This window comes from Plectropomus leopardus, chromosome 9, assembly GCF_008729295.1.
Source record: "Plectropomus leopardus isolate mb chromosome 9, YSFRI_Pleo_2.0, whole genome shotgun sequence".
Classification (NCBI taxonomy): Eukaryota; Metazoa; Chordata; class Actinopteri; order Perciformes; family Serranidae; genus Plectropomus; species Plectropomus leopardus.
Genome location: NC_056471.1, coordinates 26553464 through 26668309, shown reverse-complemented (window position 1 = coordinate 26668309; position 114846 = coordinate 26553464). Strand labels below are relative to the sequence as shown.

At 39.3% G+C, this 114846-nt stretch overlaps 4 protein-coding genes across 4 annotated transcripts in view; 3 read left to right on the top strand and 1 right to left on the bottom strand.

The window, feature by feature from the left end:
- Positions 1-3252: 3252 nt before the first annotated feature.
- On the bottom strand, positions 3253-18797 carry maea (macrophage erythroblast attacher, E3 ubiquitin ligase). Its single transcript, XM_042493595.1, has 9 exons — positions 18704-18797; positions 12974-13156; positions 10466-10669; positions 10129-10251; positions 8766-8842; positions 8504-8612; positions 6669-6802; positions 5634-5829; positions 3253-4361 (listed from the first exon to the last, which is right to left on the bottom strand). The coding sequence occupies exons 1-9, from the start codon at positions 18770-18772 to the stop codon at positions 4266-4268; spliced, it is 1191 nt and encodes a 396-aa protein (XP_042349529.1). The 5' UTR covers positions 18773-18797; the 3' UTR covers positions 3253-4265.
- A 13536-nt stretch (positions 18798-32333) lies between these two features.
- LOC121947832 (C-terminal-binding protein 1) lies at positions 32334-67416 on the top strand. The gene is made up of 11 exons (XM_042492970.1): positions 32334-32562; positions 47257-47411; positions 51249-51393; positions 54678-54781; positions 55179-55281; positions 56634-56758; positions 58359-58448; positions 59018-59148; positions 59830-59957; positions 60300-60414; positions 63353-67416. The coding sequence occupies exons 1-11, from the start codon at positions 32523-32525 to the stop codon at positions 63546-63548; spliced, it is 1332 nt and encodes a 443-aa protein (XP_042348904.1). The 5' UTR covers positions 32334-32522; the 3' UTR covers positions 63549-67416.
- Positions 67417-99382: 31966 nt separating this feature from the next.
- On the top strand, positions 99383-108961 carry spon2b (spondin 2b, extracellular matrix protein). Its single transcript, XM_042493596.1, has 6 exons — positions 99383-99511; positions 100786-101056; positions 101375-101598; positions 103681-103872; positions 104196-104382; positions 108037-108961. Exons 2-6 carry the CDS (start codon positions 100822-100824, stop codon positions 108213-108215), a joined length of 1017 nt encoding a protein of 338 aa, XP_042349530.1. The 5' UTR covers positions 99383-99511; positions 100786-100821; the 3' UTR covers positions 108216-108961.
- A 4461-nt stretch (positions 108962-113422) lies between these two features.
- si:ch211-255i20.3 (transmembrane emp24 domain-containing protein 11) overlaps positions 113423-114846 on the top strand; it is a 3327-nt gene continuing 1903 nt past the window's right edge. Inside the window, exons 1-2 of the mRNA XM_042493843.1 lie at positions 113423-113676; positions 114155-114246. Of these exons, the coding sequence (XP_042349777.1) occupies positions 113547-113676; positions 114155-114246 (222 nt within the window). The 5' untranslated portion in view covers positions 113423-113546. The remainder of the gene's footprint in view (positions 113677-114154; positions 114247-114846) is intronic.

Genomic DNA, 114846 nt, shown 5'->3' with positions numbered 1-114846 from the left:
TGACGCACATTTTTTCGCGGGCAACATTTTGACACAACGGGTTTGGTGTCACATGGTGACATAATACATCGACCAAAAGCCCGTCGTTGTTTTATTTATCATTAAAAATACAAAGTTACAGCTATGTAAGTTATATAAATGTAAATTTAGCAATAGAAAACTTGATTCGTCCAACAAAAAGACTATTAACACTTTCAAACCTTTTAAATAATGTGAAAAAATGTTGGAACAACTTAAATTTTTTGAGTAGGTAACTTAAAGTGTGTTCATATATTACACGTTACGTTTACATTACATTATTTTAAATAATAATGAATTTATTAGCATATGCACGAACACACATTTTAAAGTTGATTCCTAATAAGAGTTTACTTTTTCCATATTATTTAAAAGGATTTTTTTATGTACTATTGCCATAACTATGACCACATTTTAAAGTTGATAACTAGTAAAAATCAAATTGGTCAAACAGGTTTTTCCACATTATTTAAAAGGAATTTAAAGTGTTATATAATAAATTATCATAATTATATACACAGTAACAACAATAATCAACAATTTTAAATGGTTACCCAAATTTGAGGATTAGCTACTTTTCTCTGTTTCATATCCCAGTAATTTTATTATTTTATGGTTATGGGCTGTTGGGTAAAACAAATTTACTACAAACTACAATCAGCATCTGGATTATTATTTTTCAAAAAATGTTTGAAAAGAAAAAAAACCTGTAACACTTAATTGATTAGTTTATAATGGGTCTAAAGCAAACATAAACCTTTTGTCATTTTAAAATTTCTATTATTTATTTTAAATTACTGCTTAATCCATTAAACTCGGATCAGCTATATAGTATTTGTTTTTGGTTTCTTTGTGTAATTATTGCTGTTTAATGGGGAGGTATCTTCATAAGCCATTTTTGCCTTTAAACTTCTACACAAAGTTTATATTTTTTATTTGTACTGCCTTTTTATTCCCATGTATGTGCAAATAGATGAATAAAATAAGTCAAACAAATGAAAATAAAAAAAACAAATACATATAGTTTTGATTTTAAGTTTGCGCTCTGTAAACTTGTGATGGAACTTCTGTCACCATTTTGTAACATTTTAGAAACCAAACAATCAATCATGAAAAGACAGAAAGTTAAAAAACAGAATAATTGTTGCTAGAAGCCCACCAAAAACTAAATTTTAAGTGAGAGCAAACACAAAGAACCCATAGCTTGGGGCTGATTCATTTTCTTTGGAGCAAAGTTTAATTTATACCTTGGTAATCAAGGTTCAGTTTGAGAGATTTTTGCTTTTGGAAAGAGGAATATAAGACCACAAAGTCAATTGTGCTGCCAAATCTTGACACATAGGCCAGCAGTTCTTTGATCCTGCTCATAATGAAATCCACATTACAGATAAGTGATCGTCACCCCAGTATATTACCATCTGTAAGCATGTTTTTCACTGCCAAACCAAAAAAAAAACGCCCACACAGAGCAGCGACCACTCAGACCATGGAGACGTAGTTTCAGGTGAAAGACACAACACTCTGCCGTATTTCCATGTCAACAGACACGCAGTGGATCGTTAATCTCGTCCCACCTCATGGAGCTTATGGTAATGTTAGAGCCCACAGAGCATTGCGAATAATGAAACACTGAAATCAAAGTTCACTGAAATCTTTATGAGGCATATTGCTCATGAAACAATCCCTTTATCTAATTCTACCAACACAAATACACAGGACAGTCTGTGTCTTTACACATACAGTTCCAAATCATGTATGGACACAAATGAGGCAACTTTTGGTTTGTCAATAAACAACAAATGGAAGAAATGATCGACCACAAGACTGATCATGTTTAACAGAAAACCGCATTTTTGGACTGCGTGGGGTGGGTGTTTAGGGTTCACAATTTAACGGTTGTTTGTGGATTAGTTGTCACTGAAATTTGTGTACATCTTTCGATCACATTCCTAATCCATCTATCATAGAGGATGAGTCAAAGGTTTCAGAAGTGCAAAAGGTTTCCCTTGATTTTGCAAGAAAAGGCAGGATTGTTCAAGGTGTTGATCCTGCCTCTTTTTTTCAAAATAAAGGCAGGATTGTGCATGTAACTACATTTAACGTTGAAGCAGTTGGTGAACCGAAATGCTACGCAAACCTTGTAGTGTGAACATACGCAGAGCACAAGGCTGAAAAAATTATCAGCACAGCCTCCCTTTATTATCTTGATAATTGTTGTAAAAATAGTTACGAAATTAAAACGATTTGGGCAATGGTGGATTAACTAGAACCACCCAGGCTTACATCTTTAAAGGTCCAGTGTGCAGGATTTAGGGGCATCTACTGGCGATTCTCATTCAGTTTATAATCACCTGAAACTAAAAATTGTTGCCTGTTCGTTAGCTTAGAATGAGCTTTTTATATCTACATATGAAGCGGGTCCTCTTCCACGGAGTCCACCATGTTTCTACAGTAGCCCAGAATGGACAAAGCAAACACCGACTCCAGAAATGGCCATTCCTGTTGGTCACGCCGTTCTCGTACACGCTTGTCACACAGGAGAATTTTCAGTTATGCAACCTCAACGCTAGATACCAATAAATCCAACACACTAAACATTTAAACTGAATAAATGTCACTTAAATACTCTCTCTTTAACCCTTTGAAACCTGAACAAACTGACTCAATTTAAGTTAAAAACGTGGGAAAAAGGCAATAAGCAAATTAAGAATAAATAACTCAAAAATTTGCAGGAAATTTGTAAAAAGTTGTTAAAAAAAACAACCCTGAAATCAAGTTTAAAAAAGAAAAGAAAAAGAAAATAGAAAAGTAAAAAACAAAATAATGAAATGATCTGGGGAAATAATTGCTTAAAAATAATAGATTCTGACATATAATTTTACATCTGTAATTATGATAATTATAAACCGTTTTTAATATTTTCTTTGCTTTAAAAAAAATTTAAAAATCTAAAAAAATCTTTCCTGACATTTCTTGCCAAGTCGCTCGTTGCCGTTTTTACCATGCTTCTGAAGAAGAAATCAAACTAATTTCAGGGTTCAAAGGTTTAAATACTTCTGAAAGGTGCCTGCACGCAGAAAACTGATGTCAATCCAGCCTTCAAAGAGCTAGGATGAAGTAAAAAAGAGATTAAAGAGATTGGAGATAACTGGAATTAGCAAATCTCACACACAAGAAAGATAGACAATTTGTTCAATAAAAAAAAAGAAAAAAATGACATCAGAGATGGTTGTCTTGTTTGAATATTGCGTAACTTTCACGATGGTGATAAATACACCAAATTTGTGAAACTAACAGCTTCCTCAGAAATTAAAAGCATTTATGATCAACCAGCTTTAGGAAACTGTGGGCGATATCAGGTTTACAACACCCAAGAAATCACTTGTTCAGGTCACACAGCAATCTTTGTGGAAGGTTAATCTTCCTTGTTGATACCTGTCCCCCAAAAACCTCGAATTTAAACATGAGAATGATCAATTCCTATCTAATATTTACATTTGAAAAGGAGCCTATTGTGGCCAAAATCAGGCTCTGGTATCACAAACAAGAGGGGGGATGAAATGCAAAAAGGTAAGCCGTTTAAAAAGGAGGCATTTAACATATCGACCCCCGCAACAACCCACCAAAAAACATGGCTAGAAGACAAAGGATGTCGACAGCATGCATCACACAATGAGATGCTACCACATGACCAGGAGGCCAGCCATGTTTGTTCTGAAAAAGGCCCAAATCTCGTGTGTTAATCTTTGTTAATGGAGTTAACAGAGTCCTGCCACGTTGTTTTAGTAACAAAGGAACACCACTAGTGAAAAGTCAAAGTAACCTCAACAAGTTTTTATTCATTGTAATAAAATCAAATATCTACCTAGCAGTTTCTCACCCCCTCTGTCCTTTTCTGTAGTCTCTAAACGTCACAGCGAGGGCCTTTAACATAATGACAATGTTGATAGTCCATGTGCTTGAATGGATCAGATCAATCTTGTTCTCTGGCCACATCTAAAACAGTCTGAGAGGAGAGGAGCCCAGTTTCTGTGTGATAAAATGAGAGGGGGAAGGGAACCGGCAGACTTGATCTGATCATGTACTGGGAGCGGGGGATTGTGGGAAATGTAGGTTGTGTTTGAGGCGGGGGGAGAAGGGCACTGGATCACAGCTCCACAGGTGGCTCTCTGAGTCGGCCGGGTCACGGGTGATGAATGACGGGCCGTATTCGATCATGTTGATACTCAGAAGGGTTATCTGAGTGATCACATGATGTAGACCTTCTCAGCCTGAGAGAAGTTGAAGACTTCTTTGGTTCTGGGACACACCACTTTGTCATCTTGGCGGATGGACAGAAGAGACTGGAAGAGACAATAAGCAGAGGAGGACAAATGAGAAGGAGAAACAAACATTTTCAACTTTCTCTTGCTTCCATACTGCATTTTTTAAGTTTCTGTCTTTGAAGATGTATGTCACTTATGTAAAGAATAGGGGTCGACCGATATATGTATTTCAGGGCTGATACCAATACAGATTAACAGTAGTTAAGGAGACCAACAACCGATATTTGGAACCAATATGCATTTACAATAAAAATTAAAATCTTTCATTCAATATTTAGAATTTGGAATAAAACAAACTGCAACACAAAACTTTGCTCAAATGCCTTTAGCAAATGTTTAATCAAACCATCATATACAGCAAGTTCCCAGGAACGTTTTAATGAAGTCACATGAGAATTGAAATAAAAACAGAAAATCTGCGAAATCACAAATATCTTCCCCAATAATTGCCCAGGCCGATAATCTGTCTGCCCCCGAGTAAAGAAGGCCCTCACATTAAACTAGGCTGTCTCTGCAGTCAAACACAAATACTTTTGAAACTAATTTCACATGATCAGGGAAAACAGAGGAAAGTGTGCTTTTACTAAAAAGACAGAAAACCTACAACTATCAGAGAGCTTTGCGCCTGACAAAAGGTGGAACGGTCCGTATGAAACAATGGCGGCCGGTCAGATCTTATGTTAGACAGTGACCAAAAACATGTTTCTGAAAACATTTGAGGAGAGAAATATACGACACAGTGACAGAATCTTAGTTTGAATTTGATCAGCGCTTAGTTTTACCATTTCATCTTCGTTTTTTGGCCGCTGTTTTCACTGTGTGGCGCGCACTCACGCGTACAAACTCTCGCTGTTTTGGCTTAACGGGGCATTAAAATATGTTTCTGAAAGCATTTTAGGCAAGAAATAGGAAATACAGTAACATAATTTTGATTTATATTTAACCAGCACTGCCTCGTTTTCATTCCACAGGGTTTCGGTGGCAGTTTGAGCGACAGAGGGAAGGCTGGGTAATACTCTTGATCAGCTGTGTATTCTTTACGGTGGCGGCAGCGGAGTCAGTAACTGTTGGCGGGGAGTACAAAAATGCAGATATACAGCCCCAAGAGCCAGTGACGAAAATAACGTCCTTTGGAGGAGTTTCGCCAGGTGTACGGGGAGATGTCTGTGCAGTTTACCACAGTTCATCTACAGACACTAACCACTTTGTTTTGGTACAAAGCTGGTTGAAAAATGTCAAAATATCCCTTAAATAGCCAGTAAAAGCTTTAACTCATCATCTTTAACTTACATTGTAGCCGTAGACATATCCATTAGGCAGCATCATGGGAGGGTTGTTTTCATTCATGACCTCCCCAGAGATCTTACAGACTAGTCTGGAGTTGGCGCAGTGGGCCATGGGTAGCGGCTGGGCCAACTTGTTGAGGGATTTACTGCACACCGGGCAGTCTGGGTTCTTAGAGGTACCATCCTCCTTGTAGCACTGACTGGAACAGGATGGAGGTTGAGGAAAATGACTGAAATCATTTCTTTGTGTGTCACAAAGAAGGGACACAGCTGACAGCATGTTTGGTAGCTTGCTAGGTAGCATTTTCACTTTCACTGGATAGTGGGAGCAAAGAGCAAAGTGGAGAACATTTTGGGTGATAGACCTGAACAAACAAACACCACCAACATACAAGAACACTCCCTTCATGTTGTCCTGTGTTAACGTCAATGGCAGTTACACGGATGCCAGTAGACAAAAAAAAAACCCTAAAACATTTGATTTAACACTTTTTTGTTGACACTGGTGTCCAGGTTGAGGCATGCTCTCCCAAACGTATTTTTTTTTTTTTTAAATGATGCACGAATTTGGTGCATTCTGGCCATGATTTGTATAGTGGGCTAAGTCCTGAACACATGAGATTATCAGTACTAAAGTCTTTAAATTTAGTCCGGGTGTACGTTTAATACCAGGTTTCAGTGCCCATCCCTACAGAGAAAAAATGCACATTAAATAAAACTGCCATAGTTCTGAATATTTTGGAGAAAATAGATGCATATCTGTGCATTTTGTGTGTGTGTGTGTGTGTGTGTGTGTGTGTGTGTGTGTGTGCGTGCATGTAATTTATGTTATGTAAAATTTATGTTAGCAATAAAAATAAACGACAAAGAAAGCAAATGATTCACTTCTGACAGAAATCTGTGTGGATTCATCACCACAGTTTTCACCTCTTAGATTTTTTTTTTTAAATTTTATAAATTAAACTAAGAAAGTTTGGCTGTGGAGATAAACTCAAAAAGGTCAGACGTAGCGTTTTGGGGAGAGCGTGTGGTAGGATACGGTGTCTTGATGGCAGACAGACCAGCCTGTAGGGTGATGGTGAACACAGAGTTGTTTCCCAGCTGATGCAGTCTGTAGTTGTCATATCGAAACTGCTGGATCAGCATCTTCCAGCGAGCTGGATCCAAAAGATCCTGATGGAACAAGAAGAACGAGAGACAGAAGAGTTTTACACCAACAGTCATTTCAGGTCCTAGTACTTTATACATCCGAAAAATACACATACAGGGGTCACGCGACTTTTCTCCAACACGCCTTTTTGTTTACTACATATACTGTGTATATTCCCCCAATGTTTTCGAGTAAACTGTGTCCACTGGGGCGATGTAAACACACAACAGACAGCAGCCAAGTAATTGGTGTACTGTGGCCAGGTTGTTCCAGTCCCAGGAGCAAACTGTAACAGGCACACACTGCTGGTGTGTGTTGTCCAAACAACAACATCAGGGTACTGTATGATGTAAGACTCCAGAAACACAAGCTAATGTTCTACAACATCACGATAAATGCAATCCAGACAAGATAAGACAGACAAGAAGCTTTTATTGCCATTGTATCAAAAATACAACTCAATTGTGAGTGCCCCCCTGCAATCACACATACACATAAAAAGCAATCATAGAACAAAGGCAGGGAAAAAGTGCATTAGTACAAAATATATAGAAGTAGAATAAATAAAATGACATGTAAGAAGAATGTTTTTATGATAAGCAAACTGTGATAAACTGCACACTACCACCTGAAGTGATTTCCCTGCAAAGACAATCCACAAGTGTAATGTAAATGCATTTACAGTTACAGCTGAATCCTTCTTATTTTGTCTGTAAGCTATAATGGCAACCTTACTGTTGAGCCTGTTTTTTACAGACAGATAACTGATCGTGACGTTTAGAAAAATAACTGAAATCATAGCAAAACAAAATAGCAAAACTGTGAAGCTCTACAAACGTGTTTACAGAAGACAGACACTCTCACTTATGACACCAGAGGCAAAAATGTTGTCACACTGGTTTGGCTCGGTCTATCTTCGCCGTTTGCAGAAATGCTTTCAGGGTAAAAGCATTGCTGTCGTGGTGCCACGGTACAGCTCTGTTTCTCAGAGGACTTTAATGAAAGTTTAAATACAACAACACTGCAACTGCAGGCAGAAACTCAAGGATTAGCTGAAAGTGTCTCAAGAGTGAATGGAGTTTATTTTTTAGAAGGGAGCAGACGCCCTCTGGTGGCTGGTCTGTTGTTACACCACTTTCTCTACTTCACCAAAGTCCCACACTTGAAATAATTTCAGTGGTGTGCTCTAAATATTAAAAAGTCTGGTGAATAAGCATGTTCATGATTTACCTGCAGTCTGTACAGAATGTAAACAGAGCTGCATTTAATGACATAAGGCATCTATCCAAAGAACACGAAAGTGGGATGATGAAGTCTCAGCTCTGTCATTTTAGTGATTTACTTCCAAAATAGTAGAAGCCCAGATGAGTAAAATGTCACGCATGTACATGAAGTACTGTGCAAAAGTCACAGGCCACCTTAAACTTTGTCATTTTGGCAGGGTTATCACATGTCATACGTATCTATTTCTCAGCAGTCTCTTTACCAGAACATACAGGAAATATGAATACAGTATTGGAAGGACAAATATTTCAGAGTAAAACAACTTCAACAGGCTAAAGTTGCAAGTATTCAGTGTGAGCTGCCTTTTCATTCAGCATGTCCTGAACTCTCTATCATAATCATTATCATTCATAACAACTTTGCCAAAACAACAAATCTATGGTGGCTTAAGACTTTTGCACAGAACTGTATTTGTACTCGGAAAAGGCTTTGGGCTTTACCTTGTATGGGGAGATATGTGTATCTGACGGGAAGGCCAGCATTCCCATCACCTGCCGAACCTCATCCAGCTGTCCGCCCTCGGCTTGGCTGAAGTGCTTCCTTGCATGTCTGAGACACACAGAGACACAGATGAGCAAGATCATTGATCATTGGTGGGCATGTTGGTCTTCGTGGCTTTAATAATGGTTAAAACCATGCAGAAGTTGCAGTTAATTCTACGGTAAATAGTTACTGTGTGAATATATGCATGTGTGTGTTTACCTGACTGCATCCATGCGTTTGTTTTGTCTGATGAGTTCAATGAACTCCTGGATTCTCAGACTGAACTCCAGACAGCTCTGACACAGAAACAGTAAAAAAAAAAAAGACACCACAAAGTTTAAACCAGTAAAAAGCTGCAGGATCCTCAGTTAACACACTGTCCTTCATAAACCTTGAGAGCTGACAGAAAACCGATCTTTTTTTTCATACAGCTCCTGCAGTGCTGGTAGATTGTCAGGATGCCTTTCAATATTTTATCACCACATGGGTTTTCGGAACAGAACAAAAACAAATATCCCACCACTTTGACTGATACAGGTTATAAATAACAGTTGGGACTAGAATTTACCTGCGTTTGGCAGTAAGCTGGAGCTAAAAAAGAGCAATTTTCAAACATGATCTCATGAGAATGAAAATAAAAGAGATTTCGCCAAGCGGCAGCATCCCAAACCTGGCCGAAACTATGTGAATGCAGTTCAAGACTGACTCTCAGTAAGTAGTAACAGCTCACTGGGAAGCGTATTATGTCTTGGCGGAGGTCTGCGCTCTACTGAGTACTTTCTGGTTTAATATGATAATCTCAGGATTAACACTGTAACTTGCCGCCACTGCCAAAAGGGCAAAACACCCAGGAAGAGTAATTCAGTGTTAAAGGGTTGGTTTCTGAGCACAACCAGTGTGGAAATATGTGACATACAAAACCAATAAGCACTTGGCCATAAACTTCTGAATGCCTGATATGATGACTGATTTTTTTTTTAATGGGCACGGCTTCTAAGTGTTTGCCAGGACTTAAACAGACAGTTAACCCCCCAAACGAAAAATACATTTTTTTCCCTCTTAACTGTAGCATTATTTATCAGTTGAGATTATTTTGGTGTGGTGTTGGAGATATCATCCATAGAAATGTCTGCCGTCTCTTGAATATAATGGAACAAGATGGCACTCTGCTTGTGGTGTAAAAGCACACAAAAAACCCCCCAAAAGCTTAAGTGTGCGTCTGTATGTAGAGATTAATGGCGTCCTCCTTGGCTGAGGAGTAACGTTAGCTAGCTCAGTGCTGCCGGGTGAGCTAGCAGTAGATGCATGCTTCCTTCAGCACGCACATGAAACTGCTCATAACAAGGTCTGTGGATTATCTTGAGTAACTGGGTCATGATTTCTGCTGTTGAGTTTTTCAAACTGAGCGCCATCTCTATACTGGAGAGAAGGCAGACATCTCTATGGCTGATATCTCCAACAAAACTCACACCAAAACCACCGAGACTGATTAACAGCACTACATGTAAGAGGAAAAACATGTAGTTCTGTTTTTGGGGTGAACTGGTCCTTTCATGTGGATTTTTGAGATGAAATGTGCTACCTTCATCTTGCGGAGGCGGGACTTATTGTCATGGCACCAGGCTAGGCAAGTGGCAGTCTCCTGCCTCTCCAGAGACTCCTCCACCTCCTTAGCTGTGAGGAACATCTCAATGTTGACCAGATCCTAAAAATACAGAAATAAAAGGCGTCAGAGAAAAACAAATGCTGAGCGAAGTGATTAGATTCATAAACAATCAAAGCAAACAAACAACTGATGAATTCACTTATCAAGAACTGAAATGGGACAGTTTTGTCCCAGTAATCTCAAATGTAAAATACTATAAATGAGCTTCAGAGTCGTCTGAATGACCTTAAGACGGAGCAGATCAGACAGTTACCTCTATACCGCTCTGTCTGGCCAGTTTAACAGCTGTGTTGTAGTAGCCGCAGCGCAGCAGATGCTCCACCATCATTCGGTCCATGCGTTTCTTCTTCCACAGGTTGACTGAGGCCGGCTGGTCGCTGCTGTGCTCCTTCAAGTGCTCGATGCGACGCTTACACAACTTGGCGCTCTCGTCTTCTGCTTGGATGGACTCAGCAGCCTGTGGGACGCACACAGAAAAGATACTTAGAAAAAGCCCAATATGCATTTAATATCCATACACGACTGTGCTGGATTTCCTTTGACAAAGGAACTCAAGTTTTCAATGTAGATTTTTTTTCTGGAGTTAATTAACCAAACCTATTATAATATGTAATAAAGCTCATTTTGACAAAAAGACACTCGCAACGTCTTACAGCAAGTCATTACAGCAAACTGATATTGCCTCAAAGTGAAGCCAAACCACAAGATTTTCAAACCTTGAACATTGTTCAACACAGGCCAGACTAAACAGCTGCTTCCTGTTCTGTAGACAAACTCTGATGCTGTGAAGGTTGTGATAAATGCAGGGATCACACATCTAAACATGTGTTCCCATTGTTGCATGTTTTATTTGGAACATGTTGTCTGAAGTGACGGCAGTAAGCAAACAGTGATGAAGAGGTTCATATCGTACAGTATATGTTTGCATTCGTGTGTGCACTGTTCCATGCTGCATTTTAGATTAAATCTCAAAATAAAACTGCATCGCTTTGATTTAACTAAATAGGACTTCTGTGGTAATTTCTCCTTTTTATCTCTTGAATTAAACTCTTACTTTTGGATTACATTCTTGACTTTTAAACTACTTTTCTCTGCAGCAGCTGAACCACATTTGGCCCAACATATTTGGGAGGGAAATAACTCCAACGGACCTCACACACCGGTGCAGTATCTAATATGACCCGGCCTTCAACTCAATGAAGCCTGTGTTTGTCACAAAGTACATACAGGACAACACGTTGGCACAAAGGACCAGGAGAACTGCAGAATGTGTTCTCACTTGTTTTCTGTCGTTTTAGGACGGCTTGATGGGAGAACCAGCCAGGCAGCATTCCCCCACTGACAAACACAATCCACCACAGTCATACCATTATAAAGAAACCACAGCCACAAAAAAGTGCTTTTGTTAACAGGGGCGAGTTATGTGGCTTTGAACAGCTGGCTCTGGCTGAAGAGAGATCTTTTTCAGAAATGACATAGTGTTGGCACTAGGGTCAATGTCAGTGCTTGTATATATATCTACAGTAACTACAGAGGACTGAGTTTTCCTACATTAACCATATTTTATTCCATTTTTTAAAAGGAAAAAAGTGTATATAATGCATTTGTCTTTCTTTAAGCTTGTGAAAGGGTTGGCATTTTCCCTTTTCCAATTAAATTAGATCCTGTGTGCAGGTTTTTTAAACACAGAAAAACCCATCAGAAAATCAGTGATAGACTCCTTTTCCATTGCCAGCAGACCTGAGCTGTGCACTGCTCTGAAGCAGACGAGTATACCTTTCTGCATGTGTGTTTTTTACCGGTGTGACATTCAACATGCATTGGTCAGTGAAAATGTTACAGTGGTCCCTCTTTTTTGCATCTCTTACCTATTCAGTGTCTATTTCCAACTCGGTGCAGAATAATTTGGAACAATGTTTGAGTGGAGACAGATGGTATTTTCTGTCAGCCCATCATTGCAGTGTGTGGCTAAAATTAGCGTGCCCACCTGGGTTTATTTTCAGCAATACCAATGGAAGCTGATCGGAGCCGCAGCAGACAAATACCCATTACTACTGCAGAGTAATTTGGCCCGGGAATGAATGCCGATTGTAACCTTTACCATGAAATAAAAAGCCAAATGTTAGCAGGTGGTTCTGGGCTTATCGTGCAGTGGGTAGGGCTTAAGAAGATGATTTCTTGTCCTACTGAGGATAGTTTTAAAATATAAATAATAGATTTTCGTCTCTGTTATATCTTCATGCATCCAAGGCCAGGTTTTCGGAAAAAAAAAAAAAAACTCTTCAGTGGTTTCAGTTTAAAAAATCTTGGCCTAGAAGTTAAGTATCAACAGAGTAAAAACAGACATGATTGCTGTGATAAACCCTCCAAGACAGAGCTGGCACAGCTGCAGCTGCAATGTTTAGCCAACTTTCAGTTGAGTCTGATTGTCTCTGTAATCACTATTTTGTACAAGAGCAGTCCTCTGAAAACAGAAGAACACCTCTGTAATGGAGTTAGTTAATTAGTAAGAAATTACAGACACAAAACAAGCAATAACACAGAGAGTCTGGGCAAAATACCTGTGATTAAGCACAGAGGGTAATTGCCTGTATTAGTCAAAAGTGTCTATCATCCAACCAACTGCCAACAATAATTAATTAAAAGTGATATGTGACACAGAGACTGAAGTGTTAGGGCTTTTCTTGGCATTTCTTCAAAGTTAATAGAGGAAAATGCTGTGTGAAAGTGTGTTTTTGTGCACATCATCGGTATCCCTGACCTTCCTCTTCAGGGCGCTGAGTTTCTCCACCACACCATCCAGCAGTGACACCACAGAGTCGACCACTGGGAAGCTGCTCAGCGTCTTCTCCAGCTCTGCAACAACCATCGTCACGTGACTCGTCTCCCGGTCGATGTTCTTCTGAGCCGCCCTGAAACGTTTGTTCAGAGTCTCGTACGGCACCTGCAACAGCAACGCCATGGGCTGTTTACCTCAGTGTATCAGACATTCAGGTTTAGCAGCTGAAAAAAACAAGCATGCATTTTGGTAAAACTTTACAAAAGTGTTGTTAGTGAACAAATGTATATGAGAATGACCTCCGGCTGACTATGTAATGTTGTTTTCTAGATAGCTGAGCTTTAATGGATGTTGTGCAAAACAGAAAAAAAAAATGGATTCTGCAAAATTGAGAGTTTGGGTAACCCTTTATTGTATTGCAGCCTTTAAAACCAGGAAAATAAGCACATATATAATTTTGCGGTATGCAAGATCTAAGATGAAATCTTGTCTCATATCATGATATAAATAAAATAAACATCTTGCCCAGTCCTTACAAAAAAATACAGTATTTTATACAGAATCCTCTCTTTTGTCTCATCATTTTGAGCCAAACATGGTTATCTTCCCAACATAAAGTGTGCTGAATTCAGTTCAAACAAAGCTCGTATATTTGGCACTAGTACGAGAAAAAAGAAAATGTGATTTAATATGATTGTGACATCTGCTAAAAGCAGATAAGCCTTTATTTATCAAGGAAAATTGCTGTGCAAATACAAAATATGGTAAAGTGCAAAGAGCATAACAGAGAGGTGCAAACAAGATGAAATCCAAATATCTACAACCCCCAAATCGAGTTAACGACATGGATGACAGACATAATAGGGTTGGATATAGATATATTTGTACAGTATTGAATCTATGGTGGTAAGTGTAAAGAGTTCAAGAGTGCATGGTTAATATAAAATATTCATTATTATGTCCTTTACATTTCCTTTAATGTCCCATTATTGCACATTAGGTCCAAACATCTATGCTGATTCTTTTTAAAATATGAATCTATCACAACAGGCAAATCTCACCTTGACCACAGAGAGGAAAAAAAAAATCTGTATTCAACAAGATCTGAAGATGATTATCCATGATCAAAGCAAGCAGCACAGTGCTTTCCCCCTTTGTACTACGACACAAGACGTCTTCACAGATACCTGTGAGCCACAATCATTTGACTATTTGGTTCCTTCTCTGAGATACTGCAGAAAAAAACAGGAGGAGCGCTTTGATCCATTACAAGGATTTTTTTCCTCTCAGTTAGAGCCAAGTTAATTTCACAGGTCACTAACACTAGAGAGGAAAATCATGCAAGTGTGCCACAAAAAAGGCCACGATAAAGAATGCTGCTGCTCTGCAGGAATTATTATTGTTATTAATAGAAACTATCAGCTCTAATTTTGCCAAACTAAAGTCCATACTGAGACCGTTTGATTCAAAAATGTAATTGTAGCACAGGATAGTTTTGAATGCACCAGCAGTGAATATTCACTATTGTCCTGCTAAGGTCCGTATGTGTATAGCCACTGTATGAGAGGGAAAAGGTGGGAAAGGCATTAGCTTTACATCAATCTGCAGCTGTTTTTTTAACTCTTCAGGTTAAATCAAGATCAGGGTTGGCCACTGACACATTCAACTGGTCATTGTTTGTCCTGCAAATATTGGTTTTTTAGTGACACACTTGGCTGCAGATCAACTAATTACTTAGAGGTGGGGGTCATGAAGTGAAGGCTACAGATACAGCAGGTGTGGATGACTGGACTAAGATGTAGAGAAAGACAAATCGATTCATAAAAATAAGCACAGAAATTCTCAGTGTATGCAACCAGGCAGGGTTGAGCAGTATAATGTAGTAGAAACCGTAGAGCTTATATCACCTGCTTATACTCTCTACTGAAGTAGCTGTGTACATGTATATTTCTGGTTGTATACAGCTTTGACACTCAGTGATGCAATTCAGTGCACAAAATGTGATTTCACAGATGTTAAAGGTCCAGTGTGTAGGATTTAGTGGCATCTCGCGGCGAGGTTGCAGAACTGAAATGTCCCCCATGTGCCGGGCTTGTAGGAGACCTACGCTGATTGTTGCTAAAATGTGAAAGGCCCAATTTAGAACCAGTATACGTGGCAATATGGCAAACCCACGCCTTATGTAGAGAAAAGAGGCTTATTCTGAGGTAACGAAAACATGATGAGTCTTAATTTCAGGTGATTATACAGTAAGAAAACATAGTTATGAATAGGGATGGGTATCGTTAAGATTTTAACAGTACTACTACTAGTCTTACCATTACTACTTATTGATCTAGTACTTTAACCATGCTCTTATGGGTATTTTTGGGGGGGGTTTTCAGAGAAAAAAATGAAGGAAAAAAATAATACCGCTTTATTTTTTATGTATATACGACCTGTTTATGGATTAGCATTATGCAATAGCATTGTTTTATGGACTCTAACATAGCGGAGGTGGGGAAAACAGGAGATGAAGTACTAGCTTGACAGTCAAAAACGCCTCCGCTTCCACCTGTATGTGATGCAATTCTGCTTGATGTTTTGAAAGATTGCTCGTGTTTTTGCTCTTAGGTGCAAAAGAGTTGTCGCACTTGTGGCAGCGAGCGGTGGCAGCATCAACTGTTGAGAAGTATAACCAGACTCTGGAGCGTGTAACTGGGAGCAGGGCTGCTGTGTCTGTGTGAGACAGAGCGACAGAGCGGACCCCGCCCCGCCCCTCGCACATGCAGCAGGCTGCCAGGCTCCAACACACAAAGCTCACCCCTCGACTGAGGAGCGGAAATGCCTCATAGACGAATGTCTTCCTCTTTTTGCAAATTAGAAACAGAGTTGGTGGGATAAAACTGTAAAAGATAATGTTGATGCAACCTAAACACAAGAAAAATATTTTCCCCATCTCGACAGCAGAGCCGCTGACGTCAGAGCTTATCAATACTCTGTCTTTAACATTTCGGACCTGGTGTCCGTTTAATACCAGGTTTTAGTACTCATCCCAAGTTATAAATATACAATTTCTGCCGATAGAAGTCCCTATATTCTACACACTGACTGAACCTTTAAATTCACTGATAAAGCAACAACAGGCTTTGCAACCTGGATATTTTATCTAGTCATCTATTTTCACTTATTTTAAGGGAAACATTGGAGACAATGGCTTGAGGATCATTTTAGCTAGTCTCAATTCTGATTTGTCTTACCTTGATTGCAGTAACATTATCTGAAATATGCAGCTTTACAGTGTCATTTAACTGTAACGGGCCTGTACTTTCTGCACTCGGGTTAACAAAACCGATGGTCACAAAGCCAAACCATTTATGCATGGAAATATGTAGATTAGGGTGATCGTGGTGCACCTTAAACTGATATACGCTGAAAATATTCAAAAACATCCACAAGGGCATAATGTCCAACTCATGTAGTGATATCATAATTCAGCTCAACATAGCCCTCTCCCCAGCTGCACACTTCCATTTGATACCAGTTATAACCATCACTCTTGTCATAATCAGAGGAATCATTAAGTGGCTTAAGCATAATAATTTTAGCTAGTCTCAATTATGATTTTGTCTTACCTTGGTTGCAGTAACATTATCTTACATATGCAGCATTACACTGTCGTTTCACTGTAAAGGGCCTACTCAGGTTAACAAAAAAACTGATCACAAAGCAAAAGCTTTTATGCATGTAAATGTAAAGATAAAGGTAACCATTTTCTGTGGTGAGCCTTTAATTGATCTGGCTGAGAATATTCAAAAACATCCACAAGGACATAATATCCAAAACAAAGCCTAGTATATTTTGTTGGTAAAGCAATTCAGCTCAATAAAGCTCGATATGTGACTGCTGCTCCCCCAGCTGTAGACTCCCCACAGATTAGGTTATTTGTGGTACACTCCAAACTAATCTGGCTTTTAATATTTATTCACAAGGTCATAATGTTCAACAAATAGTGTATTTTGTTGGAAATAAAGATTCCTGTGTCAACATGTGGTATCAAAAATCAGCTCAATAAAGCTGCAGATGTGATCACCACTGCTCTCCCCCAGCTGTAGACTCCCATTTAATACCAATTATAACCATCACTCATAATCATTAAATGGCTTAAGCAGGCTAATTTTAGCAAATCTGAATTATGATTTTGTCTTACCTTAAATGCAGACACATTATCTTGCATATGCAGTACTATAATGTCATTTAACTGTAATGGGCCTGCATTTTAAGCACCCAGGTTAACAAAACCACTGACAAATCTGCATATAGACATATAGATCATGGTGATTGGCTGAAAATATACAAAAACATCCACAAGGACATAATGTCTAACACATGTTGGGAATGAAGATGCCTTTGTTAAACTGTGATATCACAATTCAGCTCAATAAAGCTCCAAATTTGATCAGCACTGCTCTCCCCCAGCTGTAGACTCCCATTTGATACCAATTACAACCATCACTCCTGTCTTAAAATGGTGCCCATCATCCTTACTGCAGCATCCAAGCAGAGGCAGACAAACCCCTCTCACACCACAGCCATGCTTTTCTCAACACGCTGCACATCGCCAACGACACGTTATATTCATCATGACAACGCCACGCCATTAGTCACCACACAAAAGCTGTCAGGACATTGCTACTCACAAACGTGCCTGTAAATGACGACGCTGTCTGTCCGTGTCCCTCTGTGAGGCGGCTGAACGCGGGAGCAGCCCGGGCTTGTTTCAGCTCGTCTTTTAAGCGCTGGTGTCGCAGTAACGTTATGTGCAATGGAGGAAGAGTGCGTGTGTGTGCGGCAGCAGGCTGTGATTCCTCTCGCTGGCCATTTTGAAGTGCAGAGAGGCGGCAGCAGCAATCTGATGACACTGCGCTAACTCGCAGGGCTGAGTCTCTGCCTGACAGCGGAGCGGCTCGGGCTCTCCCCCCGGTGATTTCAGCCGATCCATCTTCCAGCCTGCTACAATTTGCATGCCCGACGTTACGTTATCCGGTAGGCTACTCGTCTTTTTTTTGTGACGATGAAAAAGTGGCAGCAAACTAAGCTAGCAGGCCAATCGCCCCTGCGAGCCATTTCTTTGACGCCATGCCTGATTGTTAAATGGTCGAGCAGCCACGTTGTGACATCTTGTCAGTGGTGATGTTTATTAAAAATCATCCTTTTAATACATTTTACCAACAAACTGTTAGGTACCCAATATTAGCATAGCCGTTATATAAACGCACCCTCGTTAAAATCACAGCCATCGTCCGTTAAATAAACGTTAGCTAACGGTCGGTACGCGTTAACTGACAGCTCATAACTCATGTCAAAAGACCATTTTGTGGAAAAACAACAGGGTTAAACTGAAGCTAACAAGTCCGAGGCCCTCCACACGCTTAACCTCAATAACACGAACTCTTTTATTGCACTTAACAGCCAGCTAATAAGCCACCAGCTTTTGTTATTTATCGATCAGCCTAATCAATTGTGTCGCGTTTCAAACACAGGTATTTAGTGGACGCTGCTACCTGGCTAAGCTAGTCCAAGCTAACGTTAGCCTCCCTGTCAAGTTCGCTGCTCTCGCTATCAAATACACGAATTATCCGCATTTTCCGAAAAGCACCAAACACATCGCGTATTTTACACACATTACAATCGTCAGGGTGTTGATATATGGTAGTTTCGGGTTTTGTTTACCTTCAGGGTGGGATATTCTTGGACTTTGAGAGCCATGGACAGTTGAGATGCTGTCTCTTGCACCGCCATCTTGGTTTTGTGGTTTTCTTGTGGTTGTTTGTGTTTTTTTTCCGACCAGCTCAGATCGGTCTTTGTGCTCACTACCGCCCCCTGCTGAGACGGTGTCACACCTCACTCTGGGTCCGGAGCTCTCTTCAGGGTTTGTCAGATGCTGTTGTTTTTATCTGACGTGGCTTCAAACGGAGACATGCAGCATGTTCATTTCATGCAGTTCATTTAACGCTGCTGCAGAGAAAATCATAAAATACTACTGTGCAAAAGTCTGAGGCCACCAAACATCTCACTGTGTGTTTGTTTCACACAATAGATAGAGAGGTAGGTTTGCAGAAACCATCACTTGTCACTTCCATATATTGACATAACAAAAAGAGCACATCAGTAAACAAACCACACACTTACACTGCAGAAAAAGTAGAATTTTAAGAGACAGGTCAGAGGAGACGTTTTGCCAGACCAGCTGGACATGCTGCTTAATTTTGGTGCTTGTTTAAATATTTAATGGCTAGTGGAGCAAAGGACAGTTTGGATCTGTTTTTTTGTTTTAAGGGAGCAATAGCGAGGTCCAGATGGGAGCAGGTTTGCCTTATTCATGACTCTGTCTCTGTAAATACATCTAATATTTGGCTATTTAAAGCCTCGGCAGCATTTCCAAACCAGCAGATGATGCAGAATGTTTTCAATAAAAGCAGAGTAAAACGTGCAGCATTTTTGCCTTGACATTTAAGGACATCAGTTTCTTTAACACATACAGTCTTTGTTGTGTCTTAGTGTTTAGGCAGTCAGTCCAGGAGTCCAACACCAAGGTACTTATACTGGTTCACAGACAAGATAGGCTCCCCATCTATGGAGGTGGGCTTAAAATATTAATACTTCCTAAAATCAATAAAGATCATGATGGGGATAAAACATATAAATAGTACATGTGAGGGTGTGGTTAAAACTTGGCTTACATGAAAACCACACCCAGAAAACACATGATTATTAAAATACGTGCAATTAAAACATCAATACATTTAGGTGCTAAAAAAATCTAAATCTCACATTATAAGTAAAGGGTTAAAAACATAAAAGTGCAAATAATCAGTTCATAGAGATATAAATGAGACAATGACACAGAAGTGTCCAGTAAATCAACATTTTCATCCAGAAGATAACTCCTTGATATTTGATAGAAAAATGACCACAGGAAGTGGTATACAAAGAAATATGAAGATTCTGAGCCTGTCTAGTTATATAATTATGAAATTGAGAGTTTTTAACAAAATAGTAAAACTATGGGGTAAACCTGTTGTACAGATTTGAAGAATATTAATGTCAAAAATACTCAGCAACTGCAGTTTATAAAAGAGAGGCGCACTTGGTACAACAACTTTAGAGAAGGTCGCTAATCTAACAAACTTTCTGCAGCAGCAATATTTAACAAAGATAAGTTGGAAATGTACTCAAACATGCATTGATTTGTTGTTTTTACAAAGTTGCAATGATATATATATATATATATATATATATATATATATATATATAAATACAGTGTATATATATAGAGAGAGAGAGCGATAATGTTTTTTATCTTTCAGTCTGTTCATAAGAACACCAGAAGATTAGTACTGTAAATCTTATATTGTCTGCCCAAGATGATTCAAAACATGCTGAGTGGACATGGAGGTTACACTAAATACTTAATACCAAATAAATTGTTTTATTTTGAAATATTTGCATAAGTAAAAATAAGACATTATTTTATTGTATTGCTTTTCTAAAATTAATACATCTTATTTATCTAATTATTATTATTATTAGTAGCAGTATTGTATTTATTCACTTACTGATTTATTTTTATTGTTTATTTCTTTATGATTTAAAATACATATTATTGTGACTCTGTCTTAAAAATGATGGCTCCCCCTGCTGGGATGCACTGTACATGTTTTCATGTTGACTTGAAATTAACACCACTGTAGGCTTTCTTTGCCAAATGTACACACCGTGTGGCAATGAAAAAAAGTTATAATTAAAATGCTGTCCTTATCTTGACCGCAGAAATATTTCAGTTGCCAGTACTGTACACTCAGTGACAGGGTCAGGGTGTGTGCCTCTGCTACACTTTTTTTAGATGAGCAACATAAAATAAATCAACTACATTTTTGATACATAATAATCACATACATAATAATTGTTTAATTAAAGAATAAATTAAGTTAAGATGCCACTTAGGCCTTTAAGAAATTTTTATCAGTGATGTATTTTTTTATATATATTTTATGAACTCTTTCTTTAAATAATGATGAACTGGTTAATAAAATATGAGTTGATAATGTTAATTGCTGTCCTAGTTTAGGTCCAGTTATTCACACCCAAACATCCTAAAAAAAAAATCGATAAAATCTCATGTGCATAAAGAGTTGCATTGCAAGAGCTGCTTTAAAAAAAAAGTGGGAAATACATGAGAAATGAGTCAGGCTCATTTTTGACACGCTGATACCTCTTATTAAAATTTATAATTACAGACAGATGAAAAGCCTCTGACATTTGTGGGGAGGATATCAATTATTAGTTTTGAAGAATCCTGAATTATTTGTTTATGTGGTAATAAAAAATGTAAAAGCTATGATAGTAGTCATTTAAAAAAAAAAAAAAAATCATCTCAATAATTTGATCCGCTAATAATGAAATAAAATACTTTTAAAATAGAGTGATTTTTCAGTCTACCTTTAGGTATTGTTTTTATTATCTATAAATCAGGACAGATATTCTTCTTTCTTCTTATTATTATAATTATTATTACTACTACTAACAATAATAATAATAATATTTTATTTGTAATGCACTTTACACTTGCAACAAATCCCAAAGTTCTTCAAGGTGAAAGCAACAGCATAAAAAAACAAACAGATAAAAACAAGCATCAGAAAAGCATAAATAAAAGCAAGAAGTTGCTCGTTGTATAATCTGCAGTGTCTTCATATCTTGAAAATACAGGTTGCAGTCCATAAACGAAACCGGTGAATCCCCCTACACCTGCTCCATATCACTGCCACATGTCTTTTCCTGTGTGAGTGAGCGCAGACTCCAGCCGCGCTCAACATATTGCCATTGGCTGCTGTCCAGAGCCGGGCTGCGCTGATTGGCTGGCAAGAGCTCTAATCGCTTACAATTGGCCCATTATCTGCTGCATGCCCCACCCCCGCCCAGCTTAGGAACAAAGTGGAGCAGTGGACACACAGAGAGGAAGGTGATGCAAGGTTTGTGATGTATTTTTGGCCCCTGTATCGAGTGCTTCCTGTGTGTAGCATGCGTGTAGTGTGTGTGAATGTGTGTCAGTGTCTATGTGTGTAAAAAGCAGCGGCCGAGCGTGCAGCTTGGCTCTGCACCGTGTTTAGGTTTTGAAGAGATATAACTCTGTGCTAAGCCAAATAACGGAGGGACGACTGTGCATGTGTACAGTATGAAGGCTGGTTTGTGTGTGACTGTATGAATACAAGTGTTTATTTTTGTTTATGTGTGTACAGTATGCGTAACAGGATTATTAATTATTGATAAATAACCTGGCATAGAAATAGGTATTTCTGCATTTTGAATGATGGATTTTGCAAAGAGCAATTGTTGAATGTTGGAATTTCTTGAATCTAGAAAGAAACTATTGCTCTTTGATTCAGTTTATTTATAAAATGGTCTTACCATCAGTTTTGATCTTAAGTAACACTTCACCCTGATGTGGAAATACTGTACTTTATTACTCATTTTGGCACATTTCAGTTTCCTGCATGCTTGTTTATTGGGATATGCAGGCACTGAAGTGTGCATCCTCTAAACCAAAGATGAGCTGCACGCTGCTTTTATGACCCTCTTAATCAACACACATTATAAATTAGAGCTGTGAGGATGTAAGAGTCAAATTCACTGTGGGGTTGAAAATTTAACCCAATCATGTTTTCCCTCTCCTTTTGAAGAATCAAATCAAATCAAACTGTGTATTTAGAGAGGAACAAGATTTTAGGGTATATTACTATTTTATTCTCATTGACGAGCAGCTTTTAATACAGTAAACATCACAGGCGGGTTTCCTTTAACTCTCAAATTGCGCAAATTGAATTTGCGAATATATAATACGCCTGTCGCCTAATGGAAATATATCAACTTCAAAAAAATGTATCGCAAAAAGTTTTTATGCTTGCATGAGGTGGTAGTTCAGGCAATTTGAAAAAGCGATGTTTTACCAAACTGCGATGGAAACACTTTCATGGCTTTAATAGGTCACATGATGCTGTGGCTTTGTGCTTGTCGGTAGGAAGCGGCTCCTTTAGGCAGGATGCAGCAGGAGCTACAAGAGGTGTATCGCATAACTCATAACTCAAAAGTTGAGCTGATAATCTGGAGGTTCTGAATCCTCTGTGAAATTGTTGACTATCATCTCCCAAAAATGCCTCGTAAGTGGCCGCTCCCACATATAAGGGTCTCGCCTTTCCATTATCGCTCACATAACACGCCTACGTCGCCTTCGACTGGAAATGATGACGGCTTGCGCGGTGGCTGCAGCAGAAATAAACCTGCTAACGTTCTGAACGTCCATCGCCAAGTTATCGCGAGAGGAGAAGCCGCATAACTTCACTCAGTGGAAACACAGTCATCTCGCAATTATGTTTTATCTACATTTAGAAAATATCTCTGAAATTTTGCACAAATCTGTCATGGTAACCTGCCTAGTATGAGGAAAATAAAGTGTTTTTTGAACATTAAAGCATGTAAACAAATTCTAAGAAACCCCACATGCCAGTCTGAACCTGAAAATGAGCATTTTAGGTCCCCTTTAAATCAGCTAATGCAACTTTTTAAGCACTGAGACATATACAGAGGACATTTTTAGGGATGACAGTGGAGAGATGACATGAGATGAGAGAGAGAGAGAGAGGGGGCGACTGAACTGTTGGTCAGACAAATCAAGACATCTGAAAACATCTTTGTCTTTAGATTATTGTGACGAGTGTTAGACGTAAACATTAACGGAGAAAAGAGTCAGCATAATTTTGCTGATAAGAATAATCATTAGTTGCAGCCGTAAAGTAAAAAACACTTTATACAAACGAGCCTATGGTGGATATCAGATGTTAAAAACATTTTACTCGTCTTTCTCTATCAGACAGAAAATCTAACCTTAAGGTCTAAAGTTCTCTACATTAAAGTTTCTGTAAGATTAATGATTCTTCTTCTTTACTTGACACCCTTTCCCTCTTCTTATCCTCCTCTTCATCCCCCTCTCCCTCACCATCTTCCTCATTTGCCTCTGCTTTTTTATTGCTTTCCTCTCCCTATCCGCCTCTCACCTCTCCTCTTCCTCCTCACCCTCATTCTTCACACCTGACAACCTCCTCCTCCATTCATCTCTTCTTTTTCTGTCTTGCTCCTACCTATTACACCTCCTCTCACTCCTCTCATTCTCCCTCCTCCTCCTCCACCTCCTCCTCTTTTACACATGGATTAGATTCTTCATGCCTACACTACCCGTCTCCTCCTATCGTTGATTAGATTGCTAGTTTCTCCAGTATCTGCTCTCTCCTCTGTAGTGGCATCCACATTGTTCTGCAGCTCACTGTCAGTATCCATAAATCCAATTTGCTCTCTCTCTCTCTGTGTGTGTGTGTGTGTGTGTGTGTGTGTGTGTGTGTGCGCGTGTGTGCCTGCATCTGCACATTTACAGCTAGTACGATGGTCACTGTGTTTCTTTGAAGCTACAGCTACTGTGTGTGTATGTGTATGTGTGTGTGTCTGTGTATACATCTATGTCTTGTCATGCATGCATGTGTGTGTGTGTGTTTGTGTTTGTGTATACATCCACGTCTTGTCATGCGTGTGTGAGAGTGTGTGCATGTGTGTGTTTGTGTATACACGCTTGGTTGCAGCTGCATTTTTTGCATTTGCTGCCACAGTAAGTCAGTGCATTTGTTTTGCATGCAGCTGTGAGTGTATTTCCCTCGTACCTGTGTACACGTGCAGGCATGTATCTGTGTAATTAAGTGTGTTTTACTGGTGTTTTGTGTGTGTTAGCGATAGCTCTGGGTCTGGCTGGCTGTCAGTCTTGATAAGGCCAGCCAGCGGTTGGGAGGCGTTAGTCGGGGCTGCTGCTCGCCTAGCCTCCGCGTGGTGGATCTGCTGAGAGGGAGCTGAACCATTAGACACGCTGCAGTGACTACACAGAGAGAGAAGAGGTGGGAGGTGGCGGGGGGTGTGGAGATGTATGGTGAGGAAGGCGGGGATGGAAAAAGAGAGTGAAAGATGCGGGAATGAGGAGCGGAGGGGGTGTGATGGAGAGCGAAGGAGATCGAGGAAGAAATTGTGAGGGATTGAACATAGAAATAAGATGGACAGAAGAAAGAGCAGGAGGTAAAGAGAGGGAGGGGAGAGGAAGACAGAGGGAAGGTGAGGAGCGAGAGGCAGAGGGGAAGGAGGAGTATGGAATACCATTTTAGTTATTATTAAACAAATGAATAAGTACATAAATAAATAAATATGAGCAGGAAATAAGCAAATATGACAATGAAATAGACCCCGAAATAAATAAATGGGGAAAAAAAATGAAAAAAAAAAAAAAAAATTTGTGAATCTGTGGGATAACCACGCCCACTGCATTTGCTATTGCTTGAAATAAATAAATATATATATATCATTACAAATTAAAAGTGCACTTAAATAAATAAGTATTACAAAAATAAAAGCACACTAAAATAAATAAAACTGTCAATACTATATATTTGTGTGTGTGTGTATACTGAACATATGTTTGTGTGTATAAAATGTTTTTTTTGCCCATTTTTTACCCTTATATTTACTTATGGTTTTATTTCAGTCATATTTATTTATTGATGTATTTATTTGATTAATATTGGATATTTTAATATTCTATGGATGAGGAGAGAAAAAAGAGGGTGTGGAGAGATAAGGAGAGGAAAGCGTGTAAATGCTTATTTCCACTCTTACACAATATATGTGTGAATATTTGCTCAGTTTGAATACATGAAACACAGAGGCGTAAATAAATAAACATATCTATCTAACATATCATTCCTCCTCCTCCCTCACGAGCAGCATTAAATATTCTGCCGATCATTACTTGTTCCTTCATTCTCTCGTCTATGTCTCTATCTTTTTTCCCCCCGTGTGCCTCGAGGAGTCCAGATATTGTCTCCCTGCTCTGTCTTCTCCTCTCACCGTCCTTATTTAGAGGCACCAAATATGTTTCATGTTTCCTCTATCTCCCGAGGAACATTTGTCTCTTGCGTGTAAGAGGTGGTTGCAGTGGATTTGCCGTCGGCCTCGTCAACACGATAGATGTGTCTGTAGCTTCTCACATTGTTGACTCCAGGTTGTCAGTTTGAATTTGGTATAAGGACTGAAGCTGCACCTGCACACTTCAGCCAGTCCTTGTTATTCTGGATTTATTTAGGGCTGGGGAAAAATGATACAACACAGTATCATAATGGTTTTTGTGGCAATATAGTATCAATACACAGGAACCAAGTACATTTTATGCAATAAAAAATGACTGAAGTGAGATGAACAGACTGAGAAATTAGCTAAAAACTGATGTTTTTAAAAAATTTTTTAGGATAACCTGATTCGCAGTTAAAAAAAAATGTAATAAACGGCACTGTATTGGAGTATGTTATCCCAAAACTCAGCATATTGTAAAACATTTAGAATCACAATAATATTATATTGTGACTTAAGTATCGCAATAATATCATTTCAAATCTTGTCATTCCTGCCCCTGATATTATCTAATGATCTTATAGCAATACTTTAGTATACAGATATTTGTCAGTTAAGATTTTTTTCCCCCATATTGGCTATTTAATAAAGACAAACTGCAAAATACATTATATCAGGACATTCTTTTAATATATTAATACTTTTAAATTACATTATTAAAATTTTAAAATGTAGAAATGTATCTAATCTCAGCTTGATCGCCTGACCTTTCAATGTATGTGACTACAGAGAAACAACAATAAAAAAAATAAATAAATATTTATCTGATAAATACAACAGTCAAATCTTACATTAGTTGGAGCTAGAGCCTCTGCTTCACAGCACTTTGTGAAGCGCTTCCTCTGATTCAAAGCCTGTTATTATGAGCATTTATGTAGGTCTGTAATTTATCTATGAAAAGAACAATTGTCACAAGCTGTTATTATATCACAAAAAGTGTGGATAGATAGGATCTCGATCAACCAAAGCACTCGTGAACAAACATGCATAAAATACATCCAACCTTTTAGAAAATGCTTTGAAATGAACAAATAACAATACAAAGAGCATTACTGTAAAATAACAGAATCCTTTAAAAAATGAATGCATTTAATTAAAAAGAAAGACAGCGCTATGCCGTCCATCTCAGATGAGTATGGAGGAAATATCTGGCCTTTCCACGCTGTGTTCAGCTTTGAATATTCAATGTTGATTACTACTGAAGCTTAAAAAATCTGATATTAATCAGATGAGCCAACAAATATGCATAATTTGTTAAATGTAATACATCATGTTTATTATGGCGAGACTTTAGTTGGCTCAAGTGCTTCTTCTTCAAACAGCAAGTGGCTGACACTTCTGCAATATGGAGAGAATTTCGATGTATTACCTCGTCACAAAGCCACTAAATCCCACAGCAAACTATTGAAGTAGCTGTTGTGATTTGAACATTATTCACGCTTCAGTACATGGGATTTTTCTTGCCTCAAATTTAATCGAAAACAGATTTTGTGTAGGTGTTTATAGTGTTGAGGTTAAAAAAAAATAAAAGAGGAACAAGTCTGAAACCCAAAGGGGAGCTTCAGGTCTGTTCAGAGCGGCTGCCACAGTCCGCTGTAATTCAAAAGGTCACTTCAAGTCGACTTCTGCATGACAAACACAAAAGGGTTTTTCCCACTTCCCCCACTCCACTGCTGCCAGACAGATCTGAAACTTCCTCCTTTCCTACCGATCAGTGCTGCTGAGGGTGTAAAAGCCACAGTAGGTGGTGACTTTGATAAAAGATATATTTTTGTTCTGTATACTTAAAACCGTTACAGCTGTCACATAGTGACTGAAGTATGACATAGATAATCTGTTTAAGTGTTTCTAATGGCATTTGGAAACATTAGAGTGGCTTTTTGGAGGTTGAGGGAGCTACGGGACCTGAAAGGATTCAAAAAGCCCTGCACTTCTTTTCAATCACTTACAAAACAATTTTATAGACTTGGTTTTATGTGATGTTGTCTATTTTAATTTTACTTTAATTCTTTTTTTAATTGGTGTAATTTATTCATCTATTTATTTTTTTTATCATTTCATTAATTTATTTTTTATTCTGTGCCGGCCGTGTTTAATTATATTACTAGTACTATTATTTCAGTGTTTACTGCAAATTTTCTTCGAACAGTATTTATTGATATTGGGATGGGTTGCTGTTGTTATTTTTGTTTTGTGATTGTTTCTCTCTTTTGTCTCTTTTTGGCTCTTTTAGTCATGTTACGTCTGCGAGAAACTCCTTCCTCACCACTATCACCAAATGCTTTTTCATTGGGGAACTGTTAGGTCTCTTTAAATTAAGGTGCAGGGTATGATGCTGGACCTGCTCTACGTGAAAAGTTTCTGGGGAACTTTTGTTTTGGTTCAGTATCCCAGTAAGACCGTCCTGATGACGTGAGCTCAACATTATGTTTCTCTCTTTGTATCAGTCTGGACTCTCTGCCGCCCCAAACACTTTCCAGAGCACAAAATCTCACCGTAGCTGAAAGCGTAGGCAGCCAATCAGGGACTGCCTTACAGGTGATGACGTAGCACGCAGGCAAGTCTTTCCAGCTTTCCGTTTTACACAGACCTCAGAGGCGAGACTACTCTGTCCCTCCTTTCTGTGATCGGACATTATACGCAGAACAGCAAGGCAGCATAACGGTGTGATATTCCCGCCTTTATGCAATTCTTTAGATCGCATTTTGCTTTACCTCTACAGTTATAGTAGTTTCGGTGTTCACATCATGTTGTGAGGAATAACTGAGTCGGGCCCTCTCCCACAGTGACTCCCCTGTCTGGTGTTGACATCATTAAATGAACACGCCTACAGTCACACCGGCTGCCGCTGGTATTCACCTGCAGCACTTTACACTGTAAGCAGCAGCCACAGAACAGGCCACTGTGAGCCTCACGCTACATGTACCCATGCTGACTCCTCGTTAGGCATAACTCCCATCAGATCCCTCTGCTCTCTGACTCAGTGCCATCGACAGTGAGGTAAGAGACGGTGACGAACCTAACAGCTGGAGATTCCAGTTGGATTATTTTATCAAAGAAAAAGCCTGCGGCTCGGCACTATCTACTCTTTACAGCGAGCCAGAATTTCTACCTAAAGCCCTGCTTCATTGTCTAAATAAAGCAAAAAACATGGAGGAGCATGTACCTCACTTTGCTTTGAAGATTAAATGTAATTTTCAAGCTAAATATGTAACCAGAGTCTGACAGGAAAGGTTGAAGATGAACTGTGGGGGTGACGGCATGCGACAAAGGTCACGAGTCGGCCTATTGACGGTGTTGCAAACAACTGTTTCTCTGACCCTGCGCCTCGTTTTGGATCTGAACAGTTCACCCACTGGCTGTCTGTGACATTTACCAATAGTGAGGATGTGATGTAACCATCATTGCTGTTAAACTAGGTTAGGCCCTGGCAGTTAGAGGGGCGTCTGAGGCTGCTTATATCACTGTGGTTATCAAGTGGCCAAGTGTAGATGAGAGTTACTGTAACACCAGCGCTGCAGGAACAGAAGGAGCCAGAGCGAGTGGATAGGTGTTATCCAGACCAGAGCACAGACATGGAGAGCTGAAGAGATTAAAGTGATTTCATGATTAAAAACACTGCCTGCCATATTTACACGCATAACAAGGGAAGACAAAGCCCACGATGCCACTTTATAGGTAACACTTTGCCCTATGCTGATGTTAGCACTCCAGCGTTAAAGGGACCATTCGGATGTTTTGAGGTGTGCTTGTATGAGATAATCATCCACAGTCACTGTACGACCTACAGGAGATGATGGTCGAGAAGCAGGCTGGAGCCCGACATAGAAGCTAAGCAGTGTACTGCTGTGGATGAGACCAGCTACAAAATGTATTTCAGCCACCTAAAAATGAATTATCAGGCAAAGTGTACCCTTTATTGAGAATATTTACATTGCTGAGGTTAATATAATACTTTCTTCAGTGCCAGACTCCATTGAGAAAAACAGAAATTTAACATCACTGAACACAGAAGCTGCTGCCTAAATCTGTCTGTTTGTGTTATTGCGTTATTACCCACTTAGTCATTATAGCTACATTACTGATGATTATTTATCAATATTTTTACTGTGTAAATGTTTTGTGAAAGCACTAATGGTCAATCCTGCAATATTGTCGCAATATCGATATTGAGGTATTTGGTCAAAAATATCACGATATTTGTTTTAATTCATATCGCCCATCGCCAAAATCAAAACATCATTGTCTGTCTTGTTATTGTTTTGATTGAGAAATGGCATTATTTAATACTCTGGGTGTAAAACTTGGTCACAATTGAGATTTTTGTTTTGTCTAAATTTAATGTTAACATTGTCAGTTAAAAGACTCACAAAATGTTTTAAACAGGCTGCACGCAGAGTTTGACATGCTGCTGACATGAATTGTGACTTCTTTGTCTATTGTTTTATTTATTGACATTATTTTGAATATAATTTTTTGGCACAATCATTATTGATACTGAAATGTAAATTTTTATTGTGATAACATTTTTAACCATATCACCCAGCCCTACCAAAGTCTTATAAAAAAATATATATATATATAAAAAACTAACCAATCAAGGCAACAACAACATCAACATCTAACCCTAACCCTATACCAGCAGCAAAATATCTATTTTTGTCAATGGTCTGGCCTTACGCAGAGAGGTTAGAGAGCTTGGAGAGATAATGGTTTCAGTTCCTTTGGAAATACGCTACTGCCGAAATGCATGTACTGTAATACACTGAATATGGAAAAGTACCTCAAACAACTTCACTTCAAAAGATCCACACTACCACTTTATCATTCTACGTTTAAGAGTTAATGGATATCATAAATATTTCTATAGGAATTAAGATTTAGTTAAAAATAAATAAATAAAATGAGTCTCAGATTAAACAGACAAATTGCTATCTGTTGCAAAGTACATAAGTAATAAAATCGTATGTGATATTATGTTTTTTTTAAATTTTTATTTCTATTAATTTAACTTTTTACATTTTTTATGTAGGGAAAATAACTTTAAATGTATTTATTTATTTAATTTGTAACTGTAAAAACTAAGGCCAATTTCAGTAGTTCTATGATTTCTAACAGGTTAAAGTTTAAAAGTCTGCTTCATATTCCCACTTATCATTCAATACATATTTAAATATTTAATTCTCAGAACTCTATTCTAAGTATTCTGCCTGAGGATTTCTTCTTATGCTTAAACGTCCCTGACAGCTGACATATTATTTTACAAGAGAAGATGTTTCAGGAACTTTAGTTTAGTAACAGTTTTGTCCAACTCTGTAGCAGTAATAACTTAAGTAATGTTGGTTTTCATTTGCATGATTAATGGATGTCAGATTAATGGATATCAGACATTACAAAAAGTGGATGGACTATATCACAAAATACTACAAAGACTTGCATTCAAAGATTCAACCAGAATATGATAAATAACAGATTTTACCCAATAACTGGTGGAGTAGACAATACAATACCATATAAAAAGAAAGTATTCCTGGATTAATGACTGGCATTGGTACAAGTGTCTGTATAGAAATGGGGTGCAAATGCAGCACATTTTATCCCCCCAGAAATTCTTTAGGTGCGATGTATTATTTAGTGCTGGCTAAATGAAGTGTGAATGGTTTAATGGTCATTAGTAGTTGAAATAACTCACATATTTTCACGTTTAAATGTCCTGAAAGAACACTTGGATCTGAAACTGTGTAACTGCACAAGTAACACAAGTAAACTTAGAAAGTAAAATTAGAAGCAATTAAGTTTGCTTGGGAAAACACGCTGATTAAAGTGTCAAAACATGTTCTTGCTCATTACAATTAAGTTTTATGAGCTTTTTAATTGTTTTCCTGCCGTCACATAGAACAAGTTTTTCCTCTCTTGCTTCAGACTTGTAATTGCATAACTCTCTTTCTCTTTTTCCCTCCCTGTCGTCTTTCAGGAAACAAAAGATGAATTTTGGCTGGCGTTAGCTCCTCCCCATTCCTGCTCTCTCAAACACACACACACACACACACTCTCTCTCACTTCTTCCTCCCCGCCATCTCTTTTACACTCTTGCTCTCCCTGTAAATGCAGCAGTGCTTGCATTCAGTGTGTGTGTGTGTGTGTGCAGGGTTTTTTTTCTTTTAGTGACAGAGACAGAGGGAGAGACGGAAAGACAGAGAGGTTTGCTGTAATAGAAAGTGAGAAAGGGAGGGGAGGGAGGCAGCTAGAGACGAGAGGGAGGGGTAAGACAGATAGAGAGAGCGGGCGAGCAAAGGGGACGGAAGGGAGGGGAGAGAGAGGGAGAGAGAAAAGAGGGGGAGCACATGTGTATGCTTGTCACTAAGGGGCTGGGAGAAGGACTAAGGGAAGCGAGGTAGCTGGCCACAGCCGCCATATGCTGACTGGATTCCTGTTCATGTCTGCTGTGTGAAGACTGTAGGTTTCTGTTGTGTGCTGGCCGGCCGGGGAACGCACCATGGGAAGCTCACATCTCCTCAACAAAGGCATGCCTCTAGGTAAACAACTAGCACTCTGCTTTTATGTGGGAACTGTGTGTGTGTGTGTGTGTGTGTGTGTCTAATGTGTGTGTGTGCCAATATTTATGAACTCAGTGTACATTATTGTGCCTTCCCCTCCCCCTTCTCTCTCTTCCTCTCCCTTTTTCCGTCTCCTCCTCCTCCTCTTCTTAATTCTCACTCACTCTATTATCTTTTTTTTATCGCTCAGCCTCTCTCTGAATGGTTAGCCTTTTCTCTAGCTTCCCAGTGTGTGTGTGCGTGTGTGTGTGTGTGTGTGTGTGTGTGTGTGTGAAGAGGCAAATCTCTGCCATTGAAGGGCTGCTTGAACACCTCCATTTGTGGCGACAGAAATAGATCTCGCTCTCCTTCGAGGGCTAGCAAGGACATGACACATATTTCCCTTTTCATTGTGCTTCTTTTTACGGAGAGCGGTTGCCTTGACACACACACACACACACACACACACACACAAATCACACACACGCACAAACACACACGCAGGGAACTCGACTTACAAAATATTCAAGTATGCACATGCACAGCCGGATTCACAAGCAGGTGACAGATGCTACTTGTGATAGAGGCTGGAAAAGACTGTTCTAGAAAATGGGATCAAGGTGCTGAGGAGTAAGAAAGGGGGGAGTTTGGGTGTGGAGCACGAGGAGGAGGAGGAGGTGGAAGAGGAGGGTGTGAGGATAAATGATCATCAGCCCTGAAGCAGAATCATCTGTGGTCACCTAAATCTGGATCTGCGGAGACGTTTCTTCCCCAAAAAGAAACTGTGGAGATTGTAATCTGTGATGTCATCAACAGGCTGCGGGCTGTGTCTCTTGATGACATCAAAGATTAAAGTTGCAGCTCTGATCTTTTTCCTCCGCTCCCCCTCTTCTTCTTTATTTTCACGGTCTCCACATCCGCCCCAAGTAATGCCCCAACAGCTGAAGGAATCCAAGGTCACGGGAGTAACGACTGAATTATGTCTCAGGGAGGACTGCCCTTTTTTTAAGACGCACAAATCACCGCCAGTCAATAATCGTCAAACTCATCCGGTCATCGGATCGGTTTCGACACACACTGGAGATCACTGAACCTTTCAGAGATGATTTAAAATCAGTTTGTCGTGCCCGGCTGATTGATGGATGTGTTGATTCATGTTTGGGAAGGCACGGGTGCTCTGATCTACGAGCGTCGAGTCACGTCTAATCTGATTAGAAAGGCCTCCATCAGTGACACAAACAAACGCCAGTCAATCTCTCCCCCCGATAAAGATCAGATTTGCTGGACAGAATTCAATCTTATTGCTCAGTTGGAGACTTGTTTGCATGATTTGACTTGAATTTATAGAACCGTCGTTCAAGCTGATTAACAGGTACGGTGTGATGTGATGGTGCCTAATAGCTGCAGGCAGTTTCCTGAGGAAACTCCATATAGATGCTTCATCATGTCAAAGGACACACTCAAGCAAACTACTCATGTTGTGACTCGTTGTCGGCTATGAGTCATGAAACACACCTGCATGACACAGATCAAATATAGGTTGTAACAGCAATAAACGTGTTTTAGTGAATTATTTGTTGTCTTGAAAAAAATTAAACATTGAGTTATCTTTGCATATCCAGAACACAACAGATCTGTTTTGGGAATGTTAAAGGAGGAGTATGTGGGATTTAATGGCATCTGGCGATGAGGATTGCAGTCTGCAACCAGCTGAAACTTCTCCCAGTGAGGATTCCTTCAATATTCATTGCTCGGGAGGTTTATACCAGTAGCCAAACTGTCCACAGAGGTCTCTCCCTCTCAAAAACAAACGGAGCGGGCAGGGTTTCTCACGCATTCATTTATTTGTGGCGGCATGCCACTATCAAAACATCTGCCACCACAAATAGATTTTCTATTTTTGGAGCTGGACTGTTCATCAGGCGTGCGGGTGGATTATACATACTGATTATTTATAGCACTGCACTGTTGGAGCGCAGAGCGTACTCTGAGCACACATGGAGCAGCAGAACATCAGGCACATTGACAGTGAAACTTAACCAAACATTGAAACTCCTGGATAAAAAATCTATGATTTTCCGAGGTTGTTTGGTTTGTCGCGGAGGGGCTTCAAACTGCTCTATCAGGAACAACACAACACACATCGAAAACACAACAATTCTTATATTCAGATGGTTATACACTAAAGAAAACATATGTATTATATTATATCCTATGTCTGCCTATATACTGTAGCTCCCCAAATCCCACACACTGGACCTTTAAAAAGAGGTTTCAGGTTATTTTAATACATTTTTACCTACCATTGTACGCTGCTAAAACTGAATTTTTTTATTCCATAGCTCCCATTTAAATTTTATCCACCCGCTTTACAAAATGAGCATGTTGAGATGAGCATTTGATTGAAGCACGGACTCATAAGCCTGACTATTGTATAAAAGAAAGAGACACCTAAGCAGGTATAATTGACAGCTCTTGGAAATCTATAAAGCATTAAGTGCTCAGCAAAGAGACTGCGCGCACTGACAACCATTGAAAGGCTTAGTCTATTATATCTAATGCACACAAGAAAAAGCTCGAGCAGCAGTCAGTGAAAGATCTACCAGCCACCACTGAAAGGCTGGACATTTAAAGGCACAACATACACATTGACGGTAAACCATTATAATTATTTAGATTTAAGTACTTGAAAACGACACGTGCCTTTTTATTGAGAAAAACTATTCTAAACGGGCAAGATAATTGAGAAGCATAACAGTCTAGACAGGTGGTAAAATAACAGGCCTGCAATGTTACATCCCAAAACAACAATTACCAGGTAGGCTATAATTCACCTTAATGAGAAGCACAAATGCATTGTTGTTGTTAATTTATGTGTTTGCAGAGTCAGGTGAGTCTGTCTGCGGACAGCAGCAGCGAGCTCTCAGCAGCCTGCAGGCTGATTGATGTCATCAGGCACAAATTTGTATCCACTGTCTGCACTCATATTTTATTAATTATTACATCATTTTGAACGGGGACAATCTCTTTGTTAATTTAGATCATTTTCATCAAAAAGATGTGAAAAAGTAAAAATGTGGTAGGCCGAGTAAAGTATGTGCATCTGCGCCTGTTGACTGACTGACTGTCGCTGTGCTGTGATCACACTTTACAGCTGCGTCGATCAATCCACCGGTTTTCAATTTAATTGACTTTTTTTTTTAAATGTTTTTTATTTCTGTTTCTCATTACCATCTGTCTTCTTTCTAATGAAATCTTCTGTCTGATCTCTTGTTTTTATTCTACCTTAATTTCTGTTGGCATTATTGTTATATTGCCTCTGGGGTATCTTGCTTCTGCTTTGCTTTGCTTGTCAAAGCACTTTGGTAACTCTGTTTTCAAAGGTGCTGTATAAATAACGTTACAATACTACTACTACTAATAATAATAATTGTTATATTAACAGCGATGATAATAATAACAAAACCATTATAAAAATAATGAATTAATCATTAATTTTTAAAAGAAAAATGTCTCATCTACCAAAAAACTCGAGCTGCAAGGATTAATCTATTAAATGCTTAGTTGTCAACTATTAAACTGCCAACTAATTTTAAAATCTGTGAATTGGTTTGTGTAATTTTTTAAGAAAAAATAGTAAAAATTCTCTGATTTGAGCTTCTTAAATGTGAATATTTTCTGTTTTTTTTACTCCTCTATGACAGTAAACTGATACCTTTTGGTTGTGGGCAAAACAAGACAATTAAAGACATTGTCACTCTATAGACCAAAACACAAAAACGGATTACTCGATAAAATAATCAAAAGATTAATCGCTAATGAAAATAATTGTTATTGCAACCCGATAACACAGATAAGTGAGTATAAAATAAATTCAATGTACTGAATTCTCTCAACTAGGCACTCTTACTCAAAAACAGTAATAAACATTCACGCTGACTAATAAATGAAACAAGTATATGAAATAAAAAACAGTCATTTACTTAAAGACCCCCTGTGAGCTCTTGCATGCCAGTTTGGGAATCCTTAATCTACATACAATAAATGCCTCACAGACTTAATAATCCATTCATGGGCCACATTCGTTCCAGAGTATCCAAACTGACCCCAATCCAATTGAACCTTCAAAGTGATTGGGACTTTCTAACGCATATTAACAGTTAATCCAATATAACAGGCCGACGGCCATACAATAATCCAGTTAGGGCCTGTATTTAAGTACAGTAGTTCCTGCAGTGCAAGTATTGTTTAAGACTGTGCATCTTAACCTTTTTGGTTTGAGTCAGCTTAGAAATCTGCAGTGCCTACTGATGACACCCATCACACCGGACACGTAGAGCTGTGAAGATATATTTTCCACTTTTCAGGTTGTAAATTTGATTCACCCCTAGATGCTTGAAAATTATAAGGTGGTTTTACTGTGGAAAACTGCTACAAAATCTAATTAATTAAACATGAGTCCTTTTGACACAGAGAATGCGCTTCATGGTTGCTACAAAGTCCTTTAAGTACTTCGCCTCTGCATTTTTACACAGAGTCAAACCACGGCAGCATCATGACGCTCCAGTGTATGATTTTAGACAGCATGCTGGCATCATGGAAACAAAAGTTAAACACATTGGCGTTGGCCTCTGACGATTCAGCAGCGGTTATAAACTATTGCAAAGTCCCGGATGTTAGAAAAAGTGGTAGTCCGACTAAAACTGTACTTTTAAAATACATGTAAATATCTTAGCTCAACTGAAATCGTACTAAGTTGAATTTCTCGAACTGGACAAGCACACCTAGATAATGTGGTTGGGGGTTGATTTACTCTTTCTTTTCTTTCTTATACGCCTCAGTTGGACCTGAACTAGCCTAGACATTCAGCACTAAGCTTTGACCCAGGAGTTTCACAGCATATATACGTAGGAGAAAGCCAGGAAAGACAAAAGAAGGATAAAAAGAAAAGAGAACCCCTCTGCTGCTTGCTTATTAAAAACAGGGAAAAATGCCACCTACCATGGCAGAGTCGGACATACTTCCTTCAATAGTGCCTGTATAACGGGACAAGGACAGTAGTCCAACTAAATTATCTAATTGAGGTATAACTGTAGCTCAACAAAACTGCACGTCAACGGGCTGATTGTTTTCCCAATTTGTGAACAATCGTGGCCACTGTTCCTCACGCTGTTGCTCCTGTCCTGTTGGCTGTCCCTTTTTACATAGACCTTTATTCAGCGCTTTTAATACCTTTGCTGCAGGCTTAAATACAAGACAATCTGTCCCCCTATTCTGCGATTTTACCTTTTAAACAGAACGGTGAGGCGGCATAACAGCGAGATATTCCCGCCTTGAACAGGAAGTGTAAAAAGAGCTATATTTATGTGCTGTCTAATTAAACGGAAAGGGTGCATATCCAGCCTGCAGTGTTTTTTTTCCCGTGACCCTCATGGTCTGTGATTCAGTGCAGGATTGTGTGGGCGGCTGCTACCTGCACAGCTTTATTGATCTGTTACTACAAAGCTGAAAATAGTGCTTTTTAAATCATAACTGTCTCTATTCATCCTCAATCTGATAAAAGAGCAAGTTTTTAAAATTGACAGACCAGTAAATATGCACAAAGGTGAAACACAGCAGCTATAATTTGCATATTTAAACTTAAACTCAGAATTGGTTGCCACACATCTGATCTGCTGCCAGACATTGTTGTTGGCGTTCCCTCAATTGATATCTTCTTGTCTGTTGTGCTGCTGGTGTCTTCAGTACTTGGAGCAAAAAGCTGACAAACTGGCTTTCTGATAGAGTGCATGCAACTTAAGGCCTCGTGTGTGTGTGTGGGTACACCAGTCTCTGTGTGTGTGAGAGAGAGAGAGAAAGATAGGACCTGCATGGTGATTATTTCTCTGTGTAAGCACTTGTATGTGTCATATTTCACCACATATTAGTCGTGTCAACCTGCATGGATTGCTGTGCTGAGTGTGCACCTGTATTTCTGTGTATGTGGGTGGTTCACAATGTGAGTGTGTGGTGGTGAGGGATATGTCCGTCTTCTTTCCTCCCTGAAGTGCAGGTAGAAAGAGCTACAAAAAAAAAGAAAGAATAAAAGACTGCAGAAACATTGTACCCGGACATTCAGGCGTTTTTTAAGCGTATAAATGCAACGATGATATAAAAATGTATCTTTTCCTGTCGCTAGAGAGACGGACGGGACAGGAGGAAAAAAAAGAAAAAATGGCAAGGGAGATAAAAAAAGCCTGGGGAAACGAGACTGAAATGAGAACTGGAGATCTGAAAATGAATCTACAAGAGATGAAGGGATGGCGAGATCAACACTGAGGGGGAAACTGACGAGGGGCTTTTTAACAACGCCATGTTGCTGCATGCCAGGGGATCCAGTGACATTATAAATCAGCCGTGCAGTGGTCGGTTGCCACAGTTGCAGGGTGCTGACTGATCACAGGTGCCGAAAGCGACGCTGTCCTCTGCTCTCGCTTGCACAGTGAAAAACACAAACACTGTATCTGAAATGTGAGTGCGTCATCTTGCCGAGGTTCAATTTCAGTTCACTCGAGAAAAGAGGTTTAATTCAGGAAGCTTTGATCATAAAATATATGAAAGGCCCGAGTGTTAAACTGAGAAGTGTTTACTGCTGTCACATTCAAAACAAAATGCATGAATATAGTGATGCAATTTAGTATTATTTTCATTATCAACTCGTCACCTTACTGTTTTCCTGATTCACTGATGAATTGTTTGGTCTATAAAATGTTAGAAAATGGGGAAAAAATGTCTTGTTCTGTCTGACCATCAGTCCAAAACCCAAAGATGTTCAACTTACAATGATCTAAAGAGAGAAAAGTAGCACATCCTCATGTTTTAGATGCTGGATCTAGCAAATACTTAACCGACTGACTGACTTATACTGCGGCAAGGACACAGCCTCTGTACATGGGCACGCGCTCTATCCAGTGAGCCACCAGACGCCCCTAAATATTTTCAAAATGTTTTGATCCATAAAAATTAGAGAATCCCAAAGTTTTACAGCCAAAAAGTTAATGACTTCAAATGTCCTTTTCAAACCAACGTCAACCAAGTCAAATGACTCTGACTAATTGTTTAATCAACTTATTGTTTCGGCTCAACAGCTTCATATTTTACTGAAACTAGACCAACAGATGCTCTAGAAATGAAACCCCGTGTTCTAAGAGTTCGCGGTGACACACCCCTGTCGTGGTTCTTTAGTGTCGGGCCTTGCAGCTTGTTTTTGGCAGATCCCTCTCTGCCGAGGCTGGCAGACTTCCCGGTGACCGGCACATTTAAAACACATGAAAACCGCAGATCTCTGCCATCGTCTCTGCTGACTGACAGTCCCAAAACATTGTCTCGTTCCTCTGGGACAAAAATCCAGCTGTTCTTGTGAGCCGGTCAATGACAGCTGGATCCAGGCAGGCTGCAGGGCTTTCCCACTGGCTCGCATGATTCAGTCCCAGCAGTCTTTGGCAGATGCTTTTTTCCATCTCTAAATGTCAGTCAAACAGATTTGGCATCATGTTGGTCTGATTACAAATTTTCCACAGTTTCCATATTGGGGCATGTGATTTAGCCTTAAGCACACATTGCAAAAGCAGAGTTGGTAACATGCAGATGGTAATTTGTGTTTTAGTGAACAATTATCACCAATGAAACTGTCTGTTTTTCAATTTTTTATGTTGCATTTGCTGCAAATCATTCTTGGTGCATTGCCTCTAAATATTTACCAAATACAATAGAGAATCTGAATAAAAGTTGAAGAGAAACCCTGAATAGATGGTGAGCGCAGAGCTGGAGCTGAGGCCCCGCTGGCTGTCGAGAGGCCTGTTTGCACTGTGAAAGCTCCCAGCAGTCACCCGGCCCCGGGGCAGTGGAGGGGGAGAGAGTCGAGTATTGAATATAATGAGAGCAGGACAGACATGGAAGAGGTTTCAGAGTTTAGGAAGCGAGCAGAGTGAAGCATATTATTTAATATAATGAAGAGTTTAATGACTGTTTAATGTGTCTAGAAAGTGAGAAAATACATAAAATAAAAGAGACGGGGAGATAACAGCCATTTAAATTTGTTTGATTTCCGAGCAGAGAGAGTGCATTAATACTCACAGAGGTTTGTGTGTGTGTGTGGGAGAGACGGAGAGTGAATGGATGGGTGTTTTATCATATATAGTACTACTCAGCAGTCAGTAGTGCTGGTCCTCCCAAGGTCATGCTCGGTGCTGGAATGAGAGCTATTTCCTCCCTCTCTCTGACCAAGTGTGAGCCGGAGAAATGTCTGGAATCTCTGCTACTCTCCAAAAACGCCACTCTGCCGCACAACTGATTTGACTCACCAGATTTCCCCTCATTTTGTGCAAGTGAACAACGTGCCTATTTCATTACAAACGCCATCTCTGACTCACGCTTTATTCTCAAGTGTTTCTGCTCAAATGGAAGCTTTCGAAAGTCTGTAGGCTAAAATACTGTAGAGTGCGGCCGCTACAGGCGAGCGTGCTGCTCGTGATTACATCTCAGCTACAATGACGGTTGTGTTGTAGGACTGAGAGTACATTTTGCTGTTGTTGAATTCCAATTTCTCAGCTATGCACCATTGATTTCGTATTGATGTGTAAGTGCAGTGGCCTCCAGGCAAATCCTATTATGGAAAGCTAATGTTTTACCAGCTCATAGAAGGCATTGTGAGCAGGATTCGAGTTTCACCTTATTGGTCTTAGTGCGCTGTGGGAGCTGCTTCATCAGATCAGGTTTCATGCTGGAATCTGATGATCTAGATAAGAAGACAATGCAGAGATTGAGCGATGGATTGGGATAAACTGTGCTTGCTTCTCTGCAGCTTGAGTATTTAAAAAATGATGTTTATCAATGTTTAATTTTCGTCTAACACTGAAGTGCTTTTATCTTCATACAGTTAAGTTCGAGCTGTGTATAAAGTATATATATAAAAAGTATATAAAAAGCAAAAACTAGGATTTTAACATTTATGTCACACTGTAACCTCTAATAATTAAAAACTTGTTTACTATAAGTATTCTCAGATAAGTTTCTAATCATCAAACAGAAGAAGACTTTGAAAAGACAAAAGTCTGATACCCTCTCGCATCTAAAAACAACACAAGTTTTCAGTCACACACTGAAGGATTTTGCAAAGACTGGGGATCTTGCAGGGTCACGTTTTGCAATGAAAAAATAAATTCTTTATGAGATTATTTCCCATCCTGCTCCTGAGAAGAATTACGCCAAACTACCTTTAACAAATATGATATATAAACAATTCCTTACATGACCACAAAACACACAACTCTAGAAACACAAGACAAAAAGCCTCATATGTCGACAGTTTTCTCGTCAATTCAGCATCAATACAATCTATAAAGATAAACTGTATTTACTTAAAAGCTTTACATTTTGGGTTTCATTTCCTCAACTTGCTACCAGCTAGGGGTGGGCGATATAGCTCTAAAATAAATCACAATATTATGATATAATTGATGATATGACAAATCACTGAAAAAACCAAACCTATTTTATTCATTTCAAGAACATCATTTTCTACAAATAAGTGCGAGAGTTTTAAATGTCAGAATAAAGATGGCCTTCAAATTTTCAGTGCAGAGCTAGTAGCAATTTTGCTTTCAGCCATGTTTGCTGTTGTTGCCATGCGTATAATAGTAAGACATCATTATGTTAACATGTCGGGATATTTCCATTAGTAGTATTTAGATGAGCCAAGACTTAAAACTTAGGATAATACTAAATGTGTTTGATTTTGTCGTAACATCAAGACGAGAAAAAGACGACTTTAGACAGCTTGGACTGTTTTTTGACCACCTTATACCAAATGATCGACATCACCAAATGTGAATATCTCTGCAATCAACCTAAAACAAAATGTAACCAACACATCCATCCACAGCTTGTACTGCACATGCAAATATCTTGAATTTCTGCTTGTAAATGTATGCACTGACATACTTCATGGTTACAGTAACATGGCTCTGTGCATACTCTCCCATGCTCTCCTCGACCGCTGCATGATACATGCAGGAGGAAGTATGCATGCTGGTTTAAAAACAGCTCATAAGTACTTCATGTTGTTTACAAAAACATTTTGATGTTCTAAAAGTATTCTCCTCAATACATCTAAACACTGATGTTATTTAAACATAACAGCCTCAATATGGACACATTTCAGTTCTCTAAATACAAATTTTAAATACTTTTGCTGTAGTTAAACCCTGAACACACTGAAGCACACTGGAGCATGAAACAGATATGCATGTAAGCACTCTATACATTATTTCCCCATGCATGCAAACTCGCTCACTCAACAACCAGAGAAAACCACTGAGAGTCTGTTTTTAAATATACACCCCATTTTCAAGCCTGAGCTAAGTCGTTCTAGATAAGAGTTTGGTTTCGAAGAGAAAGAGGAAGATCATCTATCTACATTTGTCTTGGGGAAGTTTATCGCTTGCTTTTTTTCTCAGCACCTCCCTGCTTCTTATTCATGTTATTCATGCAGTTATACTTAAACACGCCTGGGAGGTGCCACACAGTCCTCACCTTCTGCTCACGGAGCTGCACCACTGGAGCAGACAGGGAGAAATACACTCCTCCAAAAACAGACACCAGTAACTAGCCATATGTAGATGATGTTACATCATGTGCATTGCAAAAGTCATTTTTGCCAGATATAAAACAATTCTTTCGATTTAGGACACTGATGCAAAATATCTGGCCTCCAATATCCAAAAGCAGCAGCGTCTCCTAAATTATTTTGTACCAATGCATAACATAAAGAAGATATCAATCAATTGCAGAAGAGATGGGGATATAAAGTGTTGGCAATGCACCTTTCTGCAAACCACAAATTATTACATTTGCACCTTTCATGCGCATTATATCAATATTTTTCTAAAGTGTAGCGTGGTGTGACGCCTGCCAAGAGGCAGACCACTGTTTGAGACCAACAAACAACAAAACCAGCATGTGTCCAGCTGCTTTTTAGTCACCAAATGTGAGTGTAGTGACCTGTCACTGTGTTTCCAGCTGTGACTTTGCCCCCAAAACCTGGTAATTTTTCCCAAAACATTATCTTTTCCACATGGTTTTTGTGCCTAAACCCAGCAAGGGTTTCCCACACATTAATTTATTTGTGGATATCTGCCACAACAGCAGCATCATTCATTAAGAGCGCTGTTGGGATAAATAAATAAATATAGTACATCAAGGGAGCAGTCAGACGCACTCACTCATTTCTGCAGCATCAGCTCCTCTCATCCATCGATCAGATCTGATCAGCTTTGATTACATCGACAGATCAATTATCCAAACCGCAGCTCCAGCTTCACAAACTGCTGTTGAGGAAAAAAAGAACTCATTAAGAGATTTAATTGTAATTCTGTGGGAAACATCACCAACCACACATTATCTACTATGCTGTTGAAATATAAAGTTTCAACTTATCTGCTAAATTATTATGTACGATGTAATGTATCCATGGCTCAGCGTATTAATGGCAACTTTTTTTTCGACATCATTTGACCTTTCATTAGCCATTCAACCTCAAAGCATGTTGCATTTGCAAAAGGATTTTAGGGCAACATTATACAACTTTTAGTTGATTGTTGAGTCTCATACCCAGGTCGTCAAATACAGATGTATTTGTTTTTGTGCTTCAACCAAATGTGTCAGTATTTGACGGCCTGGGAAATCACCTAAAAGTTGCATAATGTTGCTTTAATAAACCATAAAATTCCTTTGCGTTTCTATCCCTCTAATAGCTAAATGCATTACATTAACAACTATTTTCAGTAGATTGGCAAAAGGCATTCTAGAAAACATAAACTCACTAACAGAAATACAAATATACAGTAGATAAGGTACAAGGAAACAGATAAATTACAGTATAACTCTTCATTACAAAAACACATGACTGGAAAACACCAAAAATCAGATTATTAGTGATACAAGCTGGTAGCCTGATTCCTGCAGAGACTTGTCGTTTTAATTTATTTGGCTCATTGGCCACGTAATGATAGCTGTTGAGGGTAGAGTGTTACTCTGTTTCCCTGCCCAGGTTTGCCAATCTAATTTGAGGGTCTGGAGCTGCCAAGCTTCTGTCCACACGTCTGATTCTCTGGGATCATTGGCATTCAGACTGCAGAATGCAGATTTTCAAATGACTGTTTTAATGATTCAGCTACTTTTTCATAATAGTCCATGCGACTGGAAAACAGCCTCAAACTGGCAGGGGCAGGGAATGGCAATTGTGTATTCGTCTGGGGGTTTGAGTCGCAAAAAAAGTTTTAGGTGGAATATTTTGAGTGAAATGACGGAGGTGGTAGCTTATTTGAGATGTCAGCCTGCACTTCTCAAAAGGACAAAAGTCAGGAATGAGTGATGGGTGCAGTCGGCATCAGCAATAACAGCACAGCTCCGCACTTCTTTCAACTACAGTGTTTTAGAGGGCTGTCAAAAGTTTGCAATGTCAAAGAGACCCAATTACATACAGTGCCTCATTTCTCTGTGAATCTACAGCAGCGTGTCTTTCAGATGTCTTGGCTTGCAGTCAGTATGTCTGAAATGATTAACCCTTCAGTTACCTGAAAGGAGAGACAAAATGTGAGGTCGCAGCGGACTGCAGCGGGAGGAAATAGTCTAGCAGAACTAATGAATGCATCTCGCATCGACCACTGCTCTTGTTAAACCTGAACAACGGCCCGGTAGTGAGGTCGTCAGGCTTATCTGCGTTTTTAAATGCCACTTATCCTCCTGTAAGGCCTGGCAGCACTCTCAGGGTAATGGCTTCATCTGAAGAGATGATTTAATAAAACATCCTTCAGAATGGTTGAAGGGCTTCACTCTTACTCAGTTAATGACAGATTTAAAGTCCTGGCTGTCTCTCTTGACACAGATCTTACTGCTTCTTATGAAGTGCTCTACCTCTGTTCCTCTTTACCCAGCGGTCTGCTGGCCTTTATCACCTTTAAGAAGTATTTCACTGCTAGGAAGATGGTCTTTCTTAAAACTACCTGGCTATCTATGCAGTAGAAAGATGCAAACACTTTTGAAATTGGTGACCAGAGAAAAAAAAGAGAAAAAAAGGACTGTGCTATTCGTGTCATATTACAGTGAAACAGTATACTATAAAGTGTCATTTGAGGTGAGAAAAATGCAACTCAGTGACAGAGTATTGGTTTTTTCAGCTTCCATCTTCACTATGTGAGAAAACCATATGGTGCTCACTTCCTGTTCACAGACTCTCGCTATTACAGCTAAACAGGGCATTAAAATATGTTTCTGAAAACAGAGTATGCTTTTCAGCTTCATACTGCCACGCTCTACGTACTCTCAGAGCCAGTAAAAATGAAACCACACTGGCACTCCAGGTGACAACTGAAAGCCCTGGGCAGCCCATGTCAAGTGCTTCATCTCAAAAATGTAATACAGTGTAAAAGCAGTGGGGCAAAGGTATGGAAACAAGAATCACAGTGCCACCACACAATTTTCCCTTATCCCATTTTGATGTTGTTATTCAAACATATCAGATGAAACTCTGTTCAAAGATAATTCCAGGAAGGCTATCCACAAAGAAAACTAACAATTGAGTTCATTACACACAACAATATTCCAGGACTTTTCCAAAACTTTCAGGCATTTTACTAATTCTATGACTTTTCCAGACCTGTGAAATGAGACTGTGTGATACCATGACTGACTGACTCCACGTTTTCCATGACCGGAGGACCATGAAATTAATACTCAATTTCAACCAGGATGTGCCACATTATAGACAGCTGAGGCATAATTTTCAGCTTCAGGTTCAGCTGTTTTCTGGTCAAGATAGCCCTGTTTTGGGGTTTTTTTCCCGAGTGGCTCCCAGGAGTCACTCACGGTGCTGCACAGAGATGAGCACTCCATTCTCCATGAATATATGAGGACGCGATTAAAACCATGTGAAGAGGATGAAATACAGAAGGATACTCCTGATTATTATGGTGGTTTTTGCCTCCTGATTTTTGATTCTGTGGCTATATTTTGATCATTTCAGGGCATTTTTCAGGGGCAAGTTTTTTTTTTTGTTGTAATATTCTATTGTTGTTATACTTAACTATTTTCTACAAGCCCACCCACATTACCCGCCTCATCCATCTTTCCAAATACTGCCTGTCTCAAAGAGTCTGCAAACTTTATTAAACGTTAATTAAAGCAAAACAATAAAATCTTTAAAATAAATATGAAGTAAAACAGCTGTGAACACGACCAGCTGCTCTCTCCATGCTTATTGTCATGGTTGTCATAGCAACAGCAGAGCAGAAACATTATGGGATGCAGATGGAGCAGGACCTCATCTGTAACACACAGCAACAGCATGTCTTCAGTTTTAGATTTCATAGCTGACAAGTACGAATGCTGAAAGATTTGACCCTGCTAAACATACGTCTGAAGGTCCAATAATAATAAATCACATTTCTTCCCAACACAAGACTTCTAATTTCTCTGAGGGAGATAACAGTTGTGCAGGTGTTTCAGCAAACCAATAAGAACTTATGCTGATTAAATGTAATTCTTTATTTCCCCTGACAAAAAAAGATTATTTTCTGTTTATGTAACTCTTCTTCTTTTTCATCGCCGCTGTTTTACTGCTCATCTGACATCTTTTCTTTCTTTTCTTTGATTTAGGCATCAGGCCACCCATTATGAACGGGCCCATGCACCCGCGCCCTCTGGTAGCGCTGCTGGACGGGCGCGACTGCACTGTGGAGATGCCCATCCTGAAAGACGTAGCAACCGTGGCGTTCTGTGATGCTCAGTCCACACAGGAGATCCACGAAAAGGTAACGGACTTAATTTTGATCATACACACACACACAAACACACACACACACACACACACACACACACCATCACACATACAATCCTGCACCAGTGAATACTAACTGCAACAATCTTATAAAAATAAGGTAAGCGAGATTGCCACCAGTTCAATCAAGCTTTTACATTTGCTGTAATAGAGATGAAAGTATTGACAGATTTTTTGATTAAACACCTAAAGATCCACTGACACAGAAAGTCAGTATGTTTTATATTTTAGAGAGCATCAACAGCAATTTGCATCGAATAAACAATGATAGAGGTGTTTCTGTAACGCAGCAGCGCTCATCACAGCTAATCAGAGAGAGAAAAGAGGCGCAGCACGTCTAAAATCCAAAGCTGATGCAAAAGAACAGCAACCACGAGAGCCGCAACCCAACTCAGACAAACTCGGTTTCTTTAATTAACTAAAATTTCCTAAAAATAGAAATAAAGATATTTAAATCGTGTGGATATGCATGAAATAAACATCAATATGTCATATGTGTATAAATCCTCTCTTTTTGGGTACCATCGGGTCTTGTTTGCTGGTGTTTAAAAGTCAGTATAGAACAAAAAGTTGTATTTGCTTCACCAATATCAGCTTAATCCAACCTTCATCTTAATGTACAAATTTAGATTTAGAGTCAATCTGAAATTTTGATTTAAGGCTTCAAAACATCCCTTCAGAAATCTTTGATGTTACAGATGTTACATTAGTTAGTCTGTTTAATGATCAACCAACCAAACATTCGTCTGATTGCACAATTAAAAGCTGCAAATCCATCAGTGTGCTTCAATCCCTTCCTCCGCTTCAACGTAAGATTATTTTTATTGTCAATTAATCTGTTGATTATTTTCTTGAAACGTTCAAGACGTTCAGACGTTCTGAGGATAACGTCTTTAAATGTCTTCTTTTGTCCACACAACCCAAAAATATTCACTTTATTGTCATAAAGTAGTAAAGCAACCAGAAGTAATCACATTCATGAAACTAAAATAAGAGAAATTTGCCTTTATTTTCTTAAAAAAACAAAAAAACAAAAAAACACTCGTGAATAGATTATCAAATAAGTCAGTGATTAATTTGATAGTTTACAAATGATCCTTTAATTGTTTTATTTATTATTAAGCATCTTGTTAATAGAGAGTTGGTCTCTGATTTGGGGATAATTAGAATTTATGCTGCGTTCATGTCATATAGTGACCTTCATTATGAGTAAATTCAGTTCATGGTTCAAGTAAAACTCAGAGTCAGAAATATCAGGAATTTCTGACTGCGACAATATCCAAATGCAAATTAAAATAACCGTTGCTAATTTAGACTATTTAAATTATGCAACCACAAGGCAGTTTTGTTGTGAAGACCATCCAAATCCAGACCGAGTCATAACCAAGACCAGAGCGAATCGTTACCGAGATAAGGCCATGACTTTGAGGAGTTCAGACCGAGTCAAAACCAGCATGAGTCACACACTGCATGACATACTTTCGACAAAATGTGGAACATAAAAATCATCAACGCTCTCAGTCCTCTTCATTCGCCTCTTTTATTGCCCCACTGTATAAAAATGTGTGTGTCATGAGACAAAATAATCAAAAATTGAATTTTATGTTTGGGAATATACTGTTTTTTTATGAGCAACAAATACAGAAACCAAAAAGCTGATATCAACTTAACCATCTTATTCAAAGTTCCTTTCTGATATCCACACAGCTGTGGTCTTTACCAGTTTTTGAAATAAAATCCAGAGTCCTTTTGTCTGGGACAGAGACCGAGTAAACCTGCAGCCGAGTCAAGTCTGAGAAATGTGTTTAACCGCAGTCTCAGTGTCATTTTTCCTATTTTTGCTAGTCTTCTGACAGTATGTGAATGCAATATTTCACACTGTAAAAAAAACAACCTTAAGTTGCCACATTAAGACAATACTGGCTGTGCATTATGGAAGGGCAAAACTCAAATACTGTTTGCAAAAACTGCAAATCACATGAAAAAAAAATCAAAAGAAAGAGAAGCGAAGTTAAGAAAATGAAAGAAGAGATGGAACTTCAAATGTGGGTCATGTTCGGATCTTGCCACAGCCACTATGGATTGTAAATGGGTTTGTATGTCTGGCAGGGTTACGTCTCGTTCTGGGCGTCTGCCAGGCACACTCTCTCTGTGAGCGCGCTCAGTAGGCCACAGCGTGGGAGAAACAGATGGCTCTCCCTCGCTCTCTATCTCCTGCTCTCTCTCTCTCGCTGGCTCTCTAGAAAGCAGCCACCTCATTGTGTAATTAAAAGGGCTTCTTTATTGTAATTGAACCTCATGTCATTTTCATCCTCTCTCTCACACACGAGGAGGACGGCTGGCAACGTTCGAAAAAGATTGTGAGATTAACTGAGAACCAATTAAAAGGTGACTGAACTGGTTTTCACACACAGACACTTATTTCCATTCTGTAACAGACTTAATTTATCTGAGATGAAGTCAAAATATTTCATTTTCTAATTAAAACAATGAGCCGTCGTCCTGATGAAGAGCCGGTGAGAATCCCACAGGAATAAGATCCCTGCTGATATTCGGCAGTTTTGTTCGGTGCAGAGACACCTTATCTTGATTCCTGTGGTTATGAAAGCTTAGTTTCCATGGTAATATTCAGGAAAAGCAGCCACTCCACGCTGGCAGGAATATTAAAAAACAGGATGTGAGAATGATATAAACAGCATATCCTGGACAAAAAAAAGCACCTTAGCCAAGTTTATGGAAACATTGTGACTGTGAACTGAGTGAACTCTGCTAGTTGACAAAGTAATTTCTGCAAAGCCACACTTGACTTATGCTCACAACTACACAAACACGCTGATGACTTGACCTTTACATTTTGTCTGTATGTGCTGTATGTACTCAAAGCACGATCCTGCTATTCTGCAAACAAACACACTAAGATTTCTCCAGGTGTGTAACCACAAAGGTTAAGTAAAGCTACAGATTTAGATACTTCACATGTTGATAACTATCTATGATTTAAATAACTCAGTTTTGTCCCTTTTACACTGCCTGTTCAAGGCAGGAATATCACACCGTTACGCCACCTTACTGTTACATATATAACGTCCGACCACGGAAAGGGAGGACGGAGTCGTCTCACCTCTGAGCTGGAAACAGAGATATTGGTAATGAGGTCTGAGTGAGCAGGAAAGACATCTTCATGGGCGGCACGGATGTGACGACGTGTTATGTGTGTGACCCACAGTGGGAGATTTAAAAGGCAGCTGTTAGCATAGCAGCTAATACAAAGAAGAAACCAATGAAAGGTACCCTCAAAGCAGAGGACAATCAGCAGACAAATAACAGTGATGGTAAATTATTGTTAGCACCACATTATGTCGTTGTGTATGCTATACGTCATACTAGAAGTCATCGCTGTTGTGTTAAATGTCATGCCTGTAACACCTCTTTTGCTTCTGCGATGCCAGCATGCTGTCAAAAATCACACACTGGAGCAGCATGATGCGGCCGTTGTTTGGTTCTGTGTATAAATGCAAAGGAAGCAAAAAGAAGGGAACTTCACGGTGGCCCTATAGCGCAGTCTGTGTTTGTGGAAAGGCCCAGTGTGCTACTTCATGCTAAAGATCTACAAATCCAGCGACACACTTCATCCATGCCTCTTTTGCTTCCGGGATGCCGGCATACTGTCTAAAGTCAGACGCTGGAGCAGCATGCTGAGGCTGTTGTTAAGTTCTCTTTAAAAATGCAAAGGCGACACTTTGTAGCAGCCCTACATCGTGATCTCTGTTAAAAAGGGCTTGTGTGTGCGTGTGTGTGTGTGTGTCTACAGGTGCTGAACGAAGCTGTAGGAGCTCTGATGTACCACACCATCACTCTGATGAGAGAAGACCTGGAAAAGTTTAAAGCCCTGCGCATCATCGTCCGCATCGGCAGCGGCTATGACAACATCGACATCAAATCTGCTGGGGAGCTGGGTGAGCACACACACACACACACACACACACACACACACACACACACACACACACACACGCACACACATGCACACAAACACAGGAGCTGAGTCTATACTGGTCGTGAGCAGCTGTTACAATGTCAATATCATTAACACTCTTTATGTGTTAAACATCATCCATTAACACCAACACTCATCCATCTATCTGTTTGCTTCCAGTGCCTCATGTTTACGCTTCAGCCTTCATGGTTCCCACTGAGCAAGTTAACACTGAGAAGACTTTTTAAAAAATCACCCTCTAGATGTTTGAATTTTGGTTATTCAAGGTTGAAAAGTAAAAGTTCAGCAGACGTCTAGTCGTAGCCTAGATGAAAGAGTAAACAGAATTTGTGTATATGACAAAATATAAACATTTATATTGTAAACACGAGAGTCTGCAGTACTTTTGTTAATTATTTACAGGTTTTTAAAATATATTTAATTATTTTAAAATGTGATCTAAAATCAGGATACATGTAGTCATTAAATCCTGATTTATAACAGGGCTAAAGCTTGGAGACAATGTTTCAATGACATCTGTTGCTCAGTGGGTTAAAGGGAACGCTCACCCACAAATCAAAATTACATATTTTTCCTCTAACCTGTAGCGCTATTTATTGATCTAGATTGTTTTGGTGTGAGCTGCAGAGTGTTGGAGGTATCGGCTGTACAGATGTCTGCCTTCTCTCCAATATAATGAAACTAGAAGGCACTCTGCTTGTGCCAAAAACCCCCAAAACAAAACAAACAAACAAAAAGAAAACATTTAAACAACTCAACAGAAATGTCTCTTCAGCAATCATGACCTGGTTACTCAACATCATCCACAGACCTTTTTATGTGAGCAGTTTCATTTAGGAACTATTTTCTTTCTACCGAACTACACCCTCAAACTGCGCAGAAGGAAGTGTGCATCTACTCACAGACGAGAGGCTCGTACTCGTGTCAGTATAAGATGTAAACATTAATAGCGTCCTCCTCATAGCTGTTTGTTCTGACACTCTAACACGTATTAATAAATAACGTCTAGCCTAAATTAATGTAAGGCTTGTGTCATACAGACACGGCTGTTCCTAAAACAAACTGATGAGGTGATCCAAATTTCATGCTGCGGTCCAGCCGGAAATTTGGATTAATAAATATCACTAAAGGTAAAACGAAAAATATGCATCTGGGATTTTGGGTCGGACTGTCCCTTTAAGTAATATAGGGGACCAGTATTAATAAATGTAGAAATTGTTGCCGTGTTTTTGTTTGGAACTATTTTAGAGAAAAGCAAGTATGTCCTGTCATTTTTTCCTTCCATAATTATATGTATATAAACAGGCAAAGTAGCTCCAGGTAGCTAAAATCACAGTTCATGTTCAGCCACACATAACTTTCAATTACTCACAATTTAACTCCAGAGCTACTGACGATACCTTTTCACAGCAAGCTGCCAGCTATTTATTTGTTTCAGAGCCAAGCTGAGAGTTCACGCTGGGCTGGCTAACTGGCACAGCTAAACCGAAAGGAGCCATCGCTGATGTCATTAGTGAGAAATTTTCCTTCAGTGACAAACAAAACAAACAAAACTTATATTTTAACTGTTGTGATTGCATTGATAAGCTGTTTTGATTTCATTAAAGAAGCTAAAACCAAAAACACAGTTTACCACAAGTTTACCACAGTATGAAAAGACTCTGACTGACATCAAGATAACCTTGAAGTACCAAAAGTAAAAGTTCTCATTATGCAGAATTGCTCCTGTCAAAGTATTATGTTATAGCATTTTAACGATGCAGTTTGTCGATTGTGTTGGTAATTTTAGATACTTTGTATATTATTGGGTAAATTAGTAGTATAATACTGCATGGTATCATGTACCTGGTAACTATATCTGTCAAATACAAGTCAAATTGAGTAAATATACTTTGTGACATTGCACCTCTGAATACAGTATGTTGTAACTGAACATCTTGTGCATCAAAGATCAGCATGTACAGATTATAGTTATATATATATATAAATATATATAAATCATATCACTGAATTATAAGTAGTGATGCATTAATGTGTGTCATTACCAAAGCTGCAGCTGGTAAAGGTGGAGCAAATGTCAGATACTTTATATACTAGAACTAGTTTGTGGCTAAATCCTTTATAATAAACCCTAATTTACTGTGGATTAAAAGTAAAAAGTGCAATATTTGGCTACAAAATTCCATGGATCTTAAAATGGAAATATTCAAAAAAAATACTAGTACCTGAAAATTGTACTTAAATGGAAACTTTGGTATACTCCCATGTTTTTTGTCCAGGTGACTAACTGCAACACCAATGATTCAAATTATTCCAAAACTGAGCGAGAGTGTTTACCACAAAAGAGGGGAATCCTTTGGGGGGAAATATTGTGCTGTTAATCTACGTCCACTAAAAGTGCTGTTTTTTGCCACCGACAGGCTCAGATTTTTATTACAAGTGTCTGAAAACATAACAGAAATGATCCCTACAGAGACAACTTTATTCTGTACCTTTCACACAATCTGGTCTGTTTGTAATCGTCTTCCTGCAACACCTCGACTGGCGTGCCTTTAGACCTCTTATTGAGCAAGACTTGGTTAAGATCAACAAAAACAATGTATTTCTCCATCGGGTCCTTTTACATCATGTTGTCAGACATTTATAATAACAGTCTGAGTCTGTCAGTGACAAAAACAAGCATTTTTAGTGGCTTTGCTTTGACGGTGGAACATGAAGTGTTAACATTGCAGCCTGTTTTTAAGCTGCTAGCTGCAGCACTTTTGCTCGATACTGGACCAATTTAAAAATTGTTGCTCTTTAGTAACTTAGAAACAAAAACATGGGAAATATGGTACAGGTTGAAAAACATCAACTTTTTCCTCTAAGTACAGTGTTTGAGCAAAAAGTATGTGTAGTTACGTTCCAGCACTCAACAGTTAATTTGACAAATCTTCCCCCAAAAAGTTTTTATTTCTGCTAGGTTTTGCCAGGTTTGCAACAAGTCAGTAATATTTGTATTAAAAAAAGTAAAGTGAGAAAATCTTTCTATTAAAACTGCAACAGCAAGAGCTTTACTAACGTGCCCCATCTTCTTCCACCGAGCGGCTCTGCAATTTGAAAGTTGCCAGTCGTGTTTGCAAAGAAAATTGCTGATGCCGCACCTCAACTCTGCGCTTCTTCACCAAAATAGCTTTTTACCAAACTTCATCAAACGGCCCCAAAAAGCTATTACTAATCCTTATCTGCTCTCTGGTCCAACAGGCATAGCTGTGTGTAATATGCCAGCAGCCTCAGTGGAGGAGACGGCGGACTCCACGCTGTGTCACATCCTCACCTTGTACCGACGCACCACCTGGCTGCACCAGGTTTGTGTCCCCGTGGGGCTCATAAAAGGGACTGAGATTAATTAGATTTAAATGAAATAACTCTGATGTGTTGGCTGGAGGTGTACATTCAGTTATCACAATTTTAGCTTCGACGATTATTAATAATTGTCTACTGACAAATAAGCAAAATTGAAACGTGTCATTTTCTTTAGAATGTGGCTGTATTTGAAAGACGTTGATGTAAGATGTAGAAGGTACAGTAAATGATTTGTTCCTCAAATCAGTTATCAGTAATAATTATTTAATTATCTAAAAGGACTTAGACACTGGTCATTAAGTGCAGATATCATGAAATATAACTGGACTTTGTTGAACTGTATTGTTTTTGCTGTCCGTGCGATATCTGCATGTAATAATTGAGTTTTACTCACGCCAGGCGCTGCGTGAGGGAACGCGGGTTCAGAGCGTGGAGCAGATCCGTGAGGTGGCGTCAGGAGCCGCGAGGATCAGAGGAGAGACACTGGGACTTATAGGACTTGGTGAGTAGCAACTAGTGACAGTATACAAAGATGGACTACACTTCTCCACTTCCTCTCATTCTACAAAAATTGAGCCAAAACATCCGTGTTTCGGGGCGCCGCCTTGCACTGATGATGTCATTTGGAGCCAGAGTCTGCACAGTAGCAATCAAGAGGTGGAGCCACTATATCGAGTTCCTGCCTATTCATCCATCCAACCCAATTTCAAGCAATGCCATCGATCACAAGCACACAGGCTGACACACACAGCTGTCAATCATGACATCAAATCCCCATTTTATAGCATCAAATAACAAATTAAAACCAAAAAAACTGAAAATTGAACACTTAAACAATCACCAGCGTGATTAGAGCTACCTAAAATGAAAGAAACCAGCTCTGTAAAAAACTATTTTGATGTGTGCTTTGACTTACAGTTTGGCCCATGTGCCATCCACTGAAATGGAGGGGGCAGGGGTTTATGACCTATACTGCAGCCAGACACCAGGGGGCGATCTAAATGTTTTGCCTTCATTTTTGGGGATCTGTTGAGCTGTCTGATGCCTCTGTGTCGAGACCTGCCAGCATACTGTAAAAATAAGATGAAGAGTCTATCGCCTGGCTCTGTGTAGGCACAGAAGAGCTTTATGCAAAAAGGCAACATTAAAATGCCAACAAATTCACAGATATATATACAGATTTGTTTAAAAAAATAAAGTAAATAAAATATATTGATATTGGATCCTTGACGTGCAGGTGGTACTACAGAAAAATTCAGGTCACCAAAGATACTGAATTCTCCCTGAGAATGTGAGAATGTGAACCTGCTGGTGGTGTTAGAGTTAAACTCAGGGGATCACCAAAATCATTAGGATTCATCTTTTAGGAAACATGAATTTCAAGTCAAGCCACAGTTCAGATATTTCAGTCTACACTAAGGTGGTGGACTGACTGACAGTGCTGCTAGCACGGCTCCAGAGGTTTTTATTCTTTTCTTTTTGTTTGATAGAGGGGGGTCAGACTGAAGTTTTTAATCAAAGGATTTTTCTCTCTTTTCCATTTTCATTTTTGTCCTTAGCTCAGCTAAATTGGCTTCCTATGGAGCTAATGCCAATAAAATATAAGCGGATTAACCAGGAGCAGAATGCAAATCTCTTCCCTGTACAGTCTGGAGGTTTTTCCAGTAATAATGAACAAACGTGAGCCGCCACAAACATCTAAAACAGGAATATTAAACACCCAAAAGTTTTGTTTTTCTTGTCAATATGGAATACAGTGTGTATTCAGGTGTAAAATATCTATTTTCTAAATGCTCCTGTCTGTGTATTAATGTGTGTGGACTTCCCTGTCTGTGTGTGTTCGTGTGTTTGTAGGTCGAGTGGGTCAGGCTGTCGCTCTGCGAGCCAAGGCCTTCGGCTTCAATGTGATCTTCTATGACCCGTATTTGGCTGACGGCGTAGAAAGATCCCTGGGACTACAGAGGGTCACCACACTACAGGTAACACACACACACACACACACACACACACACACACACACACACACACACACGCACACAGATGTGAGTGAGGACATTTTGAGAGGAATCAGCAACCCTCCAACCATGTCCAGTGCTTTGTGTGTTTTATTCATATAAACTAAAAGGTTGTTTTTGTTTTATTTTTACTGCTACAACTAACAGAAGAACTATGAGATCATTTCCACAGTTTATTTCCTAAACATAATTCAGGCTGTCCATTTTGATTAAAAATGGTGATACTTAGGATATTGCAACATCTATATATTTTTTTTGCCATAAAGACAGAACTGGACAAAAGTGGGCTGTGTGTTTTGTGTAGGGATGTAAGTCCAGGGGCCAGATGCATAGAGCTCAGCATAGATTCATAATTTTGTGCACACCCAAAGACAAAAATGTGCATCCTTTTTGTCAAATATATAAAGACGCACTGATTCTGTTTCATACATTATTGTAGCACTGGGCGCACAAGCCTCATTTCCTCTTCCACAGACAGCTGTGAATGGACGGATGTAGACGTACACACTGCTGTGGATATTTTTAGCATCCGTAACACTAATTCATCACATTTCTGCAAACCGTCATCACAGTTAAATCTCAATCATTATTACTTGTAAACGTCAGAAGGATGATGAATCATTCATTCATAGCGCTCATGTTGAAACTGACTTTACAAAGTGCCTCAAAACTATAATATTAAATGATCCTTAACAGGGAGATGGTGGCTTGAATGCAAATTAAAAAAAACGATGAAATTCATCACTCATAGATAATTAGAGCAATTAATCTTTTATTCCTCACATGAAGTCCTACAAGGCACAACTCCAGCGAAATATCCTGTCAGCTCCTTCAACTTTAGTCTTTTCCGACTCTTTTCACATTGTCGGTTGCTGCTTTATAACTGTCCATGTTTCTGGTAAAAAATAGTTTTTGGTTGTGAAGTGATTAAACTGTAGTTTTGGGTGCAGCTGCTTTTGTTGATTTCCAAATGAAATCCACCACAGACTCATTGATGCACCTTTGTAGACTGCAAACACCCCACAAATAATAACACAATAAGTAAATAAGCAAAGTAGCCTTTTAAAATCAATGTTATCCATCTCTAAATATTTAAGCTTCTCCGCATCACGTCACCCTCTGATACTCAGCTAAAACCTGCTCACTTCTGGCACTTTGCCGGGATCTGAACCAATTCAGACTAATCTTCTTTTTACTGGACAAATAAAATCCATTTGCCTGCCTTTTCTCTTTGCACACAACACACTGTTTTCTGCACCGTCGACCATGACAAAGGCTTTATGCTGCTGTGCGTTCTGCATGTGGCAAAGGAGTGACGCCCTCTTGTGTGCATTTACAATAAATGTGATAATGTCTGGAATAAAACAAAAAAATATACTATACCACTTGTATTTGTTATAAAGATACTTAGTCAAGTGACAACAATGCAAAACTGATTTGGTTTGCATAAAATCTTTAACCTGTATTATAACATGAAGTGCGCGCAGTAATCGGCTGTATGAAAATACGTATGTAAGTACAAACAGGATTTAGATTCATCTTTTTTTTTTGCATCTCTCCTCAGGACCTGCTCTTCCACTCCGACTGTGTCTCTCTGCACTGCAGCCTCAACGAACACAACCACCACCTGATCAACGACTTCACCATCAAACAGGTGGAGGGACGACAACACACACACACACACACACACACACACACACACACACATACACACTTCTGACTGAGCACAAATACACACACACACATATATTTATACCTACATCGACTGCTGCGACCTATGACTATAAATATTAAAGAAGTGAATACTCAGGGAAGCCTGCTACCTACATACAGATGGATGAGGTTCTCTACTGCGTGCTCTGCATAAGATGACTGATACACTCAGGAATATATATCTGTTTGTCCTTCAGACTAAAGCCAATTTTCACCTCAAGAAACATGCTACACGTTAAAGTATTTCTGACCTTGATGGAGGATGGCCGTAAAAAGAAATTGTCTCTACGTGGATCAATAAAATGTTCCGAGAGCACAAAAAACAAGATTTGTAGGACAAGAACTTTCGACGTGTTTTTACTTTTGAGTGTACATTTGTTTTGTTTTTTTTTGTGCAAATTTGTTTTATCATAACTTTAAAACACACTTAGCTAATGGAGAGAACTGTTAATATATTAATAATTGTAATTTCAAAACGACAAACACTCACTTTATATGTATATGTTAAAGATGCGTCAGGGGGCGTTCCTGGTGAACACGGCCAGGGGGGGTCTGGTGGATGAGAAGGCCCTGGCTCAGGCCCTGAAGGAGGGGAGGATACGTGGAGCTGCTCTGGATGTTCATGAGACAGAGCCTTTCAGGTAAAACACTCACTGATAAGTTTTTTTGTTTATCACATACAAATTAATGTTATTATCTGTTGTATCCATCAGCAGCGACAGAGCATACCATATTATGTTATATAATATACAGAATAGAATTTAAATCCAGTTTTTAGGAAATATAAAATGAAGCACATTTTTCTCAATTAATATATTAGTGCATACATTCAGTTTTGCATATTCATCTGCAGAAGAAAAAGGAAACTGTTGTAAAAATACAGATTTATAGACACATATTGATTCTAAATATTTGAAATGGTTTCAATAATCTTTTCTGCAGTATCGATATACGCCGCTGCCAGCTGCACTTCATCGCTCTCTCTGAGTGTTAATGTTTACTAGAGTCATTCTGTTTGTCCCTGCTACTAACCAGCAAAAGTCTTGTTAAATTTACGTTTTAATAAAAATCTTAAAGTTTTAGACCTACAATTCCTCTCCTCATAGTTACAAAAATGGTATAGAATATCAATATTTTTCAAGGAATTGTATCAAAGTTAAAGGTTTCAGTATCCTGACAACACAACAACAAATATATCTGACAAGAAACCCTTCACAAATTTATATTTGCAAAAAATAACCTAGAAATCAGCCAAGACTAAATCAAATCATGTTTGCAACGGTAACTGTGTTAACACTGTGGTGACACTGTGTTTGTGTCAGTTTCAGTCAGGGCCCGCTGAAGGACGCTCCCAATCTGATCTGCACCCCACACGCTGCCTGGTACAGCGAACAGGCTTCGCTGGAGATGAGAGAGGAGGCAGCTCGGGAGATCCGAAGGGCTATTACAGGTAACACACACACACACACACACACACACAAAAGCATAAACTATCCTTTCTATTCCTTTAGCACAGAAAGATTTAAAGTCAATTTAAAGTCTGTCTCTCCTCCTTTTCTTCTTTCTTTCTCATGTCCTCCTCTTGTTGTTCCCCTGATGGTTCACTCTTTTACCATTCGCTGTTTAATCTCGTCTGACGTCTGCGTCTCTGTTGAAACTGGGTTAACAAAATCACACCTGCTTGGAAATGTAGCGCAGTAACACTAACAAGATCCCAAGTGTGAATTGTAGAACAATGGATTATTCATTTGATGTCTTTCACTTCGTTTTTCTCTCTTTTTCTGTGTTTTAGGTCGTATCCCGGATAGTCTGAAGAACTGTGTGAATAAGGAGTTCCTCTCCCAGAACAACCACTGGGCAGGAGTTGACCCAGCTACCGTCCACCCCGAGCTCAACGGGGCGTATAGGTAACAATTATCAGGATGCAGAATCCTGTAGTGGTCAGTGCAGTTTGATTATTTTCCCCCTAAAACCTTGTTAAGTGATGTGAAATGTCAGAAATTTAATGATAGCAGATTGTTTTCTAAATGTAATCACTGAAAAACAGAGCATGTTACTGCTGTGTTACAATTACAGCGTGTTAGAGCGCATCAGTCTGTGTCTCTGATCTCTGTCAGGTTATTATGTATTCATCAGATTAATGTTGTCAGCAACAACCAACCGCAGAGATCAGCAGAGATCAGCACAGCTACTACACATCAGTGTCAGTCAGTCAGTCTGCAGCTGACCTGAAGGGCCTGTTTGAGGGCTGATCAGGGCAAAAATTTGACTGATCCTAATGAAAATACCAAGCTCGATTCACTGCTGGTCCTTTGTTTGTTGTAACCACAGAAACCGTGTTGAAATGTCAGGACAGCCGAAACAATTTGTCAATTCAGTGGTTTGCGTTCCCTTGAAAAAAAAGACCATGGTAGTTTTCACAGGATTCTGGATTATTGCAGAAAATAAGCACTAATCACCTTCAATAATACTGTATGCTATTTTGGTAGTTGGTATATAAGAATAATAATATGAGACGTCAGGACAAATATCAATCCAGCTGTGACTGCCAATTTAAACCTTGTAAACTTAAAGACAAAACTAAACGTTTCCGTAAAGATTTAAAATTTTGTTTTGGTTTTTTTTGTGTACCTAGAGCTATTTCCCCGCTGACCCAATGTCAATTTTGTTTACAAAAACTATGACAAAAAAATGTTCTTCAAAGAGAACAAAGACATGAAAGTCTGTTAAGCTGTTAACCACAGAGCTTATTTCAGATGTCTAACAAAAAAAAGATTGACTCTGACTTAAAATTCTGACTTATTTCCTAATTTTAAGACTTATTCCTGCACCTTTACTTGTGATAACTGATTGTCATTTTTAAAAAGTTGATTATGTGTATGTCTACAGTTTCATGTATAGTACATGATAGTGAAAGGAAAATCTGAAAATGTCACTTTGAGCTCCAGTACTGTGTGGTGGCCACTTTTCATTACTTTCTAAGATTTAATAATTTATACAATCAACTGATTGACTGAGAAAACACATCAAATTAATCGACAATGAACAGAGTAATTTTGCAGGCCTTAATTTCAGTTGTTATTTTTAAACTAGGGATAAAGTGGTGCAGCATAAATCAATCTATCTTTCCTGCCAAAATAGACTGTGCTTCACTTTCCACCACTATTACACAAAGTACAATAAGGCACTATACAAAATATGATGGAAACCAGCTCTCTATATTGGCTTGGTGACAACAACTTTCTAATAAAAACCCTGTCATGCAAACAGGGAGCTTAAAGTTTTAAATACGTTGACATTTACTAAATATTAACAGTCTTTATGAAAAGACTATTGAGCTGCAATATGGAAAGTGTATGATTGAGCATTTTTGAAGCTTGACCTATATTTGGGATTAAATGTCAGAGTTTATTAGCCTCTGCTGCTTTGATTTTGATTATTAAATAAAATGTCCCCATACTTTATGGAGGTGCTATACAAAAGTGCGCTACAGTACCACGTCACCAAATTGCTCGGTAGAGGTAGCTTTTTGGCTCTAAATGTTTAAAGGCAGCACATCCAAGTGTCCCCGATGAAGATGTGTCGGAAAGTACAACCCCAGTTCTGAAAAGTTGGGACGCTGTGTAAATATGAATAAAAACTGAATGCAATGATTTGAAAATCTTTTTGACCTATATTCAACCAAATACGGCAGAGAGACAAGTTATTAAATGTCATTAAATGTTTAAAATGATAAACTACTGTCTTGTGTGTGTGTGTATGTGTTTTGTGTATATTTACAAAAATAATAATCTTTATCAGTCTGAACAGTGAAAATCTTGTCTCTGTACAGTATTCAATTTAATATAGCTTGAAAAATATTTACAAATTATTGCATTCTGTTTATATTTAAGTTTGAAACAGTGTCACCGTTTTTTTGGAATTGAATCACTTAATTCTTGAAAAGACCATCTATTAAAGATTAATGTTGTAGTCCCAGAGGGACTGAAACATCCCTTGAAACGTTAGAAAAACCAGTAAAAACTGACAAGAGCAGTGTGAGGGATTAGCTATAAATAATAAATTTCATTTATAAAGTGCTTTTTTAAACAAAGTTCAGAGCGCTTTACATGGTTGATACCCGATTTAAAACAATGCAGCAGCTAAGCAAATAAAATAAGGGAATTTCATGAAAAACAAAGAAACAACAGCCCCAACAATACAAATAAATACCACCAATGAAGCAGACAAGCAAAGACGGCGACAAACTGCCCTGAAGATTGCACTGAGGTATATTAACTCAAACAATTAGATTAATACAAGAACGCAGCTATTGCTTAAAGATAAAAAAGATTATTTGAGTGCCCTAGCTAACAATAACACAGTCATAAACAGTTTCTGCTAAAGTGTTCAATGGCTACAAACATTACCTGCCAAAAAAAAACAAGTTTGTTTTTATCACACTCCTTGATTTCAGACATTTTTTTGCTCTTTGTTTCTCTTCACGTACACTGAGTAGAAAAGCCAATGAGAGTGATTTCATTCACTGACAGGCTCTGCTGTCTTCAACACCGATCCATCATGCCGAATTGGCCAAATAAAAGCTGTTAGGGGCCGATGATGAGGGCCAACAGTGTGGGACACATCGCAAAAACAAAGGCGACAGATGCTTACCAACAATTAAAAAAAAAAAAAGAAGAAATCAAATACGACAAGTTAAAATAAAGTGTGATGCTCTTTTGAACAGATACATTTTAAGTGATTTAAAAGATGATAAATGTTAAAAATCAATCTGCACGTATTTGTAATTACAGTTTAAGCTGCAGTTGGAAGACTCAGTTTTCTCTCCCCCTCTCTGCTCTCCAGGTATCCCCCAGGAGTGGTTAGCTTGCCAGCTGGCGGCCTCCCGCCACCCGTCGAGGGCATCGTGCCCAGTGCTGTGCCCATCACACACACCCTCCCGCCTGCTGTCACACACCCTCCTCATGCCCCGTCCCCTGGACAAAACACAGTCAAGCCACCAGAGGGCGACAGAGAGCAGCATCCGAATGACCAACTGTAGCCACGTACACACACTCTCTCCTGTGTTGTTTGGTGATCGGAGGAGGTTGAAGGAAAGGAGGAGTTCCCCAGTGACGAGTCGTTATCAGAGAGGTTCAGAGTGTCAGATGGACAGATTGAGGTCCCAATAACAATCGATTCACAACTCTCTGGCCAATTGGTTCCCAACAGCCAGTTCACACTCCAAAGAAGAAGAGGATGATGAAGAGGAGTGGATAGCTGCCAGATGCTCTAAACAAAGAGTAAGACAGTTGTCTTCTGCTCCAACCACAAGTCCTGAGAAAGACTGCAAAGATCTACAAATGATCTTCACCTAACAACTACAGTTTAGTCGAGTTCCTGCCAGAAGTTAAAAATTAATAACTATGTTGATCTGGGAAGAAAAAATACTCAATCAAATTCTGCTGTCTTAGACTGTAGTGTGTCCAAAGTTAGCGGAGCGGGTTTCATGTCTATCTCTCTTTTTCTGTGTCCTTTCCTTAGTTTGATGTACAAGCAAAAGTAGTAGGTTATGAAATGAATGTAACCTGTCTGTGTACAGTTTTTAGATTTACAGCAAAAAGATATTTGTATTCCAGTCTTAAACAAGTGGATCTCTGGATGTAGCCAAACTGGTTTGAGAATACAATATCTGTTTTTGTTTCACGTGTCCCCAAATTAACAAACCCCCAACCCTTCCCTTCCCCCAAAAAAGAGGCAGCTTTTTGCACACCATCTCAGGAAATTAAGTTTCCGCAGTTGGTATATTATTTTTAAATTTGTTTTAAAGATTCCTTTTTATGCCACTTAGTGCTTTTGTTTTTCTACCTGCTTGCCTTTTTGTGTCCTGCTACATTAGATAAAAATAACTTTAACAAGAGCTAAAGTTGATCTAATGTTTGCTTTTGTTTGTTTATGTTTAAGGGGCATGTGATTTTGCTCTTGGGACTTGTGTAAATGTTTGACCCAAATCGAGTGGGTTGCGGGAGTAAAGGCTGTACGGAGGTGGCGCAATGGTATGCTTGGCCAGGACGCCTCACAAAATATAGAGGTTGATTAGTTTGGCAGGTTGTGGACAAAGCAATGCACTGAGAGTTTGTAGCAGCTCACAGTTTGAGAAATAGTCTCATAAAAGGTTCGTGTTCAAGTCTAATGATCCAGTACTTCCAATATTACACATAATGACTGTCCTATCCATGGAGCGAGAACAGCTCAGCACACCGAGGTTTACAAACGGTGAGTCAGTAGCCCTTTTTACACTGCCTGTTCAAGGCTGGAATATCGCGCCGTTCTGTATACAAGGGTCAACCGCGAAAATTTGTCTCGCCATTGAGCCAACAACAAAGGTGGTGGACAGAATCAAGTAGGGCTGCCCATTGGAAATCGGAGATTCGGATCATCAGTTGGAGAGAAATCCACCCTTAGTGCCGTTAGTTTGTTTGCTATGTTATGTGAATGCAGCCGTCAAACTGAACGTCCTGCTGAACCCTGCCCGAACGTTAAAATTTTTTATGGACAAAACCAAATTGACGAATATTCATATTAAACAGCAAAATATGATTTGACTGACATAATACGGGTAGTACAGCCCTATAATTGAGGTCTATGTAAAAGGAACAGCTGGCAGGACCAGATCATGGGCAGGACAGTTGTGACGTTTTGACGTTTTTAGAGGACGAGATGAGATCAGCTGCCATATAACAGAGACAGTAAATAATTATGGCCAAGTTATTCCATTGTTGTTGTTTATAAAGCGCCGTTACATGCAACACGTTCTCATCCCAAGTTGTCACATGTTGCTGCTTTTAAGTGGACTTCCGCATCTGTTACGTGCATCTATATTACTCTCCAGGTATCCGTCTGTGTCTTCTAATTACAATTCAGAATGGCTCTACCGTGATGCCAACACAAGCACATGGTGGGCTTAGGCTGCACATGTTTATGTTTAGACAACAAAAGCACATGGTGACCAACGCCAAAAGGTCAACACACACACATGCTGGCATGGATGGTTAGGATTAGAGAGAGAAGGCACATGTTAGGGTGTAAAAAGAAACCCATCACATTCAGAGGGGAACTGAACACTGGACCCCCGCATGAAAGTCCCTTGTTTGTGGGATCGGTCCTCCATCCCTCCAACCCACCCTACAGGCGCCCTCACACTTCTTATATTACGTCGTTACCGGCAGCATTTAGACCTGACGTCGTTCTGTGGTGTATCATGCAGATGTGACCAGTTCTGTCTGGCCACGTTCTCAAGAGGTGTCGCCCGTCTGTGAATTAGACTGCTGCAGCCGGTGCTGTCCAGCCATCCAGCAGCGTTTAATAACAATGCGACCAGCTCTGTACGGGCTCATTCTCAGCTGATGCCATCGCTAAAGGTGGCTTTTGGTGACAGGTTGCTTTTGGCGAAATTCCACACACACATTGTCACACTAGAGGCCAAGGCTATTGTGTTAATCATCATGCCTCTCAAGCCTTGCTCTGTGATGCTGGCATGCGGTCTAAAATCAGACACTGCAGCGGTATGATGCCTCTGTTGTTTCGCTCTGTGTAAAAATATAAAGATGGAACAAAGAAGGGACTTTGCAGCGGTGCAGTCTGTGTAAAAAGGGCTAGTGTGTTGCTTCGTGCGATAGATCTGACAAATCCAGCAACAGACTTGTGAAAAACTGCATCAACAAACTCACTTGTACAGATGTCACATCCAGCTAACCAGGACACTTGATGGTTTCTAATTGATGAGGAACAGTTGTGTTGTTGAAGTAGGGTCAAATCAAATGTTCATATTTCTCATCCGCTCCCAAATACTCTAGAGCTTGTCAGTTTGATCAACTTTCAACAAAGACGTTTCATGATAGCATGTCAGAACGTACTGATTTCTCCAATCTAGTATCCCTTTAACATTTCATGCTGGGTCCTTCCTGAGTATACCGTTCAGCCGCCCTCTGTGGCCTCTGTGTCTATGTGTACATATGGTGTTCTGCCTGCCTGTGTCAATGTGACTTGGTTGTATCTGTGTCTAAAAAAAACAGCACTGGGAGGAGGGGTGGTGGCTCTCCACAAGGCATCATTACAAAGACTGCCATCTAAAAACACAACGAAGCACTATGTGGAAAAATGCTTAGAAATGTCAAATCTAAGCTTGCAAACCGATGCAGTAATCCACACATTTACTGGTTCCATTCCCAAAGTGTCAACAAGATGCTAATGTTGTTATGTCAACAGAATAATATCCAACACTCTTTTCTATCTGGAATATTTATAGCTCATTCCAGCTGATGTTGATGTTAGCAGCTACGTGACGGTGCTTTTTGGATCCCCCTTCTACCAGCAGCTGAGTAGTAAAAACAGTTCACTGTTGCCTACCTGGTCTTCTTCATGGTGAGGTAGTAAGAGTAGCAATCAGGGATGGAAATTTCACAGCCATCGGTAAGCATTTCAGAGTTCTCAGAATATAAAGGGTACTGCACCTGACATTTAAATATCACCCCAAAATGCTGTAATAGTTTGAATTTTACTGCTAATCTCTGCTCACTTCCTGTCGTTGTGTGAGGGAGAAACTCTTTGCTAATACTTCCTGATATGAACTGCAAGCATTCCTGATTCAAACCGACAGGTGCCACAAGTTAAAACAACAGACTAGCTTTCAAAGTTTGGAGGTGCTCCTTGAAATTCCATCCCTGGTAGTAACACACAGTCCACTGTTGCCTACCGTGGTCCCCTTTATGGTAAAGTAGTAGGCGTAGCAATATACAGTATACATATTCTATATTCTACAGTAAATATCATTATTTTTGGTCAAAACTGACAACCTCACAAAGATATGTTTGTGACTGTATGCATTTGTATGAATTATTTTAAAAGGAAATAAACTGTGGAAAGGTGAAGTTTGTGTCTTGATCATGTCTAACCTCAAGTTTTCTTTGTAATACCTGTAATCACAGACAGCTTGTTCTTAACAAAGCGAGCACCAAACGCTGAACTCAATCTCTGTTAAAGTTGTTTTTATAGCTGCTGCAGGTGTAAGTGAGAACGATGGTGCGTTAGAGCCATTTTAGGTAAAAAGAAATTTAAAAAGTCTCAAGACGGGATGATATTCCGAAAAAAAAAAAAAAAACAGAATATTTCCAGCTTTAAAGTCTCTTTTTTTGGCTACAAAAGCGATGTCACAACTTTTTTTTTTAAATAAATTTGGGACTTTAATCTCAGAGAATATTCAAGTTTTTCCTCATAAATTTGATAGTTTTTTTTCACAGAAATTTACCGGTCTTATCTAAAAAAAAATGCAGTTGTTTTTTTTTATCTTGTAGATTTAAATAAATGAAATAATTAAACACAAATAATCTGTAAGTTAACTGATAATGAAAAAAATCTTTAGCCAAACTTCAAAAAACCTAGACTTAAATTTTAATAAGTTCCACATTTATACAAGTAAAAGAAACACACTGTGGTGTTATTAATAAAGTTTGGAGTTTGCGCTCGTCAGCTCTGAACACAAAGTTACTGGCTGATTCCAACAGATGTCAGTAGCAGAGCTGAAACAGTCAAAGTAAGGAGAGAGACCAGCTGTAACATCTGAATCTGCAGCGGCTCTGCTGCTTGCATCTGTTCTCCAGTTTTATTTATTTATGCAATAAATCTATATTCATTTTTGCATGTTCCTCGAGACATATACAGTGCTCCTGTGTCACATTACTGCAGAGGTTGTCAACATGTCTCCCAACAGCTCCCAGCTTACACTGAGTTATTGACTGCTCAGACATGAACCATGGAGTCAAAATCAGACATACAACAAGCACCAGGGCTGGGAAACATTTAAAAACTTGCAATGCCACTATCAATACCAGCACACTTAAAGTTATACAGATACCAATCCAGTACTACTTCATAATGTGAATAGAGTGGTAGTGTATTAAAGATATACTTTCTAATGTTATGGTGGCGTCTCTGCACACTGAACTGCCAACTTCATTGTATACACCAGGCTCAACTTCACCACACACTCATCACAGACTGTATGGTTGTAGCTGCTGCTGCGGGAATGTGAGCTACACACCGAACAGCTGTGAGAGTCCACCCAGCTGCACACACACAATGACAGGGCTAACTGTTAGCGTCACATGTTTAACGTTACCATTTATTGACAACTTTAACAACCTTAAGTTGAGCCATTTCAGTATTGCTGTGTGCCAACCTGTGGCCTTTTGCTGCATGTCTTCCCCCTTCTCTCTGCTTCTCACATTAGAGCTATCCTTTCTCTGATACAGGCAAAAATAATTCAACAGCTACTAAAAACACATCTCCCTAACATAACAATTTCCAGAGCGGCTCCAGAGGTGGCAGCAACAGGAAGTTTGCTGATGGTCTGAGATCAGACCCCCAGACCAAAAAGGATCTAACTTAGGTATTGTTTGATACTACTACTTTATTTTGGTCGATATCTTAAATGTCTTGTGTACCAATAACCAGCCCAAATAAGCACCACATTTTTAATATGAAATATTAGTTAACAACATGTGGAAAGGAGTTATGACATATGAAATATTTCTACAATGTTTTTGTTTGCGCTTTGGATTATCCAAAAGAGAAATGTCAACAGCACCGACTCTGTCAGTGATTTAAAGGCCTTAAGATGAATCAGTTGTTGGACAGAGCAAAGGAGAACTCAGCTTCTCTTCCAATCTACGTAGGTAGTTTTTTTTTCTGCAGTAATAGGATACAGTATAAATATTGAAGAATCTATTCAGCAGTTAAAAGTTCAAAATATGAGTGGCCAAGTCAATTCTTGTGCTTTCTTTGTCTATTGGAGAAACAGAAATGATTGTTAGCTGCATGCTGCCAATTATGTGAGACCTCATCGTGAACCGGCTGCAGCTGACATGCGACACGGAAAGACCTCTGCTTCATCTCTTTGTATTTTTGCTTTATCTAGCTCTCTTTTGAACCCTGCATACCCCCAAATCTCTCCATCACACTCTCTGTTTCTCTTTGTCACTTCCCCTCTCCATCTCTGGTTCATCCATTCAGAGTTACAGCCACTGGAACAGGCTCTCTGGCAGCTGGAAACTCACGATGGTTTAATCTAAACCTCAGGAAGCAGGATGGGAACCAGATGCAGTGAGAAAAAAGAAAACAGGCAGAGGGCACATTTTATTCAGCCAGCATGGGGACCTCCAAAGGGCACTGTGCAAGGGGTAAAAGAAATGTTCACCGGGCTGCTGGGACTTTTAGGGAGGAAATTAGTGTCTGCTTAAAACTCAAGACCAGGAGTATAAGTGCCGACCACCATCAGACTTAAAGGTTAGAGTCACATCTTCCTTTGTGGATATCGACTCAGCTTTAATAGATGCTGGCTTGTTAGAAGCAGAGGAAAATTTGGAGAAAGGACAGGTGAATGACTAACGCTCTCCACTCCTTCAGGAAATACCATCGTTCTGCCCTTGGGCAAGGCACTTAACATTAATCCATGTTATAGCACAGTCCTGTTTTACAGGGTTCAAGTGGGAGACCGAGGCTTTTTTCCTTGTTAAAGCTTTGGCTGTTGGACTAGACAGAACGAAGCAGGAAGGGAACAAAACCCTGTAAGTTTAAATGAAACAGCTCTTTCAAGAAAGGGTATTTTCCAAACAGTAAACCTACGAGAAATTGATGGATGGTGGAAAAAAATGGCTCACGGTAAAACTTGTGATTTTTGTCACTTCAAATTTCCACTTAACACACACTGAGCTTTGTTTCTATAGATTATTCCAGTTTGTTTCGTTGCTCTTGCTACTTACACTATGCTGATGCAGATGGACACAGATATTAAACTGAATTTAGTGATCTTGACATTTGACCCCTGACCTACAAATTCTAATTAGTTCATTTTTGAGTTCAAATGGACATTTGTGCCATATTTTAGGAAAATGCCTCAAAGCATTTTTGAAATACTGCATTCACAAAAACGGTATCTGTCTAGGTAAAACAGAAGGACAACCTGAAAGAAAAAAGCTTCTTGTTGTTTATGTTTATAATTATCAAAAAAGTCTTATATTAAATAGTCCAGTATAGAATAAATGCCTGTACCCTTAACTGTGTAAAAATGAGTCATCGCCCTGTACGTATTACTCTGTTTTTGTATTACTTGGTACTCTGAAACAGAGGAAGCAACTGTACACAAAAAGACGAGGCCTGCATTGCACATCAACATCACCTCTAACCATCAATGTATTATTAGTATGCCTTAATTACACAGGCACGTTGACTATTACCAAATTTAAAAACAGTCGAACAACAACTATTTACGGCAATGTCACTGAAGCAAACTGGGATTAAAAGCTATTTTGGACAGAAGACAGGAGCACAACAATTTATAGATCCTCCTTATTGTTAACAAGCGAGGACCAAACGATAGAAACAAGCTGGTATGAGCTAATGTTGATCCAAACTCACACACTGCTGACCCCTCTAAATTATGGTCTCGTTCTCTGCCGCAATAGTACCCGACATCCCTGTTAAAGGAGAGGCAACATTTTCTAATTTTATTATTATCAACAAATCCCAAGAGAGACCAAAGTCCACTGGTGGTTTCTGTGTTTTCATCTGTTTTGCAGCCTTTTCCTTGTAGGACACATTTATTGTCATCCTAGCTCATGTTAAAAAAAAGAAAAAAGAAAAATGAATCCTAATTAAAGGTTTCACAGTATTACCTTTTACACCAAGAATGTTTTGTTTTTGGCTTGATTTGTTAGCTTGTCAGCAGGAATTGCATTTATGATTTGCTGCCAAAAGTTCAACAAATAAATAATTTTATTCCCATTCAAGTTAGCAGAGCGCTAAAGTTAGCTGCTCGGTCGACATAATTTTATACCGCTTGAATTGAGCTTTCAGGGCTTCAAGCAGCCTTCATAGGAATGAACGGGAGCCTGCTTCTGATGCTGTATCCAGTTCTCTTTGTGCATCTATGGTTTTTGGTCACATTGATTACTTCTGCAGGGTTTCCCCACACATTAATTGTGACAACATGCCACAACTAAATCATCTGCCACCAAAACTAGATTTTTGAAGCTGGGAGGAACAATACAGGAAAATGACAGTTTGAAATTTAACTGCCACCATGTCCACCTCTTAATGCAGTTGCTACCAGTTCAATTATACAATGACAAAGCAGCTTTAACTTTTAGACCACACACTGGGATCACCTGTTTCATGTCAGATTCATACACACGTTGAACGTAGTGACAAAGAAGTAAGTGTGTGTTCGCATACGGAGGGTCCAGGCTGTAACGGATGAATTAATTGATGATGGACAAGAAGGAAATGGGTGATTTTTGCACTTCCTCTTTGCATCTCCCCTTCCTCTCCCTCTGCTCTTCTCAGCTCTCCTCTCACATCTCTGTGGTTTCTCCTGCTGACATTTTCTCTCCTCTGCTTTACATTCTGCTCTGCTCTCCCCTCAACTGTGTGCAGTCCAAATAAAGCCTAACAGAGGAATATTATCCACAAAAATGTGTTTGAACACAGTGGTCGCCCTAACATTCAGAAGGTGAGGCACCCTGCTGAGATGAGTTCCTCACTAAATGCAGGATTTCCATGAGCGTTTGTTTCAGTGGCAGGTTTCAGTTTCCAGTGGGTCCACATACTGTTTCATAGGGTCCTTCGACACTGCCAAGAAAAATGTCTGGTGGTTAATAAACACTAGACACGTGCTTGTAAATGCTAGCTGCTGCCTGAAAGGTGCCAACTCCATTTGGCTGCTTTGCAAGGTCACCATAATTTTGATGATGGCAAGCAAAACTGGTGCACTTCCAATTTGCCTGCTCTATTGACTCAATTTATCCATTTTTGCAATAATAACCGGCTGCCACTGTGTCACACATGTAGAAAATGTGTTGTGATTTTACAGCCATGCAACATCATTAAAAAGGATTGTAAATGTCAACAGCAAATCGGAGTTAGCTTGAAAAAACTTTTCTTCGAGCACTGGCTAGTTGTTGCAGCAACTGTTACCACGATGATGATATGAAGATAGAGAAACCTCCTGCAAGATACTTAAACTCTGACTGACTTCAGCTGTTACCACAATGTTAAACAATCAGAGTTTCGTTGATTTTACACCTCTGAATGCCTCATTCAATATTTGTGGTTTGAAAAAGTCAAAAAGACTGGCTCTAACTCCTGAGCTGCATCTGTTAAAGTAGATTATATTGTTATCTCTGGCCTAATGGGTTTAGTTAGACCCATTCGATGTTGGGAGACACAGCGCAATAGTTTATATGAAAAATAAATAGTCTGCTGGATAGAGCCTGCGTTGCTGGAGAAACCACAAGGCATCGAATGAGAGGGCGAAGATTATGAGAAAGACAGCTAAAGATACAAAGAGGAAGAAGAAAGTGATGAAAATCAGAACAATATGAAGATGGTGAATCAAAACTCTCTCTTCTGAAACACTTCTTTGTTTTAAATTAGCAGAAAAACACATTTTTTCAATTACTTTTCTGAATCATTCTGTTTACATTTTTTTAGCAGGAGTCCTGGTCACGTTTTTAAGTTTTCCTCCAACGTGTTGTGTTTTTTTTGTGTGTGTGTGTGTGTGTGTGTTTGCCAAACACGTCTGTGAAGGTGGTGACCCAGTTTCTGCAGCCAGGTTTCTGTGGTTTTCTGTGGTTTTGTTTTCTGTCCACACGTGTCTGATGTGGGAGGAGTTGACACTTGACGGATGCCATGTGGCTCACATAAACACACACGTAGAAAAACACAGATAGATGTAAGACCACATGAATGCACTCCTATACATACGATATATATCTGTTGAAAAACAACCCATCAGAATCACTACTTCCTTTCCTGCACATTTCTCTAGTTACTTCAGAGTCTTTTACCGTGTGTTGGCTCTGGTATTTTGCCCATTCAGAAAAACACATTGCACATTTCCTATTCATTTCTCACTGAACATGTTTATTGCGCTATATTTTGGATAATGGTGTGTAACGATAGGATTTAGTGCTAAAACAAACACGTGAATGCTAAGATGTTAAGGATTTGTCATGCAGTATTACATCAAGGGATCATCCCAAATCAGCTGTCAGCGGCAGAACAGTATTTTAAGACACTCCACACGGACTTCAACACTCAAACCGATGCTTGGTTACACTTGTCACTTAAATTTACAAACACAAAGCTGCATACACTAATTTGTACTGCAACAAATGTGACAGACAAGACACCAACGTCGGACAAAAGGGCTGAAATTGTACGTGTCTCACCCGATTTCTTCTGAAGGAGAAACATTTATAGCTGGTCAGAACTGCCAACCTCAAACGTGGGGTGAAAAGCCCAGAATTACAGAGAGCGGCAAGACATAATAATCATTCAAATAGGGAAAACAACACACGTTCTATGTGATGCACTCTTTCCTAATAGGCATTCATGGTGTTGCACTTGTTTGTAGACATGCATTTTGTGTGATCAGATCACACATGTGCAGCTCTAAGTACAGCTGCAAATGCACCCAATGCATCCTCAATGCGCCTTGAGATCCTATTGCTCAGACAACATGCAGAGTTGGTTTAGGGAGCATATGGCCATTTTCAGGCAGTGTGTGTGCTAATGAGTCCTGGGCCAAAATGAAGGAACCTTAAGTCCTAGCTTCTGTGACTCAAACTGTCCTTTTTTGCCACCGATTCAATGCAAACATGAAAAAGAAGTAGTTTGCCCAGTTAGCACAAGTTAGCACAGCAGCCGCTTTTAAAAGGTACCAAAAAACTCACACTTGACTTGTTAATAACCTTTAGGTATTGTGATGCTCAAAATTAGCCATCTCACTATGTGTGTGTGGGTGGACTCTCACCAAATGTCCTTGGTGCAGAGTTTTCACCAGGGAGGTGAGGGGACCTTTGATTGTGCTTGATGGATGGAAAAATAGAGAGGCTGGTGGGAGTGGGGTTAGAGGGGCAAGGAAGGGCTGGGTGAATCAATGCACTGCAAGCCGCTCCATGGTTAAATACGATACCATTTTATATGTTAATGGCTGTTAAGTATGCGTTTAGCACGACAAACCACCCGCTGGTCAAAAACAACACACATTTGGTCTTTGCAAACTAAAAGGATTCATGTGTTTTTTTGCATATGGAGCAGGGGAGAAAGATCATGAGTGGACCCCCGAGAAACATGTAAAAACAGATTTAGAGCTGCTCACCTGGGATCAGATCAGCCAAGACACATGATAATATCAGGTTTGAACAGGCTTAAAGAGACGGAGTAAGCTACATGAAGAATGATTCAGTAAGTTCAAGACAGATGTTCAAACCCTGTTTACTTTCTCAGCACATCTGGCCAGTCTTTGCATAAAGTGGGCTTTCTTGTAGGATTATTGATTTTGGATTGTTACCAAAATAGTCTGACAGGTTCCACCAGAAGGGGAAGAGCGGTTCTGCACTGTAGCCCTCTCACCTCTGCTATTATGGTTTTGTCAAAGTTTGGTATAAACAGCAGTGAGATTTTGTCTGTTGATCAAGCAGAAATTCTACCTATAACTCTGGAGCAGCATTCTTCCTTGATATGTTGACTGAAGTCAGACTTTTAGTTTATCCACTCATAACAACAAACGTCCTAGAAGTGACTGGGAAGTATTAAAACCCTACATGAGGTTCAAAGACATTTTACAAACTTGCGACTTAACCCACGCCTCAAAACAAGAGCCTGTCTTCATAGACGTTCTTTGTCTTTTCAAAGTAAAACAAAATCAGCCTTGTTCAAATGAATCCCAACCAGGACATTTCCAAGAAACATTTAACCATCTGCAGAATCTTCCAGTGTTGTGTTTGAACAAATCAAGAGTAGCTCTTCTTCTAGGAATAAGTGGAGAATAAATTCAGATCACATGGCAGCGCTTCATCCCGTCATTGATTAATAACAGCCTGTTTTCCGATTGCTGATCCAGGAGGCTTTTAAAGAGACGACTCCTTCACTAGACTGAGAGCATTACGGCCAACGCAGACGATCTTATATATTATACATACAGAGATATACAAAACAGACAGACGGGCAAGCAGCCCGGATAAATGGTAGCATGTCAGTAATTGTAAAGATCCAGGATTATGCAATTATCCTGAAACTGTACTGCAATGACCTCTACAGCCAAGCTGCAGGGTGAATACGATTTAACATTATATAGTTGATTTTTGATCTGTTTATTCCTTTTCAGCATCACAGAACTGACTTTGGAGCTGCTGTATGATGTATATGTGATTGTTAAGTATAGACTGTATAAAAGTAATGGATGTAGCCACCGTGACGTCACCCCCTGTTTTTTTGACTCCCAATTTGAAACCGTGAGTTTGGCATTTTGCTTCCCTTTCTCCTAACGAGCTGGGTAGAAACACAATCAGAGAGAAAAGGGTTTGTTCTCTGGTTTGGTTTCATGCTTTGAACTCAACTTTAGAGACATCGATGTGAGTTCGTGACTTTGACCAGTATCCTCAATTTAAAGGTCAAAATCAAATCCATGACTACAATTTCCATCCCGCCAACGCCAAGTCAAAGCAAGACAATAAGTTGTCTCAGGACTTTTCTCATCGTCCTCTCTGATTTTACTCCTACTGCTTGGCGTCTGTTTCTGTTGATCGTCAAATACATAGGCTTCATATTATTGTGACAGGAATGGTCCAGCTATAACAGAAATGCCATATGTGTTATTTCAATGCTGATGGAAAACTTGATCTACTGTATATCTATTGCAAACCACATGTCATTTTCAAAGAAAATGCTTTGCAAGTTGAAACAAACAGCTTGAGGTTTTATCATCAAACAGATTAAAGTACAACTGAAGCTCTAACTCAGACAATCTTTCAATGAGAGAGAAGGAAGGGGTTAAATGTCATACTGATGTACAAAAAAACCCCAAAAAACTGCAGTTGACTCATCGCAGGGAATGAAACCAACAGCCTCTGAGTTATGATACAATTTCCAGCTAATATGCTGCTCTGCAGGCCAGATGTACACATCTTATTGTATTAAATGTAAGATGTTATATAAAAGGAATCTTTCTCTGAGTTTCTATGTGAGTTACTGTTCTGTTTTTTATGTCAAAAGGAAAAACAGTGTCTGATTTTCGCTGACAGGGAGATGCTATAATATCCTTGGATGCTATTATGCAGCAAATACCCCAAGTAGGTTGTGTTTGTAACATTTATTTTAAAGTGAGGTGTAAATGAAGCAAGTGAGGCAGCACAAATGACACTGACAACTGAAATTCACACTATTTGCTTATTTGCAGTATGTAATACACTTATTATACATAAGTATCTCATACAGTCCCACCTCGAAAATCCTAAAAAAAAACCCTATATAATTAAGGGCAAGTATTAGCCTGCTGTGAAATATTAAAAAAAAAAAACAAAAAAAACAGTGGCTGTATTGGCAAAGTCATGCAAGGTGAAAATTCACTTCACATTCAGGCTGACGCACCCTCAGAGTTAGATGTTATGTTGTGAGTAAAAAAATCTCTTGTCCCATTGCTGGTGAAGACAAGGTCTATGAATATCTAATATAGTATGAATCACTGGACTATAAAGATGGTAAGACTCATGAGCTTTAGTATTATTTTCTGTTGCCATAACTGCAAAATTAAAAACATCTCTGCTAATGCTAAACAGCGAAGAGCTCTATTGTCCTTTCCAAGGTTATTTGCAGCATTAAGTCATGTGCAGATAATTAGGTACTTTGAAGAGGGAGACAGGAGTGATTAATTTGGCTTCCTATCACACAGATAATGAACGCCTCATGGGGGGAAATTCAAATGAGCATTTGCAAATGCTGCTGCTACACACACACACACACACACACACACACACACACACACACACACACACACACACAAAAAATGCACCAAGGATCAAATATGTCGGATCCAAACTACAACCTTCAGCTAAGTTTGTATCAAAGCAAACATTCAGTTACTGCGTATACACCTAAATGTGGACAGCTGCAGTTTGAACATCATGTGTGGTGCGGCAGTATCTTTTATTCTCAGGCAGACAAAGAGAGACAGACAGGTACAGAAACAGAGGTGTTGAGTCTTTCTCTCAGTCGCCCCCCTCAGCTGTCAGATTTCTGGTTCTCACATCCGTCATCATTATTTCATTATGAGAGAAACCCGAGAGACGTGCTGGCTGGCAAGGCCATTTACACAGAGTATTGCAGTAACTGCTCACACCTATGAAAACAAAAAGTGTGGACCTTATTACTCCGTCAAGACGTCACAGGAAACCAGGGGTAGGAAGAAATGGATTATGGTGTTACCGTAATCTCATTAAAAAATAATAACTCTTATCTCTGTAATCTTTTACAGATACAAGTGAGAAAGAACAGATTCCAGCTACAGTTTTTGAGTTTTACATTCAGGGAATTTGGGAAAAGAAACGTTAAATCTCTTTTTAAAGCTACTCTTCTATTGTCACTAAGAAGGACTAAAATGTCAGAAGTGCCTGTTACTGCTGATTAAGGCTGTGCTGTGTTCAACACCGCATTTTACTGTAATTTCCCTTGAAATTCCCTAAAATGTCAACATGAAACAAGGCTAATACCCTTTTATTTCAGCACAAAGATGTTGTAGTGATACATAAAAATGTTACAAAATAAATTGGCCAGAACCAACTTTGGCAACACTGCACCCACTAAAACAAGAAAGACATTTACCTCAACTATCAGGGGCATTCATGGAGTTATAAGAGGAAACTTTATGCAAAAAGGTCACATGTTCAAATCTGTGATTTGCAGGATCACAAGGATCACTAATTGCATGCACACACACACACACACACACACACACACACACACACACACACACACACACGCACACACACACACACACACACACACACACAACTGGAGTATAAGGCATTATATGTGTATTAAAGATCATTCATTTTCATATTTTGGGCTGGGACAGTGCCAATGAAGGTATAAAAATGCCAGAATTATTTTTGAACTATTTTTCATCTGCAGTCCCTTGGCCAAGGCTTCTTTATAAGGTTATGCTCAAAGCTTCAAAAGATCCCTGCAGAAGCTAGTTATGTTAGTTACTGTAAAGAAATAAAATCTGTGACGTAAATATTTAAAAATGTTGTACTTGAACTGCCTCCATGAATTAAAAAAACCCAAAAACAATCAAACTAATAAGCGATGCTTCTAGGATGGGTATCACATTTGAACAGATGCCAGTTCCAGTACCTGGAATTTGGCACCTAACAGTTCCTTTTATCAGTAAAACACAACTCTGCTCCTCTGCTCTCTTCTAATAACACGAAGGGCTAATCTTCTGTCTGGGTGTGTATGTGTGTCTGCTTCTCTAGCAGTGATACAAAGCTATTACTAAAATAATATCAATAAGAAAATTGACCACATGCTGCAATTGTCGCAGCAATAGTTTTGGCTCTTTGGGCAGCCAACCGAGCTGTCAAAGAATCTGCAGACGGAGCTGCTGATGGCACTTCTAAACCCAGCAATCTCACCCAGTTGTACCAAAATTTGGCACCAGTGGATTTAACATGAATCGGTACTTAATATACCAACGTAATTTGGTACCCCTCAAAGCACAGAGTTTGGTACCCAACCCTAAATGTCACAGACACTAAACACAGTCTATGCTTCAGCCACAGGCATGATGTGCTGAAGCACACAGTGACAAGTATGGTGTACTGTCTTCTCTGTTGTACCTCCCAAACGTCTCAAGAAGCGTCTCCAGTACAAATTCCCTTACATCTGTTGAATCTGGCAGTTTTGGTGATGGTTATATTGAATGTTACCTGCTTTGACGCAATCTATGCATGCATATGAATTATCTCAAGGCTAAAAAAAAAAACCTCCTTCAATGTGTCCAAATTCTTGAAGGCAGAAGGTGATTTACAGGGTGATCTGAGCGAGGGATCAGAGGTTTCGCCTGGTCGTCCAGGTTCATGCAGCAGCAGGTGCTCCTGCTAGCTTTTTCCTGCGTTTAGTGTATGGCTGTGTTCTCAACAAATCTGGGCAGCGAAGCAGAAGCATTACCTAAATGTTCCTCAGAGAGGGACGGTAAATCCCGAAACAGAGAGGGACACCAGAAACACAAGATGAGCTTCATTGCTGACTTACTGAAAGCCAATAAGGTGTGTGTGTGAGTGTGTGTGAGAGAGAGCTTCTTTCAGTGTGTGTGTGTGTGTGTGTGTGTGTGTGTGTGTATGTATTGTGTATATAAAAGTCTATCGTCCTACAATAACATATAAAGAAATGTCTGTTTTTTTAAATATGATTTTATATGATTGTGTGTGAATGTGCCTACTCTTCCTCTGCACTTCTCCCTTCACATAATAACAAAAACAGAAAGTCTATAAATTCTTCTTGGTGCAGACATCTGGTCAAATATCAAACCGCATCTTCACTGAGGGTTTCTGTATGTGTTCATGCATTTTTATTCATTCTGCTCTGTATTCATAAGTGCAGTCGTGTCACTGTGAGTGCATGAAAAGTGTGTGATATCCACTGTTTTGCATGCACGGCACTTTGCCCAGTGTCATCTGTGTGTGTGTGTGTCCTAGTTGCTTCAACAGCCCGTCAATCAGGCTTTGATTTGCAGAAATAACTGGCCAGAGTTTTATACGCCACCAGGGGATTTACGACAAAGCATCACTGTCCAGTGTTGTTATGTAACGCCTCGGTCTTGTGGAAATTTAGCATTTTCAGTTTTGGCTTTTGCTTCATTTTCATCTTTACTTTAAAGCTGACATCATCCTCCGACATGCTAAGGGAGTGATATAACCTTAAAGCCTGCAGAAACCATCCAAAGCCTATTGTAGAGTTAAAAAAAAAAAAAAAACTGTTGGCGTCACCTGGAAAATGAAACGGTTTTCTCTTTCTCCTGCACTGCAAAATCTATCCATCCTGACAGGTCATTCAGTGTAATGGTGAGTCTTCAAACTGTATTTCTCTAAAAGTTAGGGAGGCACAATCTGCCAGAGGGGTGAGGTAATCCTAACTAAAGCAAGCTGGCTTGTTTAAGCAATTTTCAAGAGATTTTAATCTTGATGCCTCTGGAGTGATATTATTCCTATTTCACAATGTCATCACTTTTTTAAAGAATATTTTCAAAAGTGCATTGGGAACAAGTGAAATTATCTCACACGTTTTCACCTTTTTTCAGGGAGGACACAAGTTTAAGATGGATGTTTTTTGCGGGGTGAAAAGTATACGTCTTCAGAGATTCGAGGTTTTCTTTTGACTGCAGTGATAATTTAATATCCTCCCCTGTCCCTTCATTTCCAAACTATTAGTAACTCATCTGTATCGAAGCCTGGAAGCTGGACAGACTTCTGTCCAACTCATTTTCTCTTCCAACAATCACAACGTACAGACAACCTCACACTGGCCTGTTTTTCACTGGCAAGTGTTTCATTTATTCTAAAATGCAGAAAAAGACTAACAAACAAGTGTTCATTGTGAATCTCTAAGATTTTGTTCAATGTCTTGCTCTTCAAAATACACATATACATCTGTATTTCATCTTCATCTAAAAAATTCAGTAAGAGTCTAAATTTGAGTTGTTTAGTGCTACACTGATACTGCAGGTCCACTGCGGCTATGTTTAAAATATTAACATCCTGTTAGAGAACTTTACAGTTCTGGAGACTCTCCATGCATGATTACCACAGATGTTACATTATAAATCTGTTTCCTTTAATGTTGACATGGATTTGACCAATTTAACCCTCTTTTAACTGCTGTTATCAAAGCAAAGATTTTATGTTATTGTGACACATTAAATGAATTATTTCAAAGACGGACATGAGGTGACCAATATCATCTTCATACATTCAGAGAGGCAAGCTATTGTCAAGTTGTCAACACGATTTTTGAATAAAAACTGGTAGTGATAGCAGCTTATTTCGATGATCTGCCATCAAACAGGGGCTTACGCTGCGCATACCCCTTGCAAATTCTGTGAAACATTTAAAAGCATCAATATGTGAATGATTGTATTTACTGAATTTTTGGAAAATTCTGAATACTGGACCTAAGCCTCAGTCAACTTCATGACAATTGTGAGCTTTTATTAGCCTTTGCTAATTAGATTATTGTTTCCTTTTTAGTTAGTTTTCTAGTGCACCAAATCAAAATTTACAAGTTCTAATCATTTGATCCTGGCTGAAATAAGCCCCTTCCCCACTGCACAACAACTTCACTGACACCCACTAACGTCTGGCGTTTTTGTTTAGTGGGAAAATTGGCATTCACTCCTGAGTCAAATGACTCTGAAGTAGTCACAGGTATTTCTCAGCTTCAGCTCTGATTGACTTCCATCTGCACTGACAGAAATACAACACCTGGGTGGACACATTAATTTTAGCCCTTTTTCTGGCGTGATACTGTATCGTGCTGCTAAAAAAACATCGCCCAAGCAGCAACATCCTTCCAAATTAGTCAGCACCAAGTTTGGAAGAGAAACTAAATAAAGGGTATATAAAACAATAGCTAACTGCTGTAACACTTTCACTGGCCTCCATGCTGCTCTCTCTTATTTACTAACCTGTTTTACAGCCTATCCATATGAGTCAAACATGACACACCAATGAAACAAACACAAATAAAAAGGCATACCCATCTGCTGCACAGCCGTGTACACAGCTCTGGTCTACTGGCAATGGGAAAGGAGACAATCTTCAACCTCCAACGGGGTTTCTTGTGTTTAAAAATCAGAATTTTGGAATAAGTTACTATAAGCTGACATATTATTGACATAATGCAGTGGTTAATATTGCACAGTGTTGGCGGTTCATCTTCGTAACACCTGCTGTGTGGAATTAGACATGTTTTATGTTCTTGGCTAGTCTGTTTTGTTACTATGTAAACACGAGTTAGGTAACAGAGTCCCCAAGGATTACTATGACCCCAGATTTATTTTAGTCAACAGACTGAGCTTGATCGATCTGCTTTGTTATTGATGTTGACGCTCAATCCTCAAGACTCTTGCAAGTGTTTCATCATCTAAATACAGGAAAGACTTGGAAATGCCTATACTCGTAACTCCTGATGGTTTTACAATCCAAGTACATGAAAACATGACAGAAAAACAATCCCCCATCCATCTATAGAATAAGTGGAAAAATAGAGTGATCCACCATCACTCTGTGCGTGCTCTCCTGTACAGAACTCCTTCCAACGTCCTGTCAAAGTGATGCTACACTTTCACATAACTGATGTACTATGTAATATAGTTGGTAATATGCATTAATTTCACTGACATGCATCAAAAAGTACAGCATTAATCATACAATCATCAATCAATCATTAATCAAACATAATTCTCATTATTTGGATACAAATCATAGAATTTAAGTAAGCGCTCACTTCACAAATGTATGCTCTTGAGGCATTAGCAATGAGCAAAGATCCTCATCATCTGAAAACTGGATGCATGTTCAAATCTAGTACTACATGACAGAGAAAAAAAAGAGAAAAAAAGCTGTGGCGTTTACTTTTGCTCAAGGGATTAAAAAAAAAAGGAAGTACAAGTGAAAATGAAATAGCAACTGTTTTTCATCATTGTTTGTTAATTTACATTAAACAAATAAAAAATAATTAAAAGTTGGCTCCAGCTTCACAAATGTGAGGATTTTTAAATCATTTTGAGATTTGGATAAGGGGTTGACAGATTATGGGCCTGGCTGATTACTAAGGCCAATAATTGGCATTTTACTGATTATCTGTACTTGCATTTTCTTTTAATGACAGCCAATAAAATGTATTAATCAAAAAGTGTAAAGAAAGTGTCAGCATGGGTGGAACTTTGTAAAACCTCTGGGACCTATTTTTATTAATTCATTTTTTCAAAAAACAAATTGCTGGGAACTTGGTGTATATGATGTTGAACATTTCAGTTTTGATAACACATTTGCTAAAGGCATTTAAACAAAGGTTTGTGTAGGAGTTTGTTATATTCAAAATTCTAAATATTGACGTAAAGATTTTCATTTTTATTGTGAATGCATATAAGACAGCAGTGACAAACATCTGTATTGGCTCACACTACAACCATTTGAGGATATAATTGTGATACTTATTGAAAATCTTTCAATATACAGGATGAAAATCTCTGTGTAGACTCTGAGTGTTTAACTCATTAGCTTTCCTGTTTAGTGCCACAAACTTCTGTGTTCTAGTCTTGTCAAGGTCTGACCTTGCTGTTAATAATTAGCCTCAATCCTCAAACCAGCATTTAATCATCATGTAGTACAAACTTCAGTCAAGGCCTCTGTGTACAATACAAACCTGTACAAACTCTGATCGTTTTACCACAACATGTTCAGGAGGAGCAGTGCCATTGGTGTCTTCCTACTGTAATATTTCAATTACATAATCAGAATTGATAGTTAAAAAAAAAAAAAAAAACAGAAATTAGCCAAAGGTTTACCCATTGGAGTTCCCAAATATTTTCATGGACAAAGTTTCAGAATTAAGAAACATAAATAATGGTAAAGAAAACGTCATGAATCAGCACATATGAGAGCCACAGTACGTCAATGCATTACAGAAATTAAATTTGCCATTATGTTACATTACATGCGGGGTTATCCATTGAGGATTTCTGTGAAAATTTAATTACATTTCATTACATTCATTACACAACAAATTTTTTTTTTTTTTTACTAATTTCTTGACTTCTCCAGGACTGGAAAATGTGATTGTGGAATTCCATGACTTTTCCAGGATTTCCGTGAGCGTGAGAATCCTATAAAATTGAAAATTGTAGGTTTGGTTGCTCTGGGCTGTGCACTGTGAATTGTAAGACAGTTTAAATGATCTGTAAACTTTGTAAACTGCCTTTGACTCTACCAGTTCGGTTTTGTTGTTTCCAGTAGATGAACTCTCTGCACATAATATACGATACTGAGGAGGATAAGTGTCATGACATTACATAACTGACCAGACCTTATAAAAAGAAAATGACCTAATGGGTGAATTCCAGAAAGTCCTTAAGTAGCTTTATTCTTAGTTGTGGTTATGCAAGTGTAATAACCTTTATTTATGGGTGTATGGGGTTTGTTTTGACGCTGAAGCACAGATGTACTGGTGTGTATCCAGCAGTGAAATTTATGGGCCTAGCCTGTCACTGTCTGACAGTGTTGTGGTTCAGGAGGAGTGTCTGTCCGTCTGTCAGGGCACTGTCGTTTTCTGCTGGCAGCAGTGAGATGATGTTGACCAGGGCTCAATGTGTCTCTGATTATGTTGCAACATGGTAACCTGCCGGGCAGACAGACTCGACTGGTACCCAGCAGTTTGCATGTTTGATTCCCCAACAAAAACAAGTCTGCATTTACAACACCAACACTTTGCGTTCGGGGTAGGCACTCAGGATGAGAGTGGAAGCTCAGTGTTAACACTTTAAACTGCCAGCTTGTAATTTTGTAATTAACTTATTTGTAATTTTACTTTGAAATGCATCTAATGTTTGTGTAAACATCTCTAATCTCTACAATTACATTTTAGCCAGTTATCTTCCTACCACTACTGTCTTTTCTTATAACTGTGTATTAAAATGATCTGTAAATACACCTTTACATTTTAAAGCAGAGGAGTGAGTTTATTCAGTTTTTTTTTTTTTTTTTTTAACAACAGGATTAAGTGTGCTGCCCAGCTGGATCAGCTCTGTGCAGCGCCAGAAGCTGAGTCCACAGCATCTGACTAGTATTGCTTATTTTTCAAAATGCACCATAGTTTTGACGGTACAACTTTACCTCGAATTATGTAACTGTAGCAGCTGAACAGTTACAGGTTAATTTTGGCAGGTTAACAAGGGGGATGCATTTTGGTCACTTTGCTAACAAGGGGCATGGCATCCCCCCTAATCCCCGCCTCAAATCGCCTACTGCGTACAGGGTTCTCTCTATGTTCCCAGGGTCCTATGTCTTGCCCACAAACTTTGAGGTGTAGCTTTCAAAGAGTACAATATCAGAAGGCCACAAGCTGTATGTGGGTCCTCTAAATTTAGAGGTTTTTGCATGTCCCTCAAAGCAGTACAGAGCACTTCATGAGGTTTTTTTTCCTCAGCAGCAGCTTAAAAAGTTTTAATTGCTGGTTGAATAATTTTAAACTAATCACAGCTCATCAGATCAGATCAATGGATAAGAGGAGAAGCTGTTGAAGAGGCAAGTGAAAGCAAACTTCTAGTGCAATTAATAATTAAGTTTAACTTTCACTGCACCTCATGTTCTTCTGCTCCAACGGCGCCAAAAGTATGCTCTGTGCGGCCAGAGTGGAGTGCAACAAACAACCACAAGGTTTCAGAAGAACTCCTAATGAACGGTCCAGCTCCAAAAATAAAAAATCAATACATGGCAACAGATGTTGCTATAATTACAGGCCAAGACAAATAAACAAATGTGTTAGAAACCCTGGTTACAGCTTCAAAGTAACATTCCTGCATTCAAAATCTTCTTGAAGTAATAGTACCCATATTAGCATCAAAATACACTTAAAGTACTAAAAGTAAAAGTACTCATTATGCAGAAAAAGTAATAATATAACAGAGAACAAACGTAGGGGTAATGAAAAAGTCAATTTTAGAACCTGAGTCACCACTGCAGCTGCCGCCCAAGCACGACAGGTGTTCAGTTTTGATTAAGTAAATGTGATACGGAACATATTTAAAACGCCTCAATGCAGATGGTGCAGCCACTGTGGCAGGCAAGGAAATATCGAACTTAATAAATTCAGCATTTAGAGGTTAGATTCTCACTCCATTCATCCACTTCATTAGCCAGTTATATCAACCTGGGGTAGGTCTACATTTTCAGACACAACCACCTGGGAGTTTTCCAGTGTAAACACAGTCTTCTCCTATTGACTATGGACCTGCTCCACCAGACCAGTTCAGAATAAAATGTCTCGGTTGCTTTGGGTTTGGAAAATTTTGTTCATTTTTCTTCTTAACTCCATCCAGGATGCGATTTAGTGAATTTCCAGCCACAGGCCTGATGCTCTAACTTCAAGAATACTACATTTTTAGCACGCAGAATCAGTGATTGGCTTAATCAAACGCCTAATTGACTCTTTAGTGTAACATCTGTGGTTTAAAAATCGCAATTTGAGGTTTTGTACAATCAACTTGACTGTGCTTTGTCAGCCATGGTCAAAGCTGAAGAGTGTTTATGCTGGAAAGCTCCCGGGTGAAAATTTGTGAAAGTATGAAGCAGGTTGTTTCTGATTAAAAGCAGAAATGCTTCCAATTTTGTATTGGAAAAATATGTGGTTTTCAAAGGACTATTTTGGAGTATTAAGAAATCAAACATTTGCTGGTGTCTTGCTTCAATGATTGAAAATATTTCTGATTGGAGCAGCCATTGTGCAATGCTTCAAAATATCCATCTGTGTGGCAGAACATCAAAAATCCTGATACTCTTGCTTTTAGAGAAATGTTGACATGCTTATCACACTTGTTCACATTAACAGTGTCAATAATGTCCAGTCCAATCCAAAATGTTTTGATTTTCTCACTTCAGATTCAACAGCAGCATCACACTTTGCCAACTGTCGCCTCTTCCAAATTTTGCAGGAGCTAATTTTAAACAGCATTCTTGACAACAGCTTTTAACAACAAGACCGTCTTCCTGTAGTTCAAACATCACTGCAGCAGCATGCAGAGGTTTTGCACGTCTTAGCTTTAAACTGTATCAACAACTGACCATCAAGATGAAAAAGCCAGATTTCTTTTAATCGGGACTTTACATCCCGTGCTTTCAATTAAAACTGAGAAATACAATGTGTCAATGCCGCAGCCTTCGGCCTTAATGCTTAACTGTTGCTCCTACTTCCTCCCTCATTTGGATGTCCATATTGCTCCATCCAGACATGTCAACAAAATGCACACAGAGAAAACTGAAACCTGCTTTATCACAGTTTTCTTCTCCCATGGAATTACATTTTGGCACTTTTGCAACCTCACAAACTTGGACCACACTGTGTCAGGGCTGGAGCACCATATTTCAAGTCAAAACTTAAAGTCAACGCATAAGACTACTGTGCTGGAAAACTGATCTCTCATTTAATGTTTTTTTTCTTTCTTTTTCCTTTTTTTGTTTGCGGAGAGGCCCTGTAAATCATGTCCTTTATACCTCCGGCCGGGGGTTCACCGCCTCACCACAGGGTGGGAGGACAGGATGATGGGAAAAACATGATGGGATCTCACTTTAGTGGGTCAGAGAGAAGAAAAAGGGCAAAAGAGAATGAGGGGCTGTGAAGGAGGTGGGAGGAGCTGTCTACACTGGATGAGAGAGGGAGACGGAGACAGCAGGGGGTGAAATATTGAAATATAGTAAGAAAGAGGAAAAGACATAAAGATAGAAGAATATGAAGACATAAAACCAAACTAACAGCAATAAAAAAATGGACTCCCTATTTCAAAACATTTTTAAGCAACCAACAAGGTTGAGACCCAGATCCATTAAGGGAACAAAAACAGAATTAAAAGTAATAAAAATATATAAATTCAGGATAGAAATGACAGACCAGTTCACTTATCAGCACAGAGAGCAAAAAAGAAAAGCTGTAGTTACAGATATTCAGCAGATTTTTGGAAGATTATGCAGTGCACTTTCTTTATCAAGCATTATACTGGAAAATATAAAAGAATATGAAATTTAAAGGACCTGAGACGCCAAGCCAATGGTCAGCAGTCGGCCAATGTCAGGTCATTGGTGAGCTTTTATTGACCTAGTTTTTACTGTGTATCACGCACCATTGGCACTAGTTAGCCCATGTCTGCTGTTCTTTAGCTGATTCGGCATGTTGTATTGGCCCATTGGTAAGTGAAATCACTCTGATTTGGGATAAGCTCAGTGTGTGAGAAGAGACAAGCAAGGAAAGTGAACAAAAGACAAAAGCCAAGAGGGCGTTAGAGTAAAGCATTTGTTATATTAGGTAAGATTTTTTTTTGTCATTGTGTTCCTCTGTAGAAACACTTGGTTATTTTTTTATGGTTTGTTTGTTTTAGGGTTTTTTTCACTAGCACATGGTAAACAGAATTTGCTCTTTCAACATCAGGTTGTGTTGTTAATGTGCTAACTGGCATCTTGAATCTGTCCTTTTGGCTTTCTGGTTTCCCCTTTTTAATTATAGATATCGACTACTGCTGCCTGCTGGTAGGAGCCTTATTTCCTCTCATCCAAGCACAAACATACGTGACAGCTGGTCGTGGTCTGTGGTCCCTCTGGCCTTTTTGACACAGGTGATGTGAAACAACCTTCGTCTCCACTAGTTCTCTGTTGTCCATTTATTGTGTGTCTGGGCCTCAAATGCCTTCCAATGCAAATATTTAGCTGATGCTCTTTTTCCACAGGTAATAATCGATTTATATTAATCAACCTCACTAGCATTTAAATCTCTGAAACCAGAGAAATTTGGTTTTAAAAAAACACAATGAGCAACTTGGCAAGAAATGTCCTGCAAACTACAAAAAAATAGTTAAGGGTAAACAGGAAGTGATCTGAAAATTAGCTGAGGGGGATCGTTAAATGTGATCAAAAACAAGGGAAAATGTCCAGAGAACTATATTGTCTTGTTATATATTTGAAATTATGTTAAAGAAATAACACTTTCTTGAGGTCATTTTCTTTCCATTTTTTTTATACTTTACTTCTCTTTTTGGCATATTTTTAGATTTTTTTTGTAACTTTTTACTAATTGCTATTTTTGGGGCCATATGTTGATAAGCTGCTCATTGCCCTCCTATGTTTTTGAAAGAAATCGAGCCAATTTGCTCAGGTAACAAAGGGTTAATTATTTATACATTTTTTTAAAGCAATAGGCCAATCAATAGCTGATTCAGTCCCCCAAATGTTAATCCTGGCTGTTTTCCTGAGCTTCCTATGAGTCTGCAGTTTTCTCAGGACACTCTACATTAGAGCAAATATCTGTTTTCTATTAGTTAAAGCACTTGACGCTCCTTCCAACCACATTAGAGATTTTCCACCGTTAGTGGCAATCAATGTACACCACAGGCATACTGTTGTAAGGACTTTTGCTCAGGAAAAGAGGTTAAAAGACTGATTTAATTGCTCTGCAGGTGCTGGAGGTACAGAAATCTCCCACCAAGTAATCCAGTCTGATCCACAGGAAACTACGCTTTAAAATAAGATGACCTCCTGTACTGGGGATCACATCACTTGAATACCCAGATGTAAGTAAGAGTGGCCTCTTAACCTGTGACCACGGCTCATTAAAACCAAATGAGCGTTCTTTTCAACGGGGCCCATCAGAAAACATACCGTGACCCATTTAGGTGCACAACAACTTTTGAAACCAGATGAGACTTTTGTGTAAAAATACACCGATTCTAAAGTAGTCAAACAACAACAGAAAACAATGTACCATTCCAGAAATGTAGATATGAGATTTTAGAAATGAGGTGGGCCTCCCCTGAGGGGCACGAGAGAGAGACAGCGAGTTACTTTAATTAAGGTACTTCAAAATAATTAGCGCATGACTGCTGCAAAACTCACATTTTCTCCTCCTTCACTCCTTCTCTCTGTCTTATGTCAGTCAAATGAACAAACAGACATGATACAAATACTTTCACAATTGAACATCTCTGAATCTGCTTAGAAACAACTCCAGAACTAGCTTGGGAATCATCAGGTTTATAAACTTGCTTAGTATTTAAGTAATCCAGCAATAGTAAACTGTACATCCATGTGTACACCACAAGTGGGACCTGCTTATATCATATTTGGCATATTCTTACTGGTGCCAATTTACCAAAATGTATTCAAATATCTGCAAAAAAAAAAAAAGATAGCTCAAGTTGTAGCCTACAGCATAACTCACTGAATCCTTGTCTAGCTTTATACTTTCCACATCTGTGTGACCGTGAGGGTCTGCTTTGGTCCACATGGTATCATTTGCCCATATCTGCGAACTCCTACGCAAACTTCCACCTGAAGCCCAAAATTTGTGAATGTACAGACTAAATGCATTGCAAGCAAGCTGAGTGCATATACAACATATACAAAGTACAATCTCTTGTTCCACACTCCAGTCCAGTTTGTGTGTATGCACCTCTAGCTTGATTCCTAAAAGCTGAAGAGGATAACAAATGGATGCTTGTTTTGAAGAGAGGCTGTGCTAAGAGTTTAGCCGTTACCCACATTTTTATAACTTGTCTTTAAAGTAATCAGAACAAGCCACAGCCGTTTGCACTCATTCAACACGGAAAGGAGTCTTTATGCATTATATTCCCTCTTGTGTATGGGTCAAGTATATTCTCAATCAAAAAGCGTAAAATGTAAGTCTCCTTAAAAAACCATTCGAGGCACACTGTAGGATTTGTGCAAAACACAATTGGGGGCACATTGGAGCACCTGGTAGTTCAGTGGATAGAGCGGCGCTCCATGTACAGAGGCTGTGTCTTCGCTGTGTCCAGCAGCCGTGGGTTCAAGTCCGTCCTCGGCTCTTTGCTGCATGTCTCCCCCTTTCATGCTCACACTGTCCTGTCATTTAAAGGCAATAAAAGCCTAAAAATAATCTTTAAAACCACTTTATGTCTGTCCATGTGGCCGAGGGGGTGACTACACAACGAATGGCACCAAAACAAACAATAATGGAGGAGTTGGATACTGATACTGAACTCGGGGATTCAGCGAAAGACACTGTCACTGGTGTTTTGTTTTTGCCTCTCTCTCCTACAGCTTTCTGCCTCTCACAGACACACACACAAAAGCAGGGTTTTGCAGAGCCCCAGACCAGGACTATTTAGTTGCATTTTGCTACCATGGAGCAAATGTATGACTTGCCCCGCCCAGCCCTTATAATTCCTTTTTGCATCTTCCAAAGCACTGTGGGAACTGCAGCTGTCTTGATTTTATCGGGAGGGGGCACAGTGTCAGACAAACTCTTGCTGTAGATTAACTTTAATGTATTTAAATAACACACATGGTGTCTCAAAAGGCTTTACAGGCCTACATTAGCAAGCTCTCTGAAGACAAATAAAAAATAAAAGTCTTGGGACATAAGGAAAAATGGGCTAAATATTGGCCACTCTGCTACAATAGCCTATTTTCCCAAAGTGAAATCTGGCAAAGATTATGACCAGTCAAAACTAAACGACAGTGATTGCTCACTCACCACCATCAGATCTTGTGCCTCTCTCTCCTCCACATGACCCCTCACTGCCATTTGAACGTGCCCATGTGCAAATGTGCTTTGTGCAGCTTATAAAGGCCTTTCTTCTAAAACTGAACAATGCGATCCAGGTGCCAACTGCTCAGCACATTACAATGAAAGACACAAGAACGACTGAGAGCGAGCGAGAACAGCAGCCTCAGCAGCTGTGATTTTCTAAAGTTGAATTTATATGCGTTGTGTTTTAATACTCTGCGGTCACCTAATACCCTGGAACAGAGCTGTTCATCCATAATTCTCAGATATAAACCGCTTTGGTCTCGACATCTAATATTGGCTTGTCTGACTGTGGTGGGTTTCGATGATTGATGGCACAAACATTCGGCAAAGTCAGTTACAATACCAGCCGTCTGCTTCTGTGGAGTCAAACGGTAGGACTCAGATACTGTATCATCACAGAGTTCAGGCAGGTCAGACAGTTTTCGTGATGGTCAACCAACATTAAAAGAGGCCAATATTAATGCCTAAATGGGTGAAACCGGCACTATCAGTGGATGCACAAAATATTCATTCAACACTGGATTAAGAAGCACAAAAGAGACCACAGAAACTTCAAACTAGCAAAAACACAAGTAAAGCTCCAGCCAGAGTGAGCCATGTGCTGCATGCATATACAATATCATCATCGGCCTGTTTTCTGCTCTGACCTGCAGCTCCCATTAGAGGACACATACATACACACACATACACACACACACACACACACACACACACACACACACACACACACACACACACACACACAAAATTTAGAAATGTGCAAATGAATGCACATACACACAGATTGCTCCCACACAGTGGAGGAAATTATTCCCGGAAATCAGCGGTGATTATTGCTCTAACAAGGCTCCGGGGAAACCCGGAAAAAAGTGGAGGTTTGGGGAGAGAACAGTGTGAAAAAGGTTGAATGCTAAGACCAGGTGTGGGTGTGTGCGTGCGTGCGTGTTTGTGTATGAGGAAAAGTAAGAGGGACAGGGAAAAAGTGGCTGCTGATTCATACTGAATGATGTTACTGATGTGCTCTTTGTTTTATTTACTGGGTGAGCTTTAATGTGAGTCACTGTATGAGTGCGTTTTAACGCATGACTCAACCTCTTTTGGGTCCACATGTCTTTGTCTGTTTATCAGTATTCCAGATCCAGTTGTCAGTTGTGTTAAATTTCTTAAACAAAAGCTAGAGAGTCAAAACAACAACCCCTTGGCACTATTTCAGAATTTTACTCCTACCCCTCGTTTTCGAGTGCCACGTTTTCCTTCAAAATAGTGTTACAAAACTTCCCTTGAATAGCGATAGCCATCAGTATGCTATCATTTACGTAAACAGACTAGACGAGCCTTTCCGGACATTGCTAATATGCCATTCTCTTACATGGGCTACAGGCAGCCTTTTATTGTTGTCAGGACACTTTCAATTCCAATGCCAGCTCCTACCCTGCCAGTCTGTACTGATATGAGAGGAACAGTAACAAGTGCAGCAACTTTGCTGCTAGACTTCAGTTAAATTTAAAGTGTGATACACTATCAAACAGGACAGGGAAGCAACGTGGAACTACGAAAACTTGCTAGAGGACAAAAGAACGCTACAGTTCAACTGCCAGCATTTCAATGATATGAGAGTATGTTGGTGCACGTGGCATCATGGGTAACTGGCACCTTTGTGAAAGCACCATAAATGCAGAATGCATCAAGGTTTTTAAACAACATCCAGACAACGTCTTTTTCAGGGACATCCCTGCTTATTCCAGCATAACAATACCAAGTCATATTCTGCACGTGTTACAACAGCATGTCTTCATATACGAAGATTGCAGGTATCAGAGTGTCTGCCTGCAGTCCAGACCTGTCACGCATTGAACATAAGTGCTGCATTTTGAAACACAAAATGCAGCATTGGAGACCTCGGACTTCTGAGCAATTGAAGTCGTACATCAAGCAAAAAATGGGAAAGAATTTCACTTTCAAAACTTCAACAATTAAGTGTCCTCGGTTCCCATATGCTCGCTGAGTTTTGTTGAAAGAAAAGGTGATGTAACTCAGAGATAAACATGCTCCTGTCCCTAATTTTTTGTAACATTTTGAAAGCACCAAATTCAGAATGAGCGTATATAAAGCCATAGACAAAAACAACAAAGTTTATCATTTGAACACAAAATGTCTTGTCTTGTATTGTATTCAACAGAATATATGTTGAAAAAGATTTGCAAATCATGACATTAAGTTTTTATTTACACAGCATCCCAACTTTTTTGGATTGGGTTTGCATTTTATAATCAGAATCGTTCTGAGGAAAAATTATTAGATTTAATCTATTATTACGTTCAAGTCTAAAATTAGTTAGATTAAATGCTTTTGATGTTTCAAGTCATTTTCTTGTTAAACCCCTCAGAAAGGTCAGATGCCATCAGGCCATTGCCAGTCAGGGGTGATAAAAACGAGTATGCAATGCCCAGTGGCACAACTGGTAGAGCGGCGCCTCATGTGCAAGGGCCGTGTCCTAACCACAGCGGCCACAGGTTCAATTCCAACCTCGGCCCTTTGCTGCAGGTCATCCCTTCTCTCTCCCTCCTTTCAGTCAGTACTTAACTTTCAAAAACAGCCAAAGAGCCAAAACAGCAATCTTTAAAAATAAAACAAAAAATTGGTACGTGTGTGCATGCATTAATGCCCGTGACTCAACCTCTTTCTGCGTCAACATCTGAGTTGGTTTATCAGTATTTCCAGATCCACTGTGGTCAGTTGTGCTAAACCTCTTAAACAAAGCCAGACAGTCAAAATAATGACCTCACATTCTGTCACCATAGCAACACTGGCCATTACCCCAACAACAACATACTCAGTTGTTGTGTTTACAGGCTTTGCGGTCCATTGGGTTGACATATGGTGGCCCCTCTGCGGCCTTCAGCATCTTGACATCCACCCGGTCACTCAAAACAATGTGTTCAACATTACCTCCAGTATCTGTTAGAAAGTTCAGTGATGTTACTTGGCAACAAAGTCAATTCCAGCTTGTAAATCAGTTTTTGGATATTTCTTAGTAATGGAAGTTTGTGCCTGCATATTAAAAAGACTGAATCTGTTTCACAACCTTTACTGATATGAAACACTGGTGGGGTTAGCGGGTGCAGCCGAGGGCAAGCATTGTGCTGGCTGATTCAACTACTGAATTATGTAAGACAGACTATGAACAGCACTTCAAAAACCAACATTTACTCACACTTTCCTTTTGCAAAAGGTCACATCAAATACAGACACTTGGACCAGTTCATACTGGCTCTGAACCTTCAAGTGCTTTTAATTACAATGTCACAACTATGTACAGGACAGGGAGGTTACTCAGGACACTTTACAATTCTCCATCCAATCAGCCAGTTAATACTGATCGATTTTTATTTAACTGATAAAGGCACAAACTACGATCCAAATGTAAACTAAATCTCACTGGAAGCTGCTCCCTAAATTCATAGACCCTTTAATAAACTGACTACACATACATAGATATGTTTACATCAGAAATGAATGAAACAGGAATATAAATAAGTTTAATTCATAGTAAGATTTCAGTTCTCATCAAAGTGGCAACACCTGTGGTGACAGCAAGTGGGTTCTAATAACACTAATCCCACATTTCTGCAGCTACTCTGCCATGTACTGTTATTTTGTGAATTCTACATCTGTCTTTGAAATGAAATGTAAATTAACCCACAGGAACATGAATAAGTGTCTGAAATTAGTTACAGGTGTGCTAGTTTGAGATTGAGTGATGATGATAGTGTCTAATTTCTTGTCTGACTTCAGACTGTTTTAAACACTGTGAAGCCATATAAAGAGATGTAGTGTATTGGCCTCATCCTTTTAAAAAGAATCTGTCCACATATCATCGTTATTACCACTGAAATATATAGGAGGCCGACAGAACCCCCACCTTCCCACCACAATATGCACCCACATCCTAAACTCCCACTGCAGCTGGGACAGACACGTGCCTGACTCGCCTCTCTGGCCAGAGGCCCTCATGGTGTTTCCTGACCTATATTCTCTTGGACTCTCCTCTCCCTAGAGTTTTATAGCTTCCTTTAAACAATGTATACGACTGGTCCTTTTCCTACACAAACACGCTGCCGTCTCAGACCGGTTCCAGTGTGTTTTTAATCACCCATAGTTAGGTACATTTCTGGTCATATGCTGAAAACATAAAGCAAAAATAGGCCATCGTTTGTCCACTTGGTACAGAGTAGCTTTTTCCCTTTTACCCCTTTTTTCTAATCAGTTTAATGGAGATTGTGTAAATGGAAGCGATCAGCTGTGTAAAAAGCCACTGGCGTGCACAATGGCCATAGTGTCGAACATTCTGGTGGCATCTCGGCACACTGAACTGCCAACTTTGTCAAATACACAGCAGTCGACTTCACCACAACACAGACAGTTTGGGCTGCAAAACCAACTGATACTGGATTATTCCTTTAAAAACCTTAAAGGTATTGAGTACTGATACCCAGCGCCAGAAATAATGCAATGACATAAGTTGAGGCCATGGACAGCGTATGTTGGTGAAAGTCTGTCATATCTTTTTCTGGATTACAACAATTTCCAAAACAATAACGGAGAGAAAAGGGAGAAAACTGTGTATATGTGTGACTTCAGTGTATAAATTGAATGTTCACTCATTTTCAGGCAGCAAGTTATCAAATATGTCTATATTTAGGCTGAAGAATGGGAAATAAGTGACACTGTGAGGGATATAGTAAAAAGCTCCAGTGCATGAGAGAAAGTGGAACTTGAGTGCATTTTCCTATTATTATTGACGTTTTCAAGGTAAAGAATGGACTGTGAAGATCAACCTTTATGCCAAAATGGCAGAAAAATCCTAAAAGTGATCAGAATGATGAAAATTTCAAAAGTGACCACTGAGTAAACTTCAGCGTGTAACTGGACCCTGAGTGAAGACTGTTTTGTCTCCTGGCAGGTCTACCTATCTAAATATCATTAAGAAACCTAACACTATTACAACTACTCATAATTATTTAACTGATCCCTCTGGGGCAATTCATCATTTCAAGGGTCAGAGGTCAGCAGAGCAACAGACCAGGAGTTTGTGGGGATTCAGGGTCTTGACCCAGACTCTGACACAGAGTCTATAAAGGACAGAGTTTCTAACGAATATGGCACCTTGCTGCCTTTTAAGGTGTTATGATACAAATATGCCCGTGGAAACTAAGTGATAATGCAATGTGTTAAGGTGCAAACCATGTACATGTTGTACCTGTGAATCCTCTTCATAGATAAAGCCAGCAGTGTCCCAGGAACCAAACTGAGAGCCACCCACTCATTGCTCATGCTGCTTCCTTCCTCTCATTTTGCTCCACTGCCCTGGATGAAATCGAATACAGTACAGCACTGTTCCTTGAGCACAAGTTATGAGGGTGGTGATGAGTTAACTTTCCCCTTTCAAATGCCACTGACTGAAAGCTGTCTGGACTCTAAAATCTAAACAATAAATCTTGGAAACTGAGAGGTCGATTGAACACAACTGGTTTGTGTGTGAGTATGTTAGTTTGCGTTTGTAAAAAACGTGACCATGTGGAAATCATTAGATGTGGGCTGATTCAGCATGCTGGCACACTTTGTTTTTGCACGTGAGAGTGTGGAGTGTTGTCTGCCACCTCCAGGTTCAGCAAGTCAAGCACTGCACCCCCGACCTCCGCAAACACACACACACACACACACACACACACACACACACACACGCATCACAAACTCTATATAACCTGGCTGAGAGATGAAAGACACAACACAGGATTTGGAAGGAAACAGCAGCTGTTATCACGGCTGCCTGTAGGTGTGATAGTCACACATCACACACTGTTAAACATTACGAGACACACGGCATCGCCTGTTCATGTCCAGTCTAAACCAGTTTTTTACAACAAATGTGACCACAAACACATCATGTTGTTGTTTGTTTACATTACTTCTTGTGTTTATCTTTAGAAAATGGGGGGGACTGCTAGAATTTCCTATTTAAAAGTTAATAATCATGTTGATCATGTGTTGATAATTTAATGCAATGTTTGCTCATTATCCAATTTTTGATTTTGACACTGTAGTTTATATGAGCAACTCTTTTTGGGAACCAACTGTGAAATCTCTAATGCCTGGAGTGTCTACTGTGTTGTACCACCACCAATTTTTTCATCAACATTCTTTTGTTCCTGCAACTGCATTTCGATAAGGAACAATAAGTCGATTTATCAAATAACAGAAAATTTATCAGAAACTACTTTTGTTTATTCAAACTTCTCTAATATGTTTTTGAGACTTTTTTCTGTTTTATGTGATACAAGTTGAAGATCTTTGGGTTTTTGAGGGTTGGTTGTACAAAAAAAGCAATTTTAAGATGTCACTATGTGCTCTGGGAGACATGGCAGGATGTGCAGTTTGTTGGCACATCCACAAGTGATGTTTCAAGCTCATGCTCTAAGAATTGTCAGTCTGAAATCTGATGAATGCTTCTCCCCTCCGGCTGCACAAAAGATCTATACAAACAGCACAGTTTCAAGGTGGACACCCAAGATTACAGTCACCAATTCATTATTTGACTAAATGTCTCACTTTCTGTTCCTGACCTATGGCATTAAGTAATGATACACACGTGAAGTTGACATTTGAGTGCAATTTTGGCATAATTAGCAAGTGAATTTTTGAGGTATGGCCAAAAACATGTTTTGTGAAGCCAGCGACCTCGACCTTTGATCTCTGACCACAAAACTCTAGTTTTGTGATCTCAGTTTTTCGCTGAAATCAAGTGGACATTTGTGCCACATCTGAAGAAACCCCCCCAGGGTGTTCTTGAGATATCACGTTCATGACAGTGAGTATGGGACAGACGGACGGACCTCACCCCATGAGAAACATATTAATTAGTTACAGCCCTCACTACATCACAATGTGACAACTACGTAATTTTACAAAAATGACTGAATGGAAGTGATCTCCTGCCAGGATGGTTGGAAATTTAAAAAAACATGGTGGTGCAGTTTGGAAAATGCTGAAGTATACACAATTTGAAGTAAATGGAATAAATTAAAATGCTAAACCCTGACCGCCTCTTTGTATCTAAAAGCCTCTTATTCCTCGATATTTTGTTGGATGAAGCCTCACCTCGCCTGACTTTATGAGGCTCTGAAAAACACATCAAAGGAGTTATGCAAATTGACTGTGACACGAGCAATATAACCTCCTACATGAGTTAAAAAGCAGTACTGGGACTGGATCTAGCAGCTCAGCTGCAGTTCAAAATCCTGACCAAAAGACATTTAGAGAATTCTAGAAATACATTATTAGCCTCATTAGTCATATTTGTAGATATGGAGACCTACAGCATCACACTGTGAAATGACACTCTACCCACAGAGCTGCACAGGACCCCTGGCAGCGCATCCAGAACTGCTGAACACATTATCCAGTTAATAGGCTACTTAAAACGAGCAGGAGAGAGAGGAGGAGGAGAGAGGAGGAGGGAGAGCCAAAGTCAAAGGGCATGAAGGGGGCAGGGAAGTCACTGACAAGCAGATAAAAAGTACTGAAAGAAAAGTGGAAGAGGGGAGTGGAGCAGGAGGGGGGAAGAAGGGGGGGACCTCCTGAAAGACATAAATAGGCGAAAGAGGACTTGGAGGCTTGCAGTCACTCCTCTCGACAGCCACATCCAGCTGCTCTCCTCTCCCCTCCTCCTCACCTGCAGCCCTCCTCTCCACTCATCTGCTGCAGCCCTCCATTCATCTGGAACTCTGAGCAAAATCAGTGAGTAGTTTCTACACCACATCTGCTTCCTATTGCCACAAAACAGCACAGAGATCCTTACATTAATATCAGCTGCATGAGAGAGGGAAACCAAGTATGCATGCATAATTACTGGCAATTATTTATGCAACAGGGGAATTTTATGCTATCAAGTTTAAGCAAAAACAAATGCAGAGTCAGCAAACAAGTAACAAGGAAGAATGGATGTGACTGACTTTTTATGGATGCAATGGGTTACATTTAGGAGGAATTAGTGTTGCAGTGAAATGCAAATTGCAATAGCAACCACTTTCAATCTTTTAGAATCTAAAATGATAATATTAGGAGCAAATCTTGGTAAGGATAGCAAGTTTATAAACTTTGCATGATGCAGAATGTATATGTTAAGTGGTCTGCTTGGTTAAGCAATGTATTAAAACTGCATATAAGTGCATGCTGTCCATGCATTTAGCTCTTAGAAGCAAAGATGTGCTTCAAACAGAACGGATGCATGGGGACATTTAGCACCAGTGCTCTTCACTTATCACACATATTGACAGAAGAGTCTTTAATCATAATTTTAGAAGAGGCAGGCAGCAGAGAGAAGAGACACACTATTCAAGAATCATTGAAAGAGTTCAGTGAGGTTGCAGGATGAGGAGTGCCATGTAGCTGCTAAACATGATATGATGAGTTATCCAAAGCAAGGAAAAGTCAGCTGGCACATCTGTATCTTTTGAAGCAGGAATGTAGAGCTCACCAGACTGCAACTATGGCAACAACAAACACCAAATGTTCACTATTTGCATCTAGATTAATGCAAGATCTCCCTCTGTCAATCCACAGCTTAAGTTAGTTTACAAGTCTAAACAGTGGAAAAACAGTGGAGTGTGTTTAAATGAGAAATTTTTCCCTCTGACTCACATGCACCACTTGTTAAACTCTGATGCTGCAGCCAGACACTTTGCCCTTTCAGCAATTCTCCTTGTCAGTCTTGTCAAAATGAATGAGAAAAAATGTAAATATTGCAAAGCTTTTAAGTCCACATTGATAGAGTGGATGTCTACAAAAAGAAGTAAAGAAATCTTCTTTGCCAGAATAAAATCTGTTGAATTCTCAGGATAAAGAAATATATGGTTAGCAGCTGCTATAAGTAAATAACACTTCTTAGTGTGTAACATCATCAGAGCAGAAAGTATGAAAAAGTGTGTATTATCTGGTGATTACACCTGTCCACATTTACATCTGAATGACTCAGCTTGATAGAAACATGTCAACTATCTTTTCTCCCTCAGGTCCGTCATCCACACCAAAAATCTGCCTTTTTCATCATGGACACCACAAGGAACATCCTCTCCATCTCTGAGGCACTCTACCACCTGACTGTCTTGATGCTGACTCTGGGTCAAGGAGTTCATTTGATGCCTGTACCTACTGACATCCCCATGTGCACGGCCACTGAAACTGCACAATACAGGCTAACCTTCTCCGGCAAGTGGACCCAAGCAGCTTTTCCTAAACAGTTTCCTGTCTACCGTCCCCCTGCACAGTGGTCAAACCTCATTGGTAAGTGTACGGTAAGCCAGTGGCCAACTGATGGTCAGCAAGTGTGTAATAATAAATTGACAGCATGTGTAAAAGGGAACTACAGACCGAGAAAAATAGTAAATACAAAGAAGAAGAATGTCCTGGTTGGTTGGCAAAAAGGAAGTAAATGGTGGAATAAATGCTTCTTCCCATTGAATGCCACTGATTTTCTCAATACTCCATCTAATAAATTGAAAAATAATGACGACTAATGCAGTCACTATTGATGTTGACAATGACTGCAGACTAATACCAGCTGCAATAGCTGACTTCCTCTCCATCTCTCTCTGCTCGCAGGGGTGACCCACAGTTCCGACTACCACATGTGGCAGCGTAATGAGTTCGCCAGCAACGGAGTGAGGGAGTTTGCGGAGAAAGGCGAGGCCTGGACGCTCATAAAGGAAGTCGAGGCGGCCGGCGAACGCATCCAGAGCGTTTATGGGATCCTCTCCGCTCCCGCTGTTACGGGAGGTACAGGCCAGATGAACACTGAGTTCGAGGTCTTCGCCAGGCACTCCTATGTAAGTCTCTCAACACCTGGTTTTCCTTCCATCTGGGTCAGGGCATATAGTGTGTCAGAGGACTTTTTCTGAAGGTCATTACGTGACAAGGTGACGAGATGCTCCCCTTAGCCTGGGTCAGGTTAAAGGTTAAAGGGTTTCCTTAAAATGTTTCCAATCTTCACATGCAGTTTTAGCCATTATTCTTATCAGGCATAATGTTTTGCCACCAACACACACAGCTCTGCAAACAAGTGCGCAGATCATGCAGATTTCAGTTTGACTGTGTTATAAACAGATTAATTAGAAGTGAAAATGGAGGCTTTAGTGAGAATTATCTCCCCAATCATATGTTGTAAACTTCCACTGCATTTAACAAGGGTCCGAACTGGTACAACTTTGAATCCCATACCATTAAAATGGACATTTTGTGTGTATTTGCCTTTAAAATAAGTTTTGTACATAGAGTGGAGTGCCGTTACCCCTGTGAACTCTGTTGTGAAGTTATTTACACTGAGGTTGTTGCATAATCCCAACACAACAATTGTGACTAACAACAGCCAAAACTATAAAAGTGAAACCAATGTTGTAAAAAACCTAGAAACTATCTAACATTTTCATCAAAACAGTTAATGCCACCATAAAACCAGCTCCAGACGGTTTTTCCACCCAAAAGAGAGTTTCCCAGATGTACCAACCCTAATTTATGGCTGTAAAAATTATGTAAAACTCTGCAAAAGTTGGCTATTAAACTTCCGAGTGATGAGTCTCTGGGTAGGTCATAAAGTTTAAGGACACATCTCCCCAAACACAATGTTAGGCTTGGACAAGAGACGAGACAGAGTGAGAAGTCCAGAGTGTGGTTTCGAGGTGAGAGAAAAGGAAGAAAGGCCAGTTGGAGACAGAAGATGCTCACCAACACAAAACAAACTGTACTCTGGTACTTACGTAACACCACATGTGTATGGAGGAGGGTGAGTTATTGGATCATGAATGAGGCTGAAGACTACAAGTATGAAAATGAAAAAATCTGGACATGAAGTGAGTCCAGTTAGAAAGAAGTGATTTTACCAGACCTCTGTAGCATCTCAATTTCAGGCCAACAGCTCCACGCTATATAAGCTGCTACTAGCGTAACACACAAAAATGTTAAACCAAACTGTCAGTGGTTGAGTTGCATTGTGGGTAATGTAAGCAACAAGAATGCATGGAATAAAATAAGACTATGGGGAAGCAAAGTCCCCTCCCTTCCAGGTTTCATAAGTACCATGGTTACATTTTTTGAAACCCTTTGAATAGTAGCATGAATTACAAATGCTGATTTTCTATTTAAAAGATAATTAATAACATCACCAACATCAGCTAGCAAGCTAACTATGTAGTCTATCGATGTTCCACACACAAATGTAACGTAATCTTATGAGGTCACTCCTGTGACTTGTGTAGCCTGTCTAATTTTCTGTTTTTACTATCTTATATCTCAATCTGCAACTTAAAATTAGGTTTTAAATTCACAAAAATCATATATGTAATTCATTGCACAATTTGAATGGGATTAAAAGGTTATTTGTCTCTCGCCATTTACTACTGTACATATTTTTCCAAAAAGATTGTATGGTGGTCTACCAAAGGGGGGGGGGGGGGGTTTAAAAAATTCCTATTTGACTAACTTCCAAAGGAATCCAATTATTTGACGCAGTCAGCTTAAAAGAGTAATATAAATGGATCCATCCTGTGAATGGATATTGATGAATATGAATGTGCAATGAATACAAGCATTGTAGCTTTCATTTCCATTTGTAATATAACTAAAAAGGATTTCAACTCAAAGCACAATAACCCATTTCTTCCTCTGTGGCTTCAATCGATGGTCCAACTGACATAACATGAGGTTAAACAGATACAAACCACTACAACCAGATCATATATGATGACATAAAACAACAACCCTTTTCCTTTCTCTTTCCCACTCATGTCTCTCTTCTTCTCGCTCTCATTATCAACAACTCTTACTCTGGCCTCCTCCTCACATCCCTCTCTTTTTTTTCCCTCTCTATGCTTCATCTGCCTCCCCACGCTCTACTTCCTCCTCTATATCTGCAGCTGTCGTTCATTGTGCGTCTCGTTCCAAGTCCGGACTGGTTTGTGGGTGTGGAGAGCATTGACCTGTGTGACGGCGACCACTGGAAAGAGAATGTGTCTCTGGAGCTTTTCCCGTACGACGCAGGAACCGACAGCGGGTTCACCTTCTCTTCTCCAAACTTTGAGACCATCCCGCAGGACAAAATCACACAGGTAAGGCAGCCTGAGCCAAGTGCTATATCCATCAATCCAAAGCCAAAAGTCACTAATCATGTTAACAGGGGCATAAACTTAACGTTGCTTGATAAAACCAGCATTAGCATGTAAATGCATATTGTTTTATACAGTTTTTGTGTGTGAAGAAGAAGCAAAATCATGGAAATTTTGTGTCTACTGTGTTGTTTCTCCCTGGATGAGCTATTATGTACCCCAAATTAACACAAAAAGATCTTATACCAGAAATTATGTATTCCTTTCACTTTATTAAAAGGATGCTGCCATAAACTGTTATCCCTTGTCCATTTCCCCCTCCATAGATCACTTCGTCCTTCCCTAGCCACCCAGCTAACTCCTTTTACTACCCCCGCCTGAAGCACCTGCCCCCCATCGCCAAGGTAACGCTGACCAAGATAAAGAAGACCAATCAGATCATTAGTCTGCCTGTGGAGCCCACCCAGTCCAACCAGCTGCCTACAGGGAACGAGATTGAGGACACGCTCATAAGTAAGTCTGAAGAGCATGAATACTCACTTACATGAATTTCACACTGGCTAAAATATGTTAAGAGTATAAGGTACTTGTAGGATAGCAGTAATCCCAAAAAAGGAAACTCCACAAGGTACCTTTAAAGGTTTAGTTTGGGTCTTTCAAAGTGGGATTGTATGGGGTACTTTTCCATAGACAGTGGATTACCTACAGGAGATGTCTGTCGGCACGCCCCCAGTTTGGAGAAGCAGGCAGGAGTACAGCCACAGAAGCTGAGCGATGTACTGCTATAGACAGGGGCAGCAGCAAAATGTATTTTAGCCACCCAAAAAAGGCCCCACCCACTAAAAAGCATTATCAGTTTAACTGGGAAATTTTCCCAAACTTAACCTTGATGTCAGACAATGATTTCTGTCATATTGCTCTCTTCAAAGCCAGACTCCACTGAGGAAAAACAGTAATTTTACCTCGCAGAACACGTTAACTGCTGATGTATTTCTGCCTAAATCAATTAGTTTGTGTTATTGTGTGACGCTGGTGTTTAAAAGGGTTACATCAGATTCATCAAAGTCATACAACAACACAAACAAAGGAGCTGATCGAAGCAGCTGTAGACGTGTTAAGCACGGTAAAGTATCTTCTTTTGTTAATGGAGTCTGGTGGCTTCGATGAGAACATAGATGGGGAATTCTTGTATTCTAGACTTTATTCTAATAAAATCACAGTTTGTTTCTTATAAAATTACTATTTTTTCACATAAAATTACTGCTTTATTCTTGTAATATTGCACGTTTATTTTCATAATCGTACTACCAATTCCCCCAAAATATTAGGATTAAAAAAAAATAATGTCACGACTTTATTCTCAAAGTCTTCAAAAAAAAAAAAAATTTCCACTCAATGTGGCTCCATTATAAGAGGCATGCCGAAAACCATCAACTGCATGTAATACACTGACTATGGATAAGTACTTACAATAATACAACCCCACTTCCTTTAAGTACGACACCAAAATGTCATATAGCAAAATGTGACTATTTTGGAGGTATAAGATAAAAACTCCAAAAAACAAATATTTGCACATATGCATAGTCTGCATAATATGATCAACATGTAAACAGGGTTTGCATCCACCATTGCTATCCTAATCTGCTTCCCACCATTCCTCGTGCACTAATCAAACAATTTACACATTCAAAAGAAAATAAATGTATTAGCACTAAATTGTGCAAAAAAGAACAGAGCTTAGGTCTTCTGCTGACTCAAATGAAAGCATTTGGGAACCATTACAGGCCACACACAAACTCAATTACTTTCAACCAGAAACCAGAGAGAAGTGAGTGCAGGGCATCTGAAAATGCCAGGGGCACATCTGGCAGCCAGTGGAAAACTAAAGAGGAGAGACCAAGAAAGTGAAAGAGCATTTAAAGAAAACTATACGAAGAAACTGTACAGTTTCGGTCATGACCCAAAATAGGATGCAGACGCGCATGTTTTTACAAGATCTAGATCTATAAGGTGAAGCTGGATTTACTTAATGCTGGTTCCCAGACTGTTAAAATTTAAGAGTCCCTGTTGTACAGATTAGTGGTAAAAGTAAAAAAAAAAAAAAAAAAGCCCAACTGCAAGTAAGACAGCTTGGAAAAATAAAGATGAAGAGTGTGTCAACGTCAAAGAAGGGCCAACAATGCAGTTCTCAAACAACCTGCCTGTGTGACTGATTTTCTCCAAGGAGGAGAAAATAACCTTTTATAAAAACACAATTCACCACAGAAAGTCTAAACAGATGACTTGACCAGCGAGGGCGGGACAAAACAAAACAGATAGTGTGTCAGCAGTGGAGCTGACAGTGCGGCCATCAGATTCAGTGTTCAGGGTGACTGTAAAGGTTTGACTCAGCATCACAGACTACACGTCTGTTCCCCTGACTACATATCAACAAACAGCAGCGAGGGGCCAGGAATCTGCTGGGGTTTCCTGCCTTGATCCCAAAGCTCCATCCTACCCCTCCGTCAGTTTATCCTTTTCTTCCCTCCACTAATCCCTTCATCTCTTTTATGCCTCGAGACACAACTTTCATAACAGATTAGAAATCACCTCCTCTGGATTGAATGTGAAAAAGATAAATCACATTTGCTTCATACAGAATTATATCACCTTCCGTCTGTCCTTAATGGACACACAAGGTGAAGAGAGATTTGACGTGCTTGATCCAACTCTCCATCCGACCGTCCATCCATGTAGCTTCCGTACCGCCTCCCATCCTTCTGCTTTTCTACTCTTACATTGAAAACTAAAGTCTGTGATATATATCAGCTGTACGCAAGCTCACAAGGTTGGCTGAGGTGGGCCGGCAAGTTCAAGATTTTAGAGAGAGGCAGAATGAAAGCAAGAAAAAAAGAACATGATGTAACAGAGGACTTCAGCATGATTATACGATATGATACAAAACATCTTTGTCAGTTTACACTGATTCATTTTGCGTCCTTAGACAGCTCCTCTCAAGTTCACACACAAACTAGACATACGATTTTATTTTTACCAACACATTTCCATGACTTTTCCACCACTATGAGGCAAATTTTAAAAACCATTGATACTCCTTATCGATTCTTTTTCATTACTATATAACAGCTTTTTTATAAATATATTCTTCAAGGAGATAACAAATTCAGAACAGGATAAGAACTGAAAATTTTAATATACCTAAGGGACTGTTCATTACTTATGAGAGGGAACGGGAGGTGCAAAAAGAGGTAGGCATGTCAATTGTTTTCAAAACAGAAATTATCGTTGGATTTTCAAATTTCCAACAGTCCTTGGGCACATCCTGAGTTATTATACAGGTTTGTAAAACAGATTTCCATGACTTTTCCAAAACGTTCAGGATATGTTAAGTTTTCCAAAACTTTTCATGTTTTTCAAACTTTACACCCCACATGACCATGAAACGCATCACATAATATCGTCAGTTTGGGATCTTACTTTGCAGCACACTTACTTTGGTTTGGTAAGAGGATAGACCGATGTATAAACGATTTTTCCAACCTGTTGCGTTTACATGAAAGGGCTCTGAATTACCTGTTTGAGGGCAGAAGTTACTATTCTCTGTTAAAAAAGGAAGCATCAGCAGAAATGCTGTTAGCAACACAGACCATGCTCTATTTACAGTTGAGGCGCCTTTCAGCACGGCTCTAAATCTCTTTCTGCTGCAGTTGACTCATTAGGTGGTAGCACTGTTGGCTGTGAGGCAAGGCTAAACTGACAAAAAGCAAGCACAGTCAGCAAAGCCTCACTCTATAAATGAAGAAAAAAAATTCAGAGTCATAATTAAACATATCTCCAGGAGCCCAACTGCTGCCAAGAGTCTATAACGAGAAGCTATGGGTTCATAAAGAGCTGCGCACACAGCATGCCACTATTCTTGTAAATTCCTTTTATTATTTTATTCACTTTTTTAAAGACAAATTAGGGTTGAAGGGCAGAGATTTCCTCTGTCATGACTAATTCCTCTCCATTCTACTCAAACCAATAAAAACTCACAAATGTCAACCACCTCCTAACAATAAAAGTACAGTATAATGAAGGAGGAGAAAAGACATTCCCATGCAAGAAAGCAAAACTCTTACAAAGCAAGCCTAAATGATAACAATGCCTCTCCTCTCACTGCAGATACCCCTCTGGACTGCGAGGTGTCAGTGTGGTCTCCTTGGGGCTTGTGCAAAGGCAAGTGCGGAGACTCAGGCGTGCAGCACCGCACACGCTACATCATCATGCACTCAGCCAACAACGGATTAGCCTGCCCCCTGCTGGAGGAGGAGAGGAAGTGCTTCCCAGACAACTGTTTATGACTAGGCCAGGAAAGGAGGGAAAAGAAAGAGAGGAAGGAGAGGAGGGACAAGAAAGAGAGAAAAGCCAGGAAAGGGAGGAAAGGACGAAGGCGGCGAAACAACAACAAAAGGTCTGCGACGTATTCACATGAGGCATAAACATGATGATTCCCTTATTTCCTCCCTGACTGTTCTCTCTGTCTGTGGAAATAATTAATTGTTTGAGTGTTGAACGGCAGAAAAAGTCTCATCCTCAAGTTGTTTTGATATATCTGACAGCACCAGAGAGGTGTAGTTTGGCAAAATAGCTATTAGACACCGTTTAAGTTTTGGCAGATTATCATAACTGTCTGGGGGACAGAGCAATGCTGTTTTAAACACACATTTTTGCATTTGTTTGCCCACAGTGGATTATAACTCCCAGTAGCTCTGATCAAGCGGATTTAGAAATAAATCCAAATAAATAATACTTAAGATCTAAAATCCCTATATCCAGGAAAATCCGAAAAATATCAGCTCTGGCACTGGGGAAAACATGACGCTTCAATTGTTCCATCAGCAGAAGTGAAATAATACAATCACAGTCAATATCCCCACATTCAAAACATGATGTTTAGACATTGTGGTTGTTCTCCTTAAGACAAAGAATATATTTATTGACAGGATTTTAACCTGTAGTGTACAGTATATCAAATCTGAAAGTAAAAAGATGTATGCCTTTATGTTATTGAGACATTAGTTCTGGGGTTTTTTTTGTAAAAAATGATAAAAATGTACCAAAAAAATGTGTTTTCTGTATGATCAATAAAGTGTAAATATATCTTAATGTATTGTGACCTCATTGACAAAGAAATGGTCTGAAGAAAGATACTAGATTATGTATACATAGAGTATTGATTTCTAAATTCACACAATAGATAGATTATGTCCCTTCGGAAATTCAGGGACCTCTTTTCCATCATTGAGTAGACTGACAACATCTAACTAAGTTACACATATTTTAGGGCTGTCAGTGTTAATATATTGAAAATAAAATGGCTTCTGTGGGTACCCATGATTCCCCCCTTTACAGACATGCCCACTTTATGCTAGTCCCATGCAGTTTTTTGCTGTAATCTGATTCCTAATCAAGACAATCTGATTACAATTTCTTGTCAATAGGCAGATACACATACACACATGCATATATATTTATATAAACAAGAAAATGAATAAAATACTGAGCTATAGACGTATGTACTATAGGTATTTATAGCTGTGGGAGTCACTTGTGGGATCAGGACCCCCAGGTTGGGAACTAGTGTCTTACAAAAACTGTCAGATAAATAAAAAGACAATTATGATACCACTGACAACACCAACTGCACCAAAAGCAACAGAAAACCTCATCATTTTTATAGACCTATTCATGACATGTCACTGAAGTGCTCTACATATCTATAGGTTCAGCTGTCTGGTAATCAGCTGCCCTTTCCACCACTCAAAACTCACAAGTCATCATAATACTAAACACAACAACAATTGTGAGTGTAATTATTTTACTTGATAAATATTAGAATGAGTCTTTAGCGTCTGTGCTCAGTGCACTGTTTGACCTTTAAATCTGAACCACACATTTGGGCTTACTTACAGTTGGGATCCTACTAACACTCAAGCTTCAAGATCAAATTGAGTGTTGAGAGAAACGCTCGCAACTGGATGACCCAGGTTCAAGCCCCGGAGTTGGCTATGATTTGCCCTGATGAAGTGTTGGTGATAAAACTGATGAATGTGCTCACCAACTATTTAAATCAGTTCACCAAATGTTGATTTAGCTCACAAGGCCTGAAATCTTGCAGAGTGAACTTCACGCTTGGATGTCCAGTGCAGCACATCCCACTATGAGGCGGGAGTCCCATTTAATAGGCAGAACAGACACTAGTTACACGTAAAGTGACCTCTTTTTCTTGGCAGAATGATAAAACACAAATTGAAATGGATTGAACAAAAAAAAAAAAAAACAGAACGATATTGGCATAAATACGTAAAACAGATCAAATTACTTTAGACCCCCCCTCCTCCCTTTCCACCAAGCAACATAGAAAGCACACTACAGATGACAGATTGAACAGCAATAAGAACTGAACATCTGGTTCATGAGGGAGCTCCTTGGAAAATTACTGAGACAGAGAAACAGGAGCGGATCCAGTTTTTGACTTTCCTTAACGGTACTTTAATTCGCTAAGTCACAGAGCAGTAATGCGTGTGAATCATATGCTAAGTATACAATTTTATATGATGAAAAATACAGTATAGCATCAATGTACAACAAGGTATTTTAATGCCATACCAACTAGATTTCTAGGAGCTTGTTTTGGTATGCTAAGGATTCATTAAAAAAAGTAAGAATGAGCATATCTTGTGCTACTCTGCAATAATATTATATAGCATGCAACAAGATCAATACTGTTGCCACATAAAATGCTTTCAAAATGGCAGAGGGAAATGATGTCTGAACTGGTGGTGTAAATATAGCACTATGTGGTTCAGAGTGAATTGCAGATTAATGATATGATATTGGAATAAATTACAGAGACACAATATAAATCCTCTGCAATTTAAGTCTGAATCTACTCTTTTAATGCCAGCTTTATGAAACATTGATTTAGTGTTCACACTTTCTGTTAAACCACTGAAGTGTGGGAGGAGAAGGAAATCTGACTCTTGCTTACTTAAAGTAATAAAAACTTTTGCAGATGCTAAATATGAGAAGGGTTGATTCTGTGTGTGGGGGTGAGAGGGTTTTAAGTGACCTCCTCTAAGGTTAGCACATGGCAACTATTGTATGTAATGCTTCGGAGTACAATTTCCACTCAATTTCCAAAGACATTTGAACCCTCTTTCATACCGTAACACACACTGTGACACTTCTTACTGCTTAAAAGTTTAGAAAGTGAACACCAGATTTTACTAAAATGAATAAGAAATAAGTCAGTAAAGCCTCATTTCCACTGCACAAAAAACCCGCTACCACAATGTAATGGGAATATGTATGATTGGCATTGACATCCGGGTCAAATGACTCTTCAGTAGACAAGGGCTTTTATCGCCTCTGGCTCTGTTCGCCATCGATGGGAACACAACACCCAGGTGAACGTGATAATTTTGGGTCTCAAACCGGCAAGGTGCAATGATGCACCAGCACTAGTTACCCTCCATCTCCTCCTAAGCTGCACTCAAACATCAATCAAAATGAGTCTACACCAAGTTTGAAAGACAGACTGAATAAGTAAGAGATATATAAAGAAAAGTAACCACTGAAAAGTTTCCACAGACTTCTGTTCCTGCTGCTGTCTATTGTTTCTACCATATTTTTTCCATTTCTACCTTTTTTTTCTCCCCTGGCTTTTTTGGGGGGAGTTTTTCCTTAGGCAATGTGAGGGTCTAAGGACAGAGGGATGCCGTATGCTGTAAAGCCCTCTGAGGCAAATTGTGATTTATGATAATGGGCGTTTAGAAATAAAAATTAACTGGACTGAACTTGACTTTTTAACCTTGTTAACTTGTTCTCCATGTCTGTGACGTCGCATGGACACACCAACAAAACAACCCAAACACACACACACACACACACGGGAGGCAGGCTCGTGTGCTGCAGCAGAGTGGTCACAGGCAATGGGAATGTATCCTACTGTTTATATCTAGCAGGTTTACCCGTGTTTGAAAAACCTGCGTGTATGTCAGGAAAGGGGTGTAAGATAAGTGAGAAGTGCATGTATCTAATTTGTCAAGATTAATAATCAATCACTGTACTACAGTAGAGTGTCCTCCCCTGGAGGAACACCAAGACAGATAAACACTTTCAATTGTTCGTCTTGCATTAATGTAGTAAAAGTAGAGCACTTGGACTTGGCTCTGCAGTAAAAATAAGTTTGCTGCAGTATTAAACTACAATAATGTTTTCACAGTTATACTCCTCTGCCAACCAGTCCAGTTAAGAGTTTACATCCTTCCAGACTCATATCATATGTAGCCATGACAGAAGAGAATTCTTCAAATATGAATGCTGCTGCGAAGACGCTACAAAATCTAAAAACAAAGATGCTTCATAAACATCTTCATCCTGGCAGCAAAGAAGGTCTACACAATAACCACAGTTTCAAGTAAGGGTGTCACAATACCTCAATCTAGATCAATAAATCGATTCAAAGATTAACAATCGAGTATTATCAATGTAAAGTGAAAACATTGATACATATCGTCCTTTTTAAGATTCACCTTTGTAAATTCCCATGGCACATCTATGTCACCATATCCATCCAAGCACACCTCCTTCCAAAACATTTAAAGAATGCTGGCAGCCAAGAAAAAGAAAATGAAAAAATTTACTAAATTGTTGTCCAAAGAAAAATTAAATCGGATAATGATGAAAACTGTGATTTGCACCCTGATTTCGAAATGAACACCCAAAATTAGTGTCAACAATTCAGTATCCAAACAAATGTCTTTCGTTCTGTTCCTATGACACTGAATAATGGCCAGAAAAGTGTTTGTTTTTACAGAACATTATGATGTCAAAGTGAAAATGACCTTTGACTTAATGTATATAAAATGTCATCACGTCATCCTTAATCCCGTTAGACATTTGTGTCAAATTTTGTCATAATTGGTGCATGTGTTCTGGAGTTATGGCCAAAAATGTGTTTTGGGAAGCACAGTCCTTTTCCCCTTTGACCAGCAAAACACAGTCGGTTCATTCTTGAGTCCAAGAGGATATTTGTGCCAAATTTGAGGAAATTCCCTTCAGGAATTCTTGAAATTTTACATTCACAAGAATGGGAATAAACAGGTGGACAACACGAAAACATAATGCCTCCAGCCACAGCTGTGGCAGGTGCAGAGCCAAAACAAGTCCACTACAACACAAACATCATCATGTTCACCCCGTGTCCCAAAGCTCTTACATTATTATATAAATTGGTAGATATTTTCTGTATCATGGTGATAAAAAATATTGCAAGTGCCACCATGCTACTCCTGCTTCCAAGCACACTGTTGGATTATCTGTATCTACTGCAAGTTAACCAGCTCCAGTCAATCATTATTCTTAGCAGCTTGGCTATTGGCTCCCAGTTTAACCAGTCACAAAACGACCGCAATGTCTCGTCACCCACAGCAGCACCTGTGAGTTTCTCACACTCAAACTGTCTCACTTGAAGCCTTTCACTCTAAATGTAGGCTATAGAGCATGTGTATTTTGCTATAGTCGATGAAAAATACCTCAATCTCGACAAAAAAAGGTCAACTGGAACTACAGGCCAAACATTTGTCCCTCAATTGTATTGTAACTTAATAGTTCATTGTTAACTGAAAATGGGTTTGCGAGGCACTGGCTTTCTCCTCCAGTGTTACCTGATGTTGGCAGCAGCCATGTATTTTGATCTCGGGGAACAGGAGGAAAAATGCATCATCGAGGAGATTCCTGAAGACATGCTGGTCAACGGTGAGTCCTGGAGAGGGAATATTCCTCCTGAGTGTCGTTTACAATCTCAACAGAGGTAATGAATGTGGAATTAGATTTGGAAAACTGTATTGTAAATTGCCACGTGATTGTTCAATTACACAGTAATGTAATATGTACCTCAAGGACAGTTCGTCTCTTATTTCAGTGAGTGTAAAAGCCATTTATGACTTTCAAACTGCGCGCTGCTTCAACAGCAGCAGACAGCCATTAAAAAAAGAGTTTTTGCATTTGGGTAACGTAAGTTTAAACAGTAACATGTCGAGGAATATATGCTAAATACTGCATTATGTATAAACATTGAATTTTATTAATTTAAAAAAAAATCCCAATATAAAATGCAGAATTTTTATTCACTCTTCACGCTTAATCTAATGCTTATCACTTATAATGGAAGCTTGATAATGGCTTTGACTTCTACTCTGTGTGACTGTGTATGTGAACGCCCTCGTACCTTTAGGTTATTTCTTGTTGGAGCCCTGGGATATGAAGGCGTTCACCAACTCCCCTCACCTCGGCGTCACTGTGACAGTCAGAGACCCAAACCATGAGGTACTGCACTCACAGGAGAGGTTAATCACCACATTCAATATAACATGTGCTTGCTGGTTTCCCCATTCAAACCAAACTCAGACAAGGATGAAATGCATTTAACACAGTGTTACTTAAGATCAGTGATGCACATTTTGATTGACAAGAACTTAAATGACTAACACTGTTTCCTGTTATTGTACAATATAACATCAGTCTCATGCCTCAGATTTAACTTTGTACCAGCAGTATTCAAATCATTCATCATATAACCATTTAGAACCTGGACATCAGTTTTGTTGTGCTGTGTCCAGATGCCTTTCACAAGCATTAAAACCTCTGAAACCTGAGAAAAGTGGTTTGATTTCTTTTGGAAACATGGGGAAAAGGGCAATCAGCAACTTGGCAAGAAATTTCCAGAAACTGTAAGGAAAAAAAAGTAAAAAGTAAAAGGTAGTGAGAATATGGCTTGAAAATTAGACGTGGATGTATAAATATTTATTTTATTTTTTGCATTTTCTTAAGTTCATATTTTGTCTCCTTTTTTATCTTTTTCCTCTCTTTTTTTTACTTATCTGGTGATTTTCTTGTACCTTTTTTGTTTTGCTTTTTTGAACTAAT

What these genes read in the sequence shown, in the direction of transcription:
- maea (XM_042493595.1), bottom strand. Translation starts at nt 18,772, where the DNA reads ATGGCGGTGCAAGAGACAGCATCTCAACTGTCCATGGCTCTCAAAGTC. An exon ending in TCAGCGCCCTGAAGAGGAAG is followed by an intron (nt 10,670 to 12,973) that starts GTCAGGGATACC and finishes TGCGTCCCACAG; the next exon opens with GCTGCTGAGTCCATCCAAGC. An exon ending in CACATATCTCCCCATACAAG is followed by an intron (nt 6,803 to 8,503) that starts GTAAAGCCCAAA and finishes TTGTTCCATCAG; the next exon opens with GATCTTTTGGATCCAGCTCG.
- LOC121947832 (XM_042492970.1), top strand. Translation starts at nt 32,523, where the DNA reads ATGGGAAGCTCACATCTCCTCAACAAAGGCATGCCTCTAG. An exon ending in ACGACTTCACCATCAAACAG is followed by an intron (nt 58,449 to 59,017) that starts GTGGAGGGACGA and finishes TATATGTTAAAG; the next exon opens with ATGCGTCAGGGGGCGTTCCT. An exon ending in GATCCGAAGGGCTATTACAG is followed by an intron (nt 59,958 to 60,299) that starts GTAACACACACA and finishes TCTGTGTTTTAG; the next exon opens with GTCGTATCCCGGATAGTCTG.
- spon2b (XM_042493596.1), top strand. Translation starts at nt 100,822, where the DNA reads ATGGACACCACAAGGAACATCCTCTCCATCTCTGAGGCACTCTACCAC. An exon ending in ACAGTGGTCAAACCTCATTG is followed by an intron (nt 101,057 to 101,374) that starts GTAAGTGTACGG and finishes CTCTGCTCGCAG; the next exon opens with GGGTGACCCACAGTTCCGAC. An exon ending in GATTGAGGACACGCTCATAA is followed by an intron (nt 104,383 to 108,036) that starts GTAAGTCTGAAG and finishes CTCTCACTGCAG; the next exon opens with ATACCCCTCTGGACTGCGAG.